At 50.3% G+C, this 121896-nt stretch overlaps 4 protein-coding genes across 7 annotated transcripts; 3 read left to right on the top strand and 1 right to left on the bottom strand.

Annotated features, from left to right (window-relative positions):
* The first annotated feature begins 1953 nt into the window (after positions 1-1953).
* Positions 1954-8611, top strand: TNNI1 (troponin I1, slow skeletal type). Its single transcript, XM_009478561.2, has 7 exons — positions 1954-2038; positions 3548-3614; positions 5472-5511; positions 6153-6284; positions 6369-6458; positions 6942-7118; positions 8504-8611. The coding sequence occupies exons 1-7, from the start codon at positions 1954-1956 to the stop codon at positions 8609-8611; spliced, it is 699 nt and encodes a 232-aa protein (XP_009476836.2).
* An 8276-nt stretch (positions 8612-16887) lies between these two features.
* On the top strand, positions 16888-26082 carry LAD1 (ladinin 1). Its single transcript, XM_075722571.1, is given in 12 exon segments — positions 16888-16944; positions 16946-17027; positions 17170-17198; positions 17201-17277; positions 20456-20596; positions 21975-22497; positions 22921-23064; positions 23805-23854; positions 24728-24800; positions 25092-25223; positions 25616-25705; positions 25984-26082. Coding segments are annotated over 12 exon segments (1497 nt in total).
* Positions 26083-30633: 4551 nt separating this feature from the next.
* Positions 30634-39819, top strand: TNNT2 (troponin T2, cardiac type). 4 transcript variants are annotated; one of them, XM_009478562.1, is made up of 17 exons: positions 30634-30671; positions 31646-31656; positions 31787-31804; positions 33244-33300; positions 33884-33916; positions 34161-34163; positions 34422-34457; positions 34738-34759; positions 35741-35801; positions 35939-36055; positions 36432-36509; positions 36663-36773; positions 37178-37287; positions 37749-37839; positions 38343-38383; positions 39084-39089; positions 39771-39819. In XM_009478562.1, exons 1-17 carry the CDS (start codon positions 30634-30636, stop codon positions 39817-39819), a joined length of 882 nt encoding a protein of 293 aa, XP_009476837.1. The 4 variants fall into 4 exon arrangements, with proteins under 4 accessions (XP_009476837.1, XP_075578373.1, XP_009476838.1 ...); XM_075722258.1 differs by lacking the exon at positions 34161-34163 and adding an exon at positions 32456-32485; XM_009478563.1 differs by lacking the exon at positions 34422-34457.
* Positions 39820-63454: 23635 nt separating this feature from the next.
* On the bottom strand, positions 63455-105297 carry PKP1 (plakophilin 1). Its single transcript, XM_009478565.1, has 13 exons — positions 105096-105297; positions 97799-97899; positions 87776-88200; positions 79066-79210; positions 77091-77298; positions 76169-76346; positions 73919-74033; positions 72555-72710; positions 72275-72451; positions 70085-70238; positions 69383-69569; positions 64797-64881; positions 63455-63526 (listed from the first exon to the last, which is right to left on the bottom strand). Exons 1-13 carry the CDS (start codon positions 105295-105297, stop codon positions 63455-63457), a joined length of 2205 nt encoding a protein of 734 aa, XP_009476840.1.
* Positions 105298-121896: the final 16599 nt, after the last annotated feature.

Here is a 121896-nt window from a genome sequence, read left to right as displayed (position 1 = left end):
CACGTGTAAGGTTGTCCACTTGTAAGAGACTGAACACAGGTGACCTGCAGGACCACTGGGACATTTAGGGACAAGCAGGCTGTCCCTGGGAACTTGGCCCTGGGTGGGTCTGGCCTCCCCATACAGCTCTCTGGGAATTTTCTGTTGGCATCCATCCCCTCGGTGGGAGCCCATGGGGAATTTTCATTTGAATCAGTCGCTCCCAGGAACAGGGGGATATTATTTTGCTTTGAATTTGGCCTCAGCACTGGTCTGCCCCATAGATTTCCAGCCTGTCCCCTTCCTACCTACCAGCAGCTCAGAGGGGTGCCCACAACCTCAGGTGGTACCTAATAAAAAACCCCTCACCTTGAGGCAGCTCATTGTGGTTTGTGAGCCAGGGATAGAGACCCAAAATGTCCTCATCATGTCAGCTGAAGAGGAGGGATGGGGAGATCCTGCGGCTTTGAAACTGATGCTGAAGCCCCGAATCGAGGGGTCCCACTACCCCATCCCTCGCCTGCCCTTTCCTCCTCCTCAGTCCAGGTCCCCTGGGCAGAGGACGAAACCTGAGATTGGAACAAATGGCATCCGAAGCAGCCCCTGTCCCCTGTCCCCTGGGCAGCGGGAGCTGGTCTGGTCCCCGGGGCACGGCTGCGGGGAATGCAGCGCCTTTGTCACAGGCTAATTTTGGCTCCTCTGCGCTCCGAAAACAATCCCAAGGCAGCTGGGAGAAAAGATGCTGGAGGCATGGCCCCGCAGGGGCTTTTGCCTTATAAAGGTCTAACGGGGCTGGTATAAAGCCTCCTCCTCCTCGGAGGCTGGGAGCAGATCTGCTGGGCTGGCGCTTGGAGCTGGGGAAGGGGAAACGTCCTTGGAGGGACCCCCGAGGAGAGTGGGCACAGGGGGGTTTCTCCCGCGCTTGCTGGGATGTGACTAGCGCAGGTCAAACAAGGATGGGACTGTCACTGCCTTTGCCACTGTCACCGTCACCGACCTCGCACCAGCTTGGGGGCTGCTGCATCGGCCCCCATGGGGCACAGCTCCCCCCTTGGTGCCCAGGCCCGGGGGAAGGAGCCGGGGAGGGCGTCCCGCGTCCCCTGCTCTGCAGGACAGGGGGGCTCTCCTTGCTCCCCACCATGGGAGCTACCCTGTGCGTGCAGCTGCGCGTCCCTCCACGACCATAATAGTCTTGGGATTAAAATACCGGGCATTGTCCCTGCTGGGCTGCACACTGAGAATTGTTTGCTCCTAAACTTGACCCTAAAAATATCCCAGGGAACAGGTGTCACCCGCCCCTGCGCTCCGCCGCACGAAGTCTCCCTCCGCCGGCATACGGAGCAAGGGGCTTTGCGGGGTGCAGGGGGGCAAAACAGCAGGTTTTTTGTTGCTTTTCAGGAATTTCATGGGGAAAACATCAGGGCTTGTGAGGGGCTGATAATTGTTCAAGAATCCCGACCTGTGCTGTGCTGGGCAAGTCTGGCTGGTCCTGCTCCCCAAAGAGGGGACTGTCCCATCTTTGGTCCCAGCTGATCATCTGGCCTGATGCTGTAACTCCACCTCTGCTGTTTTGCCCCATCATCCCTCGGCAATGTGCCCTGTCCTGGCTCTGGGTGGCTTTGCCATCCTGCTCTGGCAGCTCCCCTAGGCCAGCGCTCCCGTGGGGACATCACTCTGTGCTTGCAGCGTTGCACAGTGTGTGTGCATCATGGTGCATGGGGGTCAGTGCCACATCGGCTCTCCAGGCTGCTCATACCCCACCACCTCCCTGCAGAGACCTTCTGAAAGAAAAAAAAAGAAAAGAAAGAAAAGGAAAAAAAAAGAAAGAAAGAAAGAAAAAAAGCCCAGGAGATTTTCTGCAAAGAAAAAACACTGCAATTTTCTGGCTTATGATTTCTGCCTCCTTGCAGACTCAGGGCTTTCCCAGCATCTCTGATGCTGGTTTACGTTGGAGAGGAGCAAGGCAGATGCACCATGCACCCCGTCTGCATGGGCACTGCCACTGCACCGGTCAGCCTGACCCAGCACGTCTGCATGCTCACACACAACACGCGTGTGAGTAAGGCACGGGGCAGCAATTGCCAGCCAAGCAGCGGTGGTTCACACGCAAACAGCCCAGGAATTCGCCGAATTGCATGGGGGTCACAGGTGCAATAAAACACAGGTGCACTAATGCGCACGGGTGACGTGCGTGTGTCACCCCGCGCTCGAAACCGTGCCCCAGGTGTGTGCAGCACGTCCCGGGGCGCCGGGGCTTGCAGCAGACGTGTGCACACAAGAGGGGATTTGTGCTATTTTTACTGACCACTTGCAGGCAGGCTGCGATTTAATACTCCCCCTCCGCCGCTGGCCCCCGGCAGTGTGCGGCTCTCCGGAGGCCAGGCATCACCTCCCTCCTGCACGGCCCCGAGGTAAGGTGCTGCCCCGGGCGTCCCCCCACCCATGACCCCCTGGGCGTGCTAGAGGTGACACGGCTGTGAGCGTGAGACCACCGGCACTTGCACGTGCTGGCGTGGCAGAGAGGAGCCCCCGGCAACAAATTTGACTGAATTTCTCCCACTGTCTGAGGTTGCTCAGACATTTTCTTTGCTCTTGAAGAGAGGATTGGTGAGACTGCAATGGGGAGAAATACTGCTAAAATCCCCAGCCTGCCTTTGGAGCTGAGATTTGCTCGTTTTTCCTGAAAACTGGCACTGTTTTGGGGACCATTTGTTCTTGTGTCCTAGCCTGACTGCTCACAGTCACTTGTGGGGCCAGGGAGGTTCAGTTCGGGGTTGCGAGCAGTGTGTGTGGGGCATCGTGTTAGCTGGGCGCACGTTCGTGGTGTGTGTCCGGTCCCCTGGGAGGGGGGAGGGTGTCAGGATTAACTGGGGGTTATTTCTTTTTAAGGATTTCCATGACTCAATGGTTTAATAAGCTTTTTAAGCTTTTCACAGCTGGGGGCAAGCACACAGTGCAGAATTACCTCGTCCAGATCCTCTTGACCCCAACAGAGAGCAAAATCTCTTGCGGATGCTCCAGATCCAGCTGGAGCCCAAAAGTCCCTGCACAAGATTGCTGGGGATGTCTTACTGGCACACCTGAGTCCCGGCTGTCATCCAGGAAGCCAATTTAGGAATATCTGGCCCTAAAAATGTATTGACCTTGGTAGAGGTCATCAGCCCGAGGTGTGGTGTGGGTCCCACCTTCTAGGGACACCGGGCTTTGCTCTGGCATGGAAGGAGGGAGACGCTGAGAGGTTTTGCCCAGCCACTGCTCGCCTCCAGAGAGCCAAAGGCTTTTCTGCCTCCCCTGGAATAAATCGGGGCGCGAGCAGCTGGGACCTGAGCTGCTCAGTGTCAGACAAGAGGAGCTGCCTTCCCTGCGTGTCCTCTGGGACATTTGTCATATCACCAAAAACCTCCAAAAAAGCACCTCTGGCTGCATCTGACTGATGTGGCTTTTAGGAGAAAAAAAAATTCTTGTTATTGGGGTTTTTCTTTGTAAATCCAGGGATCTGGCAGGCTCCTGGGGAGATGATTCCTACTGGGATTGTATGGCATTTCCCCCACAAGCTCCACTCCTTCAGGCCACGGCTCTGGCCAGGCAGCGGGGGGCACGGGGAGGGGACAGGGACAAGCGGATGGAGCTGAGAGGTGCACTGAGATTTGCTGGGCACAGGCTCCGTGCACGCCTGGGAGCAGCTGTTTGAGACCAGAGTTGTTCCTTTTTCTTCTCCCCATCAAGAATCTTTGGGGTTTAAAACAGTTTCCAAATTTAGGGGGATGCGAAGAGATAGAGACAAAAAATCGCAGCTTTGCCATTTCAGTTCTAAGGAAAAGGACTAAACCCACCACTGGAAAACGCTGTTTCTTTCTGAAATGTAGTGTCACTTTGTTACTCCTGGTTGGAAAGAGAAAAAAGATAAATTGATTGGCATTTTCCCACACATTTTTCTATTACTCGGATTTACACGGTGCTCCGGCTTCTTGGCAAGAGGGGGAAGTGTTAGAGGCAGTGCCGGGGACGCTAGCGAGGCAGTGCATTTTGAAGCAGCTGCCAGGGCATAGGATTACCAAGCAAATTTAAAATATTTCACCAGGGACACGGATACTAAAGGAATCTGCTCAGATGCTTGGCCACAGCTTGTTGCCCCTTGCTCTGTCACTCCTGAGATGGATTTTGGCTCCACCATCCTAGAGGTTGCCCACGGGGAGCTGTGGGATGGGACTCTCCGAGCCAACGCAACATGGGGCACCTCAAGGCACCCCATTTCTCGTGGGCTTTCCAGCCACGCTCGCCCCCGGCCCCTCACCCCGAGCTGGGGTGGGCGACGCAGCAGGTCGGGGAGCAGCTCTGTGCTTGGGAAAACCCCCGAGGAGCAGGAGACTGAGTCCTGCAGGGCCGGCTGGAGGCAGGTTGGAGCTTGCCCCAGATACGGTTCCCTCGGAGCTGGGCGGTTCTGCTCGGTGTTTCACAGCCGGATGATGAAGCTGCGGAGTCGCTTCCCTCCGCCAACAGCACGGGGCAGCACCGGACCTCAGGAGCATCCCACCGCTGCCGCTTGCTGGGTTCGGGTGGATTTGGGATTTGCTCCTTTGTTTCAGCTTCTTTCCCCTTTTTTTTTTTTTTGCAGGCGAACAGCGCGACGCCACAATGCCAGAGCCGTAAGTAGCACGAGTTGCCCCTGGATTTCGCTAAATCCTCGCCTGGCTGCTGGGCTGCTCGTGCCGGCCACGCTTGTCCATTCTTGGGGGGTTCAGCTGGGAGACCAGCACATGCTCGAGACCTCTGTGCCATTCCCCTTGCAAACAACTGTCTTTAAATAAAAATTTTTAGCCTTTTCAATATCGCAGTTCAAACCTTGGAGCTTTACTAGATCCCAAAATAGGGACCCGAGGTGGGCAGCACCACTCGTCTTGCCATGACGCTCTTTGTAGCACATTGTACAAATATAACATATTCCCCGGTGTGAACAGAAGGGAGAAACCTCCCTGCAAGGCTTTCATCAAGCAACGACATGGAGATGCCCCAGCCCTGCAAACCTGAACAGGATCCAAGCATCCTGCGTGCCAGCCCCCGGCTGTGCGGGGAGCGCGTGAATGAGGGTGTTGTGGCCTGAACCGCAGCGACCGAGCTGGGGCTGGCACGATGGGCACCGCGACAGCTCGCGTGCCATGTTTGAGTGGCATTTTGGCTTCCTGCACCGTGGCCCTGAGCTCCCACTGCATTTCCAGAGAGCACCGGGCTCACTCACAGGTGGTAACTATTAGATGGAGAAATAAGGAAACCAACTGCAATCACATGAGTTGCTTTTCTTGACTGCCACCTCTTTTTGACTCATTCACTGATGCCCTGTTCTCTTCTCTTGTTCCTTATTGCTCCATCCTGAACGCATGCCTGCCTGCAGGGAGGTAAGTGCCTTTCCTTTCGGGAGTGATCTCGATGCTACTTTGCATTTGCTGTGAATTTATTTTCAAAGGGCTTTTTTTTTCCTCCCCTTTCCCCTAGAGAAAATCCAAGATCACAGCCTCACGCAAACTCTTGTTGAAGGTGAGTTCTGAGGGTTGGAAACTCCCTGGGGTTTGTCTTGCTGGGGAAACGGAGCTGTGGTTGAAATGCGTGGTTGGTGGGATAGCGATGAGGAATGGCAGAAGTATGGGCCTTGGGGAGCAGCTCCCGTTCCCACCTCTTGTCTTCTCAAAAATCCTCACTCATGTGGGCTTTGTGGTCCGTACGCCAAACAAACCTCCCCTCACCTCCACGTTACTAAGGTGGGGAGAGACGCCTTCTGCTCTAAAGCCACAAACCTCGTGTTTGTGCACCAGCAGCTCTGCAGCACAAGCTTGGGAGCTCCCCAGGTTGTGGCTTGGGAAAATCATTTACTGCCACAGCAGAGCAAACTGATGCAAAGAAAGTGCCGACGTCAGCATCCATCGGGACCACCGCCACCGCAGCCCCGTGGTATCTCTGGCCCTGCTGTTCCCCCTGCCTTCAGGGTCACCACACAAAAGTGTAGGGATTTTTTTGATGTGTGTTGCAGCTGCACAGTGATTTTGGGAGGACAGCTACAGCAGGGAGGAAGTTTGGGAGGCAGATAGGACTGTCCCATCCTACACACGCTGCGCGAGGAGGCTTAGGAGGAACAGAGGAGCCTGTCTGTTCACAATTCTGCCATTTACTTGTGCTCGTAGAGTTTGATGCTGGCAAAAGCGAAGGAGGAGTGGGATCAGGAGATTGTGGACAAGCAGTCAGAGAAGGAAAGATACCTGTCTGAGCGGATCACACCACTGCACACCAGTGGGCTTTCCTTGAGCCAGCTTCAGGTATTTCTCGGGTCTGAGGTGAGTGAGCTCCTTGGGAGCATGGCGGACATCGCTCACCACTTTCCTGTTGTGCTTGGCCCCCAGGACCTGTGCAGGGAGCTGCACGAGAAGGTTGAAATTGTGGATGAAGAAAGATATGACATTGAAGCGAAATGCAACCATAATACTCGGGAGGTAGGAGGCAGGATGGGCTGTTTGCTTCGATGTTAACTCCCTCCCAGATGGCAGCTTGGGCCTTGATGGGGGTCTGTCATGGACTGGGCTGAGCTTGGTTGTGGGACATGCACCAGGCTTATCTAAGGGTTGGTATTTGCTCTGCAAGGCATCACTCAGCTCAAGGTTCATCCCTGCCCCAGGGAGCTCAAGCTGTCCAGTGGGTCCACAGGCAACCTCCTTGCTCTTCTGGTCACCCCTTGTGGGTCTAAGAGCTCCTTCTCATGGTATGGCTGCCATCCGAGCAGCCTGGGGCAAGGCAATGACAACAGCTCTATGCTCAGGTGGACAGTCCCTTGGCGAAGGTGGTCCTCATGGCTGCAGGATAGGCGCGGACCCCTCTGGGGCTCAGTGTCGGCAAAGACTCCTGCTCCACACAGGACCTTTTTGTGCAAGGCAGCCATGCGGTGACCTCCCACTCCTCCTCCTTTCCTCAACCTGCAGATTAAAGATCTGAAAATCAAAGTGCTCGATCTCCGAGGAAAGTTCAAGCGACCCCCCCTGCGGCGAGTCCGCGTCTCCGCTGATGCCATGCTGAGGGCTCTGCTGGGCTCCAAGCACAAGGTTTCCATGGATCTGAGAGCCAACCTGAAGTCTGTGAAGAAGGAGGACACGGAGAAGGTGGGTGACTCTTCTAGAGGCCAGAGATGGAGACACCTCCTAGGGATGCCCCTGCCCTTCTCCACGGTCCCCTGTGAAACCTACGTGGGTTGTGGTCGTCCCTTGTAAGCCTCAGAAATAGCAAGGGGCAGTCCTCGTGAGGCACTGCCCGTTGCAGGATGTTGTAGGGCCATGTGGGAGCAGTTTTACTGGGCCATGTAACTGGTGGGCAATAGCAAGTGAGATTTAGGGCTACGATGCTTTTCCCTCCCAGAGCATGTGGGGGTCTTTCAGCTGGGGCCCCCTTGGCATGTCTGTTGAGCTGCACTTCCAGAGAGTTTGGTCTTTGGTCTTCTAGGGAACCAGGAGAGCTCCTATTTGGTGCAATCATGCCCAGAAAACACCCAGGAAATTTCCAGACCTAGATTAGATAAGACAGAGCAAGCCCAGCAAGCACGCTTGGCCTGAGATAAATGGCCCAGTTCATGCTGGCTTTGCAGAGATACGAGAGGGAAAAGTCTCTCAATACCAGAGATGGCGAGTGATGTCCAAAACTGCCAGCGGCGTGCAGGCACCCCAACTGCAAAAGTTGTGCTGCTTTCCTAGAGCGTCTCCCCACAGAGGTTTTACCGCTTGGTCCCAGCTCAGCAGGTTGGATAAAAATCTCAAATTTCACTTATTTTTCCATTCCCCCCTGCCCCCGTTGCCCCCTGTAGGGCACGTTTTTCAGTCCTTTGGATAAAAACTGTGTTTACGGTCCTCAACGCCAGGTGGTGAAGAGATCTGAGTTTATTTTAGATGTCGTGAGATGATTCTGGGGCATGGCTTGTAATCTATGAATGCTTGTGGGTTAGCAGAGCAGACACCTGGGCATGCTCCCAGAGCTGCCATTATCTCCCCTTTCTGCAGCTGCCAGGCTCTCATTGTGACACCAGCAATCCCAGTCCCCTCCAAAAGTTTGGTCAAGGTGGAGATGGGTTTTATGTGGGCTGGGAGGTCTATGCAGAAAGTGGTTTTGCTTGCATTTGCCCCGGTGTGCTGGTTTCAATCCCGAGTAAGTCCCATGTGCTGGTTTCTTCCTCCTAAAGAAATTTTCTGGGATTTTTGTGCCTTCTAGTGCATTAATGCAACTTAGCGAGGCTTTGGGCGGGGGGGTATCCACATGAATCCAGCCCTCCCTGTGGAGATCAGATTGCTGTTTGCCATCTTCCTGGTCAGTTCCACATGCAGGGACACACGGCAGAGCTGGCTCCAGTGGAGAGGGTGTTTGCAACAGGGCAGCTGCCTTCCCTGTGCTGCTTGCGCCCCAGGGCCAAGGGCTCTGTGCAACGGGGTGGGACAGCGTGGGTCTGCTGGTCCCCCTGTCACACGGCCATCGCAACCCCTGTCCCCGTCCCTCCCGGCAGGAGCGCCCTGTGGAAGTGGGCGACTGGCGCAAGAACGTGGAGGCCATGTCAGGAATGGAGGGGCGAAAGAAGATGTTCGATGCTGCCAAGTCCCCCACAGGCCAGTGAGAGGTAGGGGACAGGTCCTCCTTTCCCGGTGATGCCTCGTGCTCCCTGCAGCATCCCTGATCTGTGCTTGTGGCTGGGCAAATGCAGAAATGACCTCCATTCATTACAGAGAATGGCATCACATGCCCCATCTCCCACCCCACAGTTGGGATGGGTGCCTGTCCCGCACGTCCCTGCCATGGAGCCCCTGCCAGCATCTATCCCTCTCTCCGAGCTTGTCTTCCCCGGCTCTCCAGGGTCTGCTGTCCATGCCACGCTCATCCTGTGCAGCACGGGCATCACTGGCACCAACTTCGGGCTGCTTTCAGCAGCCTGAAAACTCCTCTTTTGCCCCACTGCTCTGCTCTGTTTCTTTCCCACAGGAGCATCGGGAAGAAGAGCCTCCCCACCCCTGCTGCCTGCCTCCCTTTCCCTTGCTGCCCCTCCGTGCTCTTTACACCCTTACCCTGAATTCACCACTGAGCTGAAACGTGTGGACAACTATGTGGGAAGGAGGTCTGAGCTTCTTTCTTTCAGCACTGCAATCAGCCCTTCTCCCGCACGGCCCCAGCACAGCGGCTCCCCAGTATCACCTGCACGGGCCATGCTGTCTCCAAGGGGTCGCTGGCCATCCCTCCCCTCCCACCATTGCAGAGAGGCCCCGGAGATGGCTGCTGGCCCTCCCACTCCCCCATCCTCTGGTGGGTGCAGCCTGAGATGTACCTGCGCGGTCGCACGTGTATTAAAGGATGGTGTCCTGGGCAGAGCGCCGCGTGGGCTCGTCACTGTGGGAGCACTGGCCAGGGGCAGGTGTGGGTCCACAGCCCGGTGGGGAAGATACCCTGGTCCTTTCCTGCCACCCTCCAACGTCCCTGTGCCGGCGCTCAGGCCAGCAGCACACCCTGGGATCAGACTTGCTTTGGGCTCATCTCTTCCAGCCCCCCAGGATGCTCCCTGGTGTCCCTGGTGCCCCAACAGCTCTGCTGAGACCCCCAGCCCCGTTCATGGGCCACCCCCTCCCCTCCCATGTACCGCAGCCCTCGCCGGGCTCTGACAATGCACCAGCAAGGCTTGGGTCTCAGTGCGGAGATGGCTGTCTGTTGGCTCCCCCCACCCCTCCTTCTCCTCTGCTTTTGGAAAAGCCTTCAGAGCTTGCTCACCCAGGCAACAACTCTCCCACCAGCTGCCCCATCACAGGCACCAGAGCTGTGGGAATTGGGGCAGCCCCATTTCAAGGCTTAATTCAAGCAATGTTTCAGGAAAGTATGAGATGAATCCATCTTTCAGGCCAAACGGCTTGCGCTTCCCCACTAGTCCTATCATTTTCTATATCACAGCTCCCCAAACTGCAGCTGGTTGAATGCAAGCAGCTGGGAATGTGCCAGCTCATCCCCAGAGCAGGGCCAGAGGGGAGAATTGGTGAGAATTTGCGTGAAATTGGGTCTTCTGCCTGGTTGCACTTCAGGAGATGCTGAGGCTCAGCCCCCATGGAGTGCTCTTGGTGGTTGCAGCAGTGCCTTGTCCATGTCCCCAAGGTACCCAGAGGAATCGCCGCATCCATGGTTTCAAACCTGTGCCACCTGTGCCACCGTGTTTGCTGCACACCCCTGTCCCTGTGTAGTGAGCTTGTAAAGTAAAGAAAATGCTACAAACTCGAGGCAAAGTGCAGGTCCCCAGGTGGGCACAAAGGCTGGAAGGAAACAACATCAAAAAGTGTGTGGTCTCCAACAGAGCTCAATGTTCCCAGAAAAATGTTGCATTTCTTTAGGGACAGAAAAAGGCAGCCCCATGCGGTTGGCTCTTGCAGGACCTTCTGCAGCAGACTCGGGTAGCCCAGTGGCCGGCAGTGCGAGTGAGGGAGAGCCATCAGAGGGAGGTGGGTTTGGGTTTGGGCTCCAGACCGGCTGGACAGCTGGAGTGCTCTGGGTATCACATCCTGTCCTTTGGCCAGTTCAGGGATACTGAGCTGAACCGCTCACTTTTGTCCCTGGGCAAAGAGGGCTAGGGCAGGTGGCGACTGATGTGAACACTTATTTCTAGCATGGTCATTAGCACCTGGGCTGCCACAGCACCCAGCAGCCTCTTCACAGAGAATTTAAGACTCAATATGAAAACTCTTCCCAAAATTAGGATTCGATCAGAGGTGGCTGTCAGCTGGAAAATACCCATTTGCTCCCTCAGCAAGCACAGATGCTCAGTCTTTGTCTTTCCACCTGACCCTCCATCCCCATCAGCATCCCACTAACTGGGGCTAGGACCACTCCCTGCATGACTGGAGCAGTTGCACAGCACACAGAGCCTTTTCCACACACTTCTTCCTTTCCAAGCTTAATTTGGCCGAGCAGCCACAGCCTAGCATGGCACCAGGGCTTGCTGACCACTTGTCCTCACCCTGTGCGCCTTGGGACGTGCTCCTGGCAGGCGCAGGCCTGCGAAGTGACTCTTCTCTTGGAGGTGATTGGAGATCATGCGTGGCGAGATCCCAGGATGCCACCACGGCCCAACCTGCCACAGGAGGCAGAAGGAATCGGCTGTGATCTCGCCCCTCCGAGCTCACTGCCCGAGTGGGAGCCACGCCGAGGCAGTGTCCTGGGATCTCGCCGTGCACGCTATCCCCAGAGGGAACTCACACACTCGGCAGCGATCCTGGCAGAGGAAGAAAGGTGTGTAGGGAGAGGTAATAACTGTTACCTGACCAACTGGTATAGCTGGAAAATGCAAGAGAGGTTTCACGGAAACAAAGCCTTCTTCAGACCTGGAACAGAAGCAGAAAATGGCAAGCCAGATCCAGGTTGAGAATAGTTGCTCTGAGCTTAGTGCAATTACGCTAATTTGGTAATTAAAAAAAAAAAAGGGGGGGGGGTGTTTGTCGGGCAGGGAGGGATGGTAGAGAGATGAAAGGCAATATGGGTGCTGTGGGACCAGGCTCCGGTCGGTGCTTGGCAGCCAGCCTGTGCCCGTGCCCAGCTCATCGTCAGATCCTGTGCACCAAGACACCTGAAACTGCTGCAGAGCAAAACCTCAGGGCCTGCCAGCATGTCTTTGCAGCCACAGTAAGAGCCAGCCGGGGCATACTCAGCGAGGTTACAGAGCCCACGTGCACTCATCGTAGGCTATAGATGACTTTGCATGGCTGCCTTGTGGTTTAGATTGAGAGGGGGGGAGAAAAACCCAACCCCAGAAGTCCTTGCTCTGCAAATTCCCCTACTTTTTCAAAGTACAATGCTCCCTAGTCACCATGTCCTGCTTTCACCCTTCTCTGGTGGAAAACCACATTGATCAGTCATGGGAAAACAAAGTTTTATGGATCTCAGTTTTATTGGAAACATGGAAACTCCCCATCTCTTTACAGGGATTGAATCTCTAGGGGAAAATGCAGCTGTCCGCACAAGGTTGGATCCTGGTTGGATCAGAGGACTGGGAGCCAAGTCTTCTCCTCCACCTCCGCTCTGGAGCTGCTTCTGTGGCTCTGGGCCAGCTGGGAGCCCAGCTCTCCGCTTGGTAAAGGAGCAGGTTAAGCCTTTCATCCCAGGATGCGCCTGACTTCCCTTGCACCACCTCTGTGGTCGCACTGTTGCTTCCCTCCTACGTGACAATAATCTCAATTTCTTCACTCTGAATTAGAAGGAAACCCTACAGTAACCCCTTTTTACTGAAAATTCAGCTCAAATGGGGGACTTGCAAGGCTCTTCTTAGGGAGAGAAGCTGATGCTGGAGCAGTCACTAATGAAATTGTATTTATTTCCAGAAGAACTGCATGAGTCAGTCCTGTCTCCTTGAACTGAGCAGAGCCCTGTCCCTACCATCCTCCAGGTTGCTCCATTGCAGCCAAGAGCCCCCAAAGCAAAGCAAAGCAACATGCTGGAAGCTTGAAATTGCAGAAATTGCAAATTAAATTGGACAGTAGAAAAAAGTATTAATCAACCCAATGATTTTCTGCCAGAAAGGTTTTTCTGGCAAAACTGCAATGAAGGAGATGCAAAGGGCTTGGTCTGATGTGGCCATTCAAAAATATCCCTGCTAGTTTGTTGTAAAATGGTCCCTTCCTTTCCTAGGATGCTCTGTAACCTCCTTGCTAATTGGTCATGCCTAGAGACACCTGAACTGTGCCCAAATATTTCCCTGAGCATATTTGCAGCTCAGCTGGTGGCTGGACCTGCAAAGGGAGGAAGGGGAGGAGGATTAGTGGCGATGGACAATGCCGGTGTGGGAAGGGGTGAAGTTTATCCCACGGCCTCTGAAGGCCACTGCAGCACCCTGCCCTGCGTGGGGTTAATGCCAGGCTGCAGTCCCTGGTGTTAAAGGTTAAACATCACCCCCCACGGCCCCCCATGGCCTCCACAGTGCTGCAGGTGCAGGACCGAACCCCGCGGCTGCAGCTGCACAGGAGGCGACCCGGAGGCAACTGCGCCACGTTGGCAGGGTTAAGGCATAACCACCCATCACCCCGGGAGCCATCACTGCGGGTCCTGTGTGTCCCCTGCATAAAATGGGAAGAAATAGGTTTCTTCACCTCCATTTTCCCCTCCTGCAGCCCTCCAGGCTCGTGCCCGGCAGCCCCAGGGAGGAACGGGGCTGGGTTGGGGTACAGCACTTGGTGTGAGCCGGGTACATCCTTCTTGTCTGTCTTCCTTTGCTGTGGCCTGAGCCCTCTCACTGCTCACATCAGAGGGGATTTCTCATTAATTGCAACTAATTTAATGTGCTTTGAGGGATGCAGTCTGCCATACAGCTGCTGGCAATGAGTCACACTCATTCTACCCATGACCTGAAAAGTTTCTGTGGACACCACTTTTGGGGGATGTCCATGGTTCTTCACCATTAGACCTGGGGCATCACAAGAGATGGCATCTACTGAGGAGGCCAATCTGCAGAGGAGAATGGGAACCTGAAGGACACTACAGCATCTGTGGGGTACCACGGTGGCATTTCTGAACCAAGATTTGTCCAAACTATTTCTTTTTTTTAGGAAAGTTAAATTATAAATGAAAAAAAAGCCCTCTGCTAGCTAGGTGCAAGGCCATTTGAACAATGGTTATTCCTTTCCTACAGAAAACAGAAAAGTCTACGGTTGGGTTTTGTTCAGTTTCTGAGCAAACACATGAATCTCAGACACTTTCTGTCTTCTTTGCACAGCAGAGGTATCTCTGTACTATCAGTTCCTAGTGCATTGCACAAGTTTCCAAAAGCTGAAGGAATTGTAGCTGGGGAAAGACAGCCCTGGACCATCCCAGTGCCTGCAGAGCACGAGCATGGGGATGCAGGGAGGCCTCCGCGTGCGAGGGGGAGTGGAACTTTTTGAAGTGTTTGCTGGTGGGACCTTTGTGAGCTGTTGCACCGCTGCAGCGATGGGATGGCAGCTGAACAAGGGTGAAAACCCCCTTTTCCTGGCCATTGAACCCCACACCCCAGCCCAGTGGGGAAGCCTGGGCAGATGATGCTGCTGACTCTGCTCCACCACCAGCACCATGGCAGGGATGAGCCTGTGGAGCCAAGGGAGGAGCTGAGCCGGGGCTGATGCTGGGGGACCGGCACAGGCAAAAAGGGTGGAGGAGGAGGGTTCACCACTGGGCCCTGGGGTGAGGTTGAGGAATGCCCTAATTACAGCACAGCTGTGGAAACTGGAAGCTCTCCACTGCCCTGTAGCCAAAGAAACAGGCTCTGCATTGGGATGAGACACAGGACACTGTTCCCAAGGGAAAAAAAATCCCTGCTGATACTGGTCTAGCTGCTCAGCGGGTATAAATGGGTGTCTTCTGCTGAGCCACATCAGATGAAGATCTGGCCTCCCTGAGCTCCTCAGGCATGCAGGTCTGCCAGCAGAGCCCTCCTGCGAAGCGGCTGGAAAGCCACCCCTGGGCAAAGCGGGTACCCGAAGAGAAGTGCGGTTTTACACTAGAGCCTTACCTGCACGCAGCAGAGTCCCTTGGCACAACTCCCTCGGCCAAGAGCACATAGCTTTCCTCTCCTGGCCGTAGATCTGGGACAGCAGATACGACAGCCTGGTGCGTAGAGCGGATCTGGATAAATGTCAGATGGGTTCCCCTGAGCATCCATTCCCTGCGTGGACTCACGCCCCTGCCTAATTTCATTACCTTCAGCTTTGTGGACGTGCAGCTTGGTCTGAGCTTCGGTGATGAGCTCATGGTGGCCAAAATAGCTTTTGTAAAGGGAAGTCCAGTCTCACAAAGCGACTGGCTTTCGCTGAAGGCATCAATGAGCTTGTGGATAAGGGAGACCTGGTAGATAAGAGTTTTCCTGGATTTCCAGAAGCAAAGACCTTTAGGACAGCCACGGCTAAGAGGGAAAGTCCAAGCAGAGGTAAATAATCAATTAGCAGATAGGAAACAATGGTGAGATAACAAGCTCTGCTGATAATTCTTGCATATTCAGCATACTAGAGATGAAGACTGATGATGCAGACATTTGGAAGGATCTTGCAGGGCTTGGGGTTTGGGGATAAAATAGCAAGGGATGATTGGAGGATTATAAAGTGACACACAGAGGGAAAAATCTAGCATGACTTAGTATATAAGATGATGGGCTCTGGGCTGGCTGTTGCCTACTTGGGAGTGATAGCTTGGGATTATGGTGAACATGAAAAATCATGAGGAACATCAGGGAAAACATGAGCTAAAGGCTCTGTGGCAGCAAAAATCTCAAACCAAGACAGAACAATGCTTTGTGCTGCCAAGCAGCTCAGCAGGACCTCATCCAAATTGAAGGAGAGGAGGCAGCTTTTCCAGCAGTGGGGAATGGACCTGGGCAACTCCTTGCTGAAGGATGTTTTTTATACTAACAATTTTCCTGTGTTTGAGGGAAACAGGGCAAATCCATGGAGAAGAAACCCACTGAGGGGTCTTAAATAAAGAGGAAACCATGTCCAGCTCAAAAGGTCTCTGAGCTGAAAGTAAAGACTGGGGGAGTGTGAGGGGTGAGTGTCATCGAGGCTCGTCCTCTGCGTAATCCCCAGCCACTAAATACCTGTCTAGAATTTCTTCATCTTAATAATAAGAGGAATCACAAACTGTGAGGTTTTATATTCCTTTGCCGTGTAGATCCTAGCTGGGGGTGTTCTTTCACTACGTTCAATCTAATCCTTTTAAAAATCCTGTTAAGTCCTATGCTTCAGTGATATCCTTTGGCAATGAGTTTTGCGAGTAAAGTGCTCACTGTGCATTAATCAGAAAGGTTTATTGCTTTATAGTAGCTTGCTGATGCTGAACTGCTATATATAGTTTGTCAGCAATTAGCAGGATACTTGCAAGGTTATTTAAGTAATTTTTTTTTTTTCCTTATGTCACAACTCGCTGAATTTTCTATATGTATGAAAACACCTGAAAGACAACTGGTTACTGAAAGAAGAAACTAAAACAGAGAATGAGCCTTGCTTGGAAAGGACGGCTCATTTGACAGGGCCAGCTTTTAGAAATGGGATTTTAATCAGGAACCTTGGATTAAAATAGTTCCTTTGATTGCTCAGGTCCTGGACACACCCCTGTGGGCTGGAGGCATGCATGGCAAGCCCAGCCTTATAACCAGTCCCTCGGGCTGGCAGAGGGGTGTATCTCACCAGGATCAGAGACCAAATTTGTACTCAGAGGGTCCTGGATGACTTTTTCTCTAGGCATCCACCGTGATAGCTGCCCAGCTGTCCCCAGCAGCGGGAGCACTGGGGTTCTGGGCACGCTCTGCACCGGGGCTGGCCCCAGGTAAAAACCAGGCTTAGACCTGTCTCTGCTGTGTCTGGGTGCCCCGTCATCCCGATAAGACAGTCCTCCCGTTGCCTTCACACCTGCCCTTTGAAGGAGAGTGCTGCCCTGTGCGAGTATAGCGGGGGGTGGGGTCTTGGGACCAGCCCGGGGGGGACGATAGGTTTGGTGGACTGGGTCCAGGCATGGGATGAGCCTGGGTGCACAGCTCCCCTCTGGCACAGGGCTTCAGCACCCAAAAATTGGACACCCCCATGCTTCAGCCACTTCCTCTGACACTTTGTGAGTGCTCTCTACTGCAGCAAAGCTCATAAGGATGGGGAGGCCATGACGGCTCAATCCAAGACATCCAGAAAAGGCTGAAAGAAGCTGGGGACCCTCCCATGCTCTTTGGAAAAGGCTGAACTGCTCCCAGACGGAGGTGTTCTAATGACTGTTTTGGATCCCTGGGAGCCAGCCTCCTCCCACTCAGCCCAAGGTAATTCACCTCCTCCACCAGTGTTGGAGGAGTTGTTGACTGGTGGAGAGTGGCTGGTAAAACAGGTTCTCTGCAGGGAGTTGTCTCTGAAACCCTGGGAGACCTGGATGGATCGAGCCCCGAGTGCGGGTCTCTGCTCGAACCCTGGCACAGCAGGCAGCAAGGAGTGATTTGCTTTTGCGTGGCACTCCTGGGCAGGGCGTCTTTTGCACGGCGCCGCTAGTAGACAAATTACAGCCTTGCCTCTGTCAAGGTAGATAAGAAACCATGTGATACAGTGTGGTGGTAAACGGGTTGCAGGCAGGGTAAAGGTGCACAGGGAAATAACCTTGCAGCGAGTTCCTTCCTCCTCGGGGAGCAGAGTCTCCAGGCAGTGTAGATCCCCACAGGTCCAACAGCACCTTGGCCTTGATGCCTGCACAAGTTTTTGGGGCTCTCTGAAACTCACAGAAAGCAGGAATGTCTTTTAGCAGAAGGAACTGGTCCGATCTCTCCAGGTAGGTGCTGTGGTTTAATGCTTAACCCTTTCTACAGGCGGGAGGGAAGGGATGAGGGTGGGCTGCTGGCACGGTGAGCCTGGGCTGAGGGGTGTTGGGGGGGATGGGAAGAGGGGACAGCTGCTGTGGGGGGTGTTGCTTGCAGAGGTGCTGCCAGCCCCAGCGAGTGTGTGGCACTGCTGGAGTTTCTCATGGGTGGGCAAGAGCAGAGGCAGATCTATTTCTGCTGCCTGGGGAAGCTGAGTGCTGCATAGGAAAATGGCTCTGGAAATGCATCCTTGCCCCGTGCTGGATATATTTTTGGTCCAGATTGCCTTTCTTTGGGGTAGGGTCTGGCTGGCTTGGACTGTGCCTCCAGACTTGCTCCCGAGCCAAGGTGTGGGATTTTTTCACTCGCCCCCGGGTGCATGTCCCAGCTTCACCATGCAGAGGTTGCAGCCTCTGCCCATCCGGTGCTGAGCAAGCCCTGATTCATCGGCAGTCGCTGAATGATCCCCACAGCCCCATGGAGTTGGCCGCTCTGCTCGGTCTGTCCTAAAGAGTGATTTTTGTCTCCGATGGAGGCCAGGGTGGGTGGGGCTCCTGGGCATCACAGGGTGAGTCAGGGGCTCACACAAAACCGGGCTGATGTGGGGATTGCTCCTGACCTCCGGCAGACACCAGGGCAAGCACCATTGACCTCAGCTATGCAGACGGGGTGACGGTGACTCAAACGCAGCCGCACCATCCCACAAAACAGAGCAGAAATCCTAGTGTGAGTGGATGTGATGGCTCCGAGACTTAACTGCAAACCCCAGTACTTTGGGTAAGACACGCACCGTGGCCAGCCCAGAAATGGGAATGAAGAGAGACCCCGTTGTCTGGAGGCTGCCAGCTCACACCCTGCCTCCATCGTGGCTGGGACGGATCCAGAGGGCATCCCAGCCCCATCCAGATCCACCTCCTCTGCGCCATGGACCTGCCCGAACACAAGCCCAGCAGGGTCCTGCACCCAGGTTGTTTCACAACCCAGGAAGGCAGTTTCTCCTCTCTCATTAGATGAGACAGCATTTACTGAAACAGCATAAATGTCAGATATCTCAGCAATAATGATTAACAGGACAGGAGAGGACAAGGCAGGGGGAGACTCACCAATCTTTTTTTATTCATCTCTTTGAGGTTACAAAAGGTAAGATGGTGAAAAATAAACCCCTCTTTGAAAAGAGGAGGGGAAGACTGGCAAAGCAAATCCCTAGCCTAATGGGCGGATTACGTAATTACAAATAGCGAGAAACTGCATGTTGATAATGCCAGGTTACGTGCCGCCTCTGCAGCAGCCAAGCAAATTCAGGCAAGAAAAATTCATTTTCATTTTGAAGGAGCCTGTGCATGCAAAAACAAAGAAGTAACTGGCTCTCACGTGGCTTTAAACTAGTGTTAGCACTCCACACTGTCAGTGCTTGAGGGACAAGAGCACTTAGCAGAGGCACCTGTGTGCATAGGTCCCTACGCACATGCTACCTTTGCCAGGTGGGAATGTGCGTGTGCAGTGATTGCTGCAGCAGGTCTCGCCAGGAGATCACACCGCGCTGTGCAAATAAAGCTGTGCTGCCTTCCCAGTGCAGCTAAGCTGTGTACAAATATTTACAGGGTCAGGCCCATGGAGGCGAGTGCGGCTGCAGGGAGGGGCATGGGGAGGTGTCCCCCAGTGGGGTGAGAGCCGGCTGGGGATGCCCACGGCTCCCTGGGGCAGGTTCCAGCCTTCTCCATCCCTGTCTCTCCTGATGCTACGCATGGCATTGGGGACCACCCTGGAGCCCCCCAGCAGTGACTCCGATTGCTGTTGAGGTGTGAAGGTTGCTGGGAGGAGCAGGGGGCAATGGGGGTGGAGGCAGCGGGAGGAAAGGGCAGCACACATTGCCCTGTCCCCAAAGAGGTGCTGAGCTCTCAGCCAGGACCTGTCCCCCCTTTGCTCTCCGTTCTGCTCTGCTGACCCTCTCACGCTCCCCCGCCTCCCTCAGCCAGGAAGAACAGAAGCCACGAATATTTGCGGGGGGTAATGTGGTTTAATTTATGACCCAGCTTTCATTACACAGTAACTTGTAAACCACGCTGCAAGTCACCGTGTCCGCAATGATGTTAGCGATACTGCAGGGACCTGCTCTGACTTTCACATTCTTAAAAGTCAAATTCAAAGTAAACCCTGAGTCTGGATGAAACCGGAGTGCCAGCTCCACAGCTGGGACCCTGCGATGGGGTGGATCCTGCGCAGGAAGGGCTCTGCCCCGTCAGGCTGTCGGGGTGCGGGGAACTCCGCTGGGCCCCCTGCACATGTTTGCAGCTGATTGAGGACTAGTGCTGTAGGCAGATGATCACTGTTGTGAAAAGCTCAGTCCAGCCAGTAATAATATTTTTCCAGCACAGTTCATGGACCGGCAGAGAGGGCAGGCAGGTTTTGCACAGAGAAGGGAAAGCTGGTGTCCAAATGATTTTTTATTCAGGTTGGCATTTGATCAAAAAAAATATGTACTTGGCTTGTGCAATATAAAATCTTTGAAGATGACTCTTTAAAGATGATTACAAACCTTGTCTTTTTGGTACAATCTGTGATTACAAACAATTCCCAGGCCCAGCCACACGCAGGGAGCAAAAGGAGCTCATGCCGTCCCTGTTTCCAGGCAGAGATTGTCAGCAGTACCTTCAGCCTTTGATACTTTTGCATCTGAGGCTTTTTGCTCAATAAAAATTAAAATGCCATTGCCACAACTCACACTGGGGCTAAAATCTTCTGCCACTAGTGGTTACCCTTCCAGTTTATGTGGTTGAGATCTATGTGGTGACTTTACGGTCCTGGTCTTGCTGAGTTACAGGTTAAATATCCTTGCCTGGGAAGGTTTGTTTAATGTAGGGATTCCTTTTAAGTGAGTTCTCCCTCCAACAGAAGAAATTAGGAGTTGTCAAGTGCTTGTGTTGGGAAATGCCTGCATCAGCTGGGTGGAGTGAGAGCGCTTTGTGACACCTGGCTCGCGTTGGTGTCCCTCTCCTCCAGCCCCACGCAGCAGCTGGGGAAGGCAACCTCTGTCAGCCCCTCATCCCTTGCCTGAGGGTGTTTTGGTCTCCTTTCTTGTCCAGCATCAGGGCTGTAAGCTCTCCATGCAGGGCACAGCCTCACCATGATGTTACGTTTCATCCCAAACAGCCTGGCCAGGCAGAGGACGCTTGAGGATGAAGAAGAGCAGCAAAGAGAGCGCCGACGAAGGCACCGGAGCCTGTTGTCCTCCACATCGATGGATGAAGAACCTCCTAGCCCTGTGAAAGACACCAGTCCAGCTTCCAGCAGGTGCGTGAGGTCCTGCTAGCATCAGTCTTACTCATGATGCTGATGGCTCGCAGGTTGCTGCCTTGTTTTTCTCAACACTGAGACAAAGCTGCTGCAGTTGGTGGGATTCTCTTCTGGATGAGAGTGGGCTGAGCTGTGGGAAGAGCAGGGGTCCAATGGATCCTTGGGCAGAAGGATGGGCTTCACAGGAGGAGTAGAAGAAGAGTAGTATATCTCTGGTGGGTTCAGTCATGGGCCTCAACATGTCCCATGGCACAGGGAGCTGGTGTGCCAGGGTGAGAGTTGGTGCTGAGGTTGAGCTCAGGTGGGTGCTGGCCATGCCCTAGTGGCCTCTTGAGCAGGTAAGAGCAGACAGCCACCCATCTCTGCAGGGAAGGTGGGCTGAGCATGCAGCACCTGGCTGGCTGTCCTCCTGCTCCTGTGAACCTTGCAGTGATGTTGTATGACCTGTGCTGAAGTGGGGAGGTGGCCCAAGGGCTTTCCAGTGGTGCTCCCAAAGTCCCTTGCTGCAGGGAGCTGGGATTTGGACGTGCCCTGAAATCAGACTGCCCTTACACAACCTGACCCACTCTCTAAATTGATCCCGGAAATGTCCAATATTTAGATGGCTTATGTCCACAGTGAGACTCTATAGGTGTTTCTCTCTGCAGATGGTGACGGAGTTAGGATGCCTGGGTTGCATAGGGGTTGGATATGGCTAACACGAACAAGCTCGATAGGACATGTCCCCCTTCCCTGGTGCTAGCACGGGCCAGCCATGTGGTGACTGCAATTCAGGAGGAGGGCAAATGTTATCCCATATCCTTCCCAAGTCCTGGAGACTGCGTAGGTACAGTCTGTGTGGCCCTGGACAAGTGTCCTGTCTGCCTCTTCCCAACTCTGGTGCCTATGTTTGCCTGTGGGAACGAGGGGAAAATGACTGTTCTGCAGAAGGTGTTGGGACTGCGGTTGAATCCTGCTATAGCAGACTGTCTTACAACCAGCACTTTAAACTTAGAGTGGTATTTTTTCCTAATCCACCAAAGAGCCACAGACGCATGTCTCATCCAGCAGCAGACCCAGCACACTGCTCTGAGCCCACAGCTCCTTGGCACAGGACTTGGTGGATCCTGATGTCCTGGGATGAGGCTGCTTAATCTCGGCCACAAAAAGGAAAAAAAGTCTTTTAATCCAAACTTGTCCTCGGAGAGCCTAGCTGGCATGATGGGGATGAGTGTGGCTGCAAGTTCTGGTCTGCAGGGATGACTCCAGAGACATTGGTGGGATTTTTATGGCCCCCAGAGCCTTTCACCTGGGTTAACCTCACCCTGCAGCATAAAAGCCAGCCCTCTGGCTGCAGGGTGCTGAGGTTTGCCCCCTGTTTTGTCTCTGTCTCTAGACCTCAATCTCTGGTGAAGCCAGTGTCTCCGGAGGATGAGGAAGAACGTAAGCTCTCGGAGGCGCTGAAGATGCAAGAAGGGAGACGGACAAGATCCCCAGTGGCTGTCTCTGGAAAGCTGAGGCAGGAGAAGGAGCGGCAGGAAAAGGAGCAGCAGGACCCAGTGGTGGGAGCGAGGCGCACGGAGGCAGGGACACAGCCACATTCAGGGAAGGAGAGCATCCAGGCTGGAGAGCAGGGTCAGGATGCGGCCAAGGGCAGAGGCGACCCGCCAGGAGACCAGCACCCAGAGCCAGCCTTGGAGAGGAAGGTGGTGGTGAGGGGACATCTCCCGGACAAAGAGGGACAAGGTGTGGAGACCCCTCAGGGGGAGCAGAGGAAGGAAGTGGGGGAGCCACAGCAGCGGATGTCACCAGAGGTGGGGGGGTGCCGGCTCCGCGAAGTGAAGATCCTGACCAGGCAGGGAAGCCGCAGCACAGAGGAGAAGACAGCCTCGGTGGTGACTTCATCTCTGGACCAGCAGGTGAGCAGGAATGGACAAGGCACCCACCCTTGGGGTGTGAAGTCCTGGGTGCTGGGAGGACAACACAGAGAGGGAGAGCCCAAAAGTACCAGGAGGGAAATGGGACCTGTGGGCTTTTGGGGAAGGTTTCTGTGAGAGCTGCAAACCACAAGGTGGTGGACAGGGTCCCACCACCTCCTTTCCCCCCCTTGCATGTACTATTCTGATCACTTTCTCCAGCAAGCCTCTAGTGATTGCCATCATGGTTTCACTGAAGAGGTGTTTGGGGCTTTGCATATCCAAATGAGACAGCCAAGGTTTGGAGGATTTCAATCTCAGACTCCTGCCTCCAAACCGGTTCCCACCCTGGCTACTCTGCTCCCTGTGCCTCAACCTCCTCTGCAGACTCTGCAGGGATGCATCAGATGTCTGCTTTTTTCTCAGCAACCATCCAGGAATCCCTCAAAGGAGGTAATACAGCTGTCTCCCACCCAAGATGAACCTGCAGAAAAGTCAGATACTTCTCCAACTCAGGTCACCTACAGCAGCTGCATCAGACGAACCAGCCCAAGAACTGTCTCCTTTCGGGTAAGAGCCAAAACGAGTGGGAGAAAGACTCCCATTTAGGCAGTGGAGGATGGTGACAGGGAGGGGTTGCTTTGGTCTCCAGGTTATGTTGGCAGAGCCTGTTCCCAAAAGTGCATTCAAAATCCACCCTTGATTTGGGCATTGCAGTTCTGTTTCAGTCTGTCCCCCATTTTCCTTATCCGTTGCTGACCGAAGGCCTGTGATGATGAACATGCCCATGTTCATAAGCTTTGTGCTGGCATGGAAACTTATGGGAAGTGGTGAGAAAACAGGGAGCTCATTGTCCTCGGATTTCCCAAGGAGTCACAGGAATGACCATCCACCCTCCAGCATTTCTAGTCTTCTCTGAGAGCACAGGATAAAAATAAAATCCATCCTCCTTCTTGTCCCTTGCTACATTCCTGAGAATATCTTCAGTTCTAGCCCCCCCAAACAAGATGTCTGGAATAATGTGCTTGGAGAGGCTGGGAAAACCAAGGGCTGTTGAGATCCTCCCTGCTGTGATTCAGGGCTGACTGGCTAGCCTTAATTGATTTTCATGGTGCTTTATTGGGAATAAAACTGTTAGCACTACAAAGCATCTTTAGTCTGGAGAGCTTTGAGATATGAGATAAGCTCTGGTGTGGGTGAAAGTGGAGCTTGCTTGAAAATTGTGGGAGACAAGTCTGAGACAGTTTCTCCCATGTTTATCTTTGATAATGAAAGATGGCTCCAGTATCTCCTCTCCTTGTGTCTTCCAGAGGATCTCAAGAAAACAGAACGAAGAAAGTGAAAGCCCTCTCACAAGGAGGTCAGCACCTCTCTTCGTGTTACGTTGGTCTTGCTGGGCAGGAATTGTCATCCTTTGTTTTCCAAGGGAGGAGGAGGAGGTGATGGGACCTGGTACCAGCTAGGGAGTGCCCTGGCACAGGTCTGCTGAACATTGGTCTCTGGGGTGCCTGGCTGACCGGGCAGCGATGCTTAGCAGAGGACAGGACAATGTCCAATGTACAGCTTGCATCTGTGCAAGATCCCCCCAGCTAGCCCCTGCTCTCTCGTGCTTGATGTAGTTTCTCATCAGTGTTTGTATCTGCACAGGAGTGGTTAAGTGTTGAGCGGTGCAGCACCAGAACAGGGTCCCATCCCTGGAGATATCAAAACTCACTATACAGGTCCATGAGCAACCTGATCTGGCTTTGGTGGCCAGATCAAGTGATCCTCCACATCTCCATGGCAAGGTTTGGACAGGTAGCTTAAAACCTCTTGAAGAACCAAGGGCTTGGGTCTGAATGCAGGGAGTTGATACAATGCCCTCTCCCACCTTTGAGTGCAGGGCAGGGGCGTGGGGCTTTACGCACACCTGGGCTTGCACCTGTCCATACTGTGGGCAAACTCATACTGATATTGAAGATACAGTTCAGACCTGGCAGTGGTGAAGGAAGGGTAAACTGAGGAGCTCAGAGCTGTTTTTCAATGTACAGTGTGCACTAGTAAAATGGTGAGACTCAGAGATCTCGGTCACCAGCAGGGAATGAGCTGCCTTGGTTCAATGGGCTGATGGATGCAGAAGTGCCTGTGTTGGACGGGGTCTTCTCCTGCCAAGTGGAGTCCGCCAGGACCATGGGCTGAGTCCCAGGAGATCCTGATGGGGCTGTGTTCAACTCTTTCCCCTCTTTTTCACCAGTGCAAGCCTGAGGATCCCAGGTAGCAGCACCACCATTGGGGAGAAGCTGGAAAAGTACACCTCGGCTGTGCAGGTACTGAAAACCCTTGTCATAGCTGGGCTGGCATGGGAGAGATGTGTGGGAAGAGGGAGAGCGGTGGCCTGGAGCTGAATGGGTTTTAGGAGCAGGGAGGGTCCCTTGGAGAGGGTCATGGGGATGCTGCATGGTCCTGCTGGGGGGAGCAGTGGGTCAAACCCATGAGCTGGTGATGGGCAGGGAGGGAGCAGACCCCAATGGGCTTGGGACACAAGCCAGAAACAGGACTTTGTTTTTTACTACTTGGGGCACAGCACAGCCCCTGCTGACACCCCTCTCTCCTCCCAGCGCTCAGAGGTGGTGAAAACATCCCTGACTATTCAGAAGAACCTTTTGCTGTCCTCAGAGGGGGTGGCCAGCAAACGCAACTTCTTCGAGGCCAGCGCTCCCAGCAAGGCTGAGCCACCCGCTGTCAGGAAGGTAAGGGCAGGAGCTGGTCTGAGCGAGGACCTTCAGTGGGGTCCTGTGCCAGGGCAGGCACCAGCTTTTTGGGCAAATCTTCCCCTGTTTGAATACCAACACACTTCCCAGCAGACTGCTGCCTGGATGCAGTTTGGTTGGGAGTTCGGTGCTTGTTGAGTGGTGCTGGGCAGGGCTGGGCTCGGGCACTGGCTGCCACCGAAAGTGTGCTCTGGCAGTGTGTGTGTTCGTGCCAATGCGCTGGTATGAGCTGGGATGGAGCCAAGGTGTAGGCTGGTGTTTGCCTGTTGCAGGTTTGCTCAGTCTCCCCATGCCCTGGGGACTGTCCTGGGTTACATTCGTGCAGTGGCAGAGCTGGTGCTGTAACCCTGGTATCCCCCTCTGTGCCACAGGACAACCTGAAGATCCCAGGATCAGTGACATCCCGCATTAATCTGTGGATCAGCCGAGCTCAGGAGCCTGCCAAGGAGGAAAAGAGCAAGGTACCGGCTTGTGCCAACACCTTGGGCTAGAACCCTGACACCAGGCAGCCTGGCAGGACATGTCCCTGCATCTGGGTGGTGGGGCTTGAAGAGTTGAGGAACCCTTGGCTGAAACCATTAAAGGGTTTGAAGGTCTACCAGGTGCAGGATCTCAAAGCTGGCTGGTTTTACCTGGAGCACGTATGCTTTAAGGTTTGGTTAAAGTCAGACCAAGACAACACTGCACAGGATGCATGGGGAAAACCTTCTTGTGCCACTTACAACTTTCCTGTTTGCAGGACATCAGGAAAATAAACAGCCTGCCAAACCGTGATGTCTGGGTAAAGCAGCCTGGAGACATTCCTGGAGACACCAAGGTAGACATGGAGCTGCTCTGAAAACTGGTGCATCCTCTGAGCTAGGGGTAGAGGCGGGACCTGCCTGCCAATGGATCTCCCACAGGGCAGGCTTGGGACAACCAGGCTACAGGGGGGAGAGGGGTCATGTGGGACATCCAGGACCCTGTGACTTTGGGGAGTCAGCAGGAGGGGACAACTGGAGGCAGCTGTAAGAGTGAGAAGCGGCCTGGTCTGGGAGAGGAAGGGAAGAGGCATGTGGTGGGATTTAGGGGATACCTGCCTGCCCCATCCCCTGTTCAGGACAAGTATGGTCCTGGTTAAAGTAGCTGCCTTTGGGGGAGTTGCAGCCTCAGGCCCAGCCTCACTGTTTCTTGCTTTCTTTTCCAGTTGTAATAATATCAGCTGTAATAATATCAGCTGATCGGGGAAAAACTGTTTTGCTCTGAAGATCAAAGCCCAGCCCTACTCAACTGTCTAGCAGCCCACTGCCACAAGAGCCCCTTGCACCATGTTTGGGTGCACCCCAGGTCGCCGGGGTCCTCTGCTTGTGGGATGGGAAGGAAGATGGCTGGAAGATTATCCCTGTGTCCCCAGTCCTCACTCACTGCCTGTCCAGGAGTGCCCAGGCCTGGAGGCTCCTTGCAAATGCTGAAGCCAGAATCTTGCCTCGTTTCCCCACAACATTTTGGTGTTTTTCTCCTAATCTCTCCCTGTGCCCCATAACTGCACTTGCAAAGGGATCAACCTATATGTCTCCCTTGCAGCTGGATGATGTCACTGGGGCAAGAAACTGCCTGGCCAAGGGAGTTTCAGATGCACGTCCATGGACCATGTCCATCCCTGCTGCCTGGCTTGTGTGGGGTGAGGTGGGGCAGGCAGATGTCTGCTCCTCTCCCAGGCTGTCACTGCTGGAAGGGCCCAACCAAAGGCCAACAGTCTTTGCAAAGTCACACATGTGACAGTGTAGCTTAGAGATGCCTCATGGAGGAAGGGTGGACTTGATGGCCCTGGTGCTTCCGTCCAGCACACAGCTGAGCCAGAGACAGAGACTTGGCCTTCTCCACCCTGCCCTTACCATCCCCTGCCCCCTACAAGCAGCAACCCCTTTCACTTAGTGACAGGGCAAGGCTGGGTTGGCCACGGCCCTATTTTGGGGGTTGCATGGAGCTGAGTGCCCTGTGCTGGGCCTCTTCTGCAAAACCCATTTCCCTCTTACCTTTCTTCCTGAGCCCTTTGCCCGTGGCTACGCAGACCCCTGTTCTTGCACTCTCCAGGCTGCAGAGCCCACCCAGCAGAGAAGCAGGGTGCTCTCTCGAGGCTGGCTTTAGGGTGCCATGGGCAGCCCATAAAATGATGCTCAAATCCTTGTGCTGGCACCATTCAATGGGCTAGGGCTGTGCCTTGAGCAGCCATTGCATTGTCCAAATTCGGTGTGAGACTCTACTGCTGCCCCTGGATCTGATCTTGCTTGTTGGGCTTTGGAAAGGACTTGGTGTTCTCTGTGCCTTTTTTTTTTTTTCTAATAAAAGTTGCTCTTTCTAAGACACTCCTGGTCACCTGCTCCTGGGCTGGGACCAGGAATGGTTCACTTCCGTTTCTCTGGCAAGAGGAAAAAAGGCAAAACCCCAAGACAAATGTGTTCTGAGGGGGTAAAAGCAGCCTGAGACTCTTCCCTTCTCATCACAGCATCTTGGACCCAGTGCAGCATCTGAGCGAGCCCGGGCCAGGGGCTGTGATGGAAGGTCCAGTCTTCTGCTCGTGGCAGTGTTGCCTTATCAGTGTCCCCGGCCCTAGAAAGTGACAGCTGGCTGGCTTGTGTCAGCCCCTTGGGCACTCGCGTATCTCAGTCCGGAGGGTTTAAAATAGCAAATCTCTGAGGCCACACAATAGCTTGGGCTTATATGGGCTCCTGGGGGGGAAGGGGGATCGGCGGAGGGGGCCGGGGCCATGCCTGCCAAAATAGCAGCTCACAAGTGTTGCATTCCTTGCTGGGCGCCGGGCACATTCCTCGCGGCGCTGCCCGCCCCGGGGTGGGCGCTGGAGCCCCCTTAAAGCCTCCTGCCCCCAAAGAGCATTTCCCAGACACCCGCCGGCTTCCCCTTGGCTCCCTGGGATCTCACTGGTGCCCCACGGCAGAGGTAAGGCTGGGGTGGGTGGGTGCCTGCTCGCAGTGTAGGATGCTCAGTGGAAGGGCAGCTGTTAAAGACCCAGAAGGGGTTTGGCTCAGGGTTAATGGTTCTCCCCAGCCACTTGCACTGCAATGTATTTTCGCCATGAAGGCATTCCCATGGACAAAGCATCAGGACCCGCTCCAGGGGGTTGTGTTTGCAACTTGCCCAACACCTTTTGAACAACCCTGATATGTGCCAAGATGTCTGAGAAGGATTTTGGCTGCCCTGGTGCCAGGGAAATCTCATAGATCCCTATTCCCTGTGTCTCTGGAGGGGACAGGAGGGATGTGATGCCCGTGGGGGAGTCAGGCCAGCCTGGCCCTGGCTCACTGGCAGCCCATGGGGTGGGTTAGAGGTGGGATGCTCCCACGCATGGTCTGACCCTGCCAAGCGGGAAGGGAGCAGCGACGTGACCCACGCTGGAGCAAATGCTGGGAATGAGGGCTTCATGTTTGGGCAGCCTGGAGGAAAGCAGGGACTGTGAACCATGGAGGATTAACTCAGCCCCAGAGGTGTGACCAGCCAACCCTCTGCTAATGGAGAGGGGGATTTTAAGGAGCAGGAGGGATATCTGGAGTATTTAATCCATAGCAAATCATGGGAGATTTTTTTCCAGTCAATAATACATGCAATGTTTCCTCTTTAATTCTGTAATACATCTGCTGGGTTCTCCTAATTCTTTCAAAACAAGATTTCAAAGCTTAAATGGAAAGTTTTATCTGTTTCTGTGCAGAGGATGGATAAATATTTCCTAGAGTCACTTTCTGGTGTAATGCTAGTTTTTTTTGTGTACCCCCTTAACAGCCCTGGTTTTGTTGCTGTTCCTCAGCACAGCAAATGCTCTGTGAGATCTAGTGATGTATGAAAGGGGAGGTGGAAGGAAATGTAGAAATAAGCTTTCACAGATGCATGTTTGTGCTGTCATGGCCAGGAGGGAGTCTCGTCTCTTGTGTCGTGAGAGGACTACATGAAGTCTTGGGTACTCAGAGGCCGCATAAATGATTTGGCCAAACTCTGGGGGTAGCAGGACCATGCCAAGCCTGGGGGAAAAGTAGGGACAGGAACTGATATTTGAGGGGGAGCAGAGATTGAAGGGATGGTGCTGGAGGGTGTTGCTTAGGGCCAAGCCCTAGATGCATCAGAGGGAAGGGAACAGCAGCGGCAGAAGGAGGTGTTGAACCCGAGGCAGACGGGGCTGAGTTCTGACTTCATTTGTCTCAAAAAAGCACCTTCTGAGTCATTGCTCAGAAATGAGATTTGACAACCCCCCAGGAACCATGGGTATGCAGAGGCACACCTCCTGCAACGCGTCTTTCCCATGCTTGCGGATTCCAGTCCTGGATTCAGCATCTTGAATAAGCTATCCTGAAGCCTGTCCTACCCATACTGGATAATAAATGCTCAACAGATGTAACCAGGACCAGTTGTTCCCAGACGCCCGGCAGGAGGAGAAGTGAAGTGGTGCTGCTCTGGGAACAGGTGGTTTAGAACATGGAAGTTATTTCTAGAGCTGCCTTGCGTTGTCCTGCTGCATCTCAGCTTTTCCGAGGTCTGGCATGAACGCAAGCGGTGGGCAGGCTGTGCAGGGGCTTGGGCTGATGCTCAGGGCTTCTCCAGGACGCCCAGGGCTGGGGTCGGTCATGGGGCTGGTCTGTGCAGACCTTGTGGTGGAGCATTGGGTGGAAGTTAGATGAGGTGGGATGATGAGTAAAGTCCTTCCGACCACGGCTGGGAGGGAGATGGGTGTGCTGGGAAGATGAGCATGGCTGTTTCTGCAGAGTTATTGGCCCTATTGCTAAACCAGGCTGTGAATTATTCCTTTTAGTTAACCTCAGTCTCAGGGCCAGGACCAGGAGAGAAATGCTCCTGCTGAGCCCAGATCGCCCCTTTCCAGAGCACGCTCTGCACTTGGAGGGCTGGGCTCAGAGGTCTCACTGAGATCTCATGCTGTGGCTTGTGCAGGGCTGTAAATTTGAGATAATCCCTGCAAGTTTCTATATCCCAACGGAGCTAAGAATAGTCAGGAAAGAAAACAAGATGAACATTATAATTGGGTTATTTTCCTGTGCCCTGAGCAAACACAGCACCCTGAGATGGCTGCGGCAAGGGGAGCTGCGTGTCCTGGACATGGCTCCTGACAGCAGCTATCAGTGTTGCATGAGGCTGTGTCTAATCTCCTGTCTCCTATTTGGGGCGAGCTGTGATCCTGGGACAGGAGGGAAGGGCGGAGCCTTATCTCTGCCGAGATAACGCTGTCACAGCCCAGCTGGGGACAGCTGGAAGCTCCAAGCACTTTGGAGAGACACAGCATCTCTGTGCCTGTGTCTCCGGCGCTGGAGGACAGGCTGTGCTTGTCCTTATCTCAGCTCCTAACTCTTGCTTTTTCTAACCTGCCTTGAATTCTGCTAGATAACCAGGCATGTCGGACTCTGAAGAGGTCATCGAAGAATATGAGCAGTAAGTGGTGTGTTTTTAAACACCCTTTCTTTCTTCTTATTCCCACTTTCCCACAGGGTTGCAGTATTGCTTAGAGGTGCCGTCTGGGGGGCACTGGCTCTCGTCATTACCCCAGCACCCAGCACGAAATCCCCCCACCCCGTGCCCATCTGCACTGCTGCTGTGATAGTGCTGAGACCCCCAGCAGTGGGGAATTCTGCGTTAGAAGCTGCATCAGCACATACATGGCAAGGGCCAGTCCCTGCATTAAAAATGCTGCAGTCTAAGTCAGTCAGATAGAGCTGGGAAAAGCTGATGTCATCAGTCTGTTGCTGCTGGGGTCCTACTGCCAGACCCATAGCATCACTCCCCAAGGCCCAAATTTGAGGGCAACTTTTGCTGGTGAGTGCTGCTGGGCCATGAGGCACACCCTGGAGAGAAGGGGCTCAATACCTGTGATACATGGTTACGGGGATCTGGCCAAAGCCAGCTCCTGCTTCTCATCCACCAGCAGAAAAAGTAGATCTGAATCATTTTCATGTTTAAATGCCATGACAGACTTGCATGTCTTGGCAATCAGTCTGACCCCTGTGCCCAGGGTCCCAAGGACAGGCTGTGCCTCTCCCCGAAGGTCAGGAAAGGACTTTGGGGCAAAGGTGGTATGTGAGATGCCCATTTCTAGGATTACAGGCCATGGTCACTCAATCTTCTCAAGCTGCAAAATGGAGTTGTGCTCTGACCACTGTCAAAGTGTCAGCTGAGCACTTCAGCTCCTGCTATCCGCAGCCTGCAGAGTGATATGGGTCTTGTTGCGTCCCCACTGCTACCTTACAGCATGCCACGCAGCAGCCTGCCCAGCAGTCATTGCCCATTCTATGAAAAAGGGGAGCCAGCCTTGAGGAAATTTCGTATTCCCCTTTGGCCTCACTGATGGACACACGTGCCCTGTTGCAGTAGATCGCTGTAACTCTGCAAATTTGTGTTGTGCTTTGCAGGGAGCAGGAAGGTAAGAGGATGTGGAGCATCTGCAGGTGAAGCTGTCCTAAGGCTGAAGCTAAGAAATGATCAGAGCAACTTCAATAACCTGTGTCTTCTTTCCCTTCCCTCTCGCCCGTGCGCACGTGTGCTCTGTGAAGAGGAGTATGTGGAAGAAGGTAGGTGTTTCACCGGTGGTTGCAAGGACCAAGAGAGTGCTGTGCAGTTGGTTCAGTGTTTTGCTTGGGCGGGTAGTGGTGGTAAGCTCCTTGACTGCAATGGGCAAATCATCACCAGGAAAGGCAGATGAAACCATGTTCTAGACCTCTCTACCTGAAACATCAGTAGGATCAAAAGCAGTCTGAACTTTCTCAGGATCTCCTTTGTCAGAGTGATCCCCTGACTCAAAATGGGTGGAAATGCTGGACTCAGGCACTGGCAGAGGTGTGAGCCAAATAACTCAATGGGAGCTGGAGCCTCAGCTGAATGTATATTAATGGTGCTCAAGCACAAACCTCCAGCTGCCGCAGTCTGACGAAGAAGCAAACGCCATGGTGCACGCAGCCGCTCTGGGACACAGCTGGGCTGGGCATTTGGGGCTGGGTTTGGGAGCTGGGTTCTGATGAACCTTTTGCTGCTTCAGGGCACTGCCAGGCAGCCTGGGCTGCTGCACAGCAAAACATTCTGAACATTTAAAGCAAAGAGAGGCACAAGGGGGAAACCACTGCGGTGCTAGAGTCCTCGTCTCATGCACGCCATAGCTACACTCCATGGCTTTATGGCGTCTGACTAACCTCTGCACTTATTCCTTTCCCTCCTCCCTGGCTCAGAAGAGGAAGAATGGATAGAGGAAGAAGACGGTAGTTATTGCACCTTTCTTTATTTCATCTCTCCACTGCTGCTGTGAATATGTTGTGGGTCGGTGTGTCTTTTGCCTCTCCCTGGTTGGGAAATGGTTTTCTTTCATTCTTCCACTTCTCTCTCTTGCTTCTTGCACTCCCCGCTTCCTGCCCTGCTGTGCTGTGTGTATCTGCTCCTGTGTCTGTGTCTTCTCTTTTACGTCTATCAACCAAATGCACTCGTGGTTTGCTATCTTCATTTTCTTTCCTTCTCTCTTGCTGTGGGACCACAAGTCTTCCCAGGACCTGTGGGCCTCAGCATTGCTAGAATGAAGGACTCTTGTGGGGATACTGCTCCCTCCAGTGGAAAAATGCTCCAACAGTGTCATAAATAAGATTGTGAAGGTGCTGAAAGCACATTCTCTAAAGCCAGCCAGTCTTGTTCTTCGCTGGCTAGAAGAGAGCAATAGAAATCACTCCCCCCATCCTGGGGTATAAGAGCATGATAGCATGAGAGGGAATGAGGGACAAACCAGGAGGTTGCTATAAACCCTTTAATTTGGGGATTTTTTTGCCCTGCCCAAGCACAGAGAGCAGCCCTTGGCTAAAGGTTAGAGTGAAGCCCTTTGCTTTCTGAGCCGCTGCTTCTTTCTCCTGCAGCTACATCTCCCCAGGGTCTCTCTCGGCTGGCTCCGTGCTGCAGTTGTCCTGATACTGGAGTCCGCAGGGAGCCAGCGGGAGCGGCAGCTGTCAGACTCACGCTGCTTGTTATTCCACAGGTCAGGAAGAACAGGTAGAGGAAGCAGAGGAGGAGACCGAAGAAACCAAGGCAGAAGGTGCGTGGTGGCTTTGCCAGCGATCTCCCATGGCTTGGCTGGAGCCATGCTCTTCTTTGGTGGGGTGCCGAGCAGGGTCTGGGGTGTCCCAGCGTGGCCTGTGACACTGGGCCAGTAGCACAGAGGGGCAGCTCTCCCCCGTATCTGTGGTTTCCAGCAAGGAGGTGTCAAAAGTGAGCCGCCCTTTCCTGATTTACCAAGTGCCTTGGCCCTGCAAGCATGAGGATAATGGTGTTTTCTGCTGGTTGCTGAGCAAACAGTTTATGTCCAGCACTCTGAAATAACGCCAAAAATGAGTTAAGACTGTTCCACCAAGAGGTCCCCATAGCCTTAGAGGGGGGGTTTCCAGAGCTGGGGTGATGCCCTGATGTGTCTCACCATCCAAAGAGCACTGGACTTCATGAGACCTCTTTGGAGCAGACTGGGTTGCCTGATGTGTGTCCCCGTGCTGGCACGGCTGGCACGGCAGGCTCAGATCCCAGCCACACTCCCCAAGTTAGGGTGCAGGGACCTCTCTGTGCTGGGGGGATGTGGCTGCCCTCACGCACAGATGCTCATATTCTCCCCATTGCTTTTGAAACAGAACAAGAAGATGAAAGGAAAGCACCAGGAGAAGGTAAAGCAGGAATGGAGGAGGGGTGGTTTTGGCTTTTTCAGTCCTGCTCCCAGTCCCCCAAGACACTGGCCCCACTGGGGTTTTCAGTGTTGAATTGATTTGCTGCTGAAGAGAGAGAATCTGCAGTAAATGGGGCAGAGCTGCCCTGGCCTTGTCCTCTGCCAGGGTTGGGGCACCGGGAGGCCTGCAGGAGGGATGGCTTTGTGCTGACTAGGTAAGAAATTCACCCAAAATACAGAAGGAGAAGGTAGTACTACTGCTTTCCCAGCCTGAGCAAAGCTGTCTGCATTCCTCCTGGAGAGGACCTGGGGCTCGTCTGGTCTGTCTGTGGGTGAGGGATGTCCAGGAGGGACCCACTCTCTCCCTGTTCATCCTGGAGGGATGGAGCTGGATTTTGCAGGGAAAATAAGCATGGGGAAGAGGGGAGCAGCCTGGCTGAACCACACTGCTCTGTTGGCGGGCACGGTGCACAGCAGGGCTGGCCAAAGCATCATGTTTTCCACAGGTGGAGAGGGGGACCGAGAGCAGGAGCCTGGGGAAGGTGAAGTATCCATCCTCGTTCCTCTCTGGGGCGGGAGGGACTGTCCCTTTGCCTGTATAAGGAGGTACCAAACACCTTTCTGCTCAGCCAGGAGCATCAATGTATGTCTCAGGTTTTGTGGTACACTGCATGCTGCTTTGCTGGAGGATGCAAAGAAGCCTGTGCTGCTGGCAGAGAGGGGTAGCTTGGCTCAGTGTTGTGGGTTTTGGGTCAAGGTGTGAAAGCAAATGCCTCTGTGACACTAGTGTTTTCTTTCTCTCCTGCTCCTGGGGACCCACAGGTGAATTGAAGCCAAAGCCCAAGTAAGTGTTGGTGCATTTTCTGTGGTGCAAGGTCTGAACTAGGAGCTATGCCAGGACAGAGGCTCTGTGTGATGGGCTTAGCACCATGATCCATAAAGGGCATGGGACAGTGAGGCCTCAAAAGCATGAGAGCAGGGTGGGGACTGGGACATGGAGAGAAAGAGGGACAGAAACAGGCAGATAAACATAGAATATGAAGAGGATCCTGAGAATGAGGTCTTGAAGCATTTTGTGTGCTCCTTGGAGGAGGCCCAGTTGCCCTGTGGCCCTGCAGCTGGAAACATCTGTGTGCACCCCAGCCTGGGGTACATGGTCTATGGCACAGCCAGGATCTCGCTTCTGCAGTATGTTCCTGGCCATGGCTGGCATGAGGCAGGCATTTGCATGAGTGCCAGCATCCCCGGGATAGGAGCACTTGCCTGAAGGACCAGGGCTGTGAACCATTGCCAGGAACCTGCGGGTCCTCATGGACCCCTGGGATGCTGCGGTCTGGGAGGCAGATCTGTCCTCAGCCGCAATATCTTCATCCCTTTGTGTCTTTATGAGCATCTGAGCATCTCTTGCCCTCCCTCAAGCCCACAGAGGATGAGAAGATGGTTTCCATCTCCCTGTGCCAGATCACACTGGAGCACACAGTTCCTATGTGCTCTTTTGGGTGAGCAGTGGGGTGGCTGCCAGCCCCAGGGTGCCTGGCAAAGGGTCACGGCCAAGTTGCTGCAGCTTGCAGAGTTATTCCAGCCATGCGGGTACCTTGGAGTGCTTCCCAGGAATGCCAGAGGTCTTCCTCTGCGGCTGTCCAGCTGGCAACCTCCAGCAAGCAGCATTACACTTCCCTGTCCTCAAAATGTTCTCACTCTGCATCCCTGGGGACTGCAAGATTCAGAGAGGAGGGCTGGGTAGATCAGTGCATGGATGAAAGGCACCGTGCCTGTCAGTATCTGCTTGCACACTCACTATCCTCCTGCTCGCCTTCGACTGCAGGGTCTTCATGCCAAACCTGGTGCCTCCCAAAATCCCAGATGGCGAGAGACTGGATTTTGATGTGAGTAGTGCACTCAAAGCCAACCCCTGCGAGGTGCTCCCCTTGCATTGCTCCTCCACGCCGTGCCCAGCAGCTCTGCAGCTCCTGGGCTTCACTTGTGTGAGTGTAGCCATCGCTGCTGTTTCTATCTGGTGCAGGACATCCACCGCAAGCGCATGGAGAAGGACCTGAATGAGCTGCAGGCCCTCATCGAAGCCCACTTTGAGAGCAGGAAGAAGGAGGAAGAGGAGCTTATCTCCCTCAAGGACAGGATTGTATGTCTGCAGCCCTCCCCCTCTACTGCTATTGCCACCCTCTCCCCTGTGGGAAACAGCCATGATCCTTTCGCCACAGTCCCGACCGTAAGACCTGAGACATCCAGTGTCCCTGCAAGACAGAGACTGAGATTTGAGCCAGATTTTGTACCCCACTGGCTGGGAAGCCCTTAGTCTGGCTGCTGCGATGCTGTGGCGCCTAACAGAGATGCACCTTCCCCTGTGGGCTCTGGTCCACGTGTTCTCCTGGGAGACATGGGAGCAGAAGATCTGCCCTTGGGGCTCTCAGGGCTTTTGAGGTCAGGGATGTGTCTCTAGGGACAGGGAGGGTGCAGATTCCTTGGGGTGTCCAAGCCAAAGTCCTTTCCTCCTGCAGGAACAGCGGCGAGCGGAAAGGGCAGAGCAGCAACGGATTCGCAGCGAGCGGGAGAAGGAGCGGCAAGCCCGCATGGCCGTGAGTCTCCCTCCGGGGCTGGGGTGCTTATGCTGGTCTTAGGTAGCACCAGCCTGGCCATGGAGCACATGGGAGCACAAGCTGTGTGTTGCACGCAAGCCAGTCCTTGAGGTCTCCATCCATCTGCTCCTGACCCACTTTTGACCCTGGCAGGAAGAAAGAGCTCGCAAAGAGGAAGAGGAGGCACGGAAGAAGGCTGAGGAGGAAGCACGGAAGAAGAAAGCTTTCTCCAACATGTTACATTTTGGAGGTTACATGCAGAAGGTGTGATCCTACCCCAGGTGGTTGCAATGAAGCTGCTGGTGGTCCTGGGAGGAGCTTGACAGTGGGCTGGCCCCATGGCACCGTGCACAGTCCCAGTGCTGGTAGACTGGTTTATACAAGTGGAAGAAGACAGGCCACCACAGCTGGGTCACAGCAGTGGTCAGAGGGCCAAAGTGAGCTGAGAGCTCTGCTTTGCACATTCTGGCCGGGGGGGTTCACCCTTGCCTCAGGGACAGTGATGGAGGTGGGGGGGTGTCTTGTCCACTATTGCCAAAATTTCCTTGAGGACCTGATGTTCTTCTGGAGTCCCAAAAACAGAGGGTGTTGCGGGCAGAGCTGGGGATAGGGGTAGAGCAAAAGCTGGGCAGATTTCCTTCCCTCCAATGGACTGAAGTTTTCCTCAGTCAGAGAAAAAGGGTGGGAAGAAACAAACAGAGCGGGAAAAGAAGAAGAAGATCCTCAGCGAACGGCGGAAGCCCCTGAACATCGACCACCTCAACGAAGACAAGCTGAGGTGAGCACAGGCTGCAGGAGGGATGTCCAGGCCAGGGGCTTTGCTTTGGGTCCCACCTTCTGGGGCAGGATCCTGGGCCAGGGCAGGCTGCCTGGGGCTTGCAGCCCAGACAAGAGGGTGATAGCACAGCTGGGAGCTGGGCTGTGACACCCCACCGGGAACATGGGCTCCGTGGCTCTGCCGGGCCACCACTGCCAGGCTGCTGCTGACAATGCCGGCCATCGGAGGGAGCCATGCTCACATGCGTGGGACATCCATGTCCCCGTGTGTCCCAAACTCCCACCCATGCATTTGGTCCCTGTGTGGGACTGACCAATGCATCCTCGGCTGGGCATGGAGCCTGCAGAGACCCATCCTGGGGGAGCAGGTGAGATGGTGGCTTCACTGCCCTGTCCCCTGCAGTGAGCTCCCTGTGAGCCACATCCCTTTTCCGCAGTGACACCAGCCGGCTCTTCCCACAGGGACAAGGCCAAGGAGCTATGGCAAACCATCCGTGATCTGGAGGCTGAGAAATTTGACCTGCAGGAAAAGTTCAAGCGGCAGAAATATGAGGTGAGCCATGAGGTCCTCCATGAGCTTGCTCACCCTCCATGTGCCTGGCTGCTCCTTCTGCTCCCCATTTGGGAGACAAGGTGACTGACAGTGCTGTCGCAGGAAAGCTGGCTGCACCAGAAAAGGACTGTGTCCCCCTTGCGCATGGGGTGGCAAACACCCAAGAGGCTCTGCACCACTGAAAGCAAAGCCACATCTGCCTCCCTTTTGGAGATGAGCCAGGATCAAACCAACCCTCCCAGCAGTTGTTGGCCACCCTGGCACGGCTGAGCTATGAAATGCTGGAGGATGTGGCAGCTGCTGAAAGGGTCTGCATGGTGTCCCTGTGACCTTCCAGCTCCTGGGGACATGTGCTGTGCTGCACATCACAGCCCCGTGCTAAAGCCCATGCAAGAGCCGCTGGGGAAGAGAGAGCAGTGATGCACCTTCGCCCCAGCCCTCGTCCCTGACTGGGCATGGGGCATCCTGCCAGCCCTCATCATCTGCCTGCATTTCTCTTGCAGATCAATGTCCTCCGAAACCGCGTTAGTGACCACCAGAAAGTGTAAGTCCCTGGGCAGGCTGAGCCATCCTTCCTCGATGCCTCCTGCCCTTCCAGCTCCTTGCTCCCCCTGGCCCCAGTTCCCTCCCTGTGTGTCTCAGCTCTCTTGCACCCTCGCAGAGCCACCTCCTGTCCTTCCCACTCCTGCCCCTGGTCCCACTGGTGCCCAGTGTTCACGGCCCTGACAGTCTGACCCCAGGACCTCATCCATGCTGCTCACCTCCCAGTGACAGACCCCCATTGCCTCCCACTTCCACCAGCTTCTCCCTGCCCCAGAGACCCCAGCTGGGACACCCCACCTCTGCATGTGGAACCTTGTGTCCTGTGGGGTCCTGCCAGCCTCCAGCCACCCCCATCCCTGCAGTGGCTCTGCCCAGCATTTCAGAGAAGGTGCTGGAGATCCCAGCTTGTGTAGGAGGGGAAATCCCACAGGCTGTGGGAGCTGTGCAGCCCCACAAGGACAGGGGAGCCTGTCCCTGTGCCCATGTCCCCTGCACAGGACTGGGGGACCTTTCGTAGGAGGGTGGAGGTGGGGGTTTAAACCCCACCCTTGGGAGCACCATGCTGCTCTCGCACCCCTGTCCTGCCCTGCTGTCTCACATGAGAGTTGCTCAGCCCGCCCCGTATGACAGTCAGCAGCATCCCCCACCCGCTTACACCAAATTTCTCTTCTCTTCTGCCCCAACATGGCCTGTTACTGCAGCAAAGGGTGAGTACAGGTGTTTCCTGAGTGCCGTGTGTCTTCCACCGCACGTGTGCTGCATGGACACTGGGGCTGACATCAGGCTAGCAGTAGGGCTGATGGAGGAGACAACGCCAAGGATTGGCAGCCAAAGCTCGGCTGGTGACTCTCAGGATGACATGCCAGAAATGCCCTTCATTGTCCACACCAGCTGCCTCCTCCTCCTCTTCCTCCTCCACCTCCTCCTCTCTGCAGACCCATGGCCAGAGCAGTGCCTGTTCCCCTGATGCTGGTTAAGGAGAGCGACGTGGTGGGTCCTGGCTAACAGCTTCACAGCTTCTGGTTCCTGGGAAAAGGTTCCTGCAGCTGTCTTTATCCCTCCATGGCTGGAGATCCAATTTGATGATTCTTCTCTGAAGGATCCCTGGGAGGGAGGAACATGGGAAGGGAATTGGAGCTCCTTAGAAACACCTGGCAAAATGCATGAGCTTGTTCTCATAGAGTCCCAAAACACACAGACTGACTCAGGTCCCAAGCTTTTACCTGGGGCCACCGAAGACCTTCTTCCTCACAGGGCAGTGAGCATCAACCAGAGATGGCTCGCTCCTCTTTGCAGGGCCTCTGATTGTCCTCCGATGGCACCCACCTTCTCCTTCCTTTCATGGCCACTAACACCTTTTTGCACGTGCTTTTCTGATTCCCTTCCAGGTCAAAGGCTGCCCGTGGGAAGACCATGGTGGGCGGTCGGTGGAAATAGATGACTCAGAAGGCAAAGGAGGCTCAGCCACAGAGAGATGTACTGCCTTTTGGTCGACCATCTGGCTTCCTCACCTCATGGAGCCTGCACCACATGCCCACCCGCCCTCCCACTGCACAGAGCAAAGACCTTGCTGTAGGCACAGCGCTGTCTGGGTGGGCAGACGCTTCATGAGGTGCTGTTTCTCATCTCCGCACCCCCAGTTGATGTTGTGTCTGTAAATAAAGAGAATGGTGAGGGGGTGAGGGTGTCGTCTCCATCCTGAAGCTCTGAGCCCAGAGGAAACAGGCACAGGACAGTCCCTGCAGAGCTCAACTGAGCAAGCGCAGTGCAACAGGTTGCAGCAACCATCCAGTGCATCCTGACTGGCATGTCCCCTTGCCTCACAGCATCTCACACGTGCAGTCCTTGGGAGTTTTTGCAACAGACTTCAGTGGTCTGACCTGTTTTTCTTGCTGCAGTTTGGGGCAATCCTAGTTATGGCCACTTTAGTTCCTGCTTTTGCTGTACCAGAGCCCCCCTCGCTCCTCTCTGTGTCAGGGTTGGCCCTGTGGGACAGCATGGATAGGGGCACTGCTCCCAAGCCCCTTAGTCCATGGATGAGTCACAAACCCTTTCTCCAGGCCATTTTCATTCCTATTTCCACCTCTTCCTAAAGGGCTCAAACCAACTGTGTTTTCCTCCTCTGTGTGTTTCTGACAGCATGGAATGAAGACTTGAGATGAGTCAGTGTGGAGAGACCATTTATCTGTCCTTTAAGGGGTGCAGATCTCTTTCATCTAGCTGTAGACATCTCTGTAGCATGCTCCCACATGCAATCCTGAGTGTTCCTGGTGCATGGATCCGGACTATCAGCCAGCAGAAGACACTAGGTTTGCATGACCATTTCCTGGGGCAAGCTGTCCCGTGCTGTTGTTAAACAGCATCCGTGAGGCATTTCCCAGAGCAGTGGGGAAGGGATGGATGCATAAGGTGGTGGATCTTCAAAGGCTTCTTGTCCCTTGGCAAGACGTTTTGTCTTCCCTCTTGCTGAGGCTGCCTGTCCCCCCTATCCCAGACCCAGTGATGTGGGGGCATCCTGTAGCTTTCTCCCTTGTGCTTCCTGTTGGATGACAATTTATTTTGCCTACTTCAACATGTGCCATCAGATTTTGGGGAGCAAGGCTCTGGGAAGCCTCAGCTTCAGTGAGGCAGCAAATGGAGGGCAACCAGCCCCCTATCACCTGTCTCCTCAAAAACAAGGTGTGGAAGGATAATCCTGATCCCTTAGTGGGACAAAAGGGGAGAGCAGGGGAGGGTGGCAGTGCTGACACATGAAATCCCAGGAGGGTGGCTGAGTGAAGGTCCAACAAGTGACATTTCCACCCTGACTGATGCATGGCCCTGGGGGCATGGCTTGGGGCAGAAAGGTACACCTGGCTTGGAAAAAAAAAATTCTCTTCTCCCAGGCTCTGAAGATCCATCCTCAAAACCTTCCTGGCAGGCAAGGGCAGGGCCCTGCCAGTGCCGGTGCCCGGTGCAGTGCAGAGGCGCTGCAGCCGTTCTGCCTGTCCCCTGGGGCTGGCAGCGCCCAGGGTGGGGGTATGGAGGCACTCCCTGTTTCCCACAGCGCTGCTTGTCTCGGCAACGTGCTGGCCCCCCGCCAGCCTGGCTCCATGCGCGCCGGGGCCAAAACCTGCGTGCTCCCTCCCTGCCCGGCACCTCCCTCCCTGTGCCGGGTGCTCGGTGGCACAGCTGTGCCAGAACAACTGAGTCAGCACCCAGCTCTGCCACTGACCCTCCCCTGCTCCCTCTCCCACCTTTGTCTGTGGCTTTCCACTGTGAACGGGCTGCTGCCATGCTCGGGCATGGCAGAGTGTGGTGCACAATGCAGAAATCTTCTGGGACACAGCAGAGTGCTCTGGGGTCCTCTTCAGGGTCTTGCAGGGTGCTGGCATCCTCCCAGGTGTTGCATGGGCTGCGTGACGATTGCCATGGCACAGTATGTTGTGCCAAGGTTTGCTGGAGCGCAGTGCAGGGCGCTGTATGCTGGTGAGCAGCTCTGGCGTGCAGGTGTGCTGTCCCCATCCTGCCATGCATAGCATGTATTTTGCAAGTGAATGAGTCTTAGGTTAGCACAGTGGGCCAGGGACCAGCCACGCTGCTGTACACTGCAGAGTGATGGACCCCTGGCAGCAGCTTTTGGAGGGTTGTGCAGGGTGCTGACAGCCTCGCAGTGCCATGTTGTTGTGGAGATTTGCAGTGTACTAGTGTCCTGCAGCACTGCTGTGCGGTCTCAATGTCCCCATGGGCAGCAGGACCTCTGGATGCCAGATCAAAGCACCAGCTTCCTCTGGAGCATGGCATGAGGGGTAGAGAGCTCTGCCCTTGCCTAGCAGGACATCCCTTCTCTTTTCCCAGGAGCTATGAGGTGTAGCATCCTCTCATGTTGCAGAGGAACAGCATCTTCTGCCATAGCATGCAAACTTCCTCCATGCTGTGGTCCTCTGAGGAGCAGTCCCTTGTGCAGCACCACTCTGGAGCGCAGCATGTGAAACCAGTGTCCGCTCAAGTGCAGTTCTCGTGTCCCAGCCAAAGCACCGGACAGGGATCAGGTTGTGTCCCACGCAATCTGTGCAGTGCAGGATGTCAGGCTCTACGGAGATGTTGGCAGGTGCTGCAGTGAGGTGTGCATGCTGGTGGGTGCAATGCAGGGTTCATGTCCTACAACATGGTGCAGCACAGAAGGCCTCTGCCCGCCTCAAAGTGGTGCCAATGTCCTGGCCAGAGTTCAAAGCTCCAGATGCTGCTGCCAGCCCGGGGTACAAAGCCTCCTCCTCTGGCTTTCAGCGCGAGTGTCCCAACACTACTGCATGAGCCCAGACCCCAGCAGACCTCTGCCCAGTTTCACAAGCATGTGCACCTCATGGTCGGTCGATGCAAACCTATGCCAAGGTGCTCCCCAAGGCACCAGTGTCCCCATGTAGTGGAATGGATGCAAAAGAGGATGCATTTGTTACCCAGAAGGTGCTGGTAAAATGTTGAGCTGATGTTTTGGGCTGTGATTGTGCTAAACCAGAGCTGTAAGGCACACTCAAACCCCAGGATGGCTCCCAGAGTCAAAGCCAGGCTGAAATACACATATTGTAGAGCCTGGTGTTGCCATTGTAGAGCCTGGTGTTGCTGCAGGTAGAAACAGCCTGCTTATGTCTGATCAGGTCACGTTAGACAGGCATGCTCGGGACAGCACAGGAGATTCTGTGATTGCTGTCCTGGGGCCACCTGGACTGTGCACATCCCAAGGAGCCAGGGTCACACGTGTGCCCAGGCTATCAGCATTATGGTCCATGATGTAACTGCAGTGGTCCACGAGGACCTGTGGGACAATGGAGCAGCAGCTCTTGAAGCTGAAATGCTTCCAGGGCCCAGTGTGTCTCACCAGATGGGGACATGGACCCCTTCATTGGCTCCATCAGTTGAGGCACATGGTGAAGGATGCCCTCACCCCCACCTTGGAGGTGTTGGAGCGTTGCTTCCCTGCATCAGGTACAACACTAAGTTTGAGGTGGCCCCATGGGCTATGGCGTGCGAGCAAGAGCAGTGTGTGGAGGAGAGACAAGCAGGGCCACCAAAGCGGTGTTGGGGGTGTGTCAGGGGGACAGAGCATGCCCAAGGCGCCGGACAGGCACAGTGGGTGGGGGCTGCCCTGCACCTCCTGCTTTGCTCCCTGGGTGAGCCAGTGCCCATGCTCCCCAGTGCAGGACGGGGGATTTGGTTCCTCTGGGGCTGGGGAGGGGATGCCAGCACCAGCAGGATGCACAGACCCCAACTGCTGTGCCAACAGTGGATCCTGGCTGGCACACGGAGCCCCGGCTGCCCAGGCATGGCCCAGCATGGGGTATATTTTTCCAGTGATGTGCCGGGTGTTCAAGGGTGGCCCAGCTTTGTAGAACATGGTGCAGATGGTGTTGGATACCATTGCTGTGGGGAGTGGGCATTGCCCATCCTTCAGAGCATGGTGTGGGATTCACTGCTTTCACCATCCATGAAACTTAGGCTCTGGGGTATGGGGTGGCCATGTTGCACTGATCCATGGTGCCACTGTCCCCAGAAGTACCAGGGTGCCCAGCCTTGAGTTCAAGCCAAGGCCAAATGCCAACAAAAAACTGCAGAAAATGAAGCAGTACAACCTCCGATTTTTGCAGGTCAGGTCTAAGAACAGGCTGTATTTTAAGAGAGAGAAGAAGGATGTAAATGTTGCATTTTGAAACACCTTCCAGACATGGAGCTCTCATCTCCAAAGTCCCAATCCATATGTTGCTGTGAGATGGCCCTCAGCACACTCCCCTGCAGGGCAGGTCCATTTGTTCATGCAAGCATCTGACGTTTGCAAGTTTTTTATGATTATTTTTACATGCCGTATAAAACTTTGTTTCATTTATTATCTTAGCCCTGTAAATCACTACTTATAGTAGCTAATTCATAGGTATCAATTAATCACCCTTAATTGGTCAAAGTCACCCATGGTTTATGCTGATTCCACAACTGTTAAATCATCAATAAAGTCTTTAATGTGCTGCAAGCACAGTTTAGCATCTACGCAATGATCCATGTCCATGAGACAAGCCCTGCTGACAAAGCAGGCCACAATGCTCTGGGATGGAAAGGAAGAGGCTTTAGCTGTTGTCTGGAAGCAGCACTTTATTGGCACTTAGTGGAAGGAAAATAAGCTTCCTGGTGATGTCTGAATCATTGCTTCTGCATGTGCTCTCATGCCCAGGTTTCAGCTGAAGTCCTAGGTGTAAATTGTGCTCTTCTTTGGTACAGGGCAGCAACCACTGGCAGGAGCACTGACGTGCTGAGACCTAACAGGAGCTGGGATCAGCCCTTTGCCCAGCATTGGATCCATAAGGTAGATGCCTGGTAAAGGCAGTGCTGCACCGTGTACCCTGACCTGGAGTGGTGCTGAGCACCAAAGCTACTGCGACGGTTTGCAGGAGCAGCAATCCCTGCAGAGGTGGTTCTGGCAGTCATGGGCAGTGCCCAGCTCAGGGGATGGCACAGATCTCAGGGAGGTCTGGAGCACTGGAGGGAGTTGATGCCTCTTTTGCACCCTGCCGTCAGCCTCAGCTGCACAGATCCTGACCCATCTCCTCTCCCAAAGGGCACATGGAGACCAAACTCACCCGTGCTCAGCTGGTGCCCAAAGCTCTGCAGCAAACAGCAAGCTGTGAGACAAAAGCTGAAGCCTTTAGCAGTGTCTCCCATGGTATCATCTCTGAGTAAATGCCTAGGAGGCAGGTCTCAGAGCCCCACGTTTGCAGCTTTGAGGCCAGGTATCTTCAGAATATTCCTGTCTCTGCTACTGCACTGCTGGCAACGTCCTGCTCCCCACAGAGGAAGGGGGCTGTGTGCTCCCTTGCATACAAATGCACACACAGGTACATGCAGAGTCCCAGACATGTGTGCACATGCACACACACACACATGCAGAGTCATGGGTACTTGTATACACACGCACACTCAGAGCTTGCTGTGCTGGATCCTGCAACACACCTCCAGAGGAAGGTGAAACAGCAGCGATGGGTGCAAGGGAACTGTGCCCATGGTGTCCCCGAGGCAGTCTTGGTGGATGGGCTGTCCCAGGACACGGGGGGGTGCATTTTAGGGTATCATTCATTTATGGTTGCCTCAGTCTGTGCTCTGGCAGAGGAACTGGAGGGCTCAGGGCCTGTGGTGGCAGTGGGGAGCTGGACCAGAGGAGCCTGAGTGCACCGGACAAGCCCCATCGGAGAAGCGGATGGGGTGGTCTGGAGGGGATGTGGATTCAATGCTGAGTTTTAGCTTTATCGTCTCAGATGGCAGCACTCAGGGCCTAAGTCTGTTGATGGCGAAAGACCTAGTCACGAGCACGTTTAAAGAGATGTGATTTTGTTCACAAAGCGCTGTCACGTTGGCCAAGAGCAGGGTCCTGCACCCTGCATTCTCACCACATGAACCCAGCACACGGTATGTGCCCTGTTCCAGATAAGCTCCAATGTGGGCCTGTTGGAAAGTGAAAGAGATGGAAATGCCTGCTGAAGTGTGAACTCGCAGGCTTTGCCTTCAGACCTGGCATGACCCGTGCCTGGGAAAATCGTCATTACCCAGCAGCTCTCTTTGTATGTCTTCCTGTGTGAAATAAATATGCAAGAAGCTGGTCTGCTGCGGATTATTTAAGTGCACCGCCAGACCCAGGAGTGCCTGGGGGTGCCTGACCCCTACCCCGAGACGCCACCACGCCTGCCTAATCCCTGCCTGCTCTTTACTACCAGCCCGCGTGCTGCAGCTGCTGGGGTTCATGCTGATGAAGCCTGATGCTGCTGAGCAGCTCAGCACCTGCACAAAGAATATGGGTTTTTCACCCAGCTTGCCTCTGAGGCAGAGCCTTAAACAAAAGACACAGAGGAGGGAGGAGCAGCAGTGGAAGGCAATACATCCCTTCTTGCTGGTGAGGTGGAAGATTCAAGTTCCTATCTCCTTGGCTTGATATGAGCATGGCTTTGAGCTCTGGTTTTTAACCCCAGCTGAGCTGCAGCATTCAGTACTGTCTTTATATGACGCCAGTTTATAACTCCAGCGCTACACACTACAACGGATGTGTTAGATTGTGGTGCAGCACAATATTGAAATTACTCTGTTGACGGTGCTCTCCTGGTTTTGGAAGCATTGTGAGCCACTCATACCTTTTATCTGCACCTGTAAACAAATGCAGTTATGCCTTTGCAGAACAATAAATCTAACTTTGATATCATGACAAAGACGGAAGACTTTGATCCAGGGAAACACTTTGATCTTTCACTGTGAACCAGATGCTGTTGATTAGCTGTAAAAATAGAGCAATTATTGTAACTTTTCAGGTGGTGTTGCAGTGCTATCTATGACCTGTCAGTGTATTAGCCATGTGCCCTGCCACACCTCAAAATAAAATAGACAGAATATGAAATTCAGCTAAGTTCTGTAGTTCTTGAATTCTGCTGATTTTATGGACCAACATATTTTAGAAAGGGAACATTTGGCTTTGAGACATTTTCCACCTCAGAGTTTTTGTCCAGGCCAGTGTTTCAAACACTTTGAAATAATTACAAGCAGAATCATCCTGGCAAAGACTCAGAAGCATTTCTGGGTGCTGGAAGAGGTGCCCAAGGGCCCCGTCAGGAGGACAGGTCACCTCCCTTGGGCTGAGCATCTCCCCATCACCCTCCTCATTGCCCAGAGCACATCCTCCATGGCTGCCAAGTTGAGTTGGCTATTTCAAGGAGTCCATGGCGGAGCAGCCGCAGCGTGGAGGAGATGTCAGCATTGCTGGGCTCCAGATCCCTCTGTAGGATCCCTGGAGACCATCAGCTCCAGCCAGGGCCCAACTTGCTGCTCCTCCAGCTTCATGGAATAAATTGGGCACCTTAGGTCCAGATTCACCCCAGCTCACAGCAATGCTTAGCAGACATCTTCGTGGCCTGATTTCAATTCCAGGTCTCTCCCAGCGGTGAGCAGAGGTAAATATCTCCAGAGGGTGATTCAGTGTTGTGTGACTGGCAGGGCAAAGCCAGGAGGATGGGGTCCTGGCTGGAAGGAGCACACTGTGACAGATAGGAACCAGCTCCTGGTTATTTGCTCAATGGGGCAATTAGTCCCACAAGTTCCTGAGCCCTGTGATTAACTGCAGCCGTCCAAACATCATCATTGCGAAGGAAGAGTAGCTAAAGGATTCTGGAAATTGTTGGCATTTCTTGGCAGATGCAGAAAAATCCCAATTGCAGCTTGCAGGCCCTTGGGCTAAGGGCAGGACAACCTACCAGCACGCAAACTGATGAACAACTCAGAGGAAGTGCTTCTCTTTCGGGAAGAAGGAAAAATGATGCAAAAGTCCCCAGAGCTTCTGCCCATGAACTAGGCAAGGAACTGAGGGAGAGCAATTGCTGTCTGCTATAAGTCGCAGCCATGGGTGGCTCCATGTGGACGGGGTACAGCATAAATAGCAATTGTGAACGTTTCACAAAGACGTGGGCTGTCATGGGCACAAAACTCCTCCATGGACTTTTTTGCAGACCCCAGTGTGCTGAGACAGAGATTTTGGCCCTGTGTTCTATGGAAAAGCATTTGGCCCATAACACCTTCCTCACGGCTGTGAGGGTTACAGCTCCGGAAAGAGGTTGCTTTAAGGCACCTGAATCCTTTGGTGGAGGTTGCAGTTTTGAATCGGGCTTTCTAATGCCTTAGAGCAAAGAGGGGGGCAGGGGTCTCAGCAGCCTGCACGCTGGGTGGGATGGATGCCTACGCTACAGCAGGGAGGTTGTACATTGATATTCCAGCATCCCTGGGACTGAGGAGTTGTGAGATGGGGGCTGGCATCCCTGAAGTGTGTCCTGGGATTTGGTGTCTCCCTTGGAAAGGCGCCTACCCTTTAGCAAGCCCTGCAGTCGCATTTCCTCCCCAGCAGTCCCCCACAACCTTTGGGCTGAAATTTGCTGAGGATCTGGGGAAATTTGGTTTAATTTGGTCTGTCATTTAGAGGTTCTGCCTCAAAGGCAGACCAGGAATGTTTCCTGGTGGAAATACACGCAGCTAGGTAGGAGTTTCCAAGACAAAATTCTTGGCCTGAAATGTCTGAATTCTTTCATAGGGCTGGGTCTTGGTCTTCATTTACCCATAGAAAAAAATTATGTTCTCATCTCTATTTTGCTCAAGTAAATGTGACCCACATTGCCCAAAAGCCAAGGACCTACAAGAGAAGTCACATTCTTGCGGCAGCTTAATAATTTGCCCAAAGCAAGGAATAAGAGAGCTGGGACTTCAACACAGTTCCTCAAGTTGGAGACACAGCTCCAAGGCCAGGTTGATAGCACCCAAGGTTATGTTAAGGAAAGCTAATTCTGCACTAACAGACCCTGGTATGGTGTGTTCCTTCTGAATAATGGCCTTGGAAAAAGGCTGTTTGCAAATAAAGTCCTCCCAAGTAGAGTGGGAAACCTTGTTTTGCGGAGGTTTGCAGAGGGACTGTTAGCTCAGCACTTTCAACTCGCGCCGAGTGCATGTGCAAATTAAAAGGAGGAAGCCACACAGTTGGTTTTGGGGCATTCCTGCCGAGGTGTTGCTCTTTTGAAGTCGGTGGGGCTTCTCCCGGGCTGGGTCCGTCCACGCCGCTCACACCCCTGGAATGTGGCCGGGGATTGGTGTGACCAGTCGGGCCAGTAAACAGACCTTCCTCCAAACCGAATTTTTACTGAAATCTGCAAAGAGCTGTTGCAAGCGGGTTGACTCACATGGTTTCTCAGCTCTTAGTCATGAGCTTCTTCTCTGGACAGTTAATTAGTTTGTTCTTGTGGAGCGCTTTGAAGATGCAAAGCAGGCTGGGAAAGTGAAGTGTTATTAGCTCATTATCTGCAATCTTTTTTTGTGACAGAGCAATGAAGTCCAGGCTCAGCCTAAGAAGCTTAACAGCACTAAAAAGCGAATTGTCCACACGCCCAGTTCTGTCCTTATTTCAGTACAGCTCTTTGCCAAAGCTCAGCGCCTCTTTAGACTAAAGCTCCTTAACACCAGCCAGGCAGAATAGGATGGCTTAGCATCACTACACAGGTAATTGGTAGTGACTCTAAGATTTAGCCTTACCCTGACAGAATACCTGAAAATCTGGAATTTGGACCATTAATTTCAATCTTCTTCATACTTGTTTCCACTTGGAAGTGAAAGGGGAGAATGAGGCCAGTGGATTTTTTATAATTTATACCCTGATATGGGTGTATTAGGGGTCAAGTTCAGCATCTGAGAACCTGAAATCTTTACAGAGAGGAGTAAAATTAAATAGCCCGGAAGGTTATGAATGAGATGAATTAGCATCTGTCTGCACAAAGCAGCTCATGTGTGTCTGGTTACATTCAAAGAGAAGAAGTAATATTAAAAGTATTATTTTTATGTCTGCGAAGGACAGACAGCTGCCATGCCCTGTGGAGTATAGTGGATATAACAGCTCCGTCTGCATAGCTGGTCACTAGTTGTGTATCTGGCAATTTGGGGATCTTGCCAGAGGCATTTCAAAAGCTGGTGTGTGCAGTGATGTGGCCTGCTGCAAGGAAATGTGCCTTCATAATTGGGTGCTTGAACTCTTTTGGCCCCGTGGCCCCATTGCGATGGCCTCACGTGCAAAACTGAGCCTCTAATTGAATTCAGGACCATCCCTGAGCATAAATATCCATCTGTTCCTTAGGGAAAGACTGTGTGTGGGCTGCCCTGACCGCCTTGAAGACCTCCAGCCTGAGTCTCCACCTTGACCTGAATATCCAGCGATATTGCAAGCTCCAAATCCATGGGAAAAGGCCAGGCTGAGCAATGAGCCTCATCCCTTGGGCACGTGCATGTGCCTGCACACACACACATGCACATGTGAGAGAAGATCTTCCATGACACAAATGTAAATTAAATACCTAACTGCTTTCACTGGGCACTCACTTCCTAATTTCAGGTTTCACCTGATAGCATCTCCCCTTGCTGAGCAACCAGACTTCCAGCACTCACCTTTGCAAAAGTCCATGATATGAGTGTTTCCTTGTTTTGCTGGACACAAATGATGAATTCATGATAGTCCTGTCTGGGGAATAACATGTCTCATTTTCATTGCCTTTGCAGGCTACTAGCACCAGTTACACAATTTCCAACCTTCATTTCACTGTCGGGTCAGAGCACCACCAGAAAAGGCAAGGCTGGACAATTAGATGAAGCTTTCTTTGCTACCCAGCCTTTCTTTGCATTGCTTTATGTCCAACCAGATACAGTGAAAGCAACCACAAATTACAAAGGAAATCCAGTTAGAAGGGTTTCCATCCAAGGGTGAGCAAAATGAATCAAGCTATGGACATGAGTCATAGAGCCAACTATTTACAGTGAAGTCCTCTTAATCCTAACCATAAAGATGCGTTACCTTCCGGCACATGGGCGGTGCTGAGCATGTCAATTTTTCTCTGCAGACTTTTGCTTGGAAACAAAGGAAAATGAACATCCTAGATAGCTCAATGACTCCAGGAGCCAGGTTTTTCAGAGGAACAGAAATGGTGCAAGTGGTGATGGCTAGACACAAATTGGGAACACCTCCATGGTGGGTGCCCCAAGGGCACAGCACGAGGTTGCAGGAGCATTGCAAAGCTTCTGCCTGGTTTCACCCTCTTTGTTGGTGTGACACTAGTTTCACGCTCATGTCAGAAAGACACAAGAAATGTGTTGTTTACCATCCCACCCTGCCAGGGTAGAGCTAGTCTGACATCCTAGAAAGAAGATTGTCACTTTGCAATATAGTATTAGAGTGGGTGTTTTTGTGTATGTGCACTGACAAAAGATAAAGGGTGAGGTTCAGGCCACCTAGCTATGTCTGAGCATTGCTTATCTTAATCTGGACTTCCTTAATCAGCAGTGGAAATAGAAAATCATTAATTTGCCCCTCCTTCCACCTCTGTCTGATGATGGGCTGAACCACATGCTGGGCAGGCTATTTCTCTCTACTAGCTATGAAGGGAACCCAGAGCGACTATCTCACACTTCAGTGTCTAATTTTAAGCTGCCCAGGTAAGGGTGGATTGATCCTCAGAGATTTCTCCTAACAGGTGATGAGCAATGAAGGCCAGAGTGGTACGGAAAGTTTTTTAGATGTGGTTGTTTAGCTCAGTTTACGGAGAGCTGGTGTTTGGCAGCTTTAAAAAAAAAAAAAAAATGAAATGCAAGCAAGCTGTGCTGCAAGCCCTGCAAAGCTGTGCAACTGAGAAGGCAGGTAGTTGTGGGCAAATGATAGCTGCCCATAGCCACAGAAGAGAGGAAGCAATGGTAGATCCTCTCCTTCCACACTGCTGGCACTCTGGCTCAGGGTGCCCATCACAGCACCACCGCTGCTATCACTGCTGGCAAATTTGTGTTGAACAAACTATGCTTGGAGACTCCCATGATGACTTTAAAAACATGTAAGCATTTGAATCCTCTGAATTCACTCATCCCTTTTGAAAATCCCAGGGTCCTGGTAAAGCATTTCAGGTTTGCACCTTGGAACAGAAGACAATGCAAAATCACCACTGGCTTTGGACAGCCCTTCCCTGGCGAGTGAAATTTAAGGCCCTGAATGTATAGTCTGGTTTTAGTGGGTGCCAAGGTCTGTCTGAAGCCAATAGCCTGGTTGCTCTGCAGTATGCTGAAAGCAAGAGTCTGGGTTCAGACACAAAGGCCCAGATTTTGGGCTCTGTCCCAGGGACACGAGCTGTGTGCTGGAAGCAGATTCCTGATCAGTGATGTGCATCCTGGGTGCTGAGCCCTTCTAGCAGCCAGCAGGTATCTCAGAGCACCTGAGGTTATGTGAGGAGTTTTGTACAGGGTGCCTGGGAAGGAAGAGGCACAGCAAGCTCCCCAGGACTCTTGATCTGCCAAGCCTGCAGGGTGCTGTGAAGCCAGCTCAGCACTGAAGTAGGCACCACATGCTAATGGCCTGCGACCCTCTAAAAACCAGCAGAACAGACGCCCAGGGGCCAAAATATGCATGTGTAAGCAAGATAAACTCCCTCCTAGCTGGGCCTAAGATGTTGAAGGAGAAAGTGAGGAGGTACGCATCCCACCCAGGACGGAGCCTTAGTCATAGTGCCAGCATGGGTGTCTCTGCTTGTACTGAGCTCCTCTGCTTTCTGTGTTCCCAAAGGAGGATGACAGGGTGATGACAACAGTCTGGGCAGGTGATCCTCATGTTCCCAGTCATACTGGGAAGGAGGAGCAGCCCAGTGGCACACCCATAAGTATGGATAGAAAAAGCCACAGTGTTCTTACACGGGGATTGTCCTTGCAGCATCTTGCCAAATGAAACCTGAAGACACCAACTATTTTGGCCTGGCTCCTCCTCAGGCTTTGGCCTCAGGTTGTGTCACACTGGTGCTCCTGTTGTGAGCAGTCCAACTTTGCACTGGAGGGCATGGAGGTGCTGCCCTTGAACCACTCCAGGGAAGTCTGCATTCACCTTTGGATAGTTTATGGAAGGTGGCCACAGCTCCGTAGCTGCTGGATCATGCTCACTACCCTCCCCTCAGCACAGCCATGGGGCTGCATGACATTGCACATGTTGTCCCCTCACTGTGGCTCACTGCTGTCCCCCTACTCAGGATGGAGGTGAAGATGGTCCATCCCTCTGCCAAACACCCGGAGACATGTGGACCAAAGCCCCAGCCATGGCTTCTGGGGATTGCACAGCCCATTTGTGCTGGCACTTCCACCTGCAGGGATGTGGTCCATGGCAGGAGGGCAGTGGCAAGGACACAGCTTAGTAGAGAGTCATCGAGAAGATATTCCCACATACTGTGGTCTTGGCTCTTTCAGCACTGGGCTCTGTTTGACCCTTCCCAGGGCAAAGCTGAGCAGTTAGCTACCTGCCCGTGAGTAATGCTCAATTCTCATCCCATTCCCTTCCTGCCTGCTGGAGACCTGCCAGTCACTGTCAGTCTTTCCCTGGTATGCTTCGACTGCTGGAGGAAAAGCTCCTCCATCTGTTCTCGTTATCCCACCAGCTGCCACGCTGCCTAATTCGGCACACGCCTTCATCCCTGTTTTAACTGCAGCTTTGCAGGCTGCAGCACCCAGGAGTGGGGATGGGTTCCTGGGGGCCCCCATGGGTATGAACCACCCTCTCGTGCTCTGCCTTTTCTCGGGTGCCTCTCTGCGGGCTCTGCTTCCTCCTGTTCAAAGCAAGGTGGGGCTCTGACTCACCTGCATCTGGGTCTCTGTGCGGCAGGACTCGCCGTGGCTCTCTGACTTTCCCACGGTGGCTGAGCCCTGCAGTGATGTTGCTGCTTCACCCAGGAGCTTGTGGCAGGCAGGCTCCAGGGGCAGAAAGGCAATGGGTGTGGATTTTGCTCCGTGTACCAAGGAGTCATCTCTTCGAATAGCATAAACACTTGCCTGAGCCGTCTCCTCCCTCCCCCCTTCCCCCTGGCTCTTTAACCCTCTGCTTCTCCGCATCCTGCAGGAAATAATTTCTACGTTGCTTGTGGGTTACCCTTGAAAAAAAAAAAAAAAACAAACCAAAAAACCTGGGGATAGGCACAGCTAGTTTCTCATTGCACAGACAAAAATGGCAGGAGCCATTTAGGAGATGTGCTGCTGCCTGGGAAATCCAGAGTCTCGCTGTGATCCTAACAGCCCTGCTGTGATACTAAAGCAGTGCCTTTCTCCTTCCTGGCTATTTCTCCTCCCCTGAAAGGAAACAAGAATCAGTCTTCATCATGGGTAAAACGTGCTAAAGAAGAGCTCAGGGTGGAACTCAATGGCACTCAGATAATCTCCAATTTTTTTCCTTTAAATTTTTTGAGCATTTCTTTCAGCCCTGCTGGTGAGAGACTGATTTTCCTGTTCTGCCAGAGGAGATCCTTGTTGATTGAAGCAGGAGTTACCTGTACTGTGAGATAAAGAGTCTTCCTGGGGAAAGAATAGAAAACATATGGAAGAAAGCAGTAAGATGCCCAAAGCAAATCTCTGCTTCATTGTACAGCACCCAGTCTGGGTCATCTCTCAGACTGAAACTTGGCCTCAGGACCCAAAAGCAGTTACAGTTATTGCCTGAGCTCAAATCTGTTAGGTAAGATCCTGCAGCGCACTTGTAGGGCTTTTTGTGGAGAGAAATGCCAGGGAAAGGAGGGAGGAACTCCGGTTCTCTGGGAAAGTATTTGGGTTTTGCAGTGCCAGGAACTTCCAATAGCTTTATCACTTTTGAAAATTTCTACCTGCTTTTTTTCCCATTGCATTACTTTGGGAAGCCAGGCATGCCTGTGCAATGAGGGGTTCATTCACTGCCGCACCAGCTGCGGGTATTTCAGCTGTGCAGCATGGGGGCAATTTTCCAGTTAAAATACCAGGTGGGAGTATTTTGACTACTTTGCTCCTCATTTCCAGAAATGCAGGCAACTCTGCAGGCAGAAGGTCAAGGGAGAAGCTAGGCTTGGGAAGGTCTCCTGCAAGATCTGTGCATGGGTACAACAGTGTTGAGCTCTGGAGCCACTGCAGAAACAGTGCTCAGATACGACCATCTCTCAGCTTTGGGACATCTGAGGTCTCATCTGAGACCTGGAATATTGGCCAAAGTGTTAATCAGGACCGGATCTGCTACCTAAAAATTACTGCCAGCAATTCCACCTACCCAATGCAATCCCCTCGTACCCTGCAAAGATTCCTGCAGTACTCTTCCTTGTGCTGAAATGCTCTCTTGCTCATCACCAGCTGCAAGGCTGGGGAGGTTGGGACCACCAAGGGTCTCATTTCCGTCACCAAGCACAGCGCATTCAGCACAGAACGCGTGCGCAGGGGAGTGGTAGCGGGAAGATAATTTCCCTCTTGTCAAAGCCTTTCCTGCATGAGATTATCAAGTTGCAGAGGGCTGTAATGGGAGCCAGAACTGGAAAAACATTGTTGGCACTCGGTCAGATGGGGGATGCTTTGTGTAAACATCCAGGAGTGGATGCCACATCCTGACAAACTGCACACAGAGTTTCCTAAATCTGGGAAATGTCGCTCTGGATGTCACTACTCCACCTGCCCTGATGAAGAAGAAGATGCTGTAAAGGCTCAAGTAAAGCTGCAACATTTTCCTGCATCCAAGCAGTGCAAAGGAGAGATCTCCTGGTGTTAGATGAGAGAAAGGAACGTGTGTTTGGGATGCCTCATGGGAGTCCCTCAAAAGGCAAGCTTAGAAACTCAAAAAGGACAAAGGCAAGCTTAGAAAACACCAAGAGAGGGGCCATGTACAACCTTGGGTAGGTGACAGCTTCCATGCTCAGCAAGATTAAGTCTGCAAGGACACATAACTGTGGGAAAAACACAAATGAGGGTTATACGATAGCGGAGCACAGTCATGCATGTTATGGGGATGGTAACTAGGGAATGAGTCAGTGTGCCTCACACAGGACTCGTGCTTTCTCCTGACCCAGGCCCCCGGCTCCTATGGTGGAGATGCCCTGGGCTGTGGGTGCACAAGCGCTGTGGGGGCTATGGGTTGTGGGTGCCATGCATATGCTGAAGCTCTTCTGCATAAGCCTTGCTTTTATGGGGCAGGGCTTTCTGGTATGGGCTGCTATGTGTCCTCCAGCAGTGTTCTGTGTGGGACTGTGGCACTCCTAAGGCATCTGGCCATGGGGCCGGGATGCCATGGCAGTGCCTCTGCTTGGGGTGATCTCACCTAGCATGTGGGAAACCGAGACAGAGGAGCTTTGTTGAGTAAGTGTGTCCCAGCAGGAGATGTTGGTACTGTAGGGTCGTTGGTGCTGTTGCAGTGTGTGGCTTGGGCTTGGTGTTTCCTAGGGATGCCCTGCGCAGTGCCATGTGGTCCCTGTGCCATGAAATTGGGAACTGCTCTTGGCTGGGAAGTGATGATCCTCTGGGGCGTGGCCTGGGGAAGTCGGGTATTTCTAGGCATGCCTGGGATCTGTGGGGAAGGTATCTCATGGGCCTGAAAATGGAGAGTGGGGTCTGCTCTGAAAGCATCAAGGGCAGTGATAAAGGACTCAAAACTTGCACTGTGGCATGGGAGAGGGGCCTATATTTGGGGCTGCTTTGCTGATAGGATAAGGCTTTTCTGGTGGAGTCCTATGCATTATTTGAGATTCTATGAGATGTAAGGTCTCCAAGGACTTAGTGCTTGCTCTATTCTGGAGAAGGAGTGCTCTGTGGGTACTCTGCAGCACTCATTTTCTTTCCCCTGAATCCTGCTACAATATGAATGCATTGGAGCTAAATCACTGCATCCATCGTTGTCCCCCCCAAGAAGTCTCTGGCCTCTGACCCAGCCTCTAGAGGGGATACACGTTTCATTGCATTTAAATCATACAAGGAGCACTTCGGTTGTCTTTTTCTTGCAAACTGTCCTGTGGTCTTCGTGTGTCTACAGACTGCCCTGTCCAAAAATGGGCTTTTCTTATGGGTTCATACAAAGGATACAGATCCCAAAATAAAAAGACATACTAGTTTCTTGGTATTGATTTTACATGCTGCAAATGGATAGAGAGACATCCAAGCACGTGGCTATGTATCGGCTCCATTGCTGAGCAACTCTTGATTTCCAAATTGGAGACGTGCAGAGAGCTATGATGACACGTCCTGCCCTTCTTCAGTGTCCAGAGAGCCTGTTCAAGAATATGGAGGTAGGACTCATCTGCATTAATTTTAGACACTCTGCCTCTGTGCTAGACTTGGTAGAAGACAACTTGCTCTCCTAGCCTATAATTTATATGACCTTTCTTAGATGTGCCTTCAGCTGTGAATTGTGCCTGAAGAAGCTGCAGAATGGACATCACCAGTATGTACACAATATCAATATTTAACCCTCCCAAGGAGTTCTGGATACACTGCTCCTTAATGGACTTTTATAAGACAATTACTTAGGTACTACATTCAAAACCAATTGCAAATATGCCTGCTGCACTGTGGCCTAGAAGCAGCTTAAGTAAGGAATGATCGCAGTTGCGAATGCAATTTAGGTTTTGAAGTGCTACTGTACAAGGTCCACCCAAAACTGGTTACGAAGTTTGGGTACTTTGCCTTTGTGCTTAATCATTTAGTGCTTGCCCACCCTTCAAGAATCTCAGCAGAGCAGCAGAGGGTGCTCCTGGAAAGGAACTCTGAGCAACGTGGCATGGAGTGACGCCTGTCCCTTTTCCCATGCACAGATTCACGGGCTGTGCCAAGCCTGCCTGATAGGCTGTGAATCCTCTTTTCATAAGATACTTGTCAGTGGTAGGGATTATTCCTCAGCCTTGCCTTCCGTAAATGAACTAAACACCCCTTGTAGCTGAGATCACATTCCCCTTTGCCAGGTTTCTTCTTTGAAGAGCCGTCTTCTGAAGGAGATCAAGAGGATGCTGCTTCCTTATTTCTTTTGTAAGGCTGTCACCAGTGTTTATACACAGCGGTGCTCCCCAGTACTGGAAGTACAAAGTCTTTTGAGCATCCTGCACTTCAGCTATCCTTGTGTAGACTGGGCTTAAGTTACTGCAGGATGTGATGCAGAGACCAGATTCTTAGATGCTGTCAACAGCAATTTCATGGAGCAGGCTGGGAAGTCCCCAAAGCAGATGTAGCCTTAAATTTGGCCCTAATTGGCATGAAAAGTCTGTCCTCAAATCTTACATTTATAGAGCTGCCCCGTAATATCAACATCTGGATCAACAAAAGCCTAAATATCCACCACTGTGTACTCATCTTCCAAAAGGGGAACTTAAAAGGATGATACTTGTTAAGGGGAAATGAAGAGGGAGAATTAAACTTTACAGGCAGTGTGGGCAGTGCTTATCACATTGAAGCACAATCCCAGTACATCCCACCAGTTAAGAAATCCTTGAGGAAGGGCAGAAGGGAACTGGCCTGGTTAAGCAGCAGGAGAAGGAGGTTATCAGAAGTTGTCTTTCAAATAGCTGAAGATAAAAATAGGAAAGACTTCATAACTTCTGCCAGGTTAAACATAAACCATACTAAATATGCCAAAAAGGAGTTGAAGGAGCAACTAGCTGAAGTCAGAAGAATAAGCCATAAATAGTAAGAGCATCTTCAAATATATGAGGGCCTGCCATGGAGACTGGAGGGCCAATAAATGCTCAGAAAGGAGAAGAGCAGGAAAGATCATGTATTTACTTTTTCTAATGTGTGATGCCTGTGAGAAATGGGGAAGATTTCTACAACATCCTATACCTGATACCACTGCATACCTGAGGACTGAAGGTCATGTCTGCATATAAAATTTTGGGGAACTATAGAGCAATAAGGAAAAGGTCATAAATGACAGACAAACAACAACATTCAGAAATGTTAAGTGATACACATGGGGTGAAATAATCTCATCTTCACATGTAAATGATGGACTTGGAAATTGCCATGACCAATTGCCAAGGATATAATGGTGGAGGAAATGTGATTTGTAGCTTCATTCCTCATATTGGCACAAGGCAGCGCAGTCCAGACTGATCACTGCTGCAGGGTAGCAGGCTTTTCCAAACCTTTCAAACAGGTGCTTTATTCTTTCCTAAGACTGTGGCAAGACAACCAAATAAAACCCTCCAAAATGGGAAGCTTGAAGAAATTCCAGCAATTTTTATTGATTTCAGCTTTTCCAATGAAGCAAATACATACAGTATAGCCAAAACAAAACTCTGATACATTATTCTCACATACCTATATCTTACAGAATACACTGTATAGCTATGGACTGGTAGGCTAAGTTGGTCTCAAACTGGTGTGTGGTGAGAGAGGAATAAAACTGCCTACTGCCTTCTACTCGTCCATGAGGCTTCTGAAATGCTGGGGTGGGTTGGATTGTACATACACAAAACAAACAAAGCATTTATGAGAAAATAGACCAAAAAGCTCTGCTAAGCCCAGGACAAACAAGTATGGTATTTATTTACATGGTTGTGTGTCCTGCGCACAAATCGGGCCCCAAACTGCTCTTATTTCTGCTGCCAGCAAAGCTAACAGTGCTGCTAGCTATGGTCCTTCCCTCCTCAGTAGTTCTCCATCACTACAGCTTCGTGCTGTAGACCTGCCCTTGTCTGTATCACTGGGGCACACCCTACCGTGGCTGTGCCAAGGTATGCCCTACCTACCTTAAAGAAGCAAGAAACAGGAAAACAGCTCATCGAAGAGGATGTCACAGTTAAAAACATGCTTTTAAGAAACAATGCCTCCCTAGAATGAAAAAAAAATTGTATTGGAGGTGAAAACAGCATCCATTTATACGGGGGGAACCTCACTGAGCTCCTGAAACTGCTGGTTATGAGCAACACCAGTTACTCCGATAAGGCTGATTTTCCTTTCTCTTCTCACAATTGGGCATCAGTGTCACTTCACTGACTTGGGTACAGTCTGTAGTTCAGATTTTTAAAAGAGAGACTGAGAGGAAAATAGAGTTCAGTATCAGAGAATTTCCTGGGGAAGAAATAGCTGCAAAATAGCCCTGGGATGGCAGAGTGGTTACAATTCCCACTGCTCTCTCGAGTTAGCTATATTTTGAGGTATGAAAGCAGTAATATAGAGCATCATAAAAAAAAAATTAAATTGGAAGGAAAGTCTCTGGTCTTCCCAGCTCAAAGCAGGGATAACGTCAAAGCCACATGAGATTCCTCAGGGCTGTGCCCAGTCACTTTTTGAAGATCTCTGAAGATGGAGACAGATTTTATTTTTATCATTTTATTAGCTTTGGAAAAACAATTTTGCTGTACTTCATAAAATGTATGTGCATGATGTATCTGTCTCTTTGAGTCTAATACTTACTAATGAAATCTCCAGTACTTGTAAATTTAATTGCGAGATGATGATCATATAGCTACAGCTCTTTGTGCCTTATATAGTGATTCGGTAAATCGCATTACCGGTGAAAGCAGCAGCAGTGTTTTAAAATAAAGCTTAAATAACAGCCAATTAAAATGAATTTCCTCAATATTCCATCATTACATTTTGTAGTTAGGTTTCCCCAATTAATTTCACAGAGAAAAACATTAGCTCCCAGGACTTCTGTTGAACATGTAATTACAGGAACAAATCTGAATGCAAAATTGCACGCAACATACTTTTACACCAAAACTGTAACAATCCTGCCTGTGGATACTGCAGCCAATTTGACATCCATAGTCTCAGGTCCTGCCGAAAACACTTTGAACCATGCATCTGAGAATATACATCCAGCTAGGTAACAGCTGGCAGGTATGGCAAGGGCATGCCCATGGGCTGGGGCTCCTTTGCTGCTGTTTAAGTGCTCCTGAAACTGTCCTACCGGATTCTCCTGGTTCTAGCTCTCCACTTCAAAGGTGCTTTTTTTCTCTCTCATTTGGCTGGGAGCTCTGCGCAGAAAGCTCTCAACTGAATGTGGGTGAAGGCAAGCAAATAGTTGCTGCTCATGAAAGTGCACAAGATCAAGCCACCCTTTGTAGTCCAAGAGAAAAACCAGCTGGAAAATGAACTCCCTCTGTGGACACGTGCTCCCTATGGTCTAAACCGGGGACAAACAAGTGCCGCCATGTCTCTTAGGTCTGGAGCTGTGTCAGAGCAAATCTCAACTTCATGGACGGTTCTTTAGTGGGCACAAATCACCCCGTTTCTGGGAAGTGAATGGGGACATGTTGATTTCCATCAACTGAGGAGTCTGACACTCACAAAAAATGAGACTGTTTTTCCCTTTCTAGACTCAGCTCCATAATTTGTCCTTCCCAAGCACCTCCTGCTCCCCTAGTATTTACAAAATGGGGTCCTGTGCCCCTGCACAGTTTGAAGAAGCAATAACTGTGTGTGTGGGATAGCCAGAAAATGCTTCCCCAGCTAGTCCTTTCCCCATGGATCTGAGTTGCATCCCCTGCAGGGACGGATAGATGATATTTTTCTTCTGGAGAGAGGAAGATCAGCCTGTTTCATCACATGGTTACTGTTATAAGGAGTGGGTTGCCCTAAAATGAGCTCAGCAGCCCCCTATCACAGCCTTAGCATCACAGGGTGATCATGTAATTAAAGATACCGAGAAATAAAATATTTCCAAGCCTGACTTCACACACGTGCTTACATTCTTTTGCATATTAATATTATTTCTTTACATTGACCAATAAAAACAAAATGTGATTAAAAAGGCCACATCCCTCACTTTTTTCAGCCCTGTGTGGCAGTCAGTGATCCCAGGAGAAAAAACACTTTGCCTGTCTCCAGCTCAGCGTCTCAAATGCCACATTTGTCCAGGTACAGTCACGAGATTGAGTTGTTCTGGCTCTCAGAATGGTTCGGGACCTGGTAATATTCATGCTCTGCAGATGTGTTGCAATTGTCCCCTCACATATAGCTTCAGAGAAGGGTTACTGAGACCCGGGAGAGAATCTGTAGACGTCAATTTGCTTCTTGAGATAAAGAGTTCATGTGACAGGAAAGAAAATACTAAAAACTATTAAGAGCTCATTGGAGAAAAATTCATAAGCAGGAAAGAAGCCCATGTTCATAAATGTTAGGAATAACCAGCCTTTGTAAAGAAGAGTATTGTTGTGTGTATCTGTTTATAATGGCCATATGCAATGGGGGGACTCAACCTAAAATTGGCAATTTTGATACTTGTGGGTAAAAATAGGTTGTGACAAGTTTTTAGTGTGGCAGTATTTGGTGCATGGGTCAGGTGGAATTGGACAAAACTCTGCAAGGGGGTTAAACTGCACAGCTCACACCGACTTCCAGTGGAAGACAGGGGACTAAGCCTGTAGGAAGATCCTACTCATCACGTGTGCGCATGTGTGTTGCCTGCATGCACACATACACAGCGACACGTACATAGTTACACAGACACACTCTTTGCAAAAAAAAAAAAAAATTATTGACATCAAGAAAGTATAACCTCAATAAAAGTCCCTTCTCCCCCTAAAAAGAAGAAAATGCTTAAAAATATCAGTATCATCCAACATGAAATCCGTATGTTTAGTTTGCTTTACAGTTGAGTTAAACTCAGAAACACTCTACATCTTTAACATCCTAAGTAATTGTGAAAGGGTTGTCTTCCTGGACATGAACCAATTCCAAATTCTGAAATGGAGAAAAACAAAGAAAAACCAAAACCCCAGGTAATTAAAGCATTCAAGAAATCTTTTCATTACATTCAAAACCAACTTTTAATATTTTTTCTTGGCCCATACCCAGTTTCTGTACTGCCCATAGCTTTTTCCCCTAGACTTCCATGCTCCTCTGAGTCTCCGTGGAAACATCCCAACAGAGCAAGAAGTGAAATCCATACCTGGGCAGAGGAAAGAAATGAGCTTTTCTCCTACATGAGGACTGTGTTTAGTCTGATCACATGTTGTGGAGCGGAGAAAATAGTTAATTCTGAATAATCCCAATCCCCATCACAGAGAGACAGGATATTTGAAAAGTGCAGAACTGCTTAACGTTTTTCCCTTCAATGGGAATTATGAATCAAAAGTACCTCACAGATTCAAGCTTCATTTCACACTGAATAAAAAATCGTAACTGTGCCCTGGAAATTCGTCCCATGATTTCTTTAACCTGGTTTCTCTATTGGGATCATTCAGATATCAGCATGTAGTTCCAAATTTTGACATGAGGCTTACGGGTAGATTATTAAGTGCTCAAAAAATCACTAAAGGTGATGGTTAATGCCATGGCATGTGCTGGAAATAATTGCACGTTACTGGCACTATCTGGATAACATTATTCAAAATTCAGGAATAAAAATATTGTCAGAAAGATTCCTGTGTAAAGCCGCACCTGAGAGGACCTGGCAAAATGCAATTAATCAGTTATTGCTTGGCAAAGTAAGAAAGACACATGAGCCATAGCGCAGCAGCTTTGTCTGTCCTATGACATCTGTGCTGGGCATGTCTAAAACGCACAGCTGCGTGCTGCGGGCAACATCTGCACTAAACCCCGGAACAGCAGGACTTCTGACTTTTCATCGAAACAAATACTTTGTAGTTTGGGTTGATAGGATTCATGATGAGAATCTCACAAACCCATGTCAGGGGAGACTAAAAATAGCAAAAAGCTCGTGGGGTTCACGCACCGCTCCTTTGCCCCCAAAACCACCCCTTCCCCACGCATGAGGGCCCCATTCTCACCTGCAGCCTGAACGTGCATGGAGAGGCTCCTAAAATCTGGAGGAGAGGGTCCTGAAGGTTGTTCCAGCTAAAGATCCCATCATGTTCTTATCAAATCCTTGCTGAAAGATGTATGTGAAGAGCAGTGAGTGCATATCAGTTTCAAAACTGGTGGCTACCTATTGCTGTGAGAGAGAGCCTCCTGCCCCGCTTCAACAGCTGTCCTCCACTTAAAAAATGTCCTTCATTCTCACCGAACCTCCTCTGTGTGCCTTCGGCACATCAACCATCACCCTTATTGATGGACTTCATCTTCCTTGCATTGCTTTCCATCCACCAAGAGCTGGACTTCTCCAGCTTTACTGGAGGAAACCTTCACTGAATATTACTTCATCTTCCTCATCCTGGAAAAATGGCAAAGATACATGCATGATGCATATATCCTTGCAGACTCCCACCCTTCTTGTCTGATGTATACCTATGCAATGAACATCTGTGTGAACACAGGAGTGACTCAGTCACATCAAAATGAGTTGGCACAGGCTCCTGAGCAGAGCCTGGCACAAAGTGTGTGCTCCTATGGAGAAAGTCCCTAACTGTTAGTATGAGAATGATATTTAGGTGCTCTCTACCTTCCTGCCCCCAGGGTACTCCCCTTTGTGGATGTTACTCCTTCTCTTTAATTTGGCCCTTTACTCTCTGCAGGTGCTGCTGCTGTTGGTTTGGAAAAACCCAGCTTGTTCAAAGCAAGCCACTGGGAGCTGGAAGCTGGCTCAGAGCCCTGTCTGGCTCTGCACTTTCACAGTTTCTGTTGCAGGGAGCAAACCAAATCCTAAATCTCTTCTTCTTGGTTTAAAAGATTACCCTGACTGTACGGGTGATGTAACCACAGGGTAGCGTTATGGACACAGAAGAAAATGGGGGGACAGAGAGGAGGAACCTTGCCAGGGCTCTGCTGGGACATGCTGATCCTGCATGGTGGACTACAGCGAAGGGAATCTCCCAAGTTAGCGCAGAACGTCCAGGTCCGTTCCCAGCACAGAGCAATGCTGTGCACACAGGACAGCATCGACTCCAGGAGCATCATGGAAGAGCCCACCTAAGCTAACATCATCCTCAGGGTGCAAGCTGTGCGACACAGACACGCCGCCGTCCGCTTAGTCCCTAAAGTCAATCCTGGCAGCTGTGGTTGTGACTCGCTGCCTCTTGCTCAGATCTTAGGTGGGTGCCCGTGTGCCGAGAGCATCGTGGTCCTCCCAGGGCCCCGGGCTCCTCCCAGCTGTTGCCTGTACTCGCTGCTCAGTCATGGCCTTTGCAAACTCACCGACTTCAGTGAGTGAGTCAAGACCAGGGTTGTTCTTGTCAGCCAAAAAGCAGAAGCGTTTTCCTTACCTGCTTGAGCACACTCTGAAGCTCCCTGTTCGACCAAAGATCTGTCAGGAGGAGGCGAGCAGCTTCAGCCGCTTTTGGACAGGAGCTGGGAAGATGAAAGCAACCCCAGTGAATTATGGCAGGCCGCAGAGCAGCAACCCACATGCATTACCGACAGCCTTTAAATAAGCCCACCTCCAGCTGGGAGGCTGGCTAGACTTGATGAAGGACTGTCAATAAAACCATCCTTGCTCTCTCAGCAATGGTACGTGACAACAACCTCTGGTACCGGAACAGGGCAAATGAAAAACAGGGGAGGATTTGAGTGGAAAAATGGGCATTAAACTGAGCTGAAGGACTGTTTCTGGACCGTGAAATTTGGGAGAGGGAAAGAGAAGGGAAATGGTGCCAACCCTTCCCTGGAGTGTGTAGGGACAGTGTGGGCGAGTCTCTCAGGAGGGCAGCAGAGGAACGGGCTCCGTGCTGCCTGGTGAGGACAGAGCAGACAGGAGCATTCATAATAACAACATCTGCAACCATAAACCCTTACTCAGCACAAGTTAATAGATACTTGCTCACGTAACAGCTCCGAAACCGTGAGTCATAGCAGTACCTTTTATAATCTTGGAACATTTCATACAACAACCTAGATATAAACCTCCTTGCTGGTTCTTATCACTACTCTTGATCTGCTGGACCTCATCCTGCCTGTGGGAGACTCCTGATCTGGGTTCAGTGCGACAGCCCCAGCCTGTCTCAGCCAGGGTGATGGAGAGGTACGAGACCAGACTCAGGACCCTCCCTGTACGACACAGCTTCACAAAACATTGTGTCCTCAAAATAGTCCTCATCAGACTGTGAGAAACGGGACTGACAGTGGTCATCAGGAACAACCTGGAACCTCCAAGCACCACACTGAGTGTGAAAGGACAGGAATATAACCATATTGAGTAAATTTGGGGGCATTTCTCTACTATATGCAGCAGTTGTTACCAAAGACCTTGTAGCCTAAAAAAACTTGGCAAATTTAACCTGGCCATAAGCTCCAAAGGGATTGTGCAGCTCACACATGTTGGTTTTGCGTGGAGGACTGGGGGAGCTGCGGATAAACGGAAATTCTTGAGCAATGTTTTGGGACAGGAGAACTAGGTTTTATTGCAAAATCACTTCTCTGGTTATAACCATCCTATGCCCTGTCACAAGAATGACTTTGTTTAAAAAAAGTTTTGTGGCTGAAAAACTGTTTGTGGTTGAAAAGACATTAAAACACAATAAACCCAGAGGTATCTATGATTAGATGGTCAGTGCATGTCTTTGACACTCTTTTCCAAGAATATGTTGTTTCATGTTGTTTCTCTCTAAGCTGAGTAATCCTCTTTTTTTTTTTTTTTTTGAGTTTGCTTCTAATGGTGCCAAATATGTACTTATCCTCATTGTGACTCCAGAGCACCCCTCAAAAGACTTTTTCTTTTCCAACCAAAATTACCAGCATCTGGTATCCAAAAAACTATTGATGCAACAAAACACAGACAAGAACCTCATCAGAAGGAAATGGTGAGGACGGGGGGAAGCGTGAGGGTGCAAAAAAGACAAGGTTTTTGTACATGCATAATAAATAATGGGGGGAAATAGTGCTTCCTCAAAGAACAAAAATATCAAGAACCTTATGTATGTCACAGGAGATGCCAAGGAATTCCTGGAAGAAGGACTTCTTCAGGATGTCATAAGTTTATAAAATTGATATCAAGGGGCAATCTTTTGAAGAAATGGGCAATTGGAAATTTGCAGATGAGAAGAACTCTCTTCACAGAAAAGAATCAAGGAAAGATCTGTTTCTTGAAAGATTAATTTTGGCAAAATGTTATGGTCAAATTAAACTGCAAAATTAAATTGTGTAATATAAAAGGTGTGAAAAGTGAATGAACAAAGAGAAACTGAAAGAAATCAGTGATGAAGGGACTGTGACACAAACTGCAAATCTGATGTTCTAAAGTTACTGAAAGAGATTTTGGAGAAAAGCTTTTAGTGCAATCAGTAGAATTATTGAGAAAAATTGTAATTTTATCAGTGAAATAATATCACTTGAAAATGAGCAGAGGAATATTTTTCAGGCAGTTGGAGAAGAAAGATGAAAAGGACATCAGACATCACAATAAATCAGTAAAAGTAGCTTGATTTTCAGAAACACCAACAAAAAAAGAAGGTACTATTTAATATTTTGGCAACATGGATTAAAAATAAGGAATGAAAGAACACCATCGTCACTATGAAGCCTATGCCGTAGATGAGGATATATGCAGGAGATGGAGACGATTGTTTAGTTGGGATGCTCCAGGAAGGAGAAGAAGCCACAGCTATTGGATAAACTGCTGAACAGTTGATGCCTTTCACTCAGAATACAGCTACAAGAAACATCCAGAAAAAGAAACCTCAGCTTTGAGGAGTGCTGGTTGACATTTGAGAAGAACACAGGACAGGAAAGGATCCATAACGTGCTTCTCTGTAACCTGGAAGCTCTTCCTAAAATATGAATGCAAAATTGTTTGAGCATGTTAAACTGATGATTTACAGCTTCAAATGCAATGAGAGACCAGTTCAAAAATATAGGTAAAGAAAACATTTGTTTAGTGGCAGAAGCACGTGCCAGGGAGGCACTATGCAGACACACCAACCAAACCAACACCAATGCTGGAGGTGAGGGAAATGTGTCCACAGGGAAACTGAGGCAGATTAACAGAGAAAACTCTGCAAAATACTAACAAGGTGCAACATGGCATGGCATTCTCCACGGTGATTTGGTCACCATTGAGACCTCTGTTCTCTATTTCTCATGCTTGTGCTGGGAAGGAGGAGGTTGACAGCAGGGGACTTGCCATGCTCAGCATCAGTGTGGGGAGCATGGGGTCTGCATCCAACCTAGGCAACAGCCCCCAGTAGAGTTGTTGGACCTAGTTATTACCATCAGGGAGTGGGTGAGGCTCTTTCTGATGTAGGACTGGACAAATCCCACCCTAAAATTTCCTGTTTCTCTTCCCAGGCTATAGAGGAAAGTGGGAGAAGTTAGCTAGTTTGTGAACTAACAGGTCCAATTCACTAGAGGGAAGAGCTCTTTCACATCTGCTCTATGGGAAGAGTCTGAAATGATACGGCTTTAGTAATTAAGATTACTTCTGGACGTAAATTGTTATTTTTTCATAGGAATTGAACAGCATAAAAATCTTTGGGGACAGAAAGAATAATGATAAAGAAAGGGAATGATTCATGTTTTGGACATTGTAAGAACTAGGGAGTTTCTCAGAAGGAATTTGTGACACTCCAGAATTTAGTAACTCCTCGCAGTTTAGTGAGTCATTGCAAACAAAGCTCATCACACAAAACAGTGAAGACAATTAAGGTACGCAAAGCCCCAGTTGTGCAACGCTTCACTGAAGTAGTAAATTAGCCGACAACTGGTCTGAGGGATCCAAAGCGGGACTTTAGGCAGAAGTTAATACCATTCAAAACAACGAAGACTTAGAAGAGGGCTGGGTTTCATGTTAATTGGGCTTGTTGAAAAGTGGAAGCATATAAAAGCAGCAAACTGACCGATGTTGGTTGGCTGAGGCCCAAACTAAACAAGGAGGCCACTTCTAATGACTGAGAGTCTCTCTGCTGCCACAAAACAAGTGGTAGATTGTAAGTGGTTTATCAAAAGATGATGGAGAAGGCATGTGAATGTCTTTTCACAACACAAAACAATAGGTTATTGTATAAGGTATTTTAAAACAAAGACAGATGGTAGGAGAGATGAAAGTCTAGGAAGGAGAACACATGGTCAAAGACCATGTAAGTTTAACACCAGTTTGGCCAGAAATGAACATATAATTTGGTAAAGATTGACAAGATTTTGCACAGGGTTGTACAAATCATGGATAACAAGCAGGATAGAATTACTACCATCAAAATTCAAACCAAGTCCTAAAAGAAAAGTGGTAAAATATGTTGGGATTGCTCAGTTGCTGTAAAACATATGTGAGTGGACCAGGGGAGGCACTCATAAATACATATATATATTTATATATACGCTTCACCACAGCTGTGTCTTTGCCACTTGAGGTGGATGTTCCAACAGTAAGATGAACAAACCTGAACATTACAGCTAAGAACAATCCCATTATATTGGTGGTGCTTGAATCTCAGACCTGACCTTCATGATAAGGTTTGCAGGAAGCTGTTGGTGGGAAGCCCAGGTGCTAGGGAGTCAGGCTGCCTACTGACATCGCCTGTTTTGAGGGCTGGAATTTTTAACAGGGTTTAAGATGTTGGTCCTTCAGTTCTGTTTAGAATTTCTTAAAATTCAGCCAGCAAATTTCCTGAGGCCTCTTTAAAAATCCCACCATGGATGGCTCATGCCTGCTTCCAAGAAACCAGTGCTGAGGATTTGTGTCTACCAACATGCTTGAGTTTTTATGGCTCTCTCAATTTACAAGCACAGGGAAAGAATAATGCTTTGCTATGGCTTGGAAGGGTATTGGGAAGACTCTGGGATTAATCTGGCTTTGCACAGTGTGCATGGGCTCAAAAATGCCTGTGCATGACCCTCTCCATGCCTTCTGCCCCAAACTCACCCATTTCGGCACAGGCTTACTACATTATTTAGCATGTTGCTTGTCAAGTAAGACTTTCCCAGGTGTGGGTTGGACATGATGAGGTTCCTCAGAGTGTAACAAGCTGATGTCATGATCTCGCCATAGCTGCTGGTATTTCCAGACTGGAATGACAGGAGGCGTGATACATCTGGGAGCACCTGGTGAGCTAAAGAGGTGGAATGTTCCAATCAACATTTAAATAAAACCTAGCACAAGTGAATGATACTATTTGTGTTAGCACTATTCAGTGTAAGAATGCAGTGTTGTCTCTGGAAGGAGGCACTAATTATGTTGGACAGTATTGGCATAATAGTCATCACTCAATTTTCAGAGACAAAATGAGTGCTGCAGGCCTCTGGAAGGGCAATGACATTGGTCATGGGCAGTCAAGTCCATCTCAGTTCCCAAAACACTATCATTCTCATGTGAACCTACAGATTTGTCATTGTCTATAAACCATACCACATGCTTGTAGAGACTTTGAGATAGCACATATTTTGTTAATTAAGCCTGCAGATATCACCTGTAATTGTCCTTTTGGCCAGAAGAAATGACACTGCTTTACCCAGTTGTGGAGCTTGGCTAAGTCCTATTATGGGGTTTACAAAACAAGGTGGGCAGATTTTAGAGAGTTCGAAACTAGACGTTGTTCTGGAATCCACTGTGGTGGAAATTACTTACCCATGGTTTTGTGGAGAACAGGATGCCGGGACATGTTGCTCAGCAAAGAAGCCCCAGACCGGACAACTTCAGAGCTATTGGACTGAAGGAGCCGTGCTATGCGAGGCAAACCTTTTTCCTTTAAACCGATCAATTGGCTCATTGCGTTGGACATCTAGGAGACAGAACAGAGGTGTCTCATGACTTCTGATGCCGGGAGGACACAACTGGAATGATGTACAGGGCCAGACAAACATGACTACACTGTAAAATAAGCATCTGTATAATACCTTCTTCCGCTACCATAATGCCACTTACTTTGTCATTTACCCTCTCCTCCACAGATATTTGCAGTCAGTCTCTCATCTTCTGTGATATGACTGGTACTTCTGTCCTCCCTCTGGAGCCTGAGTGGGGACAGTTGCTCACCCAGCTGATATTCCCAAAAGCTGGAGAAATTTTACCTTCATGTCCACATTGCCCTTGCCCTTCACAATGCCCTTGCAGCTCCCTGCCATTCCACAAGTAATAGGCTGCTTTGGAATAGGAACAGCTAATGATACCTTTAAAAAACAAGCTGAAGACCAAAAATACTCATCTTGGATCCTGATCTTGTGTTTGCTTATGTAAATCTAGAAGATCTCAGGACGTAGCCAATAAATAAATAATTAATATATTGCCCACTTATTGATAGAGTTTAAACTGAACATCTCAGCTACTGCCCCACCAGAAAGGCTGCTGGAGATTGTTGCACCACCATGTTGACACAAGTCCATCAACAGTGACATGGGGATGGACGGAACAGGCTGGAAGGCAACCCTCTTCCAGTGGGCTGAGACCCAGTTTCCCTCCCACGCTCCAGGAGACACATGTGCCATGTTGCAGATTCACACCAGCAGTACTGGGATGTGTAATGCTGAGTCTGAGAAGAGATTCAGAGTTCTCCTCTATAAGCTAGAGGGTTCTAATAAGCTTTGTAAGTTTGTCCCCAGTTTCTCTTTCCTTTGAGTAACAGCAAACCCAGCAACCCACACCAACTCTAGCTCTGAGCTGGAATAAGACCCTTGAAAGGAGAAGCCACTTCTGCACATCCAGGCAAATTCCAGCCATTCCATTTGAGAAGGCTGAAATAAGTTGCTTCAACACTGCCAGAGCTGTTTTTTGTTTGTTTCTTCCCCCCTGCCCAACAGATATTCTTGTGTAATGATCTTGTCTGAAAGCCTTTTCATTTCCATGGAGCACGTAGCTCCAGCCCCATTTCTCTGATCAGCTCTACCCATACTGCAACAGCCTCTATTCACCTCGTTAGTGCTACTGTTCAGTTAAACTGCAAAAAAGAAAGTTTCCTAAAGTATTTCACATTGAAAGACTTGTAACAACTGTAAAATCAGAGTCAGCAGGTTAATGCTGTCCTAGTAGCAAAGGCTCCTTTCGTGAGTCACTCCGTGTTTCTGGGTGGAATGCTTCGTACACGTGACACTCTTCTCCTACATATGAAATAATTATCTCTTTATCTCCCTAGCCATCTTATTTAAATTGGAATTGATGAAGTTTGACACAAACAGACAAGTCGAGGTTTGTCTACGTGAACGCAGCCTGTGAGGACATGCTCATGGTAGCGATATTGGGCACAGCAGAGCCGCTCTCATGACGCGGCCCTTGCCGTGCCCTAGCTCCTGCAATACCCACGGCGCCACACAGCCCGTGTCACCTCCACGGTGCCATACCTATGGGTTAGGACATCTACCGGAGCTCTTTTACAAGCAGCTCTGATGTGAGGAGAAGCCACAATCCACAGCACAACCCACCCTGTTATTAGAGCCACCTCCCACTTAAAAAACACACACAGGCGGTACTGCACACACATCCTTTCTCTCTCCTTTAATGACATCTGTCCACATGTGCACATCTGTGCACATCCTCGCTGGTGTCCTGGGGGGAGCGCGCCAACAGCAGTAGCTGCTGGTGATATGACCAACCTAGAGGAGCCCCTGGAAAATGTATGGATCTGGGATAGACCTTTGGGCTGCTGATTATAGCTCTCCATGAGACCCTATTTTTGGCATTAATAAATACCTCAGCTGCAGCATCCACTGTGGAATGACTTGCAATAGTGCCCTGAGGTTTAAGGAGGACATTTTCCTTTCTGATTACTGTAAGGTGCTGTCACGTTTGGCTGAGCATGTGTGCGGAGGAGAGAGGAGTGCTTACCAGCCCTCGGCTTGCAGTGAGGTTCTGCAGGGCTCCAGCACAAGCTTCCAGGGTGGCATCCTTCTTGCTCTGATCCATCAGGGACAGGTAGGTGCGGATGGCATCAGAGTGGTAGAGCCAGCTGGGTCCTTTGGGTTTAAAATCCTCCTCAGGAAGGGGGACACCGTACTCGTCATTCTACAAAGAGATGAGAAACTGGAAGCTCAGATCCTGCTCCTTGCTTGCAGCCCCTGCCTGGGGCTGAATATCACATTTCCAAGCCCTCTGCAGCACATCTTACCTCCATTTTACCACTCCTGCTGTTGAAGCAGCCTGTGAGAGTTTTGTCCATATAAACACTCCGGGCCATGTGGTTGAGCTGGGTGTATTTGTTGGGAACTTCAGCATCCAGGCGGTAGGAAAGGTTGTGCAGGATGCAGATGCAATTCTCCACAGACTGAAATCACCCCCAGGATAAAAATGCAACCATCACGTTAGGCAGAAAAATATGGAGCAGTACCTGCTATAGCTACAGAGAGGACATATACCATGCCATAATTAGCCTTTTTAGCAGTTATATTCTATAAGCTCCTGACCCTGCTTAACGTAGCAATGGATGGGAAGGAAGGAGGTGGAGCAGACATGAATGAAGGCCACGTAGCCCAAATGCTGTACCATGGCTCTCAGTGAGCTGACTGACTCAGTGAACTTTGTTAGGTCCCACTGCCACAGACAAGTTGATAAACAGGAAAAGAGAGCATGAGTGCAGAGGGTGGTTATATCAAACTGCCCGCCATGAAAGGCCAAATCTTGAAAGTCTTCCTCTTGCCTTAGTCAACTTCCAGTGACTTTTTCCAAGTCACAGCTACAGATTAGGGGACATTTTTTACCAAGAACAGGCTTTTAAGCCTCCTTTACCTGGATGTCAGAGCACCTAATGTAAAGAGCAAGGGAGAATTTTCACTAGATACCTGTAACCAACACCAAAACATGTGGTAGCATTTCCAAAGAGCTGTGTGTGCTGCTGAAACTGGTGTTCTTGCAAAAGCCATCTCCAAAAGAGGATTTGCTCAATCCTGAGCCCATTTGAAATAATTTGGTACTTTGCTGGGCACTTTAGGGTGTCTGGCTAATATCACAGGTGTTGAACTCCTGAAAATGTGGCTATAAACAGCATTTTGTCTGAGCTAAGTGCCATTTACAGATAGCAATCAGAGTCACAGTGAGGGGACTGGCAGAAAGATGCCAGCTCCTGGCTTCTTGCTGAATGTGATGCCAGTCTGGGGCTTATAAACTTGAATCCTGCTGGATGAAGAGATGTGGTGGTGGGAAGAGCAAGAGATGGAGGTTAAGGCACTGGAAGGGTCCCAAGGTGGGAGGGGAAGGGAGGAAAGCGTACCGGGGGCTCAGGGGCCAAAATATTTTGCTGTGTCTCTGTGTTTGGTAAAGAGAAATTGTAAAACCCACCTCTACTTCAGGCCCAGGGCACAGAGGACTTGCAGTCCTACAACAGATCACACTAGGCTTTGGAAGCACAAGAGCAGCCACAAAGAGCCCAGTCCCCTCTTGTGTTTGTTTGAAAGGCATTTTGAGATATTCCCAAAGTTGCAATTATTAACTACGGGGCTGAACTCTAGCAAACAGCTCAGGGTGAGCATCTGGTACCTTATCATCGGGTCGGTTAGAAGCCACGCAGTTCTGGGCGTAAGTCATGACTGAATCAATCAAGCCAGGGTAATTCCTCATGGTCTGGCGCCCCATGTCTGCAGAACTCAAGTTTCTGAAGAAAGCCATCACAGAGCATGTCAGGAGAGAAGGAGAAAAGAGGATTAGTTGGATTCACTTACTAGTCTCTATGTGCTCTGTTCTGGCTATGGCTGTAATTGAATTTAAGGATATTTTTGTAGATTCAGCAAGGCTGGTGTACTGCTCTCATTTTGGAGGCCTGCTGTAGGACGGCACTGGTGCATAGCTCTCTTGTTGCTCTTTAGGATTGATTTCATCTAGGAAAATGTCCTGTTAAGGAACGCTGCATAGAAGACATCCTCCTAGTGAAAGTAACTATCAGCAATATTTTGCCTTAGAGGCTATGCATGTGACATTACACAGACACATCACCGCCTTGGAGGTGTTTCCATAGAGAAGACTGAATAAAGATCATCTTGGATTATCGTGAAAATCAGGAACGTGCAAATGGTTATAAGCATGGAGCTACAGAGGATCAACAGCAATATTTGCATAGGGCAGAGATGCTGAAGAGCAGCAATTGATCTGACCGGAGGGATTGACCAGTTTGTAATGTTATAATGTATTCCTGAGCACTGGTTGCTGCCAGGACAGGGGAGTTTTTCCAGTAACAGGAAATGTGGTTTTTTGTTTTGTTGTTTTTTTTTTCTTCCCTGTTTTATTGCCTTGTAGCTTGCAAATGAAAAACAAAGAGAGGTTGGCAGTCGTTGTGAGATATTCACTCCAGGCGTTCCAGAACTGGATTTGATGTTCACTGTGATTTGCAGCCTCCTCATTAACATGAATTCATCTGCAATCCAGAAATGCTTGAGCAGCAATGGCTCAAGCCCAGGGCAAACCCAAGGCTGTTCTCATCTCTGCATTATGATGTGGCAGGGCTGTGAGTCAGAGCAATCCCGGCTCACCCCTCGGAGCAGAGGCCCTGGACCCAGCCGCCCTGCTTTCCTTACTCAGCTTGCTCCCCAGTCCTGCTCCCCCCAGCCTTCTGAGCTCCCCCGCTGACCTGCATCTGGCAGTCTTCACTGGGCGTGTTGGATATTACTGCCACAGACTGCGGTAAGTCTCAGGAGACAGAGCCTGCTTCGAGTTAAACTCCACGAAAAGCTCCTTTTACAAGGTATCACCATACCCTTTCGCTCATTTTAACGGGCTATTTTGTGGCATCAGTGGGTTGAGATGGTCTTAAAAGTGGAGCACCTCATATGCAACGTACACCACACATACCGACGTGCAACTGCACGGGGAAGGTGCCTTCCAAGACAGGGAAGGGAGAAGCACTCACTATCTTTCAGACACAGCTCCCAGCCACAGAAGACGATAGCATCACGTCTCAAAAGGCCCCTACCATATTCACTCATTTTGTTTCCTAAGCAGATACAGCTCCTACTAGCTGCATGTCTGGTAAGGGTGCGGTCGTCACTGCGCTCCCTCAGGGAGAGCTTCAGTTGATGAAAGTACCTAATTATACAGGGTATTTTTTTTCCCCCACTTGTTCCCAGTGAGACAAGGAGCTCGCATCCAAGTGGAGGAGGGTGGTAGGAGAAACAGCAAGTCAGGGCGAAGATCCTCTACAAAAGAGCTCTGGCTTTTCTGTTAAAAAAAATAAACTACTCCGGGCTCAGTCTGCACCTCCTGTTTTGTAGCTGACCCACCTGATGAAATGAGCCAGGAAAAGTCCAGGGCAATGGGACCGCTCTGTACTAAAACATCTGTTACAATCAGTGGGAAAATGCTTGTTTTCCCAACACAGAGAATTCTTTCTTTTTGTCACCTAAAACTCAAACCAGTTTGTTTCCTACCAACCAAAATTTTTGCTGGAAGCCTCAAAAATCTAAGGGCAAAAAGTGAGAAGTTTCCTGGTCTGAGCTGAACACTGTCAGGTTTCAGTAGTGCAGCTCTCCCATGACAAAACCACATATTTTTTGAGCAGAGACTTAGCAAGAACAAACTTATTTAAAAACAAACAAACAAACAAACAAACTACTAGGAAAAATATTTTACATGTAATTCTTTCTGCACCTTCTCTCCATCAGGAAAACTTTATCTAGGAGAATTTTTTATTAATACAATTGCAGCAAGCGTGTCTTTAGCTTATTCTAAGATGATTTAGACAGCTTCAGCTGTTCTCAAGAGACACAAGGTACAGTAAGTGCCTGCCTGATAACTCACCTCAAACAGCCTGTAGCATTGAAGAATACTTCTGGGTCAATAATTTCTCTTGTCCTATTGCAGTTGCCATCAGACCAGCCAGAGAAAGGGATGATAACACAGTCTGTCAAGACGGGGAGGGCCTCCTGTATCAACTCTTCTTTTAATTCATCAGTGGAGGAGAGGTTCCAGAGCAGTCCTAGGAAGGAGGTGAGAGACAAGCTCAAGCAGAGGTCACCATGCATTAGGAACTTTCTTTAGGTCAGAGTGAATTCCAGCAACAAAGTCCTTCTTCACTCCATCCCTCTTTGAACTAAGGGTGCAGAGGCTGCTCTAAACCTTAGTCTCCATCCAGCCCTATGGGAGACAGGCAGGATGGGCAGCAGGAACATGGTATCATGTGGACGTGGGCGTCTAAGCATCCTCCCTCCTCCCAAAATTGGTGTTTATTGCCTTTAGGTTGCAGGGGGAATGCATCCAGGGATCTCGTAAAGGCTTGCACACAAGACCTCAGTCATAGCTGAGGGTGCCCTGCACCAACAAACACATATCAATCCTCCAAGAAAAGGTGAGACACTGATGAGATAACCTGCCCAACCATATTGGGATTGCCAGCACCCTTGACCTTCCCTGGGAACAACACGGGGGCCAGGGGTGCAGGAAGGCATGGGAATGGCAGGGTGGCCACAGCTCGGGGGGAAACCTGGGGCAGGTACTTCACCAAAGGGCACTTATGGTGTGAGAAACCCTTACGGGACATTGAAGGGCCAGGACCTCCTCTGCCTTCTGTTTTAGGTTGCCATTTGCTGTGACAGGAGCATAAAATGTCCTCTTTGTGATATGGCAGCATCATGGCTACTGGGGCTTTACGTGCTGGAGTAACAGGGACCACAGGCAGGGAGGAGCACGGTCCTTGTTGAGGGCTTAGCAGTCTGCTGTGTACCTGTCAGTTGTTTCTGAATTTCAGTGTTCCCTGTCCTCCGTAGGAGGCTCACACACTCCCTTATTCCATTCTGCCGCCGGGTTTCTATCTTGTTGGTTGGATTCTTGAAGACCAAATTTCGGAGAGCTCCAGCTGCCGCCCGCTGTACGTTCTGGTCTGTGCTGCGGAGCAGCTCCACAAGTTTAGCGATTCCCCCCAGCCGATAGACCTGTACCAGGAAAGACAAGCTGCCATCAGCATGGTGTGCAGAGTATTTCTGGGACAGGGACAACTCATGGCAATGCAAGAAGTCAGTATGGCACATACTCGGGGGAGCTGGAAAAGCAGGCGTGGCAGTAAAGGATGGTTAGAGCTTGCAGATGGCATGTCTGGTTCAGGCCATAGGTCATGAGCACAAAGGTGCTGGCCTTGAGGTTTAAGCTTAAACTCTAGAAGTGGATGTCTATGAGTAATGGCCGCGGACTGAATCCTTTGCTGATGTAAATGTGCTTGCTCCCACAAACTTTCACCTGCCTCCATCAGTTTACATCGGGTGAAAATGTTGCTCTGCCTATCTGTAGAGGCCATTTATAGCAATATAATGACATGATGTGGTAATTTATCTGCATCCTGAAATCACAGGCTGAGCTTAGAGGGATGGCCATGGTACAGTGTAAACACCCTCGAGGTCAGCCAGAAGCATTACTGGGCCACACTCCAGCACTCAACAGGGGCAGCATCAGGAAGGGGTGTGAACCCCGACCTGCAGGACACTGCACACATGCCGGGAAGGTTTGAAGGCAAATTCCTCCAGCTGAGCTCTCCAAAATGATGAGGGTTCCTGCTGTAGGATGTCCTCTGTGCCAGGTGTCCCGGGGACATGATCCCGCATGAAGCCCCTCCTGGCACAAACCAGCCCATTGGCTGGATATTTGCTGACAATAAAAAATGAATGAACACCTTTTAGAAAGGAAAGAAAACAAGCGTGCACTCGGATGACTCACATACCTGCTCTGACACATCTTTCTGGGAAGCGATGGGACAGGCGGTGCTCGGAGAGTGTTTTCAACGGTAACAAAGGGTGTGGCCACCCCACAATTAGTGACTGTAACGTGGGCTGGGGTACCTGCACTCGGTTCAGCTGCAGCAAGGGCACAGAGGTACAGCCCCACTGTGCCAGCATGTCCAGCTCCACTATTGCATCAGGAAATGGAAAGCCACCTCTATAGGGATGGCATCTTGATAAACCCATGTTTGCATGACTGCAAACACAGCAGGGTGGGGATAAACTTTTGTGACAGTCTTGCTACAGCACATCCATCCTTGAGACTGCCTCCTTTCCCGCATGCTGGCGTCAGTTTAGTGATAGGAGAATAATAGCATAAGAAAAATAAGCTGTGCTACAGAAAGGGCTTCTGTTGCATCAAATATCTTTGTACATCATCACTAATTAACCCATTTGCTTAGATGGCTGAAAATGGCTGAAAATGGCTAAAATGGCTGAAAATGGCTGAAATGGCTGAAAATGGCTGAAATGTCAGTGAGCAATGCACAAAGAAGATCACAGTGGGATTTAGGGCAATTTTGTGTGGCTCCGACACTGCAGCTCTGAGATAGCAGAAGATTTATGTGCAACCAGATGCAATCACATCCAAAAGAGGACATGGCATCTGGATGGCTGCTCCTGTGTCGCCAAAACCCGCCAATCTCTGTCACAGCAGCTTATGATGATAATGTGGACATAGTCTCCTCTGCTGCCTGGTAACTAACTATTCCCCTGTGTTAAGATACTGACTGACTGCTATTAAGAGAAAGTGGCCACTAATAGTTGAAAAATCTACTTAATTAATTCCTGAGTGTGACTAATGAGGTATAAGGCTCCATCATGAAAATCAAGGGGACCTATGGATCCTTGGTACTGAGGAAAACCAGTTTCATCCATCTCATGTGCCATCACATCCAGTGTGACAGCGAAGCTCTGAAGTAGTTTACTCACCTCTTGCTTGGCAGACTCATCCTGGAAGCAGGTGTGCTGGAGGTAGTAAGCACCCATGGCCTGGTATTTGTCATCAGAGGAGCACAGAAATTGTATGGCTTTCTGGATGGTCATTGTACTGCCGTCTATCTCATCACCACATATTCTGTGTTAAAAGAGAAATACAGCACTGGTTGACTGCTCAGCCAAAAGAGTTATGTCAGTACTGGGAATTATTAGGAAGGAATCAATTATAAAATGTAAAATGTTATCACATCACTACATAAACGACATGGCATACCCCTAATGCATTTCTCAAAAGAGATGATAGAAGTGGAAAATATACAGTGGAGGACACTAAGGCTAATAAATTATGGATCCAGTCTATCCAGAAACAAAGGAGACAGAAAATAAAAGCTCAGTTGAGGTGCTAGGTGTCTAATCATGTCTAAAGTGGAAGGTTTAATGAACAGAGAACCAGTATTCACTGTTCCTCAAATAAAAGAATTACTGGACAAGAGTGAAACCATCTGTCAGGTTATTAGGACAATCTAAAGTAGGCAGATGCTTTTCCCACAGCATGTGATCCTTTGATGTGAGATGTGGTGGAAGCAAAAATGTGAGAGCAGTTGATGGTCTCTGGAGGCTAAAGCAGATCCCTTAGGAAAAGGCAACAGGCATGTCTGGAGTGATGGGATGGTTAAATATTGAGTTTATGAAATACTAATAATAGCACTGAGACATCCTGCTTCCAGGGTATGTTTACATTGGTAGTCTCCAAGCTCTTCATAAAAGTTGGCCACTGTCATCATCCCCTGTTACAGGTAAAGAATGTGCCTACAGACTCCAGAGGAAGGATATGAATACGTCTGGCTTGGAGCAGGACTGAAACCTTGGGAAAAATACAATCACCTGAAGATTTGTCCACTTGTTTAGAAATATGAAGGTCCTGCTCTCTTTGGCTTGTACTTATTTAGCATCAACTGTGATGTTTTAACCACATAAAATCAGAAAAGGGTACAAACTTTCAGACTGATGAAGGGGCTATGAACTGCAAAGCTTGTCTGTGTTTCCGATTATATCAGTTAGTCTAATAAAAGCTACTATCTCTTCTTAGCATCTTTGCACCTTAGGCCTGCAGCTGGCTGCAACAGGATCTCTGCTCACAGTAGCAGTGTCTACATTAATTTGCATCAGAGTAAATGGCCATGCAAAGTTCAGAACTGAGAAGAGACAAAACCGAAACTCCTGACTGGGGAGATCAGTTCCTTTTTGAACCGCATTAATTTGTATACACGCTCTTGCTCCATGTCATACTGGTGAGTGACTATATAGAGGGGCTGATCACCTTCAGACAATCCAATAGACTAACAAAACAGAGTGTTTTTTAATAAGTTCTTTAAATGGGCCTATTACATTTGAAGTATTAAATATTACTACGAGGGAGTTGTTGCTTCTAGGCATGGGATAGGCAGACTCATTTTGATTGTGCCAAAGAAATGTTAAGAATAAAGGTCTAGAAAGGACACCCAAGTTTGGTCACCACTGCCAGCAGCTTATAATAAGATAAAATATTTTCTTCTAAGCATCCAAAGGTTCACCTCCACACAGCACAGGCCAGTGAATAATATCCACAATTAAATAGCAAATTTCATACAAAATATCAAAAGCAAACAATTATGCTGTGACACCAGAAACAGCATGAAAGACTGTTTTGTCTCCCCTGCCCTCAGTGGTATAAAGTTGCACGCAGTTTGAATTACTCATTTAAACACCTGTGTAGTCAATGGAGAGAAATAGGTTCTTCCAAAGAACAACTTGCCTTTGTGTCTTAGACATTTTTCCTAAGACAGGAAGACCTGCCCTCTGGAGATACCTCTGCGTCCATTGGTGTACAGGAATGACAGACAACAGTCTTGGATTGGACCTTAAGCAGTCAATGTCTAAGGTTAGATGAACGTAATTCCACTTTTATTTCTACACTAACAATAAAACATCACGTCATCATATGATTTTTTGTCAGTTTGAACCTCTATCAAAACTTAGCTCAAAGAAACTTCCATTACGCTTGCAACAAGGAAACACAAAACTGGAAAGACAAAGTTTAAACTAGAAACTATGGAACCTCAGAAATCTTTAGTTTGGATCCAGGATGCCATGATTTTCTCTTTGTCTTTTTCATGCTCCTGAGACACAGAATAGAGCTGAGACACCGATGGATCCAGCACGAGTAGCACCAGAGGGACTTCTCCTTTGAGAATTCAGACCTGGGCTGGCAGTGCAGGGAGAGAAGCATATTAATAAAAATACCAGGTCAGTGGCCACGCAGCATATGGAATCACAGTGATTTTTTTTTTTTTTTTTTCTAATTTACCAAATTGAGAAAACCCCTAAATCAGATGCACTTTTTATGAGAAAGAAGGATGTCCACTTGGTCCAGCTACTCAAGGAGGGCAATTTTCTACACATCCACTCCATAAGAGGGCCAAACCCTCCTTCAGCGGGAAAAACAAGGCACTCATGTCCAGTTCTGTGTGCGAAAAGATGGGGAAGGTTCTGTTTTCGCTGCTGGATCACCAACAGGAGAAGTTCACAGAGGGTAAGCAGCCAGGTTCAGTCATCCTGCCTGAGAAGAAGCAGTGATTTCTCCTAGCTGAGAATATAATCACCCTGGCAAAGCCCGTGCTAATGGGAGACTGTTCATCAGCCAGTCAGTGATATTCCTAACCAGATCTACACTACGAGAAAAACAGCCTGCTCCAAGACAAATTCTTGGACTGTGGCTATCGCCAACCTGGACCAATGTGCCTGGTAGGAAGAGCTCCAGAGGTTGTTCTTCTTCCACAAGAAAGAAGCAATCAGAATAGGGAGAGACGTCAATTAGAAATGGTTCAACAGGAGACAAATTAGATGATCAGATTCAGGTGTGGAAGGGAAACAAATACTTAAGAGGTTCAGTATCACAGAAAGGCAAATTCCCTCATTTGATACTAAAGCCTTTTGTTCACTTTGTATTAGCAGATTTGTTTGTGTTAATCAGGTCTCCATTCTGGTTGTTAGGCCTACAAGTCCCAGGAGAGGACAAAGCCAGAAAACTCTAACAAATTCCATTGTTCATTAATAAAATCAGAGTGAAGACACTCAAAGCAGAGTGTCTAAGCACATCCAAACCTTCCAGATTCAGGCCACATTGGAGCAAACCTGATAGCCATGCTCCACACCAAGCAGCCATGTCCACCTCTGGGACATGGCACCAAGGTTTTGGTGCCACTGGCAGCTCAGCTAGAGCTTCCTCTCAGGCTTTGCTCAGCGGGTAGATACCAGGAAAGATGGGCACAGGTTGACTCTGAGCCAGGGAGGAATGGATCCTCACCATGTGCAATGAAATGAACCCTGCCAGGACAGCATCATGCACAGCGCCACAGCAATTGCTTTGGATGCAAACGCACAATACAGACAAGTTCACGTCACAAGGAGCCAGCACTGTGAAAATAGTAATTTTTTAGAGGCAGTTTATCCCAAATAGGAACAAACCAAAATGAAGGTGCCTCTCATCGTACTTGGTTCTGCTTTCATCGTGTGACAGAGCCCTAGGGAATTTATGTTTTGATACTGTTTGTCTTTATTTATCCCAGAAGAGAGGATACCTGTCAGCAAATGCCCTTAGTACATTTTCTGACTCTTTCAATAACTTTTGTATGTTTTCACTGTCTACAGTATTCCCAGAGAGACCGAGCTCCTGCCGAGGAATGAATGGTTACAGGACACACACTTATGGTCCCTGAACTTGAGCCACAGCTCACAGGGGCTGCTGCAGCTTGGCTGGGGCCAAGTCAGCATCACCATAGATAAATATGACTATATGGAAAATCCAAATGGTTGCCCCAGCCTTTACTGCCTCCTTCATAGCTGCCAGCCGGGGTATTCAAGGCCCTTAACAGAGTAGCACCAGGATATTACATATTGCCAGGTGCCTTGAGAGACACTTGCTTTCATATGATCTCTAATGAGGTGTTTTAGTCTCTTTCCCCCATATACAGAGAACACCAAAGGGGAACGTATTCAAGTCTTAAAATGAGGCCAAAGGTGCATGTGGTATTATGGAAGACAACGCGTATTGTAGGTGTCCATTAATGGCTCCTGATCTATATCAGCAACCCTTAAGCTGGGGAATGTCTGCAGACACCCAGCTCACCTCTTCATCTACACCCAGCTCACCTCTTCATCTTCACAAATGAGAATACCCTGAATCCTTCACAAGGGGTGAGATTAGTCTGGCCTCTCGGTAATGTCTCCAGCTCAGACACCTGGGAGTCCCCTGAAGTCAACCAAGAGGCACTACCTTTGTTAGGGGGTAACTCACTGGCCTACCTCAGGTTTCAGCTCCATTGGCCACTGACTGCATCTCTGTAAGGGCAACAGGGGCACCCAGCTCAGATGCAGCCATCTCCTAAAGAAGTGCTATGCATGTTGACAACTGCACAGACTATTGCAGAGCCACAACCACTGTGTGTCACGATCTAGCCTGGCCCTGGGCTGTCAGTCCCACGTGCATGTGGTATCTGAAGCACGATGTGCAATGCATCTGCAAGCAGAACTAATACAAAGTCAGCTGGTGGTAGCCATAGTTTTCTTGTACCTCAGGTTCCAGCTGGAGGGGGACAAAGATTCAGAGTTTTCTAGGATGCATTTAACATCATATCCTTTATTGCCGCTTCGCGTTATCGCTACCTGATGATCAAGGAGGATGTAGAAACTTTTTTCCTGACTGGGCTGAATTGCAACATGTTATTTAGCTAAAAGCTGGCTAGCTCAAGATGACACACTGTCATTTGGAGCGTGTTGCAAGTACCACCCATCAGAGGAAATGGTTAAAAGCAGGCAAATATGCGTATTCTTCACCAGCTGTTGAAACCACTGTTGCTGCCAGTTTCGAGGATGAAAGGCTGCAGATCTGAGGGATGTCACAAGAGCCCAAAGAGGTTCTGGGGAGAAGAGGGAGCCCTGGACACCAAGAAGACTCCCTCCAGCTCTATCAGGTAGAAGGACTCACTCCAAAGAGCTATATTGTGGCAAAATGTGAGTGGTGCTCATTGAGAACTGCCTTTGGGCAGGAGCCACCAGAATAACTCATGAACTTCTGAGCCCAGGACAGATACACTGAGCTTGGAAATGTTGTTCCAGATATGACATAATGTTTAAGCCCCTGAGTGGTTATAGAGAAATATGTCTGGATGGGCCATCAGAAGGTCCCGCTCTGCTCACTGAGGCAGGATCATAACAGCAGGGGTGGTGGAAGAGAATGAACTTCAGGAGGAGGTTTCTCAAAGCAAGTCAGTACTGTTTAACCTCCTGATCTGAATAAACAGTGCAAAACTCGGATTTCATCACCAGAATCAATACCATGGGGTAAGTAAAATCCCACATCATGGTTTAGTTTACCATAGAATCATAGAATGTTTTTTCCCAAAAAACATTTAGGTGTTAAACTACTCATCAGTTAGCTGGAGGAAAGGTGCTTTCATCAACTAGAGTTGCTTCTGTGAGAGGAAGGATTCTTCTGAGTGATAGTTATCAAAGAGACAGCTCTTCCATGTCTTGCACAGCCAAAGCCAGTTCAATAAATGGAAGCAATCACACAATCAAGAATAGTCCCAGAAATTAAATAACTTTGTGACCAAATGCAGAGGGACTGTTCAGTACAGGTAGTTTAACAATTCTTGCATACTCAGTATTTTGATATCTACAGGCCACTCTCACTACCTGAGAATGTCCAATGACCCTTTTTCACCTCACACCATCCAAGGAGATCAGATCTGTAGCACAGGACACCTGAGAAGCACCACTCTTGAACCAGTACTGACACTGTCCACAGTCACTGCATTACAGAGCAGTTTGGTATCACAGGCAGACCCAGTGGATCACAGCTCCCGCTGTAGTCACTCTCACAGCAATGGAAATCACCCCACTGGATGACCTCTGAAAGCATGGAAACTATCTACCCTTTCCCTTCCTCATAGAGACGGTTTGCTAACCTGCAGACAAGATATCCTCCTACACAGGAGATATGCAGCAAGAAAACTGAACACAAAATTATCCTTGTTATAAAGGCAAAAACTCTACCTGAAGAACTACTAGAATAGGAAGAAAAGAGCCCCAAACAGGGAACTACCAGCAGCTATACCCAGCTAAGCTCTCTTCCTGCATACAGAGGTTAATAATGGGATGCCTACAAGCAAACCTCTCCCTACTCAAAGATCAGGCTACCCAAATGAAGATCGAGCTCTCCAAGTGCAGAATCCTCCAGCCAGAAACAGTCCTACACAGCAAAGAGAGCCCAGATATGGTCCTAACCCACCTCTGAGGGCTTCTTCCCAACAAAAGCACGCTACAGAAGAAGGCTAACAGTGACCTGCCAGATACTTTACAAGGGCTAATGGCCTTCCAAATAAGCAATTTTTTCAAAGAGGGCAACTCCTTAGTATGTTTCCAAAACTTTAAGGACAACTGCTGCCAACCTCGTCTCCTTTGAGTCGAGAGCAGAAGTGCTTGTACAAACTGCCCTCCAAACGAATCCAGCTCTGCAGTGAGTTTCATGTGAAGCATGGGGGTGTGCCCCAGCCAAATCAGATTTACTCAGGGGACACAGCCCCAGCTGAGCCTACAACTGGAAGCCCGACGTTTCCACATCAGAACCAGTTCTGCCAGATGAGCCATGCCCCAAGCCAGGAGAAGTGTATAAATAGAGCCACTCCCTAACCAAAGGGCATCCAGCACTGGAGACTATTCCTCTCACAACAGCAGTTCTCCTCTTCAGAAAATGCCACTATTCAAGTGACCTTTCCAAAACAATGACCAAGTCTACAACCGTCAGCGCTGCACAGTGCAGAGCAGGGCTTGCTTTGGAAAGAGCCTGCCTGCCTGGGACTAACTTCTCAAAAGCAGTATTTTCCCTAGGCAGAAGCCAGCTGCAGTCCCATGTTCAATCATTCTGCCATCCCTCCCACTACACTTCTGTAGTCTTTAGTCAGAAATTCCCTAGAACAAGTTACTTCCAGTTTATGTAACATCTCTGTTTCCTATTCCAGGGAATTACAAAGCTTCTGAAAGTAGCAAGCTAATGCCACTGGTGCTCCGGGTTGGACAGGGCTAACTTTGCATGTGTTAAGCATGAAGTAACTGGGCTCATGGGAAGCTAAGGTTTCATAACAACATGCTAACGGGCGAGTGACATTTCTTGGCATACACACTCTGCGACATACTTCTCCTACTCAATACAAAACAAGGGAGGCCAAGCAGAGAAGTAGGCAGAGAAATCTGGAAATCAACATTCAGATGTGAAAAAGGGCATGATTTGGCTCATACTGATGAGTGTGAGGGGGGATTTTCTCAATATTTGCCTCACAGCTTGGGTCAATGGCTCAAGAATCTCAGGCCTTTGGTGTGAGTTACGGCAAAGGCTATGAGCCCTGAATTAGTCTCTCACTTATGCTGCAGTGTGCAAATTCTCTTTTGGACCAGGGACCACCAGGAACGAGCTCAGGAGCTTCTAGGGTTTGTGTGACAAACTGCATGTCTGTCTGGGAATTGTGATAACTTCTGGGTTGGTGCAGAGCAGGCCCTGTATGACAGTGGTGCAGCAATGGTAGTGCAGTAGCCCCTTGGAGCTCTTGTGGAAGATGCAGATCCTCCTTCTCCAGCCCAATAACACATTGCAACCTTGAACTGCAATGTTTTGCAGGTCAAAACATGCAAACCATAGTCTTCCAAGACTATGGCAGAATATGGTTGGTGCTCCAGAGCTGGAGGCAACGTAGCCATCAGCATCAGGGCAACTTTGAATCAACATCACTGTAATGCCATCAAAACCCCACTAGGCTTTTTTTACTGAGAGCTCTGCTGCATTGCACAGATATATCAGCTTGGGAGTGTCTGAGCTCACTCGTGTGTTTTACATGCCCTGTTGTTGCAGGCAACATTTACAAGAAGGGACCTGATTCTAACTGAGACATGAAGAACCATCCTCCACCCTTGCATAATTCCTAACCCCAACGGGACTGGATGCTCTGGACAGGAAGGAATTGAACAGCTTCCATTACCCAGCTCTTTCCTGGCCAGGTAAATCATTCCAATTAGGCTATTTATTTCAATTTCTGACTCACTTTTTTCTGGAACCCAAATTAGACCTTTTGGGCAAATGAAGCAAGGGCTGGGTGGAAGGACAGAGGGGTGAATGCAACCACTCAGAAGGTTCTCAGCTCTGCTCTGAGTCAGACCCTCAGGGACCAAGTCCTTCAAAGTTAGTTGATTTTTTTAAGTTTGTTTTCTGCCAAATCGAAGCAGTGTGACAGCCAGGAGAGGCACCCAAACTGCACACCAGGCTTTCCGCTCTTCACCTCCCCACCCTCATCTTACAAAGGAGCTGTCAGCTAATACCACCACAGAGACTGGGGGATCACCTTACCCAACATTACACAGCTGCAGCAGAGATATATACGCTGAGCCAGTCACATTGGTTTCCCTCCATAGCCCATGAAAAGAAATAAGCCCTTTAAGAGTGTGACTCATTTGACCCACTTTAGACTCTACTGCAGGATGCGATTAAGCGCGGTGTGCACTGGTGAGCAGATCTCCAGTGCCTATAAAGTAGCTCAGGTGACTAGCTCTGACGGGCAGACCTCCACAGCAGATGCTAAATTTACTCAGACTCAGCCCACTGCAGCAAACTTACTTGGAGCTGGACTGAGCCTGTCCATAAACCACGTCCTGCTTGCAGCTCATCATGGGCTGGGCATAGACCACATCGGGCTTGTTGCTTGAGGGGCAGGAGAGGGCCCGTGCTGGCATTTTTTTACTTGTCCTGGTAGTTCCTTGCTGGGTGCTACAGCTGCTGTAGATGCTCTGGCGGTTCAAGGTTGACTTGTGCTCTGCCCGGACCCCCACCTGACTCTTCCTCAGCGTGCCCCGGGGTGGTTCGCAGTAGAGGTCGGGCTCGCTCCGGCTGCTCTTGATGTTCTGCACAAAGCAGTAGTCGCTGCTGGCCCTGGCAGGGCTGCAGACAGCCTTGCTGTAGTGCTTGCTGCCCCAGCCCTCCATCTGGCTGTACGAGCTGTAACGCCTGTTCTCCGCATCCCGCTTCAGAGTCCCGTTGTACAGCTGGTCAACGAGAAAACAGGAGACAAAAAAATTAGGAAAGGGTAGAGCTGCAGATCAACATTGCCAAGCTCACTCCCGCGTGGGTGTCGCAGCTAACAAATTCCTATGTCTCTTAGGTAGTTTTGTGGCTCAAAGTTTACAGGAGGTTAGCCCACCCACAGCCCTTATAAAGGTGCCAAACGCTCCCTTGAAATCTGGGGACACTTAGTGATCAGGATAAGGCATCCAGGAGCTTGAAAGCAGAATTGAAAACTCAAACATGACCCTGGCACTGGAGAAAATGCCTTATTTCCAAAACATGGGGTCTAACCCAACCTGTAATTAGAGGAGCTCACATCACATCTCTTACCATCACAGAGAATGATGCCCCATTCTGACCTTCCAGCATTGCCCACATTTATTTTTAATTTCCTTATTCTATTTTGTTCCCCTTCTATCTGTAAATTCCTTAGGAAGGGAGTAAAGGGAGTGATAAATCACTAAGAAGGGATTCTTGAATCTCGTTGTGCCAAGAAACAAGTGGAGACAATAAATGTCTGCTTATGAGTTACAAGGTGTGTAGTATAATGGGGTGTTCTGAGAACAATGGGGGATATGCAATAAGAATTGAGATGACTAAGCCAGAAAGAAAAAAAAAAAAAAAGAATAAAAGACAGTAAAAAAACCCTGCAATTAATCAGATGAAAAAATGGCTTTAGCTGGCCCGCTGTCAGTTCAAAATATCTTCACCACATTACCAAAAGTCCTGCATATTTACCCCAAGTACCCCAGGATTGAATCCAATATTCTTTTGCAATATTAAACCTTCTGGATGGCAATGCTGGCACCTGGAAGCCTGCAGGGTTGTATCCAAGTGAAAGACAAGTCACTAAGGCGGGTACTCCAGAAAGGAAAAGAAATAAAGCTATTTTAGTGCTCTTTGCCCATGATATTGAGTTTTTCCACTGCATCCCCCTCAGCATGCTGGCAAGCAGATCTCCAAGACATACAGCAAACAGGCATAAAAAGAACTATAGAATAAAACTGCCTGCCCCATCCCCCTTTGGTTTATCTTGGGAAAGCTCATCTGTGGTCTCTTGTTGGGCCAAGGTTTTTTTCTCACCTAACTTTAAGCAGCGGTACTTTGGATGCCTCTTTCTGCAAAAGCGACCCAAGGATCCCTTGGGCTGGTAGAGAAAAGTCAACATTGGCATCTTATTATTTCCATGGAGGTTCAAGGCACAAGGTGTGAAAAGCCTGTGCCTGGTGCAATAGTTCATATCACTGAAAAAAAAAAATCCATATTTCATAACCTAGAAACACTACATGATGGGGAAACTGGTATCCTCTGCACGCTCTCCGTGAGTCCCGCTGCTCTGCCCCAACTTCATCCCAGCCCTGAGCACACTTGTCTCCAACACTCTGCAGAATTGTCATTATGTTAATTAATTAAGCCAAATATTTCCATTAACAAACTGATCTTCAGGAATGCAGTCAATCCTCTCTGCTGTGTCCCAAAGAGTTGCACAGGTAACGGCTGAAAAGTTTTAAAAGGGGTTACCTAGCAGGCATGCCATCTGGATAAGAACAAACCCTTTAGTCCAGCTACACTGATACCCAGATTGGTCTGTCACTTGAGCACCGGTCTAAAGTAGTTTTCATACTTTCATTCTGCAGGTTTGCATCTAAACAGGTGAATTGCTGGAAGGGGAGAAAAGGGGAGCAAATTCTCCTTGCTCTCACTCCAGAGGACACAGAAAAAACCTGTTAGTACTGCAGCACAGCAGGTAACAGGTTTGCTGCATACTGCAGAGCTCCCAGGGATTTGGAAGAAGAATTTGCATGTGATAAGAAGAGCAAGGACAAGGCACATGGGTAAGTGCGATGAGTCTCGGGGGCTTCCCTGGCAGTGAGGCAAGACTACTGAAATTTCCCGGATGGCCACGCACAGAGGTTCTCTCCATCCTGCTTTTGCTTTGGATGCAGCACGCATGCACCGATGGCAAAGTGACCTTTCATAAAGTCATGATCTATGCCACTGCAGATGAATATGTCCATCTAAGGGTGGTATCATCCTAGTTTTTTCTTCATTTTCCTGGGTTCAGAAACCCTTGGGACAGTGGGGGACAGATCAGGGCTGCAGCAGGAAGGTGCAGGGTGGACTTTGCTGCTCGGTGGAGCGGAGAACCCACTCCCAGGGCTCGCCACTGGCAACAGCTGGCTGGAGGACAGAGCAGCAGCTTGTTAGATGTGAGCCCTGACGTTTTTCTTTATGAGTCAGTATAAGCTGGGATTATTTTGTAGGGCTGTCAGAAGCTTGGCAGAGCCATGGAGCCCCTGGGCATTTGCTGAAGCCAATTCAGCTAAATATGGAAGAGCTAACTTGTTATTTATCTAAAGGTATTGTTTGCTCTCCAGTGTACTCACATGGGCTCTCCACCAGCAGAATGGGCGAGGGAATGTATGAGTGTGTCTCTGTTTATAGATACAGAATTATCAATTCTGTATTTCCTGCTGTGTTTTATAGTGGCATATAGCATTGTTCTCTTTCTTGCCAGCCCTGAGTTGGGTGAAGCAAAGCAACCGCCTGTTTGGAAAGACACCTTTCTGCAACACAGGGAGCCCTGAGCAGCAAGTCAGTGCAGGTCCTGGCAGGGTGGGGAAGCCTTTTGCAAACTCATGGGAAAATAGTTCCTGTGTGATGTGAAGCTCATTACCAAAGTCAGTGCATGACTTTTATTGCTGATTCTACCAGATGCTTGGCTGAGCCCATTTTAATCTCTTTCAAGTGGCACGGACCTAATTGGTATCTTAGAATTCGTCTTTGCAGCAGGAGCCTGATCCAAAGCCTCCAAATCGATGAGGAGTGTCCTGCCAACTTCAGTGGATTTCAGGCATGCTTGCCAAATAGTCTCTATGAATCCTTGCACAGACGTAGCTGACCTGATTGCTTCTTGATCTCGGCAAAGTGCCGTGTCTGCGCCTTAAGAGCAGCTTTCTCAGACTAAAGCCTATGTGCCCATTTCAGATGTTCACCAAGCTAAGTCAGAGACCTGCGCTTCTAACATTGGAGCAAATGTGGCCAAAGGAATGGAGTTCCCTGTGTTGTTATCTCTTCACTGGATGCAGCGATCAGTGAGATAGGATGCACAGCAAGGTAGAAGCGAGGCACTCTGCCATCTGGAGAAGGGATCTCTGAAGGTGAAGGTCTGAAGGTATTATATAGTCTGTGGTTTAAAGAGCCACCTAACAACAATCTTGTAACTTTTGCTGATGCCATTATGTGTGTAGAGTGAGCTTTCGCTATGCAGATTAGCATTAGTGAAAGGAAATAATCAATCTCTCGCCTTCAAACCTCATAAACCGCTCAGATTTCCTAACACCCTGCATTGCATCTGCCCACTGCTTGTGGGTGTTTGCATGGGGGAGGTGGGCCAGGTCCACACCTCCTCCCTTTAGGAGTGCAGAGAAATGCTGGAAAAGCCAAGGAAGTCCCTCCAAGTGGGGTGGAGACAGAAAGCAGTGATTCCCTCTGCACTGCAAGATCTGGAAACCATTTTAGAAGAGCACAAGCTGTCACCAGGACTTCTCCCCATGGGGCCTGAGAAGCCGGGGCAGCTTGGTAGGTCTCTCAGCCAGACCCCATCACGCGCTGGCAGTCCCCTGCGCTCGTAGGATGCGGGACGATGCTCACGTGCAGCTGGGATATGCCAACATCCTGAATTTTAGCCTGAACTTCTCCTCCCTACTGTGAAACGAGCCTGTATGTTCGAGGCCAAGCCTTGGGAGCCGTTCATTCACATTAAAACAAGGAGGGGAGGCACGGGGCCGAAAGGCAGAGAAGATGAGCACTGATAGCGCGCAGGTGCTCTTATCAGGCCCAAGGAGTAAGTGCTTTCCTTCACTGGCAGCAGCAAAGACCTGCCTTTAAATGAATAAGCATTTGTGGATCACCAGTTCTCAGCCTGCAATATAGGACTATTTTCGGAGCTTCAGCTGGAATATCCAACAGTCACGCAAGACAGATAAATAAATATCTTCAACATCTTATTTCAACTGGAATAAAGCTGGTGCTAGAGCGAAAGTGAAAATGGCATTATCCTAGTCACTGATCATGAGTCCTTTTCTGTCTTTTTCTTCCATAAACCTTTTTGTTTAACAGGAAAAGTCCCTCTCCTCCTCCCACTTTCCAGAGAAGCAGAAACACAAAGCAAGGCGTGCCAGCCCCGGGAATCGTGCTCCAATCTCAGCACTGCCTTTCTACGTCGGAGGCCCTCCCAGATAACTGGGTGTTTCTGACTTCTGCATCTAAGGACGCGATCAGTTCATTACCTAGCTCTAATTTTTTCCCTTGCAATTTGTTTGTTTCTAGCGTAGCAGACAGAGAGAAGTAAAGGACTCCGTATAAACACGTCAGGAGCAGGTTTCTCCCAGGCTGGAGGGCAAAGCACAGGCAATGCAACATGACAGCGTCCCACCCTGAGTGAGGGGTGGGGAAAACTCTTGATGCTACTTGCGAAATGCTTTAGCTGCTGCCTGCTACACACTCCACTGCAGGGAGAAAAATTGCAAAACCAGCAAATTCATTGTTTATCTATTTCTGAAATGCTCTTTCCCACCTCTCCTGGATGCTGCCTTTCCATATGCTTTTTCATCTGGTTCTTTATGCAGCTGAGATTCAGGTCTTGATGGTTCAGTTTTTTCTGGCTGGGGAAGGTAATGTCCAACTTGCTACTCTAAAGCATAAAGACTCTTGCAATACCTCACAGGGATACCAGGGTCTGACTAAGCAATGATGTGCAACAACCACAAATTTTGTTTTCTTTGATAAGCTTGCCCAAACCACTCTATTTTTGGGGTTCCTTTAAACTTGAATGTGTCATCACAGAAAATGACAAATTTTGTCCTGAAATCCTTATTGAACAAAGCTCCCACTGACAATGAGAGATTTTTGTCCACAGAGGCAAAGCCAGCCAGAGATAGCAGGGAGCTTTCCCGCCTCGTGGAGAACACCTCTCATGCAGATAATGCATTTGGGAGAGAAAGCTCTGCAACTTTCTCCCACAGAGAACATTTGTTTAAGAATCTACATATAGTCTCTAGTGCAGAGGGATCACCAAAGTGCATGTTTTTCATTAGCGCCATAACAGATATAACTGCTACAGAAACCAAGGTGGCTGGGCCAGTGCAGCACAGAGCCCAAGACCCCAGCTGTGGTGCCTGAGGAAAGCAGTGGTGAACACTGGTGGCCCAGTAGCCACTGGTCCCCAGCTGTCATGTGCCAGGCTCCAACTCAGTTAACTGCTTTAATCGGAGCAGCATCAGACATGCCAAATATTCCTTGGTCTGGGAGCAGGGCTGCTCTCAGGAACATTACTCGCTGCAAGCCCCAGGCTGAGGTCAGCTCCGTGGGAATGACGATCTGCTCACCCAGTAGGAGGCAGAGCACCCTCACGTCCAGGATGTGCCTCCTTCCCTACCCAGCACACCAGGGGCTTGTTTGCCCCTCGTTCGGGGCAGTGCTGGGGCGGGCACGCTGCCCACACCATGCTGGTGTATTTCCTTCTTGTGGAAGCAGCAGCACAGGGAGGTCGGGTGTGCTTCTGCACCTTGTCCTGATACTGCACCATCTTGACAGTGCCAGAACAGACACAAGACCTGGGAACCCCCCAGCTGTCTAGCAGGGATGGACCTGCCAACCCCGCAGACCCAGGCAAGAGCAGTCTTGCTGCAGGTGGGAATTAAACCTCGGAGGGTCTTTGCTGACGGCATCTTGGCTCCACATACTGCCTTCCCTTGGTGTTCAGGATTTGGCTGTACTTCTCCAAAGCTGTCCCTGAAGCTGGGGGGTGAACAGCACACTTGCTGCAACCCACGGGCCACAGTGGCTTTGAGCCCAGTGCTGAACAGATCCCATTGTTGGGCTGGTATTGAAGTGTCAGTCAAGGGTGCAGCTCGTGCTGAGACTTCTCCTGCTGTAACTGCACTTCTCTAGGTGCCCAGTTTAGTTTATTTAAACCTCCCTCAGGTTTGTCTGTGTAAATTGTGGTCACCACTGTACCTCCTGTGGGACCTCAGGCACTGCTCAGGCCTTACATCAGGACATGGCATAGCCAGCTCCTGCGGTCGGGTGGCTTTGGGAACTGGTGGCCACTCATAACTCATTGTCAGTAGGGTGACAAATGTCTCTAAGGGTCTTCCGGGGTCAACAGCACCTGGATTGAAAGACCACCTAACAGAGAGGTTCGCAGTCACTAAGACACCCATTACTGCATCCCACCATGGTCACTGTGCAAATGGGACTGGGAACTTCAGCCCTGAAGGCTGAGCCAACCCCTGACACGTGAGCCAAGGATATGCTGCAGCCAAGTGCAAATCTGCTGCCCTCAGAGTGCCTGTTTCTGGAGTGGTCCAGCTGATTTCGGTGTTACCTACACTGATAATGAGCAGGGACTCATTGCAGTGCTAGTTACAGTGATGCTACAAACAAGGCACTCCACAAGAGGAATAAACAGAAAATAGTCTTTAATAATGGGTAAATCAAAGGTTTTAGTGAGAAGTGTTGACTGATCCAGAGAGAACGCTTCCTCCAGATCTGTCATTTCTTTTGCTCTAATATTTGAACATCAGTATCATAAGGTTGGGAAGAAAACTCAAAAGCAAAAAGCTTGAGATTTCCAAGACAAAACAAGACAAAAGGAGGAATTCAGGAATAACAGTTTTTAAGAGTTGTGGGTGAGACAGGATACGTCCTGTCATTTAGAGTCACCATCTAAGGCAATGCCTTAGACTAAGACCATCTAAGAGCAGTGTTTAAGTTGCAGATGCTGTGGAGCAGCAACATAGACATGGATTGCCTGTTACACCTTTTTAACTAAAGAAGTATTGAGAGTAAGTAATTTTCCTGAATACTCTACTGGGTCATTTCCTTGAAATATCTGAATTTGCCTGTGCATCTCAAAGGACTTTGTGACTTCTCAGAAACATTCACAGCACCAGCTCCAGCTGGAAAGAAGTCCAGCAATTTTGTCTTCAAAAATAGATTTGCTTTATCTTTGTTTTCATGTCTTACAACCCAGGAACTGGAAATAGGAAACATTTTTTAGAATGCCTAGAACCTGCACAGACTTCAAACAGGTCTGTAGACAAAAGTTAAAGTTAATCCAAGCTGGAGGCAGGTTGTGGATTTGTGTAAACCTTTAATACTTTTCTGGAAGAAGCAGAATGGAGGAGGTTCCTCGGTGTGGTTGGGGAGTATGATGTCTGTTAAGCTTGTTAAGCAGATTTAGGCTTGAGGTTATATGTTCCAATGTGCCAATGGCACTTGGGACTCATCGCCCCTAACTGCAGTCATCTACCTGTTAGGTGACTGCTCTGATCCAGCTACCAGTGGAAGGAGATAGGCATCCAGAGGGGCTGATTCATCCTGACCTGACAGATCTCCAAGATAGAGGAGATGAATCACCTCCTCGTACCTCTCCCTTTGTTGGCTATGGGAGGAGTCTAGATGACTTGTTAAGACTAAATGACTGATTTTCAGATAGACACAGTTAGGTAAGACAAATTTTACTGTGAATCCTCCACAAGTCCAAGTCCCTTTTGCTAAAGTAGCCCAGGTCCTGAAGACCTTTACCAAAAATTTCTAGAATGAAAGGCTTATAAGACACTTAGGTTTGGAGAAAGACCTTCCCTCATCAGTAAATGCAGGGGAGCCCTTCAGAGAAAAGCCATGAGCTGCATAAGTCCACGGTGAACCAGAAGTGACTGAACTGCTGTGTCCACAGTACTCTATGGCATCTAACGGAGGCCATGATCTTCATAATCATCTTGCAAGCTGTTCACCAGAATACCAACATTGCTGGACTGAAATCTCCAGCAGCCAGCGGCATTTCTAACTGCCTAGCACTTGTCCAGCTGTCATAATGATTGGGAAGAAGATCAGGAATGAATAAAACCACACCATCAACACTAGCTTCAGTACCACCTTGCCAGCATGAGCATGAGCTGGAGGGGCAACTGCAGAGCTGGGGCTTAGCTTCCTCTCTCTTTAATTAAAAAAAAACAGTTAGAAACTACTGGAATGGCTGGAACAGAACAGTTTTGTTTGGACAAAGCATAACAAACTCCATTCAGGAAACACAACAGATGAACAACAATATATCATCAGAACAAAACATCACAATTATTTGACTTATGAAGCTCAGAGACTCCACCTCTGGCTCAGGAGGTCCCTCAGCTGCAAATTTCTGGTGGCCACAAAAACATTCTGTGATGCATCACTGCCTGCTTACCATGCTTAGACCCTTCTGCAGGGGCCCATCACTGCCTTAGTGATAGAGACAGAACACTTGGCTGGATGGACCTCTGCTCTGACCCATTATAGTCACCCTTTTGGTTTTAGACCAGGCAGAAACACCACTGTTTGGGATTTAACCAGCTCAGCAAAGGACACTGAAACAAGTCAACAGACAGTCTGTAAATAAAAATTTCAAATTTATGCTAGTGCTCCCAGTCCTTCCTACTGAACATGCAGTAGGCAGTGATGCAAACCTAACAAGTGACATTGCTGCCTTGAAGCAAGCATGCAACACCAAGGCCTTTAAGAAAGAAAACAGATAAATCTTTCTGAATCTGAGGAATGCTGATGCTATGAACAGGCAAAGGATCTGGCAACTACAAGGAAAAGCTTCAACCCTCTGTCTGTCTGCTTGAAGCCAACATAAGCACCTTTCCTGGTTCAACCCTTTGATGGTTGACAGGGAGCTGCTTTATAGTCCCAGAGCTGTTGAAAGGAGCCCTTTCTTTTTCCCATATTCAAATCCCAGATCTGTGAATTGCTCTAAATTCTACTTTATAGCTGATGAAAACCAAGGAAGAACAGAATTCAGGTCTGAGGTGGAGGGACAACATGAGTACAAGTTGTCCAAGTAGATGGTGGAGTGGTTTGGAGTGATTCCCAGTGTGCCAAGAGTCTGTCACCAAGGACAAGACCAGGACCTCTGTGGGATGTATAAACTCAGATTGCACAAGGACAAGTACTATCTCATCTGTGCTTTTCCTGGCAATCTGTAATATTTTCTTTGGAAATTACTATGGGATAAGTGGACCACCTCTTTTCCAAGCTCAGAGAATATCTGAAAAGGGTCTGCACTAGCACTGAGATTGGGAATAGCAACATAGTTAGGGTGCAAATCCCCTGATCATCACCACTCAACCACATTAATGTTGTTCACAGAGAAGTTTTGGTACATGGAAACTCTTTCAGGTGAGGGACGGATGTGCTCCAAGCTTGAACTGAGTTGTAAGAGTCTGAACCCATGACTGATCCTTCAGACAGCTTCAAATCTCTCGTGCTGTGTGGATATTAATCCACAAAACCAAACTAAATCTTGTCCACACTAGATTCCACAACCACACAGAACATAGATATAGGGTCCTCCACCATCATCTTCCATTGCATTGAATTACCTTCTAAGATAGCCATAGCCATGCATAATCTCTCTCGGGCAAGTTTCTGAAGTGCTATAACCTTGCTCCATGACTATTTCTGCTAGAGGGTGCTTTCTGTACAGGTTACCTCAAGAGTATGCCACAGTTCCCAGATGAAAGAGTATCTTACCGGATATCCCCAGCTGCTGTTTCCTGTTTGGGTTTTGGCGTAATAGCTGCCCCGGGATGTCCCATAGCCATAACCATCAGCTAAACCATCATACATGGAACCTGTAAGTGGAAAAAGCAGAGTCAGCAGACAAAAGTGGTCCCAGCAGGTACCCCTTCAGAGCACAGCACTCTTTCTTTCAGTGAGTTTAGTTACTGAAGAATAACAGAGTTAGAAACCTTAACAGGAACATAGGAAAGACAGGCAGTAACGTGAGCCTTTGTCATTGCAGGCAACCCATAGAAGATGTTAATTTCAGAAGAGCTCTTGGAAACTCCAGCCCTCAGACCACAAGCGACAGCCTAAGGTTTTCAGCACAAAAGACCAAGTGCCATAAAATCTACAGTGGACAAGAGCAGACAGGGTCAGGGACTGGGCCAATCTCTTAGGTCTTCGCTTTACGAGAGGAACTGGATGATATTTTGTGCTACAAATCCTGGAAGGTCTGAACCTGGAACATATTCCCTTTATTCTGACTTGGAGGTAAATAATATTTGCCTCTCCTCTGAAGGCAAAACCCACCCCTGACCCTTTCTCCAGGCTGGCTTTCCTGGTCTGAATAATAACAATCACATCAACCCAAGCAGCCTGAGCAAGGCTTGCTAAATTCAATAAATAGCAAATAACAAACATGATGGGTAAATGATAATCAACTGTATTTAACACCTGGGGATCTGAAATAGTCAAACACTAAGAAACCTAATTGCACCACCTTAAATTTCAATCTCCATTCTCTGTGTATTTGTACTTTCTTTTCCTGAAAATGTATTAATCTCCATCATTATTTTGGGGGTGCTGGGGTGAGACTAGATCTAAGATACGTTTTGTAAAGATGCAAATATCTTGGATCAGGAAGAACCCATCAGCCATTTCTACTATTTCTCACTGCTTTACTCAGAGTGTTTGGATTTACCTATCCCAACCCTACTAAAAGCTCTTCCAGCTGTCTCTCACCAGTAGCCCTTGGCAGTGCAATCTTTGGATCCCTCCTAAAGGTATTTTACCCAATGCTACATTCATCACGACAAGAAAAAATGAAGCGAGTCATTCTTTTTCCACACTGGAATTCCCTTAACCCCCTTCAGATGGTCCAAAAGAATTTAAGGTCATTTAAGTTTCATTTTCAAAAGTGCTCAACAGTTGTGGCATCCCAAGTCCCGTTATGAGGAAGTGCAAACCCTACACTCCAATTAACTTCCAGGGGAAGCTCTGAATGTCTAACAAAGTACAAAATCAGGACTTACCTGTCTTAAGTTATGCACCTAAACTGGTGGGTAATGTCAGAAATATCCTAATCTCTGATTGTTTGATAAGACGCATCTCTTAGATAAACTGGATAAGCTCGACCACAAAGGCCCTGAAGCCACTCAGGTCTTCTACAGCCACTGATCCGTGGAATAAATCTAATTTATTGCCTTGCCTGAGGCATCCAGAACCTGTTATGGTGATATGGTTCGTGGCTAAAAATTCTTGCATTTTCTCAGGAAGATGATTCCCGTAGATGCAGTATAAATAATGAGATTTGCTTTCTATTGTCAACAAGAGAGGAGCAAGGCTGCATGGACAGCAGCATCTGAAGAACATCACTGAATGCAGAATAAGCAAGAGCAGAGTAGTTTCACAGACATACACTTGTGCAGAAAACCACAGGATCTCATTGTCTATAGTCTAGACACTCGGTGGGCATTGTTCCCTATTAATATCTCTCCAGCCCTGAAAGCTTCATATGTATTAAGTTGCACAGAACTTGCTGATAAGGCAAGGAAATGGCCATTGACATGCAGTGAGAGATACAATTCAGCTGTGCCCTTCACCTTGTGCTTCTCTCCCCACCCTAGGATTTCCCAGAAACTCCAGATCAGGACATTAGTGCTGGTCTTTAGCAGAAACAAGGCAGGGATTGAAATGGTAAGTTTGGGGCAGGAGATTTACCAGGGGACACAGTTAGCTAGTAACAACAGTTCTAAACACAAAGATAGAACAATCCCATAACAGTTTCCTTGGAATTCCTTCTTACAATCAATCTCTTGCTCTGTGCAAACATCATGTAACTGCAGGCAGGAGTACTTGGGAACATTTTCCTGACACTGTGAGTGAGCAGTTGGAAGAAAGGGTTTCTGGGCGTGACTCAGACCAACCCTCCCTGGGGACCATGCTTTTCCTTTCAGGATCCATTCTTGCCATGCACTGCACTAAAGACTTTGAGGCTGAGCAAGAAGACACCAAAAATAAGCCAGTTTAGGCACATCTCTAATTTTCTTGTATAAATGCACTGCTACATGGCCAAATTCAAGAGACCAGGCAGTTCATGCAAGTTTATGTTCTTCAGTTGTTGAAAAGTTGCCTTCACCTCCACAAACTTGTACATAAGAGCTTATAAATATACAATTATATATAACCTCAAATGTTCAAGGCATTTTGAAGCCTCCTTGTTGGTTGGAGAAGGTGATTCTGCCACAACTGCGATTAATAAATGCTTGGAGAGCTCAGTCTGAAAGCCAGGAAGAACCTGGGGATTTTCTGATGGAGGTGGCTAAAGCAAACATCATCTCTGTTTAGTCCTGCAAGTTTAGACACTGCCTGGTTCATCTTGAGAGTGTCTTGGAGGTGTATCACCAGCCCTTGGGGCGAGGAAGGATATTCCTCTTTTCAACCACCTCAAGGGTAAAGACCATACAAGCTGGTCACAGGTCCTGAGAATCCGGGATAAAAACGGACTATCTCCTGAAATATATTTTGGCAGGGGGTGGAAATGCTCTTTGCGGGAGATGCCTCCCTGGTGCTTTTTTCTAGCTATGTCCATATGTCTGTGTCCCATTTGCTGTCATCCAAGCAGCTGTTTAGGTCTTTGAAGTGCCCGCTTGCACTTAGACAAACATAGAGACAATTAAAACCACTGTATTAGTAGTAGATAATAGATGGGACAGAGGCAGAAAAGACATGGATGAGAATCACTCAGGTGAAGCGCAGCCTCCCAGCAACTGTGGTTGTGGGCAGAAAATACCCCTGAAGGCTGCTCAGGTGCTGGCTGGGCTGTCATAGGGACCCCTCTCTCCCACCCCCAAATTGTCATTCCCCCAATGCATTTCCTTCAAAACTTGGTCAATCTAAAATCTCATTTAACTTCAGTGGGACAGTTCAAGAGGGTAAAATCCAGCTACAACAGGTAAGGATTGCAAGATCTTGCACTTAATCACTGTGAGCCCCACTACTGCTCTCCTTGCCCTCATCCTCCTCTCCATAGCTGTTATCGATCATTGCAGAGCAAACTGACACTTCCATCTAACACAATATGCCTGTGCCTGATGAGTTATTTACTTTCTTCAAAGGCAACTTTACACCCCTTGAAGCTAAGAGACTGATGGCAAGGAGAGGAATTGTGTTAGAAGTGCCATTTTTCAAGCATGACACTTCAGCTGGACACATAAAGCTAACAGGGAGCATTGTGGCTGCATGTTAATAAATATTAATCTGTGGCAGGGAAAAGCAAGACAAGAACCAGTCACTGGTATTGCAGGCTAGACGAGTTAAATAATAAACTATGCACGGCTTTAAAACAATAAGGATGATTAAACATAGGAAAAACATAGTAAGAGAAGAGGGCCTGTGGGAGGCACAAAGCAAAGCCTGGATACCTCCTAGGAGAGATTGTTAGTGAAATCCCAGAAGTTGAGATTCTTACAGGAATGACCAAACTTCATTTCTGCCTTCTGGCCTATGAGGTAAAGGCGTTTGGTAGTTTTTCTATACCAATAATCTAACATTTGTGGAACAGTGGATGGCATTCCCTGAATCATCTCATGCTGGGGGAGGGTTACAGAAGTCTTCAAAAGACTCACTATCCCCAAAAATCTCCTCTTCCCTTCACATCAGAGTAATGACCCCCCTTAGAGCTAGGTAGGATTCCATTAGAGCTAGGTGGGATTTCTCCCCTCTCAGCCACAGCCAGCATAGAAAACTTCTAAATCACAGCTCAGCCGTGAGACAGCTGGATACAACACTCCTTGATTGGGTTTCCTCAGATCTTTGCTCCCTGCTATACCCTGCCAGCCAGTGACAAGTCACTGGCAAAACTTTTCTTTAGCCAGAGGACTTTGCAGACTAGTGCTGTTGGCTACAAGGAGCTGGTTCAGCTTGGCCTGGCCTTTTCTCCTGCCATGACACTGAAATTCATTTTCCCTGGAAATTTGCATTACTCGCAAGTTCAGAGGGAGCCATCCAGTTAGCTATTCCCATGGTGAGAAGGGCAGATAAGCCCTAGGGCAGACCCCACAGACCCAAAACCCAAGGAGAGCAGACTCCACAGACCCCAAACTCTGCAGCCATCCTTGGAAACACCCATAGCTGCTGTGCTGAGAAAAGGCCCCTCTGTGGGTGCAGGATTATGCTGCTTGCAACTGGTTTCTGCTCACTGCCCTACCCCAGTGCACACCAGTTTGGGCCCAGATGGATCACCTTGCCCTGCTGTGGCTTGTGCATATATTGGGTGACACCAGATCTTCAGACAGTGGCCACAATGCCTTGATCTGCTGGACTTCAAATAACCAACTACGTTTATGTATCCATCGATCAGCAGAACATTGAGGGAACATCTGTTGACCCTCTAAAGAAACCACAGTTATGGGATACAACACCACCCATCCCTGCTACATGCAAGAGGGGTCCATGTCCATGCTCCCCGTCCTACATACACAGGAGCATGTGTTTCTAAGCTGGGGGAAGCTCTGCACAATGCTTCAGCTCCTACTCAAACCACAGACCAAACTGCAGCAACAGACGGCTGGACCTGGATCAAGACCGAACCAGACACACACAGGAAACTCGCTGGGTGCAGAGGGAACAAAGCATTTGAACATTTATCAAGGGACTTTGTGAATTCCGCAGCTTGTGCTGCCTTTGAGGAGCATCTCTGAGAAATCATGGGGGGATGCAGGTAGCTGATGTTGGAGGAGCATTTGAACAGGCAGACATCCACACCTGATGGACCGATGTAGCTTGTTTGTAGGAAACATTAATATTTCTCATTAGGTCTGCTCAGCTAAACTTTGGACCAACAGCAGTAAAAATCAATACTTGGAAGTTTAGCCTGACCCTCTCAGCCTTCAACCCAGGAGAAAACCCCGAGAATAAATGGCAACTTCTTGCCCTTCTGGGATTCTGTCCAGAAATGCACTCAGAGAGCAGCTGCCAGGGTGAATCAGCCATCAGGACCTTCGTGCTGGCCAACCTCCCTGTGGTGGGAATGGGGCGGCCTCAGCCCCGTGTTTGGCGGCAGCTCCTGGGAGCTGGCTGTGACTCAGCTTCCCTGGGACACAGAAACCAGAGCTGCACATTTCCACGCAATTCCCATTCCCAGACATTTCCAAAAGTGTCTGGAGGAGGGGTTTAGCTTCAGCCTGTCGAGCAGAGACGGGCAGCTTGGGAATTTGCCTTTTTTTTTTTTCCTTTCCCAGAGGTTTCACCTTGGCTCCGCTCCAAGCAGAATAATCCCCCTCTGCCTCCCTTCCTGCCTACGGGCAGCAGTGGGAGACATCTCTCTGCCCACTTCCCCTTGAAATAACCCTCCGCTGGAAAGGGAGGCTGGCAGTGCCCCAATCCCCATCCAGAGCCTCTCGTCTCATCCTGGTTTGTGTTTTATTTTGTCAGATCTGACACCATAACACCTTAAGCGATAAACCCTCCTGAGGTAGGAGGAGATTTCCATCTTCCATTTTGGTGGCAGAAGAAAGCTCTCCTTGCCCCATCCCCCACCCATCCCTTGGAGACTATGTCCACAAACACACAAAAAAAGGGAAAGCAGAGATTTGTTCCTGGCGGTACCCATCACGGTCACTGCACACATGCCATCCACCATGAAGCTGCTCTATTCCCTCTGTTGCAGCAGTTGCAATGCATACAGCCAGGACGGCTCCTATGGGAGCACCACCTCCACTCTTCACCCGGCAGCCTCGTGCCACTCGGCTTCTCTTGGCAAACCAGCCCAAAATGGGTGTCTGGACCGTGACACCTCACCAGTGCTGGATCCAGCCTCACGATCCAGATTGGCAAAGCTGCTGGGCAAGCCATAGTCCCGCAAAGAGGTGGCAGACACTGGCCCAGCTCACTCAGCTTTCCAGCAAACATCACTCTACGTGCTGCTTAATCCGGACACAGCTGAAGGGTTCAGTCCCAGCCCCGGCACTCCCCTCTCCCCCAAAGCCTTTGGGCTTTACTCTTCCTGGTGAACTCAGCCAGGCCAGTGAGTTCGCTGCAGCTGCTGGCGAAAGCACCTCTGAGAGTCAGGAGGTTTTGCACTGTGGCTGTCGCAACCCTCTGGGTTTGCAGCTCCCGGCTGGGGAAAGCTGGGGTTTACCTCCAAATCAGCTTTCTCCAGAGCAAGGACAGTGAAGAAATCTATTTGCCAAGCCTTGACCCAAAGAGGAAGGTGTTCCAGTAGGAAACCTGGCTCCAGGACTCGGGTGATTGCATGCTTTCTATGGCACAGACTCAGTGCACGGAGGTAGACTGGCTGCCCAGACCCCTGCACCCCTTTCTACTCATCTACAAAATGGAGGGGGCTGCGAAACATCCCCACTGAATGAACACAAGCCACTGTGGTAAGAAAAGGACATCTCTCCTCCTAACTCATCTCCTTCCTACCACTCACACTGGGGTGTCCCAGGCTCCCACATTTCTCAGCCTGCAAAATGACATGTTGGGAGCTTCAGAGGCAGATCCCGAGCTCAGGTTTGTGTCCTGTGTGTAGGCAGAGCTGCCTGCTCTCCACCTGCCGCAATGCTCAGGAGACAGCTGAGCCCCGGCTTGTGGCCACTTCCCGGCCCCTTGGCGTGGTGGCAGAGCAATGCTGTTAGCTTTGGCCATCCACAGGAGGGGACAGGTCTAGTGGAGGATTCCAACCATGGGCACGCTCGCAGAGGAAGGATTTGCAAAGGTTAGGCGGCTACTCCAGCTTTAGAGCCAGGGAATAAATGGTCAATAGCACCACACTGAAACGTCCAAGTGCCTCAGGGATGTGGAGCAGTGCAGCGCTCCCGGGAGATCAGCTCCACCAGGGAGGGAGTCGATGCATCCAGCTCCACGTCTTGTCCTAACTCTTCCATCCAGTGCAAGAGATCTCGGCATCCCCTGCCTGGGGTAACCCGAGAAAGATGGGAAACAGTCTATCCCCCACAAACAAAACCCCACAGAAGCACCCCATAGCAGCTGCTCTGTCCCCAGAGGGGACCCCCTTGCTGTCCAGAGCACGGTGGGATTTTACCTCTGTTGGAGTGGCCCACGCTCGAAGACACGGACGACTTTTGCTTCTGCCGCTTCACCGTCATCATCACTTGCTCTTGGACCCGCTGTTTTCCCGTGCCCTTAGTTTTCAGCTTGTGGTCCGAAGGCAGAGCCAGAGTGGAGCTGGCCTGGTCTTGGAAACACTCATACGCCAACGCTGTTTTCAGTGGAGAGTGAAGCATGGCTGCAAGCAGACCGTGGGGCTTGGGGGGAGAGGGGGCTGCACTTCACCTGACCACGCACAACACGAGGCAACAGCAAATGAGTCTCACGCTGGGGTTAATCTCCCGAACCCCTCCTTGCCATACGTCCCCCAGCCGAGGGTGTCTCAGGGCTCCTGCTGCCGGCTCGGCTCCCCGGCGTGTGAGCAGGCACACCCTCTGCCAGACTGGATATACAGCCCTGCCTGCACACACCCACGCACTCCCTGCCACGGCTCGCTTGCAGCCCCCGCGCCGCCGCTGCAGGGCACGCGGCTCCCCGCTGCCCTCGCCCCAAATCTGCCTCCCCCAGACTGCACCGAAATGGAGGGGTCGAGGCAGGTGTGTGGGTACCAGTGGGGAGGCATGAGGGCTGGGGATGGACATCGCCGTTTCCTTCACTGTGAAGGGCTCATGGGTGAGGCTTTGTGGGTCCGGGCAGGAAACGGCGCTCTTCAGCAGCCAGAGGGCTGGAGGATCTCTGACACAGCCTGCTCATCTTGTATTTTATTATTTCCCTTAGTCTAAACTGGATCAAAATGGTGTCTCAGTTGCAAGAGCCTGGGGATGCCCCTGCTAGTGGGAGGTAGCATTACACATGCCATGGGTCAGAGGAGCAATGCTACCTGCAGTGCCCGTTCCTGCCTGGGGGTCCAGCCTCCATCCTGCCGAGATGCTCCCGAGTCAATGTGTGCAGCTCCCCATTTGCAAAAAGCTTCCCCTGCCTGCACAGGTTGAAATACCACCCCGCTGAGCCCCCTGAAGTAGGGGTCATGAAGAGTCCTGCTGACTGCTGGGTGCTGCTGTATTCATGGGGATGAGACCTCTTCCCAAAGGGGTCCCACTTGTTGCAGGGACAGCCCTATGGAGAAATCAGGGCAGCCACCAGGCAAACAGTTGTATCAATCTTTGCAAGTAACTTGGGGTAGCACGGAGAAAAGAAGGACTTTCAGCAAGCAGAATAGAAGATAAAATGGCTGGACAAGAAATGACATGCCAGGTTACGAATTTGAGCAGAGAATTTTCTCTCTCTGCCAAGCCACACTGCAGCAACTCGTTTACAGAGAACCGATCACCTTGGTGCTGGTGTGACCAGTTTCAGGTCACAGCAAGTGCTGACAAAGCTCCTGCCAAGCCACAAGAGGCTGATACAGAAGAAGAGACACAAACCCCATCAGGAGGGAGGCCAAGGGAAGGGTGCCCAGGGCAGAGGCTTCCTGGGACCCCTGGGACCAGGTCCTGGGTGCTTGTGTCAGCGGGCAGCCCGGAGAAGGGCCGGGAGGAGCAGGCTCCTCCGCGCAGCCGGACGGAGGGTGCTGCAGTGGAGAGGACTTGTGGGGTTTTTCTCTGGTGGGAATCATCAGCGCTCAGGGTCTGGCTGCCCACGGGCCTGGTGCTTTCAGCCCACAGACGCTGGGTCCCTCCTTGAAGGCAGCGGGAAAGCCCTTTATTTCATTCCCATTCATCAGTTTTTGTGTTTCCCTGGTGGCTTGTGAGCATGCAGGTGCCATATTTTGTATTTCATAGGAACAAGGGCAGTATCAGAAAGCACAGGGCATGCTCCTGGGGAAGATGAATGTTGTGCACCTTCCTCTTCTGATGCTGGAGGATGCTCCTCCCGTGAAACCCGACAGCAGAAACCCAAGCTTTGTCAATGAGACACAGGACTAGAGCAATAAGAGGGTAATTACCTTTGGTCCCCTCTCCCCACATTTCCTGAGACCTCACCCAAGGGATGCAGTGGCTTCACTCTGCTCCATCACCCAACCAGCCTGGACATTTAGACCATGCCCAAGCAAGGCCAGCCAGGATGAAGGGTGAGTTCTGCCCAAGACCGGGTGGCCAAAGCCCAGTGAGATGGAGGAGGATTTTCTGCTGCTCCCGTGCATTTCACAGAGTGGGGATAAGTCTGTACGCTTCCAGTCCAGGTAGGGAAGCAATACCTGGGCGTTGTTTTCCTCTGTCCTACTTGTTTCTCCTGAAAGCTTGTTATCGATGCCAAACGATGTTTTCGCAAATCAATGACAGGCTGTCAGCGTCAGATGGCTTCTGCACAACAAAGTGCCCAGCTCTTGCAAACCTGTAATGTCATTTCCCCCACGGCAAGGAACAGCCCTCACCCTGTCCCTGCACGGGAGGGCCAAGTATTTATCACATCCCGTCATTTGCTGGTGGATAATACAAATGCTACGCTCCAGCATCTGCCTTGTTTCATAACTCACCCAAAATGCTGAGCTGGGCTGCGGAGCTGGGGACAGGGAGCTTATAGAGGCTTTCAAGAAACAGTAGTTTCTTCAGGCGAGTTCGCATGGTCTAGCCCAAGGGAGGGAATCTCCCGGGTTTCTGCAACAGACTCCAAACCCATATCTAAAAGAGTAAAAGGTACTTAAACAAAGGAGTTTATTGCACTTCTACGCAAACTGCTGTTTCTGCTCTGAATCACGGGCTGGGGATGCTTACTTAGCAGAGCATGGTGAGTGTCATCCCCAGCAAGCCCAGCGCAGCGCCGGCGCAGCAGCACAGCTTGCATCTACCAGCGCCTGAAGCAAATTCCCTGTCTGCCTTTCTGTCTAGAGCTCACAGGCAGCAGCAGGGGAAGGCTGAAAGGGAAACAAAACCTGTGCCGAATTCGGGGAGCAATCGGCAAAAGATTGGAGGGTTAAAAAAAATTAAAATAAATAGGCAACCGGTGATTTGAGGGAGACGGGGGCCTTCGCTGCGGTCCGACGGCTGCATGTGTGCGCACCAAGCATCGCGTGGCAATGCTGTGAATCACCGCTCCGCACCCCACACAGGGACACACCTTGCGCATCTGGCCTCTTCAAAGCATTTTTGTATGAGTTCCTGGGATTCCTGCCAACTCGCTGATTGCAATCAAAGCGCTCACTGGCCCAATACTGCTCCCAGAGCAGTGCAGGGTTTGCTGTTCAAACTTGTCAGGCGCTCCTGAGCTGAAAGTGTCTACGGATCACTGCAAAATCTGCTGGGGCAAAACAGCTGGCCCCCAAAACTGGTGACAGGGAGTCCTGCTGTGGGGGTTTTTTTTAGCACCTAGGGTTGCTTCTTCCTCGGGGTGGGTTGTCACCAGGAGGGACAGAGGTAAGGGTGCTGGGAATTTCTTGTATTTCCCAGGATAATGCCATTTTCTGATCAGTGACTCAGCCTTGCCCCAGCACAGCTGAGACTTCTTAGAGCCTGGCAAGGTTTCTGCAGGAGGAAACCTGCTCTTCAGATTTGCAATCCTTAGTTTCACTCTGTCTTTCATGAAAGGCTCTCTTTATTCTGTGGGACAAGAAAGTGTTACAGGAATGGGGCAGATGGAGAGCTCAGATCCAACAGGGTAACCAGGATGCAGCTGAAAGTGAGCATGGAGCTGCCAAGTGGAGGAAAGCCACGCAGAAGCCTGCTGAGACATGTGGACAGGTTGTTCTTGAGCAAAACACTCCAATCCTCACACACGTGTGGCACTGAGATGTTTTTGGGGTGGTGCCGTGGAAGGACAAGAAGGCGACAGCACCAGGCAGATCATGGGCTGGCCCTTGTCAAAGCAGGTAGACTTCACCAAGCCCCAGAGATCTCCCATTGTGGATGGGAGCTTAGGTGAGGAAAGTAAGGAAATCCACGAAAAGGGTTTCTCCATGAAAAGGAAGGACAGCTCATGTAGAGCAGCTGCGAGGCTACATGCAGCAAGATGAAAGCCTTGCATAATAGAGATAAAGTACCTGGGAACAAAGTTAACGCATCATTAAGGTGTGCCCTAACAAAAACATGGAATAATTTAGATAGGAAGGGACTGACCCTCTGCCCAAAGCAGGGCCAGCTTTGCCGAACTAGGTCAGGACCCAGTTGCTCCAGACCTTGTCCAGTTGAGGTTTCATGGAGATCCCACAGCCTCTCTGGCCTCTCTCCCAGTATTTGACTACCCTTTTGGTGAATTTTTTTCCCAGGTATCTAAGAGGAATTTCCCATGTCCCAGCTTGTTACGGTTGCCTCTCTTCCTCTCCCCATGCACGCACCTCAGAAAATCTGGCTCCATCTTCTCAGCACTCCCCAGTTAAATAGCTGCAGAGAGCTGTAAGATCCCTCCAAACTTTTCCTTCTTCAGACTGAACCAACCCAGCTCTCCCTGCCTTTCTTGTGTGTCCTGTGCTCCACTCCTGACCATCTTGGGGCTGGAGAGCAGGCCAAGCCCTTGCCCTTGTCAGGTGGACCTCCATGGGCTCACGTTCCTAGTTCCCTGCTTTGTGGCAGATGGCACATGTAATGCACACAAGAGGACACAAAGCAGGGCAGGACATCTGTCCAGGACATCTGTGCGCTGGAGACCCCCCTTAAAGCTGTGTGCAGGAACCTGTAGGTGCCCGTCAGCAGGTCCAGACTCAGCGTTATCAAGGCTGAGGATACAGGTTGTCCCTTCTGCCCTTCCCTACACTCGGACATCCCCTGCCAGTCACATCCTAGGTCCCACCTTTGATGAGCAACAGCATCGCAACTCTGAACTGCTTACAGTTCAGAGGGCTGTGCAGGTTTGTCAGCAGCTAAAAAGGGACATGCCTTGGTCAGCAGGTCACTCTGGAAACAAGCACCTGGAGTAGCCATGCAGCTGCCAGGGAAGGGCAGGCACCAGGGAGTTGCCCTGGGAGGGGAGGATGATGATGGAGAAGGAAGGAGCTCTGCTTCCCCTCCAGGAGAAGGCCATCAAGCTGGCCGATCCACCCAGGTTTCATTTCCTTGTATCCCCATCTTACTTGAGCAGCCTTTACAAAATCAGTCAAGAAGCTACTGATCTCCTCCCATCTCCACCCAGTACTCTCTGCCAGGGCAATGTCCAGTTCAGGGCAAGCTCAGCCTGTAGTTGTCTCTTCACCCATCTCCATGATGACTGCGGGGAAGATGCTTCACACCAAGAACTACCATGTGGGACCCTGCTGGCAAAGCCCTTCCTTGCTACAGTCATAGTATCATAGAATGCTTTGGGTTGGAAGGGACCTTTAGAGGCCATCCAGCCCAACCCCTGCAGTGACAGGGACAGCTTTAACCAGACCAGGGTGCTCACAGCCCCGTCCAACCTGGCCTGGGATGTTTCCAGGGATGGGGCCTCCACTGCATCTCTGGGCAACCTGTTCCAATGCCTCATCACTCTCATTGTAAAAAATTTCTTCCTTATAGCCAGTCTAAATCTACTCTTCTTTTAGTTTAAAACCATTACTCCTTGTCCTGTCACAACAGGCCTTGCTAAAAAGATTGTCCCCATCCTTCCTGTAGGTCCCCTTCAAGTACTGAAAGGCCACAATGAGGTCTCCCCAGAGCCTTCTCTTCTCCAGGCTGAACAACCCCAACTCCCTCAGCCTGGCCTCGTAGGAGAGGCGCTCCAGCCCTTGGATCATCTTTGTGGCCTCCTCTGGACCCGCTCCAACAGCTCCATGTCCTTCTTGTGCTGAGGGCTCCAGAGCTGGACGCAGGGCTCCAGGTGAGGTCTGACCAGAGCGGAGCAGAGAGGCAGAATCCCCTCCCTTGACCTGCTGGCCACGCTGCTTTTGATGCAGCCCAGGATTCGGTTGGCTTTCTGGGCTGCAAGCGCACATTGCCGGCTCATGTCCAGCTTTTCATCCCCCAGTACCCCCAAGTCCTTCTCCGCAGGGCTGCTTTCCATCCCTTCATCCCCCAGCCTGTATTGATAGTCCTTGCCTGGCAGCCCAAGGGCAAAGCTTGTGACAGTGTTTGAGTGAGCCTGGGATAACAAACACCTTTGCAGTCCCAGGAGACTGCACGAGGATCCCAGCTCCGGAACACTGGGGCTGGCCCTCTCCCAAGGACTTCCCTGGTGCTGGTGCACCTCAGTGCCAGGTTGTTACATCTGTAGGAGAGGACATGTGTGAAGGGATGGGTGCAATGAGGGACTCCTTGTGCTCATGGCACTTACCTCTGGTAGTGTTGCAGCCTGTTCTCAGGGACCAATTACCTGTGGTTGCTGCAAGAGGCTTCCCTTGAAAGTGGGCAATACTGTTAAGCATGGGACATTGGTCTACATGTCTGTGTCATGCTACTGACCACCACGTCCAGCCATGTGTACTCGGGGCTGGGGTCTTGTGGCTGCCTGTGAGGATGTGCCAGCCCTTCAGCAAGGTTGTGTTCCCACTACAGGCTGCCAAGTGACAGTGAATCCTGCTTGACCATGCCCAGAAGACCTGACAGGCCTCTGTGGTAAACACCTTCTCCCTAGCTTCATCTACTACATTTCTCTAGGCCTTGACCCAAGGACTTGACCAGTGCCTCTTTTCCTTCTAGATGTTTAATGGGCTGAAGAGTCATGCAAATCTCCATGCCATCCCATGTCGGGCAAGTCCAGGGGGAGCTGTTTGTCAATGGAGGCAGTGCTTGAGAATGGCCGGGGTTGCAGTAACCACACTCAGACAGGGGAGAAGAGCCCACACTGCCATGAAAAACCCCAGAGATAACCTAAATGTGTTTTGGAGGCCCTGTGGGGTGCATGAGCATTAGCTGGGTGGTGCCCTGTAAATGCAGTCAAGTCAGGTCCTGCCAGGTGCATCTGCTGCTTCCAGGAGCAGTTGGAGGGAAGGCCGGAGTGTGGGGCACCATCTCCAGAGGTGATGCTGTCAGGCCCAGGAGCATATGAACGTATTGCGGAGAAAGTCAAGGAGAGGACTTGAGCCCGTGCCTACCATTAAGTCAAGACATAGTCCAGGGAGGTGACTACAACCAAATAGGTGTGAATGGTCTCCTGCAGCTGGGGACCCACGTGGAGAAGGGTAGGTAGACAGGCATCTCAACCAGGATGTTGCCTGGACTCCTCGCCTTCCCATGCCCATCGCAATCTGGAGCAGCTCAGAAACACTGCAGGGAAGGGAGAGCTTGTTCCCACCGTGGAAGGTGCAGAGATGACAGGGCCAAATTTAGAAAGGGAGCAAGTGTGTAAATGGTGTGAGGATGCCCTCGATTCCACGGCGTTGTGAAATCCCCCGCATGGCTGGTAGGGGAGGAAACCTCGCAGACCAGCTTATGTAATGATTTAGCAACATATCCCAGTGTGACCCGACTCGTTAAAACAGCCTCTGGCAGGGGGAGCAGGGAGAGGGAGGCGATCACGCCATAGTCCCCTGGGACAGATGGGGAACATGGGGTGCGACCAGGAGCGGAGGAGGGCCGCGAGCACCACGTGGCCCGCGACCCACGCTGCAGCAAACACTGGCTGCTCCACCAGGTTACACATGGCTGTGTGCCCACACCAGGTCCGGCAGCGCCATTGCTCCATCACGGCGTGCTCTGCAGAGAGGTGCAGATGCTCCTGGGACCAGTGGAGCCTTTTCCCTTCCCTCCAGAGCACCACTTCAGTGCAGGGCTTTGGGACAGGGTTTTATTTTTCCCCATACCCTGTAATAGGAAGTCCCATCAGAGTTTCATCCTAGTTTAAGCGCAAAGACACTGTTTGACATTGGCATGGTTGCCCTCTCACAGGAGGATCAGAGCAGCCTGAGCATTGGGATCACCAGTCTGCAGTGATGCCATCTCACTACCTGTCCTCCAGGTCTGGCCTTTTGCCTACCTGAACCCCAGAAGGGTTTGTCTGCAACTGCCAACATAGGCCAGTCCTCTCCAGATCACAACATTGGGCTGACCCCATGTGCACAGTGTCCTGCAGCATTACTCCCATTGGTATCTGACACCAGCATCACTCAGCACTGCTGCTCACTGGGATGCATGGTGGATGACAGTGTCCTTCATCAGTCACATCGAAGACATGCTCATCCCCTCCTTTGGAAAATCAGCTGCTTGAGGAGTTTGCCTCCCCATCCTCCTTGAAGGCTTCCCATCCTGCACTTGGGAAGGCTCTGATGCCTGCACAGCACCTAATCCCTCCCTGGTGTGAGATGCACCAGGCCATGCTGATGGAGACTCTTCTCCACCTACACGAGGGTCTGTGACATCCTCTCTGCAGTCTTTGGAGGAGACTCAGTTGCTACAAGAAGCCCTGGCCAAGGAGGAGAAGAGATGATTGAGAAGAGGACACACACTCCCAAATTACTCCAAAGACCAACTGAGTGGCACCAGGCTCCCATTGGGAAATGCTCTGGGATGCCACGGGCGGTGGTAGCCCATCTCTGCTCCATGCTGGAGATGCTCACTGGGTGGGAGACACATGGAGCAGGGCTGACCCTGAGGACTCGTCCTCCATCCCACCCCATCCCAAGGGCCCATAGGTCCTGTGGTGTCAGGGTCAAGCACAAGGAGTGTGGGCCAAGCACAGAGTGGGCTGGGGGGATGAAGAGGGCACATGGACATCAAGCATGGGGCAGAGGCGGACCTCGCAGGACGTTATTTACTCACCTGGCATCCACTGCAGGGTGCAGGGAGGGATTTTGATGATAATAATAATCCCAGTCCTAAAGACAAACCAGATAACCTAGAAGTTCATTCTCTTTTCTAAATAAATTATGAAACCCTATTAAATAACTTCTACTACAAGCCATTCAATAGATTTATGAGTCACATTACAAACCTTATTTCTTAAGAATATTGTTTATTTTAATAGTGAAATCTAATACCAGCTTTTAGAGATAAATATTTGAGGCTAATCTGTACATGTTATCTGTTTCACTCGTGCCTGCTTTCCAGGAAGAGTCCATGCTGAGGTGTGTTTTTAAGATGGATGGGTATTTGCATGTTCACCTTCAGACTAAACAGGGAAAAACAGATTTTCAAAGCCAGTTTATGGCCAGGCACATGAACAGTCTTCAGGTAACAGTGCTAGAGATGAAGCAAGTAGCTTTCTTGACATCCAAGGGGATGTTCAACTATTCGAGTCGTACCTGCACACTTGGTGCTGATCCTTGCATGGCCTCCAAGACCCTTTTGCCAGGTGTCTTCTTGCAAAATCCTCTCTCTATTGGAAATATGCTGAAGCGCCAAGCTAAATTTTTGCAGTCCTGTCTATACATGCAGAGGGGAAGCTGGGCTGCTCCAGGAAGCACTGTGCTGCCAGTCCAGCCCCTCTCCCCACGGCACCACATGCTGGGGAGCGAGCACAGCTGCCCCACCACGGGGACAGCCTGACCTGGCTCCGACACCCAGCTCAGAGAGCTCGCGGCAGAGGAGATGTGCACCTCCCCTCGGCCTTGGTTTAAGGATGCAATTTATTCTGCCTCCCGGCTAGTTGGCTGGGCTCCTGCTCCGCATCCCTGAGGCCCCAGGCACCACAGAGGGACTTGGTGACACCAGTTGGCAAGTCCAAAGTGGAGTCGGGGGCAGAAATGGTGCTTGGCCCTCAGTTGGGGTCTGGTGTCTTGACCACAACAGAAAATCAAGGACAACAGGAGGCTCATCCTCCAGAGCGCATCCCTCACCTCCTGCCCTGCTGCTGGAGGACAGCACACACCCATCCCTGTTTTATAATGGAAACAAATAACCAAATCATCCATGTAGGAATGTCCTACACATGACATGCCCTGGTGCAGAAAAAGCAGGTTGTGGTTTTTGCGCCAGCTCCTCCTGCCATTTTTGAGGCTGCCAAAGCCCAAGCGAGATATGCCATTGGCAAAGGCCATCTCCCTTTTTCAAGTCTTCTGTAGGATGCAATAAGCTATTGTGCATGTGTATGTGTTGCTGCCCTTCACTGGGAGAAAATCATAGAAAGATTTAGGTTGGAAGGGACTTTGAGAGGTCCCAAGTCCAACCTCATGTTCAAAGTGGGGCTCGATGCAAAGCCAGCTCAGGTTGCTCCAGCCCTTGCCCAGCTGAGTTTTGAATATCCTCAGAAAAAGCTCCCATCCCAGGGCTGCACATCTCTCAGGAAAAAACAGCTTCTGCACAGTGTCACTGGTCCTCTCTTGGTGCACCTTGGAGAAGGACCTGGCTCTTCCTCCCATGGAAGAGGAAGGCTGCTGGGTAAGCCTGCTTCAGCTTCTGCTTCTCCAGGCTGAAGGCACCACCTCCTTCAGCCTCCCCATAGGTGGTATGCTCTGGTCCCAACCATCTTCCCTGACAAGGAAAAAATGGGGTTTTAAGCAAGTTGACCACCAACCTCATGGACTTATGGAGAGTTTTCATTGCACAGACTAGGGATGATCACTGTGCAAACAAACTGGCCAAATATATAGTAATTTTTAACTACAAAGTCCTTCATAACGTCTGGGGGACTGCAAACATCCCTGTGAAAGGGTAGGAATGAGCCTAATGTTGGGGCCTACCATGTTTGTTTGCCATTTCTGCAAAACGCAAGGCTAATGATCTGCAGTGTGAAGATGCCAAGGTTGTAGAGTAGGTTCACCACTTTTGTGACACCAGAAAGCAATTTCTCTTCTCTTTAAAGACACGGTAACTGCTGAGGTTGAAGTACACATATAATTTCATTAAAATTAAATCATTAAGGACTGCTCTACTGCTTAGGAATGACTGAAAAAAAAAAAATCTTACCTTGCTTCTGTAGATCAAAGTGCCTCGTCTTCCCCTTGTAAGGAAAACAGTCTGAAATTTTATACAAATGTTTGATCTAGAAAACCAGAAAGGATGTTCCGGTAGTTATTAAGTAGCAGCTGCCCTGAGTAATTTTTAACCTCCGATTTAAGTTGATTTGGCAAAATAAAATAAAATTAAAAGAGTATTCTGTGCAGAAATGGGTTTTAACACAAATTTTATAGACAGCTCTACTCCATATTCTGCTTGAGGCCTCATCTCCTGGAAATTTCCTGCCCTCGTGGGCAACCAAATGGGAGTGGAAAAGGCACCTTGCTGCAGCCCGGCAAGAGCTTTTGAAGGAGGGGACCTCCTTGGGGAGGGAAACTCTTTGTCCTTGGCACAGCACATGGCATGCAAAGCACTTACACCGGCTGTGGGAAGGAAAGGAGGACAAATTTGCAACTAGGACACTTTTTTTGGCTTTGGGCAGTACAAAAAGTCCTGTCCCAATAGCTAGGACACAGAAGTGTTGGCCAAGGGGATTCCCACCCAGCCCAGGGATGTCCTGAGGGTCTTCCCTACTCAGCGACATTGGCAGTGTCATCACAGCTAATGCAAGAGGGACCGAGACTAACCCCTGGTCCTGAGGCAGGTAGCATGGACCGGCTCCCGGTCGCCCTGCTTCGGGATGTCCCTCTTCAGAGCAGGCTGCATCTACGGATCGTGCTCTTCAGACCCACGTGGTGGCCTATGACATTATTATTATTATTATCAGAGGGGTTTTTGCCTGGTTCAAACATCAGAAATAATTTGAAGGTAGTGGTAGGGTGGGGCTTTTATAGCATGAAACCCAGGCTTTGTCCTGGAGAGAGCTGGGTGGAATAATTCGGAACAAAGCTGAAGAGTGAGCTAACGATGGAGGAGCTTGGGTCGGGACTGGAGCTGCTCCCTAGTCCCCCTCCTCAGCAGCACATGTATACCTAGACAGGTAGGTCACTGTGTCTCCATGTTGGGACACAAACACACATGAGACTCCAGCGGATGATCCACATATGGTCCAGATTTCTCTAAGGCCCCCGACAGTTCTCCCAGCAACCCATAAAGCTCAATAGCCCCAGCACAGCTGCTGAACGGCCTCTGCAGCATCACAGCATATTCCTGCAGTGCCTGGTCTTTCTCGCAGAGGAAACACAAGTGTCCTAAAGGCTCAGTGTTGTCCCAGGGTTTCACAGCTGATGTTGCTCCAGGGGACAGGAGGCTGCACCCAAACTCTGACCTATCTTGGCTGCTGGGGACAGTTAATGGGGAGGATAGTTACTGGACTCTTCCTACCAGCAGACTGAAAAAGGGGTCTTGAGGGGAAAAAAAAAAAGCTGCTGGTGATTTGGGGCAAGTGCCTTGTACCCCAGTAACACATGGACCCTACAGCACCAGAAGTCTTTAAGAAGACAGACTCCTCTTTTGAGCATGGGTCGGCCACGCTGGGTCCTGCACTGGAGCAGGGGAAGGACCAGGTGAATTTTTGAGCTTCCTTCCCACCCTGCAATGTTACAATCCTCAAGCACCACAAGACTGCCCCCACTGCAGAGGGCCAGCAGCCAGGACAATGGCATCTCACGGCAGAGACAGCAGGGACAAGCAGGGACAGGGACGTTCCGGGCATCTGCCATACGACCAGCTTGGAAGAGGCAAGCCGTGCTCCCAGGATGTGTGGTCCACACCGGCACGTGCTCCTCACACACTGCGCAGGGCTCTGCCCTGGACCCATGGCAGCGCACGGCTTGCTCGGCAGAAGAGGGCTGCTGCAGTGGCTGGCCATTGCTGTCTGCCCGATCAAGCGAAGGCTGCCACGCACCTGACTCACGGCTGGGCTTTTCTGGTGGCTGGAGGGAACTGTGCCATCAGCACGCATCCCTGCGGGGTGTGCCAGCGCCAAATTCCAGCTGCCAAGAGATTTTGGGGTCATTGGCATGAAGCTTACTCACATATTTGATTGTATTAAAGGCAATGAGCTCCTTTCTGGGCCAGTTTTCTAGGAGGGTGGAAAGGAGAGGTGCTGCAGCCTTGCAGTGCACAGGCACTCTCCTGCAGCCTTGCTGCGCTTTGGACCAAGGCTCCTGAAGCTGTGATTTGTCTTGACGGACAAGTTTTCAAAAGCCAGCTATCAGCTCCTTGCTCCCAAACACGTGTCCCTGTAATAGAGGCAGTTTATCCTCTGCTAGAATTGAGCAACTCAACCCTCCTCTTGCATTACCGAGCCTTTCAAGCATCATTTGATAAGCAGTATGAGTGCAGCTCCTCAGGCATTGCTACATCTTTTGGCGTGCTTTGCTCTGCCAAAACTGTGTTTCAAGCTAGCTATAAATTATGCTTCACGGTCGGCTTTCATCTGCTCGCCATGCAACAGGCGAGAACAAAGGCCACTACGTGCCACACCAAGGCAGAAGAGCCAAGAGCCGGGTGTAGGCACAGGCAAGGCAGGCGGCAGTCTGCTGGAGGAAGCAAAACAACCTCAGCCCGCTGCCAGCCTTACATCAGAGATGTGGAAAGCTGGGGTGGCTGCTGCTGCCAGCAAAGGAGCCGTGGTATGGTGGGTGAGGGAGAGGAGGGGAAAGAGGGCAGAGAAATCTGGGGTTTGCCTGCACGGCGCTAAGCAGTTACAGCAGCAAAAGCAGCAGCAGCAGCAGCAGGCAAGGGGAGGCAGCCGCTGTCCCAGCAAAGGGACCGCGCAGAATGCAGGCGGGCTGTGCACAGACAAGGTAGGGGAGAAAGCAGAGCTGTGGACACAGAAAACAAAGAGCTGCACAAGCCAACACCTCTAGAAACTCCAGCTACTCTGAGGCCACCCTAGAGGGAATGGCATTGCCCAGACCAGCAGTTCGGGACAGGTCAGAGAGTGGCTTTGCTTGCACAGGGGTGAGCAAATAAGAGGAAATGTCATTTGCAGGGTAACAGAACTTCATAGGTCAGTGCCTCTGGGTCTGTCATGCAAATCTGCATCTGCTGGAGAAGGCTGTGCCTGCCGAGGGCAAGGAGGAGCCAGCGTCACTGGCGAGGCTAAGGGAAACAAGCGCCAGCCAATGCAAGCACATTACGGTTTGTTACTCTGGGTGATTTTACTCAAGTTTCATTTCGCATGATCGTTTTTGGTTGAGCTCTCAGATAGCTCTGACGCTTTGGAGGACCACAGCCCCTGGGGCAGACACTCAGTCCTTCTGGCGGTGCCAGGGCTGGGCAGAGAGAAAGGAGTGAAGCTGGAGGCCTCGAAAGCCCCTTTTTACAGCAAGAATGATCCAATGATTTCCTTATCTTTGTGCAAACACCCGGCTCCTTGTGGCTTAACAGGATCTTTTCCATGAATCAAGGTGCCTCTTGAGGCTGCTGTGAGAGTAACCAAGTGCACACAGCATCACCTTTTACTGAACTGGTGCTGCCTGCTGCGTCCTGACTTAAAACTCCTTGAATAACAGTGAGCTCCATCAGATATAGCAGCGCTTAGTTTAATCGCACGCCTATGGCCCACAGACCGTGTTCAGTGGTAACATAGGTGGAGATCCAGTCCACACTGCATCCACCTCGCCTGACTTTAGCAGTGAACAGCTAACAGCATCCTTGCTGCAGTGGTTTTGTTTTGTCTTTCATGTTACCAGGCCCAGAAGTAAGATTAGGCAGGAAATTACAGTCTGGTCGACACCTCCATCCAGCTTTGCACTGCCAGAGTTACTAGCGGGTCTATTTGTGTTGAGAAGCTTGTGCATCTCGATGTGCTGCCCCGTAGGAAAGCTGCCTAGGAACAGAAGCTGCCTCGGATGACCCTGTTGTGAATCCAGCATCATGGTCAGCATGGACAGGAGGTGCCCTGCGACTGCAGCTTTGCACCAACTGCCTAAATCACGAGAGGTTCAGCTGAGACGGGCAGCTGCCAGACTCCCATCAGATGCTGAATCACTGCTGAGACACACTGCAGAAGGTTTAGAAATACTCCAGACTTGTCCAGTTTTACATCTTTGCATTGCCAATTGCAGCAGAGATTCAGCCAGGTGTCCCAGAGCATTTGAGGGTGACTAGCCCAGACAATATCAGCTTTCGGTCCCTGCACCCCTCTAACTCACCAACAGCCTGCCTGTGCTAATGCAGAAAAGAGATTACAGCTTAAATGGTACTGACGGAGCATGCAAGGGACCTCCAGGGCCAGGGAGCCATGGTGAAGGCACCCACGGCATCCCAAACCTGCAAGGATAAAGGGTAAGGAGTGGGAACCTGGTAGAAGTAGAGCTTCTCCCACTGGGAGCATTGTCCCTGCACATGGAGTATCCCAGTACTCCAGGGAGGGAAGTTGCAACCAGTGCAGAGCCAGAACCAACAGAGGCAGAAAGCGGGTCCATCTTGTCCTCCATCTAGCCCCATGTCTGTCCTTCCCCAGACAGACATGGGGGAAGAAGAGATCCGGTTCCTTTTACTTCTCTTGAACAAATGGAGCAAAGCTGACCCTGCAGAGTAGGCCCTCTGTACCCCTGCCTCCAGCAAACCGCGGAGCAACCCAACATCCCGCTGTGTTCCCATTCACCACCCAAACCAGTATCCCCCAGCGCAAAGCATCCTTCTCTGGCCAGACTGTCCTGTTGTAAGTGTTACAGGACACTCTGGAGTTGGGACTCCCTCCTCCAAAAATGAGCAATGCTACGATCAGCATCAAATTCATCCCTCTCATGTGGACTAGATGCTCCCCCAAGACTTCCGGGCAGCTTCCATGGGGAATGGGAGACAGTACAAAAGAAAAAAAAGTCTTAGCCGAGATTGAGGAAAGGAAGGGAGCCATGGGAGACTGAAAGCAGACCAGAGCTGTTCGACTTTTAGTTCTCCCGCCTAGAGCAGGACCTGAGCTGGACCTACATGAAGATATAGCCCCCATCCTGCCCCACCACATAACGCTGCCTCGGGCTGGTGAGCACAGGGCCTGGTTCAAGCAAACCAGAGCTTGTGTGCACTCGCGCTCTGCTCCCAGATCTCTCCATCCTCCTGCCATGCTGCCAGAGCTGAGAGCGTGGCGCAGAGGGAGCACAGCAGGACATGCGACAGTACATGGCTGTGCCCTCCCATGCAGGCTGAATTCCTGCCTCGGTGCAGGCTGCAAACCCCTCTGCATGGGGCGTATGCGCCTTTCCACCTACCCCTGGGAGCTCCAGCAGCAGCCGCCTCTTGGTCTGCATCTCCAGACCAGCTGCACTGACTCCGCTCAGGAGTGAAGGGAGAGACAGACTTTGGAAGCAGCAATGATGGTGTTTGGACCTAAGCTACGGGAGCCTACAGAAGGGCACCATCCTCAAAGATTTGGGGGAGAGGCTGCCAGGGCACCCTGGAGTGTGGAGCTACTCTTGTTCTAATCTCATCATCCAGTAAAGAAGTGCTCAGCCCTCTAGCTAGCGGTAAGACATGCCAATGGCAGCTTTTAAACGAAGTCTCGTGGAGGATGTCAGGGCTCTGAAGTGTCTCAAGCCTCTGAAGGAGCTGGAATTACAGAGCCTCCTAGGCTGGGAAACCCTCTCTGCATTGTCCCTGGGGAGACCTGGAGGGCTCTGCAGTCCTACAGCACCACTCCCTGGAGATGAAATGATGGGACCGGCTGTGCAGCCAGGGAGGAGCATGGACAGAGGCTGTTCCAAAGGCTGCCTCTCCCTGCTGAGCACTGCCCTCTCCGGAGGCAACCGCGTCCCCTCCTGCAGCAGGCAGATCCAGGAGATGGGTGCAAAAGTTGGCAGCCATTGCTCCAAGCGCTGCCCAGGGTCAATCCATCACCATCTTGCCCTGGCAGGGGGATGGGCTGTGAACGCCCGTAAGCTACAAAGGGGTTATCCTTCCCAAAGGGCATAGTACCCTGAACTCTACCTCATGGGCTGCTCACAGACTCACACCAATACAGCCAGATCCTTCTGTGTGGAAGGATGCTACACTGCCAGATACATCGATGCTCTTCATGTTGACAGGCTCCCCAAGGACACCAGCATAAGTCCCCTCACCACCTCCTGCCTCCCAGCCAAACCAGACCACCATCCAAACAGCCTTTAACCTCTTGGGTGCACGCAGAGGCAGGGCTGCAGCAGCATCTACTTCTAGAGGGCTTCAACCAAAAGCTGAGGCCCACAGCCCTGACCAGCACTATCCTGGAGA

Source organism: Pelecanus crispus, chromosome 17 (assembly GCF_030463565.1).
Source record: "Pelecanus crispus isolate bPelCri1 chromosome 17, bPelCri1.pri, whole genome shotgun sequence".
Classification (NCBI taxonomy): Eukaryota; Metazoa; Chordata; class Aves; order Pelecaniformes; family Pelecanidae; genus Pelecanus; species Pelecanus crispus.
Note: the sequence above shows the minus strand (reverse complement) of the source record. Positions and strands in the feature narration are given on the sequence as shown.

Coding starts and splice junctions, on each gene's coding strand:
- PKP1 (XM_009478565.1), bottom strand. CDS start 105,297: ATGCTTCACTCTCCACTGAAAACAGCGTTGGCGTATGAGTGTTTCCAA. Junction 88,201..97,798: donor ACAGCAGCTGGGGATATCCG/GTAAGATACTCT, acceptor CTCGTTGACCAG/CTGTACAACGGGACTCTGAA. Junction 77,299..79,065: donor ATGAGTCTGCCAAGCAAGAG/GTGAGTAAACTA, acceptor TTCCTGGTACAG/GTCTATCGGCTGGGGGGAAT.
- TNNI1 (XM_009478561.2), top strand. CDS start 1,954: ATGCACCCCGTCTGCATGGGCACTGCCACTGCACCGGTCAGCCTGACC. Junction 6,459..6,941: donor GCAACCATAATACTCGGGAG/GTAGGAGGCAGG, acceptor CTCAACCTGCAG/ATTAAAGATCTGAAAATCAA. Junction 7,119..8,503: donor AGAAGGAGGACACGGAGAAG/GTGGGTGACTCT, acceptor CCCTCCCGGCAG/GAGCGCCCTGTGGAAGTGGG.
- TNNT2 (XM_075722258.1), top strand. CDS start 30,634: ATGTCGGACTCTGAAGAGGTCATCGAAGAATATGAGCA. Junction 33,917..34,421: donor AAGGAAAGCACCAGGAGAAG/GTAAAGCAGGAA, acceptor TGTTTTCCACAG/GTGGAGAGGGGGACCGAGAG. Junction 36,056..36,431: donor TCTCCCTCAAGGACAGGATT/GTATGTCTGCAG, acceptor TTCCTCCTGCAG/GAACAGCGGCGAGCGGAAAG.